At 44.3% G+C, this 144,179-nt stretch overlaps 1 protein-coding gene across 1 annotated transcript; it reads right to left on the reverse strand.

The window, feature by feature from the left end:
* Nucleotides 1-35,856: 35,856 nt before the first annotated feature.
* Nucleotides 35,857-112,239, reverse strand: LOC148507860 (ubiquitin carboxyl-terminal hydrolase 12-like). The gene is made up of 9 exons (XM_088445506.1): nt 112,013-112,239; nt 74,895-74,975; nt 59,045-59,258; nt 52,416-52,642; nt 49,427-49,503; nt 46,445-46,528; nt 43,575-43,772; nt 38,571-38,649; nt 35,857-36,960 (listed from the first exon to the last, which is right to left on the reverse strand). Exons 1-9 carry the CDS (start codon nt 112,058-112,060, stop codon nt 36,859-36,861), a joined length of 1,110 nt encoding a protein of 369 aa, XP_088301632.1. The 5' UTR covers nt 112,061-112,239; the 3' UTR covers nt 35,857-36,858.
* Nucleotides 112,240-144,179: the final 31,940 nt, after the last annotated feature.

A 144,179-nucleotide genomic window follows, 5' to 3' on the forward strand; every position in this document is an offset into this window, starting at 1 on the left:
GGACCAGTTGTCCCACTGTAAAGGACAGTATTATTTTAATTTTTTACACATTCAACTCTGCACTCACCTACCAGGGGTGCAGAAGATAGCCCAGAGCTATCAGTCTGGGCCTGGGATATACTCGGGAGGAGGGACCCAATTATTGTGAAGAGTCCCCACTTTCTGGGGAATCCCTGGCCTGGCTATTGTGGGGAAGTGAATGCTTTGGCCGGGACCCCATCAAGTGTGTCCCCCTACTGAGGCATTACACCCATACACCCAGCCCGGTGCTGGTTGTGAATAAAACGGGGGACCCCTACTCATTTTGTCCCCCATATTTCCACAACCAGGACCGGCTTACAAAGGCCAGTGCTGGTTATGCTTTTGGGGTTAGAGGTCACAAAATTTTGTTCTTTTATTTCAACACTTTCATTCTCTTTTTACATACAGAAGCCTACATGGATCTCACAGATCTGTGAAGTGTTCTGCTATACATGCTGCTGCACAGGCTAAACTCGCTAGCCTAATGCAGGTCTATTATTTTTTTAACTAGTTTTGTGCGAGTTTTAAACTCGCACCCTATTACATTGTGCGCGCTGCGTGTTTTGCATGGGAAAACATCTGGATGCGACTTTGTTTAAGATCACACATTTTCCATCACATCCCACAGTAGGGTACAGTAAATATTGTTGATGTGCACAGCCACACATCACAATTGCACACTGCTATGAATTGAATTATCCCCCATAAAATATACACACAAATACCATATATATGAATCTAACTGTTAGTTTAGTCTATAAATGCTGCAGTATACTCCAAGACCCCTTCTCAACAGAAATGGATTCAAATCTCGACAGTGGATGCCCGACATGAGGAGATCCCAACTGGGGCAGGTAAGTATACTAACCATGCCTTGTCCCCTCCTAACCCTCCCTTAGTGGTGCCTAACCCTAACCCCCCAGGGGTGCCTAAACCTAACACCCCCTCCTCGCACCCTAGACCTAACCCTACCGGGGGGTTACCTAAACCTAACCTCCCCCCGGTGGTGCCTAACCCTCCCTCCTAGGAGTGCCTAACCCTAATCTCCCCCCCAAACCTAACGCTAACCACGCCAGACTTCCTAACACTAACCTTCCCCCTCCCTCCCCCAGCAGCTAAGGGTGCCCCGTACTTACCTTCGTTCGGGCTGGTGTCCTTTGCATTCCGACGCTGGGATTAACATAGGTGTCGGTATTTCGACTCCTATGTTACATCCCTTGCCGGGATTCCGCTGTCGGCATTGAGACCATGCAGCCGCCGGTCTCATCACTGCATCCCCTCCCCTTCCCAACAGCTGAGGTATAGTCCATTAAACCTAACCTACCTTCCTTAGTGGCCTGTGTAGAAGGAAGTAAATTGTGAATATTTGCCATATGCAGAGTTGGACATATCTGTATTACCACACTGCTCTGATCCATCTGCAGTGCGATCCAAATGCCAACTCAGGGATGTGGCCGGTCATTGGCCTATCTGCGTACACTGTTGCAGTTGCAATCTGTAATGAATCAGGCCCTCCCTGCAAGAGGTACTGAATGTGTTGTTTGAAGGAGAGGGTGGAATTTACACCAAGACAGCTAAGGATTCTGGATTCTAACCTCTATACACTCCTGCCTATACCTTCTAATATCCTGCCTATAAACCTCTAAGGTTGACGCAATTTGCGTACACAGTCATACATTAAATAAAGACTCCAGACCTTGAACCTGTGGTTCCAAAGCACAAAGTATTATTCAAGTAAAAGTACAGTCAGTTACACGCTATGATCTAAGTACAATTTAGCGCAAAGAAATTATACAGACCCAAGTACAGTTATACATACGCAGGCGCTCTGGACCAGATCCGGCATCAGCAAGATAACCTCCGGCAATCAGCAATCAGCAAGAAGACTTGAAACCCAGGGTCAGAGCACACATATTTATACCCCCCCAGAAATAGACAACACAATAGAAAGGCTTGTTGCTGATGCCATTGGTTCCCAAGGGGGACGCATCTGTTACAGAGCATTTAACAGGTTGGTTCAAATGGACACAGAACAGCCTCTAACAGCTTGTTGCCTCCTCTATTTCCCCTGTGTGCACAAAAATAAATTTCGGTTCATTATGTCTTTACGGTCCATAAGTTGCGAATGCATGTTCCGATCTTCACACCGTTGATACCGGGAAGCTATGGATAAAGTGCGGATCAGTATAATATCAAACACGGCTTACTTATCATGTATTAAACCTTAGATACCAAAATAGTCTTTATTTCACAGCATTTGTAATAAATGAATAAAACTTGAATCTTTTACTTTATAGTTATGGAACCTTTTGTGTAAGTGTGCATTATGTAAGTATTAGGGATATGGGAAAAGACGCTAGTTAGGTTTATCTGATTTGGGGCAGATGTGCACGCATGCAGCTAATAAACAGCGTTCGCATGCAGGATATTGTGCATTCGCTACTGAGCATCATGTTAGCAGCTCAACTGTGTGTAATGTGCCATTTTTATGCATTAGATTCTATCTATGATGGACTTAACATATACATATATATACATGTACATACACACATATATATATATATAAATATATATATTTATATATACATACATACGCACACACATCTCATTCCTCACTCACAGTTTCAAACTGCAATGCAGATGTGTTACCCCCAGTTGTGAAACCGGGGCCATTCTGTCTGGGTGTGGGACTAAAACCTGTTTAGGATTCAGACAAATTCAATTGTGTAGATCAATGCCTGGGTTATATTACAATTGCCACAACTATACTTGTCTACATACAGGGATTCCCAATTTGTATGTAAAACACTCACAGTATTCTGGTGTATTGTCTATTCTATTTACTTTTTCTCAGGAGGCTGTTCTTCCAGTTGCCCTTGGTAGATTATCAATAACATTGCCATCTGTACTTAGCTCGTGAGTTGTAACTTAAAATGGCGCTGGTCGCAAAATGGCGTCTTGCAGATTCTTGTTTCTAAATTGGAGTCTAGCTGCCATTCGCACACTAATTTTTACGCTGATTCCGTCTCAGCCACTAATCCAGCTTCAACACAGCGCACTTTGGGGCTAGAGGAGATGGTTGTGCCATCAATACATTATGAAGTTGTGGAATGTGAGCTTACGCAGGAGTGTGGGAAAATGATCAGCATAAACTTAGACATGTTAAGTTTAAGAAAGCACTGAGACATCCAGGAAGAGATAGCAGAGAGACAGTTGGAGATATGAGTGAGGAAAGAGGGAGAGAGGTCAGGGAGGAGAGGTAGATCTGAGTATCATCAGCATTGGAGGCCAAAAGAGCTGATTAGTTCACCTAAAAAATATGTATAGAGGGAGCATTAGAGAGATCCAAAAATGGAACCTTGGGGGAACACCTAACTTTAGTGGAAGTGGGGGAGAGGTGGGAGAGGAGTCATGATAGAAGACAGAGAAGGAACTTTCATATAGGTAGGAGGAGAGCCAGAAGAGGGCAGTGTCACGTAGACCAAGGGAGTGGGAAGAAAGAAAGATAGTAAGACGGTTGCAAGCAAGATGCTCAAGGAGTTTAGAGGCAAAAGAGATGAGAAAGATGCGTCAGTAGTTGGAGAGAGTGTTTGGATCAAGAGTAGGTTTTTTGTAAGCATGGGGAAGACAAGGGCATGCTTGAATGCAAAAGTGACTGTACCTTATGAGAGGGAGAGATTGAGGAGGTGGGCAAAATGGGAACAGGCAGAATGAGAGAGGTGGCGGGAAGGCACAGGATCAAGGGGGGAGGTGGAAGGGGAGGAAGATCGGATGATAGCCATTACTTCCTCTCCAGATACAGGGAAGAAATATGTCAGAGTTGGTAAGATGGATGGAGAGGGGTGGTCAGGGAAAGGAGGGGGCGGAGTGAGAAGGGTCTGGTGGGATATGATATCCTGACATATGGAGTCAATTTTAGATGTGAAGTAGGTGGAAAAGTCAAGGGCAGACAGTGAGGAGGGGAGGTGAGGACAGGGTGGGCAGAGGAGGGAGTTGAAAATGGTGAAGAGATGCCAGAAGCTTGAGGACTGGGAGGAGATGAGGTTCTTGAAATATGAGTGTTTAGCGAGGGAAAGGGCAGCACTGTAGGATGAGAGCATACATTTGAAATGGAGGAAGTCTGCCTTAGAGTGAGATTTCCTCCACGGTCAGTGGCAGTAAGTGAACATTTCTGTAGGTATCTGATGCATTTTGAATGCCAGGGTGAGTAGTGATTGCTGGAGCAACAGAGTCAAGAGCAGAAGTAAAGGAGGCATTGTATAGGGAATTGGCTTGTTCTGGGCAGGAGAGTGAGAGCATAGGGGAGAGAAGCGAGTCAAGCATTATCAGTGCACAATTTCACCAGTCCTATACCTGCATATTCACAACTTCCACAGCACACCCTCTCAACTTATACTATTTCTGAATGCCCTTATACTTCCCTGTTATGCCCATATGCCCACTCAGTGGCAAGTGATTTGCAACTGAGATGCTCCTGACTCGGTATCGCTCATACAGTAGATTTTCAGCTACAGAATATGAGCAGCACTAAAAATCACAAGATCCGTCCACATTATGTTCAATTCTACATCAGTCCCTTTGCATTGATCAGTCTTGCTGTCTGTGTTACACTTGACTTTAAATGCCCATTTGTAACCTAAGGCTTTTCTCCCTGCTGGCATGGTAGTTAGTACCAGGTTTGGGTGTCGTGCATAGACGATTTCCTCTTCAGCCACTTTTATCCACCTGTTAGCTTCTTTTTCTAAAAGATGAGATCTTTCTTCCTAGGATGTGGGTTCATGTATTCTATTTACACTTGCTATGTATAAGAGAATCGTACAGGTAGTTTACCCTACCTTCTCTGTTCGTTTCTGTGTGCTCTCATTCATGGCGCCCGACTCTACACTGAACTAAATGTCAAGAAAATTTATTTTTGTCCTGTTCAGTGTTGGATTTCAAAAGAAAAACAAGATTCCCCGTCACACTGTAAACCAGAAAAATATGTATATGTAAAAATGAATCAGTCTTTTAAACTGATTTAAGTAACTTACATCATGGGGTAAATGTACTAAAGGTCGGTTTGCCGATGTTTCAAAATCGACGGAAACGGACTGCTAAAAATACGATGCCGTGTTGCTGTCTACAAAATGCAGATTTATTATTCGTCGAGTTTCAGCTTCCATTGAAACATGACATCAATGTCTGTTTTTTGCAGCTCTAAATGTAGTTGATTTTGATCTTTCAGTTCAAAACCGATGGCATACAGAACTTACAATACGATGGCACACCCAACAAAACTATGATCTGTGCAGGCTTCTTAGGGTTAAAACTTTAAAAGCAATGAAACTGTTAAAATAAAAAACCTGTGGGGTCCCCCTTAAATCCATAACCAGCCACAGACCTATCAGCCTGGTCTGGTACTGTAAAATCGGGGGGGAAACCGGCATGGGGTCCAAACGATTTCTATGCACTGCCTGCTGATTGGCTGCAAGCGAACACTGCCATAAAAACTGTCCAGCTCTTAGCCAACCAGCGCTTCCCTATTAAATTCATTGACACTGTCCTTGGAGTGACCAGTCCATGGGAATGGGGGTTTGTTTTGCTATTTTATGAAGAGTGGACTACTGCTGTGAACAAAGTAGACCAAGAACATCCAAGGATTGGTAAGTTTGTGTATGTTTTGTTTTGTTTTGTTTTTTTAAATATATATTGTAATGAAGGATTAACACATTCGGTGTCCATATCCTGTGTTTATTGTAATACTTTTTTCACAGGCAGATTACAGGTACCAATGGGCCCTTAATGTCCGGGCATGCTGGCACTTGTTGTTTTGGTTGGGACCCGTAGTCCGCCTATAAAGAACAATAATAATTTGTATTGTTACACTATTAACCCTGCACCAATGGTGTGGGTAATAAGCCTAAACTTTTAGCCTAGGACTGGTTGATCCTTGGGAGGGGGGACCTTATTTTATTGTTGGGGGTTCCAACTTCCAGCCCTGGGTTGGGGCTAGGTTTATGTTTTGGCATGTAGACACCACTCTGTGTGGCTGGTTCAAGTTGGTACTGGTTATTAGAAAAGCAGTGGGACGCCACTCTAGTTTTTCCCCTGATTTTCCAGTACCAGAGCAGGCTGAGAAATCAGGGTCTGGTTATAGATTTAGTGATCTGTGCAGTGTTTCTCCTAAACTCACCTGCCAAAGGCAGGTTTATTGTTTGGGCAGGTTAGCCATCATTTTTCGGCAATTTTAAAACCGACCTTTAGTAAATCTCTGGTTTGTATAGGCATCTATGTAAAATTGGTTGTTGACTTTAATAGATCTACTCCCATATGTGTCTTTGTCTGAAAGGCATATATGATTTTAGTAGCTGGTAGCAGGGGTGTAAGTTCATACCAGGAGCTTGAAGACAAAATAGTTGTTGGTTCCCCACCCCCCTCCACCCCCCCTCTCGCATTTACTACCAACACCTGAGACCGAGCAGCTCTCAGACACACACTCTCCCTAAAAACCACATTCACTACCAATACCCAAGCAGCACCCAGACACACACAGCCCCACCCAAACATTTAGTACTAACACCCCAGCAGGGCTGCCATCAGAAATCGTGGGGCCCGGTACTGACAAAATAGGCAGGGCCCCCCTGGGGGATGGCGCAGAGGTGGGCGGAGCTGTGTATAATGTGGGTGGAGTTACACTGTGGGGTGGGACGTCAATTGGTGATTAAACCAGTTTAAAAATTCTCAAAGTTTGGGGTCGGGAAGGAAGGATGGACGTGGGGACACACGGCTGGGAAGCCTGGACTGGGAGGGCACAGAAAAGGCTGAGCTGGGGGTGCACAGGGCAGGGAAGGCTGGACCGTAATTGGGGGGCACAGGGCAGGGAAAGCTGGCTGGACTAGAGGGGGGCAGGGCAGGGAAGGCTAGGTGTACTAGGGGGGAGGCACAGGGCAGGTAAGGCTGGACTGGGACGGGGGGACAAGGCAGAAAAGACTGGCTGGAGTAGAGGGCACAGGGCAGGGAAGGATGGATGGATTAGAGGGCACAGGGCAGGAAAGGCTGGCTGGACTGGGGGGGCACAAGGCACAGAAGGCTGTCTGGACAAGGGGAGCACAGGGCAGATGAAGGCTGGCTGGAGTAGAGGGTTAGGGTAGGGAAGGCCAGCTGCACTAGGTGGAGGGGCATAAGGCAGGGACTCTGAGTCCTACCTTGTTTGTCAGCATCAGCGGGGCCCGGGAGACAGCGGCGCAGATATACAATGGCAGCCTGGGAGAAACGCTGCCGCCGGTCTTTCAAATATGGCGTTGGCCGCGAGCCAATCACAGCTCGCGGACCAGCAGCCAATCAGGAGCAGCCATCGCGGCCACTCCTGATTGGCCGCCGGTCCGCGAGCTGTAATGCTCGCGGATGGTGCCATGTTTCAAATACCGTCGGCGGCGCTGCGCTGTTTCTCCCAGGCGGCCGAAGCCTGATTCTTCACATCTTCTGCCCTGCTGTCACCGGGCCCCCACTATCTCCGGGCCCGGCAGACCCCCCCTGATGGCGGCCCTGCACCCCAGCAGCACCTAGACACACACTGTCATCCCAAACCACATTCACTTCCAACACCACTCAGACAAAGAACCTCCTCTGCCTGCATTCACTTTTAACAATCCAGGAGCACCCAGATACATCCCCCTCCACCTGCATTGACTAATAATACTCTAGAAATGCCCAGACACACACTCTTCCCCCTGCATTTACTATTAACATTCTAGAAGCACCCAGACACACACTCCCCCCTGCATTCACTGCCAACCCCACATGCATTCACTGACAACATCCTAGACACACCCAGACACACTCTCCCGCTACATTCACTGCCAACACTACAGGAGAATTTACACATCCTTCTCCACCTGTATTGACTGCTAGCACTCTAGAAGTACCAAGACACACTCCCCCCCTGCATTCACTACCAAAACCCCAGCAGCACCTAGACACACTCTTCCCCCCCACCTGCATTCACTGCCAACACCCACACTTTCCCTCTGTATTCATTGCCAGCACAACAGCAGCACACAGACACATTCTCTCCACCCCCCTGTATTCACTACACATTAACACCTTAGCAGCACCCAGACATAAGCTGGCCATACACCTGCACGATTTAACCTGAATTTCGACGAGTCATATGATGGATCTTGTGAAAATCGTGTATGTTTTTAGTAAGATACGTTCCGATGCCCGCTCCCGCAGCTACTTAAATCGGATCTTATGATCAGATGTGCAGCTCATATGTTCCATCCTATCGTGTGCAGATCGTGCAGTTTATTTTGTTCATGTGATCCATCGTGCGGCAATTCAAGCCATTTCAGTGTTTCCCTAATGAGCGTGTGAGTCATACGATCGATCGTATGACTGATCGTGTGCTTTGAATTACAACAAACATGCCGCCGAGACTGCCAGGGAGCTCCGGGGAGTCGGATGGTGAATCGGATCTGATGCTGGTTGTGCAGATGTATGGCCAGCAATACACTCTCCTCTGCGTTCACAACTAACACCTTAGCAACACCAACTGAAAATCAGCTTCTCAGTAGAAGTACTGAAGGCTGGTATCCTGATGCTAATTAGGCAATTTATTAAGAATGAGCAAACACCAATTCACTTAGCACTGCTGCTAGTTCATATGGACAGTTACTCTTCTGGCATATATTATAAACATATAGAAAACAAAAACCCAAATTAACTGCGCTAGTGCTCAGAGTATATGATTAATAGGGATATGTTTGAGAGAACAACAATAAAAAGGCTTCCTTTATTATAACAAGCATTTATTGATCATAATACTTTGTTTCACACATATAAATATTAATTAATTATATCTAATGCCCAATATAGTCCAATTACTGTAGATACTTAGGGCCATATTCAATTTGGAGCGAAAAGCCATTACCGGCGATACTTTATAGCGGATGACATCATTTTCGCATATTTCACTTATCCCTGTATTCAATTTCCCCGACTTTTCGCCGGTGCGGAAAGTCAGAGGTTCGAACCCTGCGATACAGTATAACCTTTGAATAGGTGGTGAAAGAAGTGCAGAATTGGGGTTTTGGGGTACAAACCTTAAAAAACCACCCAACACCCATGGGACAGGTCCCCAAAGGTAATCTGTGCCAAAAATTAAACAAAACAACACTAAAGGACACCCCAAAAATGTACTTTCATTTTGGTGGTGATAAAAAAAAAATTGGGGGATAAACTTCTAAACTAGCAAAACAGACTCGGGAGAGGGGAGGGGGGTCCCCAAGTATGCGGCCGGTGGGTTTTTTTTTTTTATTGCAGGTGGTTGCGGCAGGTGGATTTTTACGATTTTTAAAAATTCACATTAGCCACTTTAAAATATGCTAGTACTCATTTTCATGTACCCCAAATTTGATGGGACAACTTATTTTTTCCCAAAAAAGTTGCTAAATGCTATCCTTTACCACTTTCCCAAAGTCGCTATATAGCACCTATTAAGACCATTTAAAGACCCCACATACCTTTAGCAGGGCTACTCAGGGGTACCCATAGTGATCCCCCCATGTCATAGCATCTTTTGGGGGGTGTCAGGCTGATTTCCCAAAAAATGACAGGACTTTTCGCCGATTTCCTTTGCGCCGGGTCCTGTTTTCGCCAAAATGAAAATGAATTTGGGGAATAGCGGGGATGAGCGCGATACTTTATCGCTGGCAAAACCTCAGATGACGGCGAAAAGTCCGGCAACTGACTTTTTGCTCAAAATTGAATATGGCCCTTAATGCGCAATGTATGTCAATTTAAAACAATCCTCCAATACTCTGTGTATAGATAGAGTTTGGCACTATATGCTCACTGGCTGATTTTGGTAATTGTTATGTGCACAATGTATCTCAATTTATAACAGTTCTCCGATACTTTGTATATATAAATAGAGTCTGACATTTTAATGCTGGTTCTTTGAAAGTCACTCCAATATTGAAACAAAATTAGAAGGTACTGGCAGGCTCCAGAGATAGGCAGACCTTTTGGATATGGTCTCCTTCAACAGTGTGTACCAAATCCCTCTTTGCTTGTCGTGCTTTGCTCCTTCGGCACCGCTGATTAGAGACCTGCAGTGTCTCTCTCCTCTCCGATCACAGAGAGCAGGGGATGTGGCACATTATGCTGGCTAGACTCATTGCTATTCCCTCTGGCTAAATGTATGAACGCCAGGTCCGTCAGCCATGTGGGCTATGGAGATACACAAAGTAGTTGGAAGTAATCGGGAGTTTCCGTATCAAGTCCACAGGCCAGTGTATAGCAAGGGGTCATGGGCAATTAACCATTCTCTACGCGTTTCGCTCCTGTCCAGAAGTTTTTTCAAGATCCTTCTTAAAAAAGTTTCTGGACAGGATTGAAACGTATTGATTGATGCTGTGGTGGCCAGCCAGCCACGTCAGTCAGCTGCCAACCACTGGGGAGAGAGGAGGGGGCCCCAGACGGGGAATGCACATGTCCCCAGAGCCTACTGCGCATGCACAGATCGCCGGGGAAATGGAGTGGCTGCCATTATCCCAGAGATTTCCCCACTGCACATGATGCCGGAAAAATGGCTGCAGCGGTCATTTTCCCGGTGTTTTGTGCAGTACTGAGACACCCGATGCGGGACCTCAGAGAGGTAAGTTTTAGGTAATATGGGTGCAGGGTGTGCGGTGCAGCCCCCCTGGACCCGGGGGCCCACATGCACCACACACCCTGCACCCATTATATATACACCCCTGCTTGAGGATATGACCCAATACAGGGACTTTCATTTAGCAGAATTCTAGCTGTTTTACGGATATATAAGTGTGCAGGGGGATTTTTTTTCTGTTTTCTTTTCTTGTTTTACCTTTCTAGCACCTGCTGCTACTTATAAATTGATTGAGCAACACCGATTAGTGTTGGATTTCTGCTTGGGAACAGGGGTGTACTATGAGGCCACTTGTACCAGGCACCAAGATTGAGGGGTCCTAGCCGCTTTCCCTCCCTGTGCCTCAGGCCATTCTGGTGATTGTGACCAGGCCCAGTGCCTGCGCTGCAGGGGTAATCAGTAGGGTGCAGGCATTGAGGGTCTGGGAAGCCCCTTCACCAGCCTCACCCAGCACAATAAAGTTCAGTACTGCATAAATATATATGTTACTGCATACTCGCACATTGACAGGAGACACTACTGTTTTTTTATTTTATTTACATGTTCCTGAATGTCCCCTCTCAGTTGCTATAGTTTTCTCACTAGAAACAGCTATTTAAATAACATGCAGCTTCTTTAATGCATACTATTTTGTGTATTAGCAGGTTCTTTTCAAATGATACATTTATTGTTGCTTATTAACATCTGTCTGTAGGAATAACCTCCTAGTCCAGCGGTTCCCAAACTTTTTTGAGTCTCGGTGCCCTAGGGTATCAGCATTGTTTTCACGGCACCCCTAGCCAAAATTTTGTTATTGGGAAATTCAGAAAAAAATGTAGTAAAGTGAAGTAAATTGTGCTCACCTCTCATCCTTAGGGTCAGTTATGTGGTGGTGGGCAGGTTTGCACTTCTGTTTGTCCACATATTTACATTGGCCATAAATAATTTGATTTGGTGCTGGACCACCAACCTGAGGCACCCCAGGGTGCCACAGTGCACAGTTTGGGAACCACTGTCCTAGTCATTACTAGATTATAGCATCTCAACCTTAAATTTCCAAATTTGATAATTGTCAATATCTTGTTTAGCTACTGTTAATGTAATCTCTCAGGTGCCAGATTTCTTTTTACTTTGTTTGTCCCCTTTCAAATAGTGTTGAGTCAGTTACATACACTGTGCATTTGTCACTGCTGTGTGGTGGCTGGGCTCATAACCTGTTGCAGAATATTCTACTCTGTTCAGGCAACAAATGCAGGGAAATATTATAGGATACACTTTACTGTGACCAGACGTGTAGAACTTCATAACTGTCAGATTGTGACCTCTGATCAGTTACTGGAACATCTTCTGGGTAAAAATAATACCCAGTTCATATGACAATTTCCAAAGAATAACCTGGAAAAGAACACACTATAACAAAGAGAGACTGTATAGAATCATTTATGATATAGCACCACATACTGTCCCACCGGTATAGCTTCTCAAGCAATACTCATCCTGCAACTGTTGCTGTACTCAAACACACTATTTGGTTGTTAATAAAACCAGAATAGCAGTCCATTCAATTTTATTTATTACACAACAATCATCAAAGTAGTCTCGACACTGTGTTTATTACATTTGATATCTTTGTGTGAGCAATTGTGTGTGTGTGTGTGTATATATATATATATGTATATACACATACATACATATACACACATCTTACTTACCAACTTTTTGTTGCTTTCATCTTCGGTGGGCGGAGCCTGACTATAGCCGCCATTAGACCTGCCCCCTTCACAGGAAAACCCAGCGATTTGCGGGTCCGTGAGGTTGGAGCGGTGCCAAATGCCACAATTTGCATCATTTAGCTCCGCCCCCTCCCTATGGACCCGCAAATTGCTTGGAAAATCTCCCCATCCTGCCCACTTCACTAGGAATGGGCGGGATGTGGGAGCTTTGTTTCCTCTTTCGGGGTGCGGGGGGGTTCCCAGAAAAATCGTGAGCCTCCTGCAACTCCCAGGAGAGTAGGCAAGTATGATAGATATATATATATATATATATATATATATACACACACATACACACACACACTAGTGCAATGGCTGTTGACTTCAACACCTGAAATCCCCTATGAGATTATTATACAGATATTTTATGCATTATACATATGTAAGGAGTAGTTAATTGCGATTACTAATTCACACAGATGAATGTGTTCAATCATTTAGTGACTCAACTTCAACCACATGTGCACCAGAAGAACCAGAGGCACCTTTACCAGGTGTATGTGTTATCATTCAGTTCATTTTGCATCTAGAGACCTGAGGCTCTATTTACTACAATCCGCATATTGAATGCAGATTGTAGTGTGATATTAACAACTGAATTCGCATTGCGAATTCAGGCAATATCACAGGGATTTACTACAAATCCCTTGCAGGGACAGAGCTTGCAATAAAGCTCTGTCCCTGCGAATCCCCTGCTGAGCCTTATCACGTTATTTTCGCAAAAAATACCGTGACAAAGTACCCGCGCATGCGCCAACCGGCCACCGCTGCTACCCCCGCTCCTGCAATCACTGGCCCGCGGCGACCCCCCCCCTCCCTTAATTACACTTACCTGTATGATCGGTGCTCCGGTGATCTCCCATACTGCACTGGGAGCCAATCACCTGATGACCGGGCAGCAGTGCACTATGGGAGACCAGCTGACTGGAGTGGAGTCATCACCGAAGGCCCAATCACCGGTCCCTGGAGTCAGGTAAGTACATTTTTTATTATTTTGAGTGATCAGCTTGTGGTCTGTTTAGACCACATAGCTGATTACTGGGACCGACTCTCGCCTCTGCTCTCCCCGTTAGAGCAGGGCAGGAGTCAGGTAACCGGGGGAGACCCTGGATAACACCACCTCCAGGTGGCGTTATTATCACAGGGCTTTCCCCGATATTTTTTTACAATTTATTTTTAGTAACTTTGGCCAGATCACATTTCCCATTACAATTATGGGAAATGCGATCTGCTTACTAAAAATAAGTGATACTTAGGGGTTGGAGTAGAATTTTACGAATTCTACTCCAATTGCCCTGTAATAACTATAGGTGATACTAAAATAATGTGAAAAGGGTGTGAAAACACTCTTTTTCACTTTATTTTAGCAAAACTAATGTTAATAAATAGAACCCCTGGTAACACGGCTTATAACATTTACTAATTTTGTTTTTATTTTTTTTTACTATTTATGTTTCAATTTGTGTTTAATAGTATTGTGCATATGTTATTTGTACATGTCTCTATGTGCCTGTTTACCACTACTACTTTACCCATATTCATAGATACTATGGGGCGGATTCCCAGATGAAAGAAGATGCATCCTTGCATGCATATTTTGCCGTTGTAGCATTTGCAACTTTATGCTAATCCCACTTTGAACATCTTTAGATGCTGAAATATTGCTTGCTGCATCTTTAGACGCAAACATCGGTCGCACCATCAAACCTTGCATCAGCCCCACGCTAGGTGCAGAATCTCTGTCAGAGTATTGTTTGAGCATCTGAATATCCACTTCCCAGTCAGGAACACCCAAAACATTTCAGAGACAGCGAGTCTCTATCGGTACTGTGACTCTGTATGCACACACCAGGGGGCGCATGCTTTGTGCAACTTTTAATGACACATGCACCATTGCAAAAACATCGACCATTTACATGAATTTCGGCATAGAATCTGACTCAAAATGAGGTACCATATAATCAACCTTCCATAATAAAAAGTGCCGTAGTGACTTTGCCCCCAGTCTGTGGCAAGGAAATCTTAAATGGTCATATTCACCTTTAGGGTGGACTTCAGTTAGCCCCGATAACTTCACAGGGGTGAAAAAGGGAGGTAGCCTCAGGTTTTATCACCCTAGGCTATTCAATTAGTCTCCCTTTTTTACCCAATACCTTTGTTTACGCCTCTTAAATTGACGCGCAAATGGACGTTAACATGGGTTAACATACACAATCCCTAAAAAGTTCACAAATTTGTGCATTAACAAGGTCGCGGCACCCATTAACCACTTATCAGGGACTTATTTTCACTGCCTGTGCAGTGGTGAAAACAATCCCCAATAAGTGCTGCCAGCTACCTCACTTCAGGACTACCTGAATAGCCCTGAGGAACTAATAAGCCTGCTGTATATTACCGCGTCTAATTGAATTCCCTCCTTAGTCTGTATAACTTTCATTAGTTGGATCACTGCAGATACAGTGGAAGACAGCTGTGTGTCAGGTAATGGTGGGGTGCAGGAGGACCCCCGCTCTATGTTTTGTAATTAATAAACACCACAAACAGATGGTGATGTCAAGTAACTATAGCAAATATCTGAGAATAAAGTGTCAGTTGAAATCAAATGCATCAAAGATGTGATCATCATCCTGCTCCGCTGAAACACCTCAACTAACATTGTCATAACAATGCACACAGCAGGCCAGTCTCCCCAGGCCTTGCTATGCAGGTAGGGCTATGTGGTGTAAGCTGTGTACATGGCATTTGGGAAGTTTCTTTCTAGATTAGTAGTGCTGTACCAAAGGCAGGAGGTCCAGGCACATGTAACAGCACTTGGCGGATCATTCTAGGAATAAGTCACTATTCTAAATATGGGTGAAAGGTCCTTTATATCACCTCTTATGTTGTATTACAAGCCTCATAACTTTGTCAACATAACTTCCACTATTTATTGCATGCTTTGTTTTTTAATGCTCATCATTTGTGATGTTTTTATTTTAAACAAACCAGGAGAGAATGGAACGGCGGTAAAGTGCTCTTCTGGCACCTTAAAAATATGAATTAATAATAGAGGGTCCATCATTAAGCGTAAAATAAATGTAATACCAATCATGCTGTTTACCATTACAACAGTCACCCTTTTATTTTTATCTTCTACACAGTCTCCTTGTTTCATGTCCCTCTCTCATTTCTTCTCCACGGTGGATCAGCTTTGTTTCATCCTCCCTGGATCAGCAGCAGTTCGGCTCCGGTACTACTCCGCACTGCTTCCCACGCCCTAGGAAATCCAAGGGCACTGACGTTGGAATTATAGGGAAGTTGCAGTGTGGGTCTGCTGCCCTCAAAAAAAAAGGCTCTTAAGCTTCACTGTGGATTAAAAACAGGAAAACCGAAAATCCCATGAAAACACCAGTATGTGGGGTTTTTTTTTAGTTAATACCAGAAAACTGAGGGGCTGATTCAGAGATTTACACAATGCCAATATTTACACAGATCAAGCGATTTTTAGTTATTGTATGTGTGAAAGCCGTCCTGCACATTTGCAGCAATCGTTTTGCGATTAAGCTCGCACAGGGGATTCACTCGCAAAGTGAGTAGCAGGTAGTCAGCGTTTGGGGGGGGGGGGGTAACCGGAGGTGGCTAGGCAAACGCAAGAGTGTCGGAACAGTTTAAACTCCGTTTCATGGGTGAGCATAAATTAGCCACCGCGATCTCCTTGGCAGCATAAGAGCTCTCTGTATGTCAGGAGAGAAGCAGTGTTTGAGACAGGTCAGACTTCACTCAGAAGCTGCATGGCTGCCCGTTCTGCATCAATGTTCCCGACGTTTATGCTGGTGCATAAATAGATATGAGAAGGCAGCAGTGGGCGCCCTCACGCGCGGAGCAGCTTTGGAAGACATGAGCATATTTTCGCTAATGCAATCCGTAAGAGGTTGCAGTTGCGATTGCATTAGCGTAAATTTTGGAACCAGGCCCTGAATCCCTAAAAACATATATGCCAGTATAGTTATATGAACCTTACCTTAGTGACAAATATATGCTACATTTTACATTAAACAAGGACAGCGGTGCCATTACTATTCTTTTAGTGTTTTGTGTAAAAGAAATAAAAATGACAAATTCATGTATAACTCCTACTTGTAGTGGCCTCTGATATACCTGTGATTAATAGTCCTCAAATGTTTGTAAGACAAGCTGCATAAAGGAACTTGTGAATAAGTAATTATTGTTTAGCTGTAGTTTAAGCCAAACAAATGGTGACAAACCAGATACCTATTTCTGAGCTACACAAATATATTTTTGCACATGCTACACTTAATTCAGCTGCACAGTTGCCAATAGCAACATCTTTGTAACCCCCTTCCCATCATCAGGGACAGTTCAACCCAGTGTGACCAAACTCTTATTCCCATCATTGTACTGTTAAGGTGCCTACACACTATGTGATATTTTACATGTTTTGCCTGATTTCGAATCCTCGGAATGACAAATTGTGTAAAATATGTCCAATCGTGTCCACTCACGATGCCGATGCGCGTACCCGCTGGTCGTACATCGCATCTTCAGATCTTCCCTACAGCAGGTAGGATCTGGCAATCTCGGACACAATGTGGTGCGGATCGTACGTGTGTTTGCACTCGTGATCTATTGCATGATCTATCGTCCATTCCATCACTTGACTGACATAAGCCTGTACACGCCCAGTCTCCATTTTGTGCAGCATTGTGACTTGGATGAAGACGGATGCGAATCCTTGTTCAGCACACCTGACCTATTATTTGGGGAGTATTTGATACAAGTGCTGCTGAGCAGCAATATATATGCAAACCCTGTCCACCAATGAATATGCCTGACCCACTGACCACCTATATGTGTATAATGCATGACCCACCCACCCACTGACCACCTATATGTGTATAATGCATGACCCACCCACGACCACCTATATGTGTATAATGCATGACCCACCCACCCACTGACCACCTATATGTGTATAATGCATGACCCACCCACCCACTGACCACCTAGATGTGTATAATGCATGACCCACCCACCCACTGACCACCTAGATGTGTATAATGCATGACCCACCCACCACCAATATGTGTATAATGCATCACCCACCCACCCACTGACCACCTATATGTGTATAATGCATGACTCACCCACTCATTGACCACCTATATGTGTATAATGCATCACCCACCCACTGACCACCTATATGTGTATAATGCATCACCCACCCACTGACCACCTATATGTGTATAATGCATCACCCAACCACCGACCACCTAGATGTGTATAATGCATGACTCACCCACCCACTGACCACCTAGATGTGTAGAATGCATGACTCACCCACCCACTGACCATCTAGATGTGTAGAATGCATGACCCACCCACCACCAATATGTGTATAATGCATCACCCACCCACTGACCACCTATATGTGTATAATGCATCACCCACCCACTGACCACCTATATGTGTATAATGCATCACCCACCCACCGACCACCTAGATGTGTATAATGCATGACTCACCCACCCACTGACCACCTAGATGTGTATAATGCATGACTCACCCACCCACTGACCACCTAGATGTGTATAATGCATGACTCACCCACCACCAATATGTGTATAATGCATCACCCACCCACTGACCACCTATATGTGAATAATGCATCACCCACCCACTGACCACCTATATGTGTATAATGCATCACCCACCCACTGACCACCTATATGTGTATAATGCATCACCCACCCACCGACCACCTAGATGTGTATAATGCATGACTCACCCACCCACTGACCATCTAGATGTGTAGAATGCATGACCCACCCACCACCAATATGTGTATAATGCATCACCCACCCACTGACCACCTATATGTGTATAATGCATCACCCACCCACTGACCACCTATATGTGTATAATGCATCACCCACCCACCGACCACCTAGATGTGTATAATGCATGACTCACCCACCCACTGACCATCTAGATGTGTAGAATGCATGACCCACCCACCACCAATATGTGTATAATGCATCACCCACCCACTGACCACCTATATGTGTATAATGCATCACCCACCCACTGACCACCTATATGTGTATAATGCATCACCCACCCACCGACCACCTAGATGTGTATAATGCATGACTCACCCACCGACCACCTAGATGTGTAGAATGCATGACTCACCCACCCACTGACCATCTAGATGTGTAGAATGCATGACCCACCCACCACCAATATGTGTATAATGCATCACCCACCCACTGACCACCTATGTGTAATGTGTCTATATATTTAAATCATATTTTGAACAGAATAAAATAATTACCTGCATTTTAAAAATGTATTGTAAAATGCAATCTGGATAACCACACCAGAACCAAACCATAAACACCTTTTAAAAAATATAAACTATACACAACATTACTAAACAACCAAACATATCAACAAACTATTAAAAGTGTATTGAACATTGTATGCATCCATATTTTTATAAAAAATTTTCCCCCCTATGTCTTTGGATAAGGACCGTGAGTTAATCATCGGCTTCCTGGAGTGTTTGGAGGCAAAGGAGTGTCTATGGAGGGTTAGCTGTCGCGCCTATTCCAATAAGTCCAAAAATCTATTGGCATTGGAGGAATTGGTGGAATATAGCCGACAATACTGTACTGATGCATCCATGAAATGGGTGAGAAATAAAATCGAAACTCTCCGAACAGTCTTTGTCAAAGAACGAAAGAAGGCGGAGGAGTCCAAACGTTCTCGTGCATCAGCCTACCCTTTGGTACTATACTCTTACTGTATGTCCTTTATCATGGAACAAGAACCACTGTGTCAGTCTCTTGTCCTTATGGCTGAGTGAGAGGGAGAAGAGGAGGTGGCTGAAGTTCACAGTGGACCGTCCGAGGCAGGTTTGGCAAGTAGTGACGGTGCATAGACACCGTGGTTGTTTTTTGTTTTTTACAAAAACTCCTATTTTTGTAGGAATAGGAATGGGGTAGGAATAGGTGGGGTAGGAATATTACTCTCCCAATCTTTTACATACACAATTCTACCACAGGTACCATCACTCACATTTACATCATTTGAAGTACATTCTATCAGGACTTTCACCCCTTTCTCTCTGCGAGTTGCTGTTATCTATCGCCACCTGGGCCACCTCAACAATTTTTGGAACACTTTTCTGCCTGGCTCCCTCACTTTCTATCCTCAGACATCTCCACCATTATGGGTGATTTCAATATCCCCATTGACAGTCCACAATCTCCTCATGCCTCCAAACTACTCTCTTTAACATCCTCTCTTGGCCTCTCCCAATGGACTGACTCCTCTACTCATCAGGAGGGCCACTGTCTTGATCTTGTATTCACCAGACTACGCTCAGTTTCTGATTTCACTAATGCTCCTTTCCCTCTCTCAGATCACAACCTTATCACCTGCACACTCTCCTCCATTACATCAACATCATTGAAATCTACCAAACCTAAACCCCGTAGAAATATTAATGCAATTAACCTTCAACAACTATCTACCTCTCTACAACAACAACTTTCACCAATTTCTACATTCACTTCTCCTGAGACTGCTGCATCACACCTAAACCAGATTCTACAAAAAGCCCTCGATGAAGTAGCTCCAGCTACCCATCACACACCACGTAGAGTTAGACATCAACCGTGGCATTCTAGCTTAACAAGGCATCTACAAAAACTCTCACATAAAGTTGAACGTCAGTGGCGAAAGTCTCATACTCCAAGTGACTTCCTCACATATAAGACTATCTACAACTCTTATTGTACTGCTCTGGACACTGCCAAACAAACATATTTCCAATCTCTAATCTCTGCTCAAGCTTCTAACCCCAAGTGACTTTTTAATACATTTAAACGGCTTCTGACCCCTCCATCACCCAAACCACCTGCTACTATCTGTGCACAAGATCTTGCTTCCTATTTTAGGGACAAGATTGATAAGATCCGAAATGAAATGGTGGACTCTTCCTCAGCTAGTGACCTGCTCAATTCCCTACCTGAACCCTCTGGCACATTCTCTTCATTTGATCTCACAAACAAAGATGAAGTATCTACATTCTTCTCATCCTCCTACTCCATTACCTCTCCTCTAGATCTTATACCCTCACAAATCAGTAAAGCTCTGTCTCCTGTGCTTATCCCAACCCTAACTAAAATCTGTAATCTCTCTCTCTACTGGCAACTTTCCATCACTGTTCAAGCACGCAGTGATTACTCCCATTCTGAAAAAACAAAATTCTGACCCTAATACTCTTTCAAATTACCGTCCTATCTCCCAGCTCCCAGCTCCCATGCCCCTCCAAGCTACTTGAGAGACTTGTCTACACCCGCCTCACACACTTTCTTAACTCGCACAACTTATTGGACCCACTTCAGTCCGGATTTCGTTCCCAACACTCCACAGAGACAGCACTGACTAAGGTAGTAAATGATCTTGTCACTGCCAAGGCTAAAGGCCATTACTCACTCCTAATTCTTCTAGATCTCTCTGCTGCTTTTGACACTGTTGACCACTCTCTTCTCATATAAACACTGCAATCCCTAGGTCTTAAGGACACAGCTCTTTCTTGGTTTTCTTCCTACCTATCTGATCGCTCTTTTACGGTTTGTTTTTCTGATTCTGCCTCCTCTTCACTACCTCTATCAGTTGGAGTACCGCAAGGCTCTGTCTTAGGTCCTTTACTATTCTCAATCTATACCACCTCTCTTGGCAAACTAATCCGCACTTTTGGATTTCAGTACCATCTGTATGCGATATGTATCAAATCTACCTATCCTCTCCAGATTTATCTCCATGTGTATTGGTCCGTGTCACTGAATGTCTTTCTGCCATTTCATCTTGGATGTCATCTCGCCACCTGAAACTTAATATTTCTAAAACAGAATTAATTATATTTCCACCGGCCAATAACAGTTACCAACCTGATCTCTCTTTCACTGTTGATACCTCGACCATCCACCCCTCCCCACAAGCTCGCTGCCTTGGTGTCATCCTTCACTCTGAACTGTCCTTTGTTCCCCATATTCAATCTGTCTCAAAATCATGTTACATACATTTAAAAAACATATCCAAAATTCGACCATATCTCACACAAGACACTGCAAAAACTGTAATCCATGCACTTATTATTTCCCGCATTGACTATTGCAATAGCCTCCTTACTGGTCTTCCCAAAAACAGGCTATCACCATTACAATCCATTATGAATGCAGCTGCAAGGCTTATCTTCCTTGCGAAACGTTATTCTTCTGCTGCCCCGCTCTGTCAGTCCCTCCATTGGTTGCCGGTTTTCTACCGTATTCAATACAAAATACTTTCACTTACACATAATGCTATTAACCAAACCACACCAACATACATCTCTTCACTCATCTCAAAATATATCAGCACAAGATCTGCGTCTCTCATCCCCATGCATTACTTGCTCCCATTCACGGTTACAGGACTTTCTTCGCGCTGCACCCACTCTATGGAATAACCTACCTCGCACAATAAGACTTTCCTCTAGTCTCCAATCCTTCAAGCGTTCCCTGAAAACTCACCTCTTCAGGCAAGCTTTTCAGATTCCAGAACCTCCCACATAACCTTCATAGCTTCCATATCTAATTACATCCCCTTTTACAGTCCACACACAATCTCACACATCATCTTTCTCTCACATCCTCATGACATTTGGTCGATATTCCTGTGTGACTGGATCATGCAGCCAACCAAGAAACTGTGCATTCTGGCTGGACCAAAATGCAATATATAGCACCTATCCTTGTGTATCAATGCCTATTTCCCTTAAGATTGTAAGCTTGCGAGCAGGGCTTCCTACCTATATATCTGTTTGTTATTACCCAGTTTTGTTCTATTAATGTTCCAATTGTAAAGCGCAACGGAATATGCTGCGCTATATAAGAAACTGTTAAAAAATAAAATAATAAATTTTTACGTTTTACAATTGTCCACTTTATTGTCAATTATCTCAGAAAGTCCTCCTGCCATGGCACTGCACCTGGCCCATTAAAATAGGCCATATAGTCCTCCATCACCTCTTTGACCTGTTTGGCCCGTGTAGTCCCTGTGGTTTGTCCCTGTGGGTCTCTGTTGGATTGTCTGGGTCTTCTGGCATAGCTGTGCCTGATGCCCCTTTGTTGGGTTGTATTGCACCGTAAAAAGTTAAGCATTACACAGCACACAAACACGACCCAGTCTATCTTGTCCACATGCAAGTTTATGCTGGTGTGGAAAATGCGGAACCAGTTACTGAGAATTCCAAATGCATTTTCCACAATCCGGCGTGCCCTAGAAAGCCGATAGTTGTAGATTCGCTTTTCTATGGTCAAGCCCCTTTGAGCATATGGCTTCATCACATTTTCAGGTAACGCGAAAGCCTAGTCAGCCACAAAAACAAAGTTTAGGCCATGCTTTGTCTTCTCCACTGATGGCAAGTTGAGTGTTTTGGAGGTGAGCCTCTGGTAGAAAGCAGTCTGTTTGAAGGAATCACCATCCAAAGCACGTCCATTCTGGCCAAAATCCACAAAGACAAACTCAGAATTTGCATTCACCACCGCCATGAGAACGATGCTGAAGTACCCCTTGTAGTTGTAATAGTAGGATCCGCTGTTGGCAGGTGGGGTGATGTGGATATGTTTCCCATAGATGGCTCCCCCGCAGTCAGGGAAATTCCAACGCCGTTCAAAGTAATCAGCGATGGTTTTCCACTCAGTGACGGTTGTAGGAAACTAGAAATAAAAATATATATTGGTTAAAACATGAACATTCATTTTTTTTCTTTTATTTCAATACAGACTCCAACACAAGGACAGAAATTGGTGTCTATGCCTGATTTAAGCATCATTGGTGACAATGAGGGGGATATGTCAATTTCCCCATGTCCACCACATCACCCCCAGCACCTACTACACCTTCCCAGCATTAGAGAAAGTGCCCTGGGAAAAAACAGCAAAGCAGGGAGCCTGCAGACAATGTTTTACAGCAGGCAGAAGAGCTTTTAAAATGGCCCCCAGACTACCTAGATCACCACCTCTATAAACAGCACCATGCGGAAAATGAGTGCTGAAACACAAACAGAATTCCAGCCTCTGGTCTATTTATTTATTTTATTTATTAACAGTTTCTTATATAGCGCAGCATATTCCGTTGCGCTTTACAATTGTAATGAGTTGCTCATCAGGGCGCTACATAACAATTTGTATCTAGCGACCTATATTGGTGACCCTCTGCTCTGCCCACTTGCCCTACTCCCCCCACCGCAAGCCAGGCTATATATAGTGCCCTTTTAGAAGCAGAGGAGGATATTCCAGGGTTTTACAAAATATTAATTTTTATTATTGCTGTTGCCTGCAGTATCCCCAAATTTTATCACTCCCAAATACCTCCCCTGTGGTATACGGTGGTGACTATGCTGATGGGACACGGCCAATACACACATAGCGCGAGGACAGATTGTTGGAAGCCGGGGCCACAATGTGTACTTGCGCCATGTGTGTATTGGCCTATTCAATCCAGCATCTGACCCACCGTATACCATAGAACAGGCTAGGTATTGGGACTGCTAAAATTTGGGGATAATGCAGTTTTACATTATAAAGACATATAGGAGCCTTATTTAATTTATAAGATTGCTAAGTTATTTTTTCCATGTTTGGAATGCAAATGTTTATACTGTTGTCATAAAGACAGTTTTATCACTCGCAGCCATATTGGCAGCAAATTTAACACGGTTTTAACATGTTTATACAGTACTTTTCTACATTTCCAAAAAAAAAAAAAACTTTTTTCTTTCACAAGTAACAAATGTGTAGTGTTTTTTTATTTTTCTTACCTTAGAAAACTGGTACTGCAGAGCTTTGACAATAGCCTTTCAGGTCTCCGGAATGATGACGCCCAAAGCCTGAGGGAATGAGAGGGTTCCAAACTTCAGGTCTTCCATTGACCTTCCTGTAGCTACGTACCTCAGGGTAGCCACCAGTCTCTCCTCAGCAGGGATTGCCCTCCGCAGCTTAGTATCCTGCTTCTGGATATAGGGGGTCACTAGATGCAGCAACTCTTGGAAGGTGTCGTCATCCATGCACAGGAAGTTGCGATAGTCGTCCGGATTGTTCTCTCGAATCTCCATCAGCAGGGACATGTGAGAGTGAGTATCCCTCTGCAGCAGCCACTCCTTGGTCCAGAATGCTCTCCTCCTTTGCTGGGCCCTCTCCTTCAACACGTTAACCCCAGCATAGGCGAGCAGAACTCTATACTGATAGGGATCCATCAGCACAGAATGCAGGATAGAATGCAGGTAAAACACACTTTGTTGAGCCAGGCAATAGCTCAACAAAGCACAATAGCAATGTACAGTGTTCAGCAGGTATACACCAAGCCTCACTAGTCTCAGAGCGAAGTGCAGAGACCTAAAATGGCTGCCGCTTTATATACCCCCTACTTAAGCCCGCCCATTATTTAAATTTATTTGAAATCTAGCAAATCATCATGAGCTGTTTGGTAAGCTAACGATTTATCGTGCACGATCTCACGATTTGGACATCGGACACGATGCATGATAGATCATGGGTCAAATTGGACACTTATTACACCAAATCGTGCCCACGGCTGCCGGGGAGAGTTCAAGGGAAATCTGACACGATATTGTATTGTGAGCACATCGCATAGTGTGTAGGCACCTTTACAATTGGAATCTGAAATGCTTTAACACTGTATATTCATTAATGTCAAATAGCTGATATATTGTGGCACACAATGGTCATTGTGATCTAAGAAATGGTTGTTCAGACAAAATCAAACGAATTTCACCAATTTGAACAATCGTTTTTGTCCATTATCCAGTGTTTGGGAATATATGCTCGAATGTTGTTTGCTCCCATACATTAGCAGGTTTTCATTCCATCCAGCCAGATTGGATTGCATCAGCACACACCCTGATCAGCCATAACATTAAAACACTGACAGGTGAAGTGAATAACATTGATTATCTCCCTATAATGCCACTTGTCAAGAGGTGGTATATATTAGGCACCAATTGAACAGTTAGTTCTTGAAGTTGATGCAGGGTCATTTCAACAGAGGGGGCTCGTGTGCACTCTCTGTCCAGACCCCCTCCTCTCTCTGCAAACACAGTCAGCGCCCAGCACTTGTAAACTCTGGGCACTACAGTACAGCACATGCGCAGGTCGCAGTAGGGTTATTTCCCTAGTGCGCATGCGCAGAACACCGGAAAACTGACCTCGGTGGCCATTTTTCAGGTGTTTTCTCCGGCGAGACAGCCCGGTGCTGGACTTCGGAGGGGTGAGTAATTAAAACATATGGGTGCAGGGAATGTGCAGGGACCCCCACAGGGTCTTGTGCGGTGTTCCCAGCATGCAGTGGTAAGTACCTTCCAAAAGTGGTCACAGCAAGGACAATTAGTGAACGTCTAGAGAGTCATGGGCACCCAAGACTCATTGATGTGCGTAGGGAGCAATGCTAGCCTGTCTGTTCTATTCCACAGAACAGCTACTGTAGCACAAATTGCTGAAAAAGTTAATGCTGTCTATGATAGAAAGCTTTCAAAATATGCAGTGCCTCACTGCTTGCTGCAGACCTGTCATGCTGACCCCAGTCTATCTCCAAAAGTGCCTACGATGGGTATGTGAGTGTTAGAACTCTACCACGAAGCAATGGAAGTACAACTGGTCTGGTGAATCACATTTTTTTTTTACATCATGTGGATGGCCGGCTGCATTTACCTGGGGAAAAGCTGGAACCAGGAAGTACTATGGGTACAAGGGAAGCCAGCTGAGACAGTGGGATACTCTGGGCAATTCTGCTGGCATTATTGTGGATGCTACTTTGACACGTACCACCTACCAAGACATTGTTACAGACCAAGTACACCCCTTTATGTCAACAGTATTCCCTGATGGCAGTGGCCTCTTTCAGCAGGATAATGCATCCTGCACACTGCATAAATTGTCCAGGAATGGTTTGAGGAACATGACAAGGAGTCCATGGTGTTGACATGGCCTCTAAATTGCCGATCAATCCGATCGAACATCTGTGGAATATGCTGGAAAAACAAGTCTGAGCTACAGTATGGAGGCCCCACCTCCCAACTTACAGGACTTAAAATATCTGCTGCTAACGTCTAAAGCTGGCCACACATCTAAAAATTATCTGTCCAACCACCCAACTAGTTGATTGGTTGGAATGAAAATCTGGTAAGGTATGAAAGCAAATGACAATCAGCAATTCACTCCCAAACGCCGGAAAATGGACAAAAACTGTTGTTTGAACAAATAACATTTAACTAACTTGTGTGAACGACCATTTTAATCTGTTTTCTGGCATTTAGGAGCAAATAGCTGATCATCAGTTACTCCCATACATTACCAGATTTTCATTCCAACCAATCAACTAGTTGGCTGGTTGGACAGATAATCTTTAGATGTGTGGCCAGCTTTAGTGCCAGATACCACAGGACACCTTCAGTATTTTGGTAGCACGAGGGGGGCCTACACAATATTAGGCAAGTGGTTTTAATGTTAGGGCTGATGGGTGTATTTGGGCAGTGATACCTGAGCCTCAGTGCTGCATTAAAATTATATATGGAAAATAAAAAATGTTTTCAGTTATTCCGACATGTGGAACAACAAAACTTTTAAAATAAAAGGCTTGATTATAGCATAATTCTACTGGAGTTATGTATCAAAGTACATATCTTGTATGTATACGAAATCTTTTTTACAAATAAAATATATAAAATAAAAACCAACCTTTATTTATTTCTATATTGAGGATAGAAGACATGTGGCACTTTCACCAGTTGGCTCTGTAGCCTACCTGTCCCTTATTGCTTGGCTCCAGCATCTACAGTTTCTTTTCTTAGCCAAATGCATTATCATACAAAGGCATCAATCTACTGTAGCTAAGAGGGAGATACAGAAATAATTTCTGCTCGTCAGAAGCCAATGAAGACTTGTCATAGCTCAAGTTATGGAAACTATTAACAATGAAATGTAGAACAGTGAAGCTAAGATTACCACTCTTTCCAAAACCACTTAATTGCTTAGGACAGAGGTTCCCAAACTCTGCCATTACAGTCCAGGTTTTAAAGATATCCATGCTCGAGCCCAGGTTTTTAAATCAAATTGACTGAGGTGCTAATTACAGACCAGGTTTTAAGGATATCCATGCTTTACCTGTGCTCAAGCATGGATATCCTTAAAACCTGGTCTGTAATGGCAGAGTTTGGGAACCTCTGGTTTAAGCTATATTATTTTAATGGATCGTTTGCAGATCATAATGAAAGATCATCTCTTATGTTTTCTTTGAATGGTGATCCCGCGTGACATGTATATTAGCGAGTCACAATCTCCACTGGCCGGTCAACTCACCAGCTTCCTAATAGAGATTTCCCATATGCCTGTGCGGATGGGAGTCCCGATCACGTGACTTACAGTATATGTTAATGCTATTGTAGTTAATTTGCTCATTCTCATATGATTATGAATTCTAATTTACATATACCTATTACTAATTGAGCTATATTTTTCTGATTTAATATGCCTTATTAACCACTTGCCAGGCTGGGCTTTCCTTGACATGATCACATCTGATGCAGCCGCTGGGGAAATCTAAACTCACAGCGCGCTGGCCCCAGTGTCTACCCAGTGACTGCGGAGAGGAGCAGCTGCCGGGGACATATAAACCCAGGAGAGCTTTGGACCCTCCAACTGTGCCACCAGCATAGAATATTAATTTTCATATTTACTTAATTTTATTATAAATTGTTTTAATATCAATATTATTGTAAAAGATAATTTAATTTATAATGTTGATTTTGGCAATCCCATATTGAGCAAGACTATCGAGATGGGACCTCTCATCAGTGATGGTATGCTAAAAACCAGGGGCATAACTAGGACGTTGTGGGCCCCAAAAATGTTTAAGGAGCCCCCAACTCAGGTCTCAGAGTATATACATATATTTACGTGTATGTTTATATACACGTATATTTGCAGTATGTTCTGTGTTGTGCTCCCGACCTTATCTGTATGTTCTGTATTGTGCTACCCTATCATCTGTATGCATTGTCTCTCCTTTCCCCCTCCTGTGTCCATCATTATGCCCACCCACCTGTGTCCATTATTATGTCCCCCGTGTCCATTATTATGCCCACCCACCTGTGTCCATTATTATGTCTCCCCTGTGTCCATTGATATGTAGGCAGGAAGCCGGTGGTCGAAATGCCAACCGCCGGCTTCCCGACTGTGAAATCCCGGAATGAGACTAATGATAGGTGCCGAAATCCCAATGCCTGGCATACCGAACGAAGGTAAGCCGGGCGTTGGGACCTCTTAGCCGCAGGAAGGGGGGGGGTGAGGTTTATGGACTCCTGGGGGGACTTAGACATCCCCCTGGGAGTTAGAGTTAGGGTAGAGGGAAGGGGAGGGTTAGGTTTAGGCACTCCTGGGGGGAGTTAGGGTTAGGCCCTAGGGAGGGGGGGGGGGGGGCTCAGGGTTAGACACCCCTAAGGGAGGCTTAGGGGGGAGGGGGATTTGGGAGAGGAGAGGGTTAGAACTTCCCTTAGTCTGGATTTTCAGTTTTCTGCCCTCCTGGTGTTGGTATTATATACACTGGGCTTAAGTCCGGCGGTATGTCATACCAATTCCATTATTATGTCCCCTCTCAGTGTCCATTACCCATGTTCCCCCCTCTGTGCTCACTACATATGTCGCCTGTGACCATTATTATGTTCTCTCCCTGTGTCCATTATGTCCCATCCATCCCCCATGTCCATTATTTTTCCCCTCTCTACATCCATTATTATAACCCCCCCTCTCTATGTCCATTACTTTGCTCCTCCCCTCCCCCATTCATGTTTAGTGTTCTGTAGTTTAGTTACCTTCTCTCTCCGTCTGCCTCACCTCCTCCTCCATGGGGGGCTTACATCTTCCACGGATCGTCTCCCCACTGACAGGAAGGTCAGGTCAGGTGCTGCTGGCAGTACAGCGTAGCCAGAAGCAGTGCTCCAGTAGTAAGTCAGTGGCGCCTCCTCCTCAGTCCATCACTGAATAAATGCCGGTAGCAGGCACCCACCTGTGTAGAGCCCAGCTTGCCGTACGTGGCGACACCTATGACGCTGCGTCACATCACATGACATGGACTAGAGGAGGGGCTGAAACACTATGTGGCGCAGGGAGGGCTTAAGAAGCGAAGCCATCCACTGCACCACGGCTGCTCTAGTTTGTAATTAATATGTTCGGTGGCCAGGAGTTGGAGGATTTAGCAGGGTGCAGCGGATTGCTTGGTGGGCCGCTGGGCTCCATAGCAAGAGCACCCCCTGCATCCTCTATAGTTACGCCACTGCTATAAATTATACAGTACACCAGAGATGATCAACAAACCAGTTACAAACATCGATGGAAAGTGGTTTTGCCATTGCTGGCGAGTACCGATGCCAACCCCCAATGTTAAAGAAACATTGGCACTGGGGATCTGTGCAGAATTCAACCAATCGATAGCTAAAACATCAATGGTTTTCTAATGATATTTGAAAACCATCACCCATTGATTATACAGCTGCTGATGGCCATCACTACAGTAGATCATAAAAATTGCTATTTTTATGGTATGTGCTTAAAAAAATAATCTCTTTTTAAATAAAATCATGTTGGATAAGTATTAAAGAAATGTTCTTGACCTAATCCAATCATTAAAAAAAAAAACTACATTTCTGAGCATTTTTTTCACAAAAAATGTTAGCCAGTTAAGTGGTTAGACCTAACTTTGGGCCTGATTCAAAGATGTACGTAGTGCCGGCAGTTACACAGTTGACTGATTATCGGTAATCTCTGCATGCATGTAAGTCGCACAGCGCATGTTTCAAGGTACATTACCTTAGTCACCTGCAGCGACTTCTTACTCGTAGTGTGATTGACAGTTGTGGAGAGTTTGTGGGATATAACAGGGAGTGGTGGCAAAGAACACACAGACGTGTTGCGATCGTTCTTGGGGTGTGTCAACTTGCGTCTGCGATCCCCTATGCAGTGAAAATGGCTCCGGCTGCAAATACCAATATTTTACCTAACGGAATACCTGGAAGTGCATCCAGGCTCCAACGGGGGAAGCTCATGGCATATTGCATCTGCCCTAGAGTGTGTTCTTGGATTACAGAAATACATGGGCAATTCAATTAGTGGCGATGTGCTGTCACTATATGCAGTTGCAGGGCCGGATTAAGACTGGGGGGGGGACCTTAAATAAAACTTGATACCCTGCCACTATGCCCACTAAATAGTGCCCCCTGCCCCCTATATGCCACACTGTGCACCTCCCAATATGCCCCACAGTGCTCCCCTTATATGCCACACTGTACCCCACCTATATACCCCCACCCCCCTTATTATACGGCCCACAGTGCATCCTATATGGCGCAATGTGCTGCCCCAGTATGCCCCGAGTCTGAAATTTACAGGAGACCCCCCCCCCAGTGCCCCTAATTACTTACCTCCCGTGGCCGGCTCCTCTTCAGTGCTTCCTTTCCAGCTTTGATAAAGACTCTGTGTTCTGCATGCACAGGCACAATGTAAAAAGAAAAAAGTGTGCTGGGATATTGTTATCTCCAGCCATATACAAATATAACAGTAGTAGCTATAGCAGCAGTTTTTGCTAGAAATATCAAACAGAAATGGTCAGAGAGAAATACTATTACTTATATAAGAACACAACTGTACTTCATATATCTATTTCTTGCGCCATAGGGCGCGACTTAGACACTGCAACAGGTAGTAATTCACGGACCTTCGTATGGTTCCCTAAATTTAGCGTCTTATTTGTATTTTAGCCAGATACAAAGTCGCATATAGTGTACTTGGCACTTAGGATTTTTATTTCTGCTGCAAATTCATTGGTATAAGGTAGCAGATTAAGCACAACGATGTGTGGTACGAAGGATGGTGCAGCCCACTCTTATCGGACCTCCGTCTTATGCTTTTTACACAAGTTAGGTAGTTTATGGCACAAATGAATAATACAAGACAGTGCAGATGCAGGCAGGTTCTGACATATCACTTTGGAAAACCATTTAATAGTATATTAGTGAGGGAAGAGTACTGTAACTGCATTGCAAAAAAAAAAAAGAGAAGTCTGTACTAATGTTCTGCTATTCCTGTGTAATTAGTCATATACTAAAATGAAACTGGATTAGATTTTCTAACACGATCATACGTGGCTATGAACATTTTCATGTTAGTAAATTTAGCCTCATTATTTGTATGAAACAAGTCACATTATTGCTGGGCCATACACCTGCGCGACCAGCATCAGATCAGATTCACCATCCGACTCCCCGACGCTCCCTGGCAGTCCCGGCAGCATATTTGTTGTTTTTCTTAGCACACGATCTGTCGCACAATCGATCGTGTGCCTCACCTCATGCGCTCATCAGGGAAAAAGTCATTGAAATGACTTGAATGGACACACGAAGCATCGCATGCACAAAATAAACGGTATGATCTGCAGACGATAGGAAGGGACATATGTGCTGCACATCTGATCATACGATCCGTTTATAGGAGCAGCGGGAGCGCGCATCGGATCGTAACTTACACTAAAAATACACGATCTCCACAGGATCCATCGTAAGACTCGTTGGAAATCAGGCAATTGGCCCGAAATCGTGCAGGTGTATGGCCAAAATATGAGTGCTAGCTTGCTCTTACAGAATGAGAATGGCAATAGTACTGCAGGCCAAGCTTTCCTGGCAAAGTTTAGGGAGTAAGAAAACTTCAGAAATGTATTTGATGTAAACTAAATTTAAATATTTACTCTGCACTTACCTGTGTCTTCTGTCCAACCAGCAGAGGCAATTGGGGTCTCTACCACTAGTCAACAGACACGTCTGGTTATGTCACAAGCATACTGTATGCCAAGGCAATCTTTAACAAATGATGTCGTAGGACAGGATTTCTCAGCGTTGGTCTTTGCGCAAGTCAGATAATAACGCTCTCTGCTTCATCCCAGGTGGCTCAGTCATAATCACTATTGATTCTCCCAAAGGCCTGGCTTGTTTAGACACCAAGGATCGAACTTTAACTTCGTTGTAGTATACATGGGGTCTACTCATGTACATCTGCATTAAAGAATTGTTACTTATCACTGTAGACCACATCAGTTCGATGCGATCTTTAGTTTTGATAAATAGCAATTCATGTATACTTACCTGATATGCAATGCGCTGCGGCAACTGCAGGCCCGGCGATCCGGTCTTCTCTCGGTGCGCTGCGGTCATCTGGCCGATGGATCCTGTGCTGTGATCTGTGCGCAAAGAGGTCATCTTGTGTCAACAGCAGGAGGGGGGGGGGTGGGCGGTGGGGGTAGGGACAGAGCGTAAGGGCACTGGGGCAATAAGTAGGAGGTGGCAGGTGTAAGAAGGGGGGCAGCAGTCACTTTACTTTAGTTGTAGGCGGCGGGTGTAGGGGTATAGCGAGGGGGCCCTGCAGCAGTGTGTGTGTGGACAGAAACAACAGGGAGGAGGCAGGAAGACAGCAGTCTTCGCTGCTCTTCTCCTTTGACAGCAATGCTAACGCCATCCTGAAATGGCGAGTGCGGTGCTAGCAGAGGAACGGAAAGCTGCGATTTCCGTTCCTTTGTGAATTGCACTCACCATATAAAAGTATGGTGATGCAATACATATAGGAGCAGGCGCACCGCTGGAGAAGTAATACACTTCACCAATGGTACACTGCTCTATGAATGGCTCAAAGCAGAGAAGTGCTAAACAGGACACTTCACTGCTGCCAGCCACGTGCTTGAATCCGAACCTGGTGGAAAAAGACTAAACTAGAACTGAACAACTGATCTCTAGCAGTAACAAGGCACTTTATTTTTATTAGTTAGCTTTCAACTAGACTGCACAAAGCAACTATGTATCCTGTTGTTAAGAGTTAATGCACCTAAATAATCCCACTCAAATCAACATATGACCTTATATAGGCTTATTCGAAAGGAGAAATCCCTGTATAAAACTAACAAATATGAGAGAATTTTAAGAACACTATAAAAGGAATACAGAAGGCTATATAACAAAAAAAACCTTAGGACAACCGAGTAATCATACATAATGAAGTCAATGATAAGTAGACCTATTTAGAATAAAAGTAGTTATGACCTTCATGGCCTGCACTTGTCCTGGAATGGTCCTGGACTTCTGTACATACAAGGTTACTCTTAGACAAAGGCCTTTAGTGCTACTGAACAAGGTGCAGACAGTGTTGGTGCTTCAAGAAAACTTTATTCTCTGCCATATGCTTTTATTTAAGCACCCCTCACATGCACAGCTGCATTAATAATATGGGAAAATGGTATCCCTGATATAATAGAAGAAGAAAAGGTGTATGTACCTCATGCTGCAAGTCTTCATGAACAGAACATGTTGCTATTATCAGCACTCTCGGTGTGTCTATTAGAAAACAAAGTTTGTATAGAGATAGCTACAGCTAGCCATGGCCTTCTCCAGGCAGTGTGTACAAGTGTGCACTGAAATTGCTTGTTAGATTTATATATGAATGACACAATGCAAATACTTTGCTAACACTGCTCAAAGTGCAAATCTGTTCAGAAACCAAAGCACCCACTTAGCAATTGACACTTATCTGCCTTGTGCAGGCAAAGAAATGAAAGCAAAAATCTCATTGGTTGCTGTACTGTTAGGGCAGATTTACAAATTTGAGTCATGTTAAGCTGGGCATACACGGTCAGATAAAATGTCTGTCAGACCGACAGACATTTTATCTGGCAGCCTGCCAGCCGCAGATGTCCGCGGCATACACTGAGATTTCACTCACAGTGTATTAGCCCCGACATCTGCGCTCCGCCCCCCGGGGGAGGAGACATTTCCCTATTCCTTCAATGGGAAGGAACACAGGAAATATCTGTCTGTCTGTCAGCCGCGGCTGGGCATACACTGCCCGATGCGGCCGACAGTTTCCCGGTAAATATCGCATCGGACGGGCATGCTGGACAGCCCGGCATGCCCGATCGAGCAATATTTAACCCTTGGTCACCCCCCCACGCTACAATTATCGGGGCGATCTGCGGATATCGGGCGGATCGCCCCGATAATTGTACCGTGTATGGCCAGCTTTAGGCATAAGCCTTACAGGGTGATGCTATAATGACAGCAAAAAGCTTAGATATGAAAAAATAAAAAAGTTTTAGTTTACTTGATCAAATCAACCTGAATGAGATTATAAAAGTATGGAGAATAAACACTAAATTTAACGATAGTCAGACCTATTTCAAAGCCAATAAGAGAGGAAAGAGATTTTCAATATTGTTCCGCAAAATATTCACCACATGCCGCATTTAGAGATGAAAATATGCACATTTCGTTTTAAGTGTTCCCAGTTTTACCTCAAAGCATAGTGAAATTCTGGAAAGGTGAATTTACAAATATAGTGCGGAAGTGATGCACAAGCCAAACAAAGAAGAGATGGTATCACTGGAACATTGCATGTCTGTAATGGGGCCTATCCATTAGCAGATGTTTTTCTGAGCGATGAAAGACAAAAGATATCCCTTGAAAATTCCGGTGGCTGTACATGACAGATTTTGGCAAACGATGAACGATATCGCACGACATCATTCAGAGAGTGGATTTTTTTTCTCTGCAGCGCTCTGTAGCTGCTGCTAATATCTTTCGTCGTTTCCCGCATATAAACTGCCAGATATTTCTAATAGCAATATGCGATAACTGACCAACATGTTGGAGAGATGAAAGATTCAATTTATCGGCCGCGGGAGTGCGCATCTGTCATCATTCAGGGCCTATCCATAGCAGATAAATTGAACGATTGAACGATATATCATTCTATCGTTCAATTTATCTGCTAATGGATATAGGCCCCTTTAAAGCAGCATACACACGTAAAAATTTTCTGTCCAACCATCCAACTAGTTGATTGGTTGGAATGAAAATCTGGTAAGGTATGAAAGCAAATGACAATCAGCAATTTGCTCCCAAATGGCAGAAAATGGACAAAAACTGTTGTTTGAACAAATTGTTTAGATCAAACGACCATTTTCATCTATTTTCTGGCATTTAGGAGCAAATTGCTGATCATCAATTACTCCCATATGTTACCAGATTTTCATTCCAACCAATCAATTAGTTGGATGGTTGGACAGAAAAATCTTTACATGTGAATGCAGCTTAAAACAGCCTGTTTTGCCATAAAACTTGTTTCTCATCTCTAGTCGCAAACTGTCTTATCCCATGCAAATATGATGGAGACAGTACACAACATTACCTGTCCAGGCACCTGCATCTCATTCATATCACTTGTTACTATAGGAGTAAAAATCATGTTGCTTAAAAACCACAAATGAAATCCTAAATAGATGGGTTAATTGCTTTATTTATGGGTTTTGACACTTTAATCCTACTGAAATTTTTAAGGAGTCTCTTGTAATTGTAGGTTTATGAACAGCGGTTGCAGATATAACCAATTATAGCACTTATCCAGACATCCAGGTGTTTTTGGCACCTAATAAACAAGAGCACATGTGACTCAAACATAAATGCTGATCAACTCACCTCTGCTCACGTTATTAGAGCCTAAAAACCCTACTGATTAGGGGGCTTGTTAAATTGGGGTGGGAACCCTCGAGCCTTGCACTCTGGTCAGCCCACGTCCATTATTGAAGCAACACTTGAAGGTCTTCAACCATAAAAAGGTGCTAAAATTCAAACATATACTGAAAAAAAAATTAAATAACAAAAATAAAAATTAGTGATCCCATTATTTAGTGTGCAGAACAGCAGCCTATTAACACTCACTACAAGGAGTGTTACAGCAAACAAATGGAAGGCAGGAATCACTGAAGATGGTGCAGAAGCAGACATGATTACAAGTGATATGAAACAATAACCTGATTGTTATGAATCACAATTTTAAACTTTAAAATCTTTGATTGTGAATGAACTGAGCACCAAAACCACAGCTGTCCTCTGTCTTACAAAGTGCTATCTTCTTTGCTTGGGTCGGAGTGAGTCATTTACACTCAGCAGTGGATGTCATCTTTCCCACGGACTCTCCAACAAAACAGCGCCAAAGCACTCTTCTCAGCCTACAAGGAGTAGGGAAGGTTTTGACCTTTCTGGGCCTGGTAAAGAGAAGACAGATTGAAATGGCTTTCTGGAGAAGATCAGCTTTGTATACTTGTGGAGACCGGAGAAATTAAAAGTGAAACAGTCTTTCCAGGAACTGAAAACCGATATCCACGGTGGCAGCTGTGTGAATCCTTTATGTCCATGCTAGGACCATTGATTCCTCCTTCACTGTCCAACAGTTTAACCTTCTCCAGTACTAGGCATTTACTTTCTCCCCAGAATGGGGTTTAGTCTCTGGATTGGTAAAACAGGATATATCCTGACTCAGAGTTTTTGGAAATGTCTGATGTTAAACCGTAGAACTCTTCAATGGCTTGGGCATCGATCTTCTGTGGTCAAAAGGAGGGAAGAGTGAACAAGTACTTAAGATGTATATTTTTAGATACTGAAAAGCTTTATCTGACAATGTTTACTACAATGACACATAAATGGAACGCAGGAAAAATGACTTTGTGATCACCAAAGATGTATGTCTAATTCTGATCCAGTTTAAAATCTGAGCACACAAAATGTACATAGACTGTGACTCTGTAGAACACCTAACTCACTAAAAACAATAAATAGTTTTAATAAACTCCGTTAAAAAGACAATATGCCAATATGTCACTTCTAACTCAGGAGTATTAATCTCTGCAAAATAGCTTTGAAACCATACTGCACCCAGTAAAAGGCATTTCCCTGAAGTTTATATCTCCAAGATAGGAATACTTAATCTACATAGTTAGTAGCAGAGAAACAAAATATATTTAAATCAGATCCACGGCTCAATGTTCACATCTAAAAATGTTCCTTCATTTTAATTGCATAACTGAAAAGTGTACAGTTCTCCCTCTTTATAAACCTCTCCCTTATACAGAGCCACTTTTATGTACCAACATGGGGTAATTGGTGTGCAAAAGTACACTAAAATTAATTACATTCTAGGTTACCCTGCTTTATAATGCCTCCCTCGAGATAAAGCCAGTTTTCACTGTAGTATAAGGTGGTGGTATAAAAAGGGAACACTATAATTCCTGTGTCTACTCCGTATCCCATAATAAATAAATAACACTAATCGTTGGCGAACATCTATAGTTTCATGAGGCAAAAGTATACTAACAATAAAAAGGTAAAAGATGCATTATTTATTTAGCAATAAAACACTATGTTTAGGTAAAATAGACCAAATATAATATTAGAGTCACTCAACATATTATGTCTGCCCTTGGACGAGCCAACGTTATTTCAAAATAGATCAGCAGGAGGAACGGTTAGGAAGTAGGCTGCAATGCGGTCACTGAACAAATTTTACATTTATGGGATGCATTTTAGTATACTGGCATCATCTTGCTTTGCACCTTAGAGGCCATCCTTATTCTGGTTCCAGGACTAGTGTTAAGTGGATTGCAAATGCAAATGGCAAAATGAGAGACGAAAATGCGAAGCCTGGCGATATGGTCAATCATCATTAGCAAGAACAGGACGCACTAGATAAGAGATGCATATTGGACCCACATGGTCTAGAATGGCATGTAGTCAGCATCCTGCCGTGCGGGATGCCGACGGGCGAAAGACCGGCGCAGAAATACCGACAGCGCCAGAATCACGACCGCCAGCATCCCGAAGCTAAGTATCGGGCGTTAGGGTGCTGGGTAAGGGTTAGGCACTTTGGGGGTTAAGTTTAGGCACTGGGGGGGGGGGAAAGATTAGGATTAGGGTGCGGGGAGATTAGGTTTAAGCTCTAGGGGGGAGGTTAGGCACCTGGGAGGGAGTGTTAGGTTTAGGGTGCGGGGAGGGGAATTTAGGTACTAGGGTGGAGGGTTAGGGGTAAGGAGCCGGGATCTCAAACCCAACCCCTCTAGAGCATAGAATTGCATGTTCTATGTTGTAGACAATGCAGAGATTATCTGGCAGATAAGACACACAATCTGATAACCCAAAAAATATCCAAAAAACCAACCTCTACAATATCATCATCAAACAGCAGCCAGAATCCATGACTCTTTACAATGGTGATGTAGTGTCCGCGGTTTGGGCCACTGTCTCGGTAAAGAGAAGAAGAGTAAATGTTAAAAGCAGAGGCGTGTAGATTTTATTTTGTCTATGCAAATACATATATAAAAGCAGACAATCTCTGTACTTACCTTAATTTATGTAGCACCAGCACACTCCGCTTCATATTAAAACACAGCAATAAAACAAGGCTGAGTATTATCAGACAAAGAACAATTTAATAGGGTAAGAATCTGTAATTGTGCCCATTTTTGCAGCAATATATTTAAAAGGTAAAACCAACTTGGTTTTGCCTTTAAAAAAAATCAGACCCTATTACATTCCCCCAAACTGGTAAGGGGGCCCTGCTTGCACTAATACAACTTATAGGGAAAGTGCATATTTTTCCAGCCAGAATGCAATAGGAAAAAGTGCTTTGTGGGGCTATATGATCTAGTCATACAGCAATGTTGGCCTGGGGACAGGAAGATGATAAGCTTGCTGGAAAGTTTGGAGTCTAGAGGAAAGACTTGTTGTATGAGGGAAGGAATTGCAAAGAGCCTATGCAATCCCAAAGTAGCCCTTAATGGGCAGAGAAGCCTGAATGAGCTAGGATAGAAAGGTGCAAATATAAAGCAGTGGAGCAGACATTTAGGACAAACGGAATAGCTCCTGATTTTAGCAAAAAGTGACAATCTGTCTGCGATTGTGCCATTGGATATAAAAGTGACAAGGGTTGGTTTCACCTTTTAAAAAAACAAAGCTGTTTTAAATTCCACAACAAAAATCAACAAAAACTCTGCACTTTTTCCAACTCAGAAGTTATTACATTCAAACCTTCAACTTTATTTGTGAGATCAAGGGAAGAGAAGATGCCACTGGGTACAGTAAAGGAATTCAATTGTAAGTATGTTTGTTTGTCAAGAGCATTAGGACTGATAAGATAGCAGTGTATTTGAAATAAGTTTTAAAGAAATTGAAAAAGACATGTCTGGAAGACAGAAGATAAAGGCAGTGGCCATCACAACCATAGAATAGTCAGTATACTGGGTGAGGCCAAGAGAGGATGTGAGACAGTAGTTTGGAGGCACAAGAAGAGAGTGGAAAAATTGGTTTGTTGAATTCACCCAAGATGACAGTGGGGATGTCAGTGGATACAGAAGTATCCAAACAAAAAAAAAAAAAAAAGTTTAAATGATTTGTTGGTGTGGTCCAGGAATAATGATAGATCAAATCAACACAGAGAGAATGAGTGAAAATCCGGATAGTATTTACTTCAAAAGATGGAAACAAGAGTGATAGAACAGCTGGCAAAACTGATTGAAAGGAGGGACAGTCCAACCATCCTCCCTGATTGAAAGGAGGGACAGTCCAACCATCCTCCCATAATTACAGCTGTTATTTACAGGAAACAAATCAGCACAGTATCTTAATATAATAGGATGCTCTGAGATGGAAAAGAGAGTAGGGTCACGAGCTGCAGGCTCTCACTGCTGTGACAGAGACAAGACAGACCAGGAGAGCGTCGGCACAGGTAGGTATTACAGTGGGCTGGATTGACTCGGCATATGCCAGGTCCACATTGCTCGTATGCAGTACTATATAATGATAGTAAATTGTAAAGAGAGCATAGGCCAGAGGAGTTCTATGACAATATAAAATCGAAGTGTACTTTTAACCAGGTGACAGAAATTCAACTTGGCTTCTAATAACTATAAGAGGTTACAATAAGGGGTACATTATTTCGGATAATACACAATATTCCTAATGAAGACTGAAGTGAGGGCATAAGAACTATGATTCTAAATGACATAACTCACAATCTATACATATAATAACAAGAGTTTATACATATATTAGCATCACTCTTGTATTCTACAAATACCGTATATACTCGAGTATAAGCCGAGTTTTTCAGCACATTTTTTGTGCTGAAAAAGTACCCACTCGGCTTATACTCGAGTCAAGTGTAGCGCTGACCGGACGGAGTTCGGTCAGCGCTACACACTGCCAAACACACAGCCGCCGGAGCCGGCAGCTGCGTGTTTGGTGTAATCAGCAGCCGCTGAGAGTCTGTCAGACTCTCAGTGGCTGCTGCTGCTCCCACTGCGAGAGCCATCTTCCGGCTCCTGCAGTGGGTAATGGGAGAGACGTCGTCATGACGACGTCTCTCCCATACAAAGCGGCCGGAGGAGCGGACAGCGGCGGGACCAGGAGCGGGAGTTTCAGGTAAGTGATTTTTTTTTTTTTTTAATTCTTACTACTTTTCTCTCTACTGGGGGGGCAGATTACTCCAGGGGGCAAGATTACTCCAGGGGGCAAGATTACTCCAGGGGGCAAGATTACTCCAGGGGGCACTACCAGGGGGCAATTACTACAGGGGGCACTACAAGGGGGGGGATTACTACAGGGAGCACTACCAGGGGGGGATTACTACAGGGGGAACTACCAGGGGGGGATTACTACAGGGGGAACTACCAGGGGGGGATTACTACAGGGGGAACTACCAGGGGGGGATTACTACAGGGGGCACTACAAGGGGGGGATTACTACAGGGGGCAATTACTACAGGGGGCACTACCAGGGGGGGATTACTACAGGAGACACTGAAAGGGGGGGGATTACCACTGGGAGCACTACCAGGAGGGATTACTACTGGGGGCACAACCAGAGGGAATTACTACTGGGGGCACTACCAGCTGCTGCCATTTCCCACACTAGGCTTATACTCGAGTCAATACATTTTCCCAGTTTTTGGGGGTAAAAGTAGGTACCTATATATACGGTAACTAATTTTCTGGTGCAGCTTAACAATTGAATGCAAATCTCTGATTAGTAACTATGGGTAACACCACTTTTATTTTGCACCAATTTTAATGAACATACAGTTAATTACCCGTGACCAGCAATTCAATCAGAGGGGTTAACCCTGTACATCATTTCCCCTAGGTGTACTTTCCTAACAGCATCAACGTGTGTTAGACGCAAAAATAAATGTGTCTTAGTTGCAAAATGGATGCAACAGCTTCCTGAGACTGCACTGATTGATCTGATATGTGACACTTGTAGATGTGTGTGTGACTGAAGGGGTCATTCAGACCCACTCGCAAGCGGCAGTACGCTCGCAAGTGGGTCGATGTTCCCCACTACGCATGCGCACGACGGAGGGAGCTCCGTCGTGCGCATGCGCGAGACCCGGACTGCGACAGCCAAGCTGTCGCTCCTGGTCTCGCACCAAAGGGGGCGTGCTGTCGATGTTGATTGACAGCACGCCCCCTTTGGTGAGCGTGCCGGGGGCGTGCCTGCCAGACGGAGGCGTTCCCATGGGAACGCCTACCGTCTGAAGCCGGGCCCACTGACATCACTAGTGATGTCAGTGGGAGTGATTTTGGCTCTGATAGAGCCAAAATCACGCCAGGGCTTGTGGCAGGGAGACCCTACCGCAGGGTCTCCGTCGCAAGTCCGATGGTCGCGATGGTCAAGACCATCGCGACCATCTTTTTGGACGCTCGTATATGCTGTGGGTGGTGACCCACAGCTATACGAGCGTCCAGGAGGACGCTCCATTTTAATGGAGGAGGGCCCTGATTCAGAGCGAGCGCTATGGTCAGAGCGTCCGGCTCTGAATCAGGCCCTGAGTCTGTATATGAAGCACATCGAACCTTAGCATGGAAAAAAGCTGTGGCCGCTGCAACATAGTACTTCGTATACAGATTCAGACTCAGGCTCGTATTCAATTCGAGGCAAAAAGTCAGAAAAGTTTTTCCTGTCCGACTTTTTGTCATCAGTCTGTACCCCAAATGCACTTACATGGGGAGCCAATGTAGATGTGTACTAAAAGCCCTAATAATAGTGTTTGGGGTACTTAAGTAGTTAAAATAGCTTCTTATTAGCGTCTTTGCAAAAGTGTTGCAGAATGGCATAAAGCTGTATTTTTTGGTGAAAATAAGTAGTTCAGTCAAATTTGGGGTACTTGAAAATGGGCGTTAGCATTTTTTATGTCTCTAAAGTGAACTTTTAAAAAACGCCAAAAACCACCCTCATATATGCACCTGCAATCCCAAAAACACTTGGCCGCTCCATACAGCACCCCAAAAAGTCTATTTCGCTAGTTTTTATAGTTGTCCCTCCACTTTTTACTTTTTCGCCCCTTTTTTTGTTCTGGTAATTTATTTTTTTTTGGTTGATTTGTCCTTTGGGGGGCTGTCCCAAGAGCTCTGAGTCGTTTCCCCACGTTTGCATCCCACAATAAATATTTTGCACTGTTTTTCTCCTGCTATTCATAGGAGACACTTTTCCGCCTATTACAATGCATCGACTTTCCGCTTAGGCGAAATCGTCCTGGAACTGAATATGGAGATACTTTGAAAACAGGCGGAAAGTCCAAATCCGCGGAAACTTTTCTCCAAACTGCACTTTTCGCCTCTAATTGAATACGGCCCTCAGTCGCACAAAGATATACTAGTGTCGAACATCAAATTAATCAGCACAGTGTCAGGAAGCGGTTTGTCGCATCCGAATTCAACTAATATTTTCGGGCAAAAAATATGCTCAGCGCAAGTCAAGATGCACGGGAACTGGTGCGCCAAGAAGGGTTGTTTGGCGCAACTGCAGCAATAGTGAATGAGGGCACATCTGTACCCATTTAGCATTTGGAAGTTCCACCAAGGCAAATTCTAATCAATAGTTAATACTGTTTTTGTTGAAAGCATCAAGGAGTTTTCTAACATTGATCATTGCTACACAATACAAGGAATGTGAAGTAACAGATTACAGAGTACTGGGAAGATGAAAAGGCATTAATAAGATATCACGAAGAGTGAAGGCGTACTATTACAGCATTATAATGGCGATGTGCTACTCAGACCACGTGCCTTGTAATGGTCTGCTCAAGGCTTCTACTGTCATCGTCACATACACAATGGGTACATTATCCCTAATATCTACTCTATCAATAATCAGATTTACACACCTGCCACAGTGGACCACCACCGCCACAAGGTCATACATTCGGTCAGGGTTCGTGGCGTCCCCGGAAGTGTTGAAAAGCCGCAGCTCAAGTGGGAACACCACACGGTAAGAGAGTTTGGTATATCTGTGCAGCTGGTCCATGTATTTAAATCTTTTCAAGTGCAGGGCTAATATCATAGGCAACTTCTTCACTCTCATCCTGCAAACAGATAAAAAAACACAAATGGCTGCACTTCATCGTATTATCACATGGGGAGAACGGACAATGAGATAAAATATAAGAAGAGATGCTGTGACATACTTGTACTATCCAAACATTTTCAGAAGTAGAACTCTAATATAGTCCCTACTGTGAAAGATTACTGAATGTGGGGTACAAAGAATTAAAGGGAGAGATGGCAAAAACACGTGGTTAAGTGGTAGAATAATATGTGCAATATGAAGGGGAAAGGATTAATAGTTATCAGTGTCAGAATACAGCGCTGGTCAAATTCATTTATATGGGCCCAACATAACAAGTTGAAAATAGATTAAACACTGATAATCTATAACAATAATTTATGAACGAGACATATTGGCTAAAAGGTACTTCATACATCAGAAGGAAATTAAGTCACTTCACTTTTCTCGTGTTCATGTTACTGGGACCTACACAAATCATGTAGATAACCATAGGCATATACTATGACAAATGTTTAAGGGCCAGCAAGATATAGAGAATCAGTATTAAAATGAAAAACAAAACAAACAAACCCATGATGGTCAGTACATTAGGTCATTAATAAAATATTTGAATTTAAATGTAAACACAAGGAATAGAGCCATGCAATATTGTACTAGCTTGTAGACAAGAACCTGCATAATTGTATTTTAGTATAAGAAATAGATATTACAAGAAATAATGTACTGCACAAAACCACTTCTTCATTAGAGCAGCACAAGGTGCCATGTAGTTAAAAATAATTATAATTGTGAAGTATAGTCATACTTTTCACATTACATGTAATTCCATCTATTCACACCGAAGGGTCAGTGCAATTAGGTGCGAGTTTTATTTCATGAAACTCGCAGACTTCGCACGATTGCGCACACCCGAGAATTCTCCAATCCAATTAATAATGCCTATCCGCGGTACTCGCAGCAGGGGTTTGCGAACTGACTGCCAAATGCAACGTGAGAGGAGTGCATGCAAATATGGGGAGACCATCCTGGACTCCCCAAAATTGATAATTTAGTTAGCTGGACCATATAGAAGACTGTTAGTGAGCATAAGGAAAGTACTGTAGGTTTTTAAATGGTGCCAAATGGCTGATTTGTGCCATTTTAAAAATAGATGCCAAAAAAGAAAAAGATAAAAAGCAAACTTTTTTTGTTTAATCTCAAATTAATTAAACAAAAACTGCAAAAAAAAAAAGTAGGCAAGTTAAAAAGGGACCGGTGTGTATTATGCGGTCGACGGTTCAAATCCCGACGCGAGAAGCCCGGCAGGGGTGAAGATTCAGTCAGGGGTTTTTGGAAAGTAGTACTAACCCTGCCCCCCGCTTAACCCTTCCTTTAGGGGTGCCTAACCCTAATCTTCCCCCTAGTGCCTAACCCTAACCCCCCCTAAGTGCCTAAACCTAACCCACCCGTCCCCGCAGCCGAAACCTATGTCCCCGGGAGGGAGGGGGGGAAGGGTGCCTAACCCTAACCGCCCCTTCCCATAGCCTAATGCTAACCCTCCCGGGGGGTGCCTAACCCTAAGTCCCCCGGGGAGCGCTGACACCTAACCCTCCCTCCGCGGCCGCCCGGCTTACCTTCGTTCGGTATGCCGGGCTCCCGGCGTAGGTCTAATGACAGGTGTCAGGATTTCAACGTCTGTCTTTAGTACCCTGCCAGGATTTGTCAGTCGGGAAGCCGGCGGTCGGCATTTTGACCGTCAGCTTCCTGACTGCATCTCCTTTAACAATAACATTTCTTTTTTTTAAATTATAAAAAAACAATTATTTAAAAATACTATACCAAAATGTGAGGTGTCCAAACTAGGGAAAAAGTTGACTTTGCGGAAATTTGAGAGAATTTTTTTTTTACCTCAAAAAATGACATGTAATAAGTGTACTAATTAAGCCAATTGGAAGCTTTCAATTGCCTAATTAGTCCTGACATTTTAACCTTAAAATAAAGATTTTCCCTTCCATCCCTCAAGGGGGGTGCAAATGGAAAAATGCAAGTTTACGCTGACTAGTTCAGTGCGAGTTGCTAATTGGATTGCAAAATGAATTCGCAATATTAAAATTCAGAGAGAAAACAGCAACTCGCACCTATTTGGATTGACCCCCAAAGATAAATGTTTGATCCTACAGACAGCGGCAACACTAGGAAGGTGGGTGTGTGTGGCAACATGATTTGCCCTGCCAAAAACAGTGTGATGCTGCTTCATGGGAATGGGCCACCATGACACAATTTGCAGCCACTATGAGAGATAACAATAGACTGTAAGTTAGCACAAACAGGGCCCTCTCTACCCTGTGTAGCAAGTATGTCCCTCCTTCTGTCCACCTAGTTTATACTGGTTTTGTTTTCTGCGTGAACTTCGACCATGTGAACATCCTGAATGTATTCATTCCTGGTGAGAATTATACATATTAATGAGGTCGAAAATAAAATCACTGCTAGTGTAACTGTTTGTAGCAGATGGGTTGCTAAATGACCAATGTTCATTGGAAGCTAGGATCTGCGTTCAGTTTAGCCACACATACACAGGTGGCCAGCTCATTATTGTGTTACCCTTTGCACCCTCATAATCTTCAAAGCAAAGCCCTCAATAGAGGTTTACTGTACAAACACCATGATACAGGAATACATACAGTGACAGTAAGAGAGCAGACTCACCTTTTCTGTCCTTCCTGTTTGCTTCGACACTGCTCACAGTAATATTTGCATTCACTGCATAGTGTTTCTGTATTACTGAATCCCCTGCAGGAACACAAGACAGAAGTGTATGACTAACACACAATGTCTCAATAGGGGGATACTTCTATAAAGCTGAAGACATTTGACAATGTTCTTAAAAATGTCAGACAATTGAATGACCATGCAGAATATAAAAAGTCTTTAATAGAATGTTATTAAATACATTTGAAAAAAAATATTTTTTTCGTGTTGACTGGCAGAAGGGGTCAAAAACCTTCATTGTTTCACTAATAATATATACCGTTCATTTTTACTTTTTTTTTCCTCCAAATATCGTGACTTTTGTTTTGTTTTTTTTCCTTTTTTACGATGAGATATTGTAAGCTACAAAATGTTTGTGTGTTCATGGACATTTCATGTAGTATACCTAGAAGGAAGGGGTTATTTTGACCCCCACCCCCCTCATAACAAATGCATTAAAAACTTCAAAATGTAACTTAAAGAAGAACTTTATTTTAGTTTTACATTTTCTGGAACTTATATTATTATAGTCAAAGATTTGAGTTGATCGTGTGATACTTTTCGATTGCCGATTTGAATACAAAAACCGAAGCATGTTGGGTCATGTGCGTGTTCAAACTTGTCCGAGTTTACCCTCATTGCATTCACCTCATCATTTAAGCAGTGTTCTTTGCCCATGACTGACTTCTTTAATCATGTTGCATCAGCTTGGCCTTTCTAGTTACGAGATCTAGCGAATTCTAGAGAATTCCGATGTTGAAATAGAAAATGACATATCAGATTGAGATAGTGATTTTGTGCCAGAGCAAGTGAGGATGAAGATCGTAATATGAGTGAAGAATTGCCTCAGCAGTGAAGATGGTAGCCAGAGAAGTGCAGAGTGGTGGATTGCCAACTCGTCGTCTGGAAGAAGGGCTGCTGTGAACATCCTGAAGGAGCAAGGAGGTCACACTACCTACTCCGATGCTTCGTCTCATGAAGAGGCACACAGAATCAAATGCTCGGAGAGAACTGAAGAACAATGATTGGACCATATCACTTGAGGAGTTGGAGACAATGATTGCCATTATGTACGACCAGGGTGTTTGTACGAAAGGTATCTCTGTGCGTAATCTTTGGTTGCTTTCTTGGGGGCCAAAATATATCAGAGACACAATGCCAAGGGACAGATTTCAGGAGCTTCTCAGATTCTTCAGTTTCAGCGACTAATCAAACCCAAACTGAACATCTGCCAGCTAACAAGTTTGCTCTTGTCTCTGAAATTTGGAAGAAGTTTGTGGGAAACTGTTTCCGTTGTTACCACCTCAGTGAAAATTAAACTATTGATGAGCAATTACTTCCAAGCAAAACAAGGTGCAAGGGTATAAAATTTATGCCAAACAAACACGACAAATATGAACTCAAATTCTTGAACACTGCAGACGTAGTGACAAAGTATGTCTGCAATGCCTTCCCGTACCACGGTAAGAAGGACGCCTGTCCAGAAAAGCAGTCACTAGGAGAGTAAGTTATTTTCCCCTTAATGGAGCCATTTCTAAACCAAGGAAGAAACGTGACGACAGACACGTCTCTTCAGCTGGCCAAGAAGAGAAGAAAACATCTTTGTTGGAAACAATAAACTAAATTTGCTGTTAAATCCCTGGGGGAGGATGTACTAAAGGGGAAAATGCAGTTTTCCAGGGTTTTACCGCAATTTCCATATGAACAAAGCACCAGAATGCGATGCATTCCAGTGCTTTATCCTGGTGGGTAACGCCATCTTCAGGTGGTGTTACCCAGTAAAAGCCTATGGGCTTTTTTTGGGTGCACTTCCCATGAGAGGGATCCAAACAGAACCCTCCCAGCAACCCCCGTGGCCTTCTGCCCAAGAGCAGAAGGACATCGGAGGGACTTCTGGGTGTTAAACCCGGAATTCCCTCTATCAGGGGGCATTGCAAAGAACAGCTCTTATTGGGAGAGCTGTCCTTTGTAATATTCTAGATACATACCGCGGTAATCAGAATGCGATGCTTAGTACATCCCGATGGGGTGAAGAAGCCCAATGCAGAAATACACTTCACTACCATCTTGCAGCAGATCAACAGAGACTGCATCTTGACTGTGTACCAAGGAAGTAAAAATAAGAATGTTGTTCTTCTAAGTATACTGCATGCTGAACTAGCAGTGAGCAAAGGAGAAAAGAAGAAACCAGAAACTGTAACCTTCTATAATGCCACGAAGTATGGGTTGGGGGCTATTGACCAAATGGCTCGTAAGTACACCACTAATGTTGCAAATTTAGGAGATGGCCGATGGGCATGGCAGCAATCAATGTCTGGGTCATATACAATCAGGTAACAAACAAAGGTGAAAAGGAAAAAGTTCATTCTTCAGCTGGAGAATGAACTAGAGAGAGGGAAAGATCTAGAAGGAGAGTGGCAAGAAGAAGAGGTAGCAGGACCAAGGTAATCTAAAAAGCGGAACAAGTGTCAAATAGGTCTGTGCCAAGGCAACAAGACCAGGGATTTCTGCAAGAAGTGCCATAAAGCCATGTGTGGCAAATAAGCACGAAAAGTACAAATGACGTGTACAAAATGTGCTTAGAGGTTCAGATAACAGTAAAATTATTTTCTGAAAAAATAAATAAATAAATTTACTTTAGAATAATTAGAAGCACGGAACAGTGCTGGACTGAGAAGCAAAATGTTTCTATTCAAATCCGCAATCTCAAAGTATCACACTAACAAGTTCAATCTGTAAATACATTAAATAGAGTCAAGAAAATAATGTAACATAAAATAAAGTGATTCAGTCAGGACATTTGTGTGTGTGTGTGTGTGTATATATATATATATATATATATATATATATATATATATACACACATATACATATACACACACACAAAATATTTTTTTTTACCTAGACCTAAGAAATAGTGCATAAAGGCCTCTGGCTCACCTTAAGCAGTGTGTAATGGAAGTGTTTTGTTCCACATCTACTGACAGATCCAAGAAATCTTCATCTTTGCTACTAACCTTGAATAGATAAGACAGATTGTTACCAGGGAAAAACCACTGTTAATATATAAATGACTGAACCAGTTATACACATCATAGTGAGAGTTTATTCTCAGTTTACTTTCCTAGAAATGTTCAATAAAAATAAGGTTATGCAGAGCATTATATATCCCTGAATATTTTCATTAATTTGAGTGAAAGCTGCCTTATGTTTTTTTCTGTCAAAGTAAAATCAATTATCCATAATATACACTGTAACACTGCCATTATGGTACAACATACTACAAAATATTGATATGGAGCTTGTTGGAACTAGCAAAAAACTATGTTGCACAAACTACCTTTAAATGCAACAGTAACAACTGACTGAAAAAGTGTACACAGCATGTGTCCAGTACAATGTCCCTATTGCCTACCTAAACTTTGGCAGATGGTTAGAAGGGCTACAGAGACAATTAGCCCAATTTAAAAGGCATTTTATTTTTTCCATGGTACTTCCTGGAAGATTTTATTTCTCTGAAGATTTGCATTTATTAGCATGACTAGCTGTATCTATATTATTAGCTTGTCCACTGTAGTATGAAAGGTGTGCCACAGCCTCACAGCCTCCAATGGAACACTGCTCCCACTGGCCAAATTACCTTGATTGAATATCTGCATAAAACTTTACCAAGAAAACTATTTTCACCAAACTACCCATCAGCCATGGTAACACAATACAAAAATTATCTTTTGAAAATGAGGTCTCGTTGATGTAGTACACTTATACAGAAAGGATAGAAGAGGAGATTTAAAGAGCCCCTGATTCTAATTCACAAACTAAACAAACTTGGAATTACAGGTTCACCTTAAATGTTAAAAGACAAAGATACTGCACTGCTTAGACACACCCCAGATCATAGCACCCTCACTGCAAACAAATATACCCTTACTATTATAACACAATTACAGAAGCAATGGTTCGTGAGATAAGGAGCGAGATTAAATGGAGCGAGAGAGAGCGAGAGAGCACAACTGAAAGAAGAGGAGCGAGCAAGCGAACTACTATTAGTTATGTGTCTCCCCAGTTTCCTGGCTAGCTAAGTCTAAACTCAGAAAAGTCAGAGGCCCTCATTCAGAGCCGTACGCTCTGAGCAGAGCGCACGCTCTGAATGAGGGCCGCCCTCCATAATTATGGAGCGTCCTCCTGGATGCTCGTATAGCTGTGGGTCACCACCCACAGCCTATACGAGCGTGCAGTTTGATGGCCGCGATGGTCTTGACCATCGCGACCATCGCCACTGCGAGCCGGAGCCTGCGGTTGAGTTTTTCAACCGCAAGGCCCGGAGTGATTTTGGCTCTATCAGAGCCAAAATCACTCCCACTGACATCACTAGTGATGTCAGTGGGCCGGCTTCTGACGGTAGGCGTTCCCTTGGGAACGCCCCCGTCAGGGAGGCACGCCCCCGGCACGCCCACCAAAGGGGGCGTGCTGTCAATCAACATCGACAGCACGCCCCCTTTGATCAGACACAACGAGCGAAGGAAAGTCCTTCGCTCGTCGTGTCTGGCGCATGCGCTCGACGGAGCTCTCGCCTTCGTGCGCATGCGCAGTGCACAACATCGAACCACTTGCGAGCGGACAGCCGCTTGCGAGTGGGTCTGAATCAGGCCCAGAATGCAATGGGGCAAGGCAGAGATCCAGTGTTAATCCTCTGATATAAGGGGCACTCACTTCCATGGAATCTCAGCTCACATGCAGACTTCAGCTCCCTGGAGGAACAGAGGTAAATGCTATACTCCTAGGGGAAGAATCCATAGTGGAGCAGCACAATATGTCAGCTCATGACACAGCCCAAGTGGAACCCAATTACCACAAAGATCTGCTTAACCACTCATTACACTGCATTATAATGTAAATACCATATTGTCCCATATCTTGCACATACTTTGGCCATCATAAGAGAGAGTGACAGTGAGATATTGTATAGCAAAGTATTCTTAAGGCTCAAACACACTAGACGATATGCTCCATGAGCGATATTGTCAGTGATTGCCCTTGGACTGCCAGCCAAACAACATAGTGCATACACACTAACCAATATCGCTAACAATATCGTTCAGTGACATCAGTCTGCCACAAAACCGAACATGCAGTTCCTGACGATATCGTTGGACTTACCTGTATGTTCAGGCTACAGCAAACATCGTTATCGTCCCGCGGGAGCGCGCATCGTTGGTCGTTCGGCTCATACACACTAGACGATAAGAACGATACAGTTATCGTTCACTTTTATCGTCTAGTGTGTACGTGGCATTACAATCCCATCTTTCCAGTTAGAGATGTAAAATCTGCCACTCAGCAAAACCTATATTGGAGGATCCAAGTTGATATCTATCTGACGGATCCGGTCTAAAGATCTACAGTAAAAAGATAGACAATGTCTAGATAGACAACAGATGTTAGACAGTTAATAGGTCGTCAGGGACAAAAGGTAGACACGTTTTTTGTGGGGTTTTTTAGGGTTAGGCACTCACCAGGGGCTTAGGGTTAGGCACCAGGAGGGACGGTTAGGGTCAGGCACCTACCCCGATGGCTAGGGTTAGGCACCAGGAGGAAGGGTTAGGGTTAGGCACCAAGGGGAGGGTTAGGGTGAAAATTAGGGTTAGAAGAAATAAAAAAATAAAAACGTGTCGACCATTTTTGTGTTTACCTTTTCATGTCGCCCTTTTGACCCTGTCGTCATTTTGTCCCTGTCAACCTTTTGACTGTCTAATATTTGGTGTCTATCTAGACATTGTCTAGCTTTTTACTGTAGATCTTTCAATCCACACCCCTATCTGACAACAGCTATTCTAGAAATGCATCATAATAGATTACATTTTGTGCATTAGAAACTTCTAACCATGAACACCAAAAACTAGTTCATGGTACAGTTTGTGCAACTCACAGTCTCACAGTTAAGACATCTGGTTTCATTGGTTAGGGTTCCCTGGAAGATCTCGTGAACCCAAGTGAGGTCAGGCTTATCTGGTTCCGGCAGTTCTAAGCTCCCATTCTGCAGCTTGCCATTCTGGTTCTCCTGTTTCTTCTCTTCCTGCAGCAGGTCGGCAATAGTGTTGAGAAGGTAGTTTAGGAACTCATGGGCATCCTGTTGCATGTAGTTATCAAACAGTTCTGTATAAGTCAATGACACAAAGCAGTGATTTACAGCCCAATTTTATGGAATGCATTGATTAAAATTCCAAGTAGGATTTATTCATGTATTTATTAATGGAAAAACTTTGTCTGATAAGTATCACCCTAGAAGTCTGGCAACCAATCTGACAGTTGACAATCCCTAACCTGTTACTTTTGTTCTTAATGTGCGTATCCACTAGCAGACTGTGAAACGAGTGAACGATTACAACATTGTAATCGTGCAGTTGTTTCACAGTCTGTGCTGTGCCTACACTGAGCGATCAGTCATTCAGTGTAGGCACAATCATCCCCTAACATGGACAATATCTCGTTATCGGCAGATTGACCAGCATGTTCGGGCGATGATAGATGTCACAAATGACCAGCGGGAGCGCGCACTGCTGGTCGTTTTTTACATTAAGCTGCCCGATTTGTGCCCGATTAACAAGCGATTGAAGGATAACGATGTCGTTATTGTTCAAATGCTCTGTTTAATTGGGTAGTGGGGTAATTTTTCTTCAACTGCAGTCAGGATTTACACATTTTATAAACCATGAAATACTTTGAATGAGAACGGTTACACGTTTGCATAATTATGTAGGACTCAGGTCTCTTTTGCTGGCCCATTGCAGGGTGCTGGTTTTCTTCTGTTCCTATCTAGATTAACTCCTCCTTTACACGTACCTGTGATGGGCCAATAAAATGATTATAAGCAACTTCCATGTTGTCAATCACTGTACTGATGCATCTGGCAGGAATGATGATCAGTGTAGTGCCATATTGGAGAACCTAGGGTGGCTCCAGGTGAGTTGGCTCTCAATTTATAAACACAAATATATGTTATATTGAATATATTACATTGTGGGGCTCTTAATGTGTATTCTCAAATATAAATGAAAGCGCTAATGTAAGCAGGTGGTGGGAAAAATGTATATAGGTGGTGTATATAGCTCTTAATATGTATTCTCAAATATAAATGAAAGCGCTAATGTAAGCAGGTGGTGGGAAAAATGTACAGTCAGGTCCATAAATATTGGGACATTGACAGAATTTTAATATTTTGGCCTCTATTCACCACCACAATGGCTTTGAAATGAAACAAACAAGATGTGCTTTAACTGCAGACTTTCAGATTTAATTTGAGGGTAATTACATCCAAATCAGGTGAACGGTGTAGGAATTACAACGGTTTCTATATGTGCCTCCCACTTTTTAAGGGGCCAAAAGTAATGGGACAAACTAAAGAATCCTAAATCTAACTTTCACTTTTTAATACTTTGTTGCAAATCCTTTGCAGGCAATTACAGCCTGAAGTCTGGAACGCATAGACATCACCAGACGATGGGTTTCATCCCTGGTGATGCTCTGCCAGGCCTCTACTGCAAATGTCTTCAGTTCCTGCTTGTTCTTGGGGCATTTTCCCTTCAGTTTTGTCTTTATCAAGTGAAATGCATGCTCAATTGGATTCAGGTCAGGGGATTGACTTGGCCATTGCATAACATTCCACTTTTTAGCCTTAAAAAACTCTTTAGTTGATTTTGCAGTATGCTTCGTGTCATTGTCCATCTGCACTGTGAAGCGCCGTCCAATGAGTTCTGAAACCTTTGACTGAATATGAGCATATAATATTGCCCGAAACACTTCAGAATTCATTCTGCTGCTTTTGTCAGCAGTCACATCAACAATAAATACAAGGGAACCAGTTCCATTGGCAGCCATACATGCCCACGCCATGACACTACCACCACCATGCTTCACTGATGAGGTGGTATGTTTTGGATCATGAGCATTTCCTTTCCTTCTCATTACTCTTCTCTTCCCATCACTGTGGTACAAGTTGATCTTTGTCTCATCTGTCCATAGTATGTTGTTCCAGAATTGTAATAGCTTTTTAGATGTTGTTTGGCAAACTCTAATCTGGTCTTTCTGTTTTTGTGGCTCACCAATGGTTTACATCTTGTGGTGAACCCTCTATATTCACTGTTGTGAAGTCTTTTCTTGATTGTTGATGTTGACACATATACACCTACCTCCTGGAGAGTGTTCCTGATTTGGCCAACTGTTGTGAAAGGGTTTTTCTTCACCAGGTAAATAATTCTTCTGTCAACCACATCAGTTGTTTTCCGTGGTCTTCTGGGTCTTTTGGTGTTGCTGAGCTCTCCGCTGCGCTCTTTCTTTTTAAGAATGTTCCAAACAGTTGATTTGGCCACACCTAATGTTTTTGCTATCTCTCTGATGGGTTTGTTTTGATTGTTCAGCCTAATGATGGCTTGCTTCACTGATAGTGACAGCTCTTTGGATCGCATATTGAGAGTCAACAGCAACTGATTCCAAATGCAAATGTCACACCTAGAATCAAGTCCAGACCTTTTACCTGCTTAATTGATAATGAAATAACGAGGGAATAGCCCACACCTGTCCATGAAATAGCTTTTGAGTTGAAAGTCCCAATTACTTTTGGCCCCTTAAAAAGTGGGAGGCACATATAGAAACCGTTGTAATTCCTACACCGTTCACCTGATATGGATGTAATTACCCTCAAATTAAATCTGAAAGTCTGCAGTTAAAGCACATCTTGTTTGATTAATTTCAAAGCTATTGTGGTGGTGAATAGAAGCCAAAATATGAAAATTCTGTCAATGTCCCAATATTTATGGACCTGACTGTATATAGGTGGTGTATATAGCTCTTAATATGTAAGAGCAGTGGCACCTTGATGGGGCAGGTAACTATCATATATTTGCAAATGTGTGTGATGGAGTACTCTGCATTTATTATTATTATGTAGGTACGATGCATGTCTATTTTGCTGGCCCATTGCAGTGTGCTAGGGGAATTGGCTTGTTTTTTTTCTTGTCTAGATTAAACCCTCCCTTATGAGTACCTGTGATAGGCCAATAAATTGGTTATGAACAACTTCCACTTTGTGCATCACAATTTTGCATAAAGACTTTTGCAGGTAACCTTTATTTAAAATCTTGGTAATCCACTGATGTAATCCAAGATGCAGATGTAGGAAGATTTAATCCAACAGACTGCATACACCTTTAAAGTTTCCAAACAGAGTTCTGGGGGCTTAAGTAATAACGCGCAACTTCATGCCGCTGCGGGAACTCCTGCGGTGTTACCGTATTTTTAAAGCGGGAATCATTTTAAATGGCAAAATCAGCTTGGTTTTGCCTCTAAAATGATTACCGCTTTAAAAATACAGGAAGACTCGCAGGGGTTCCTGCAGCGGCTGGAAGTGGTGAGCTATTACATAAACCCCCTGGTGTGAATACAAGCACACCTCGTCTACGGTGGTATAACGGTCCTTTACATTTGCATAATGAGAACAAATGGATATCTACACAGTAAAAAAAAAAAAAAAAAATTTTTTCCCTTGGGAGATTTATTTGAATATGATCAGAGAAACTAAAATTCAATGTACCGTATAAACTCAAGTATAAGTCAAGCCGAATATAAGCCGAGGTACCTAATACCCCCCTGGTAGTGCCCCCAGTAGTAATACCCCCCCCTGGTAGTGACCCCAGTAGTAATACCACCCCTGGTAGTGCCCCCAGTAGTAATACCCCCCCCTGGTAGTGACCCCAGTAGTAATACCCCCCCCTGGTAGTGACCCCAGTAGAGAGATGTAATATAAAAAAAAAAAAAACACTTACCTGAAACCCCGCTCCTGGTCCCAACGCTGCTACTGGATCCTCCGGCCCCTTTGCATTATGGGCGAGACGTCGTCATGACGATGTCTCTCCCATTATCCACTGCGGGAGCCGGAAGATGGCTCCCGCAGTGGGAGCAGCAGCAGCCGATGAGAGTCTGACAGACTCTCATCGGCTGCTGATTACAACAAACACACAGCTGCCGGCTCCGGTGGCTGTGTGTTTGGCAGTGTGTAGTGTTGACCAAACTCCGTCCGGTCAGCGCTACACACGCGGTGCAGCTGTGTCGCAGAGACACAGTCTACATCGCGGCCCGCATGGTACGCTACTAAGCTGCGTACCATGCAGGCATCACTCGAGTTAAAGCCGAGGGGGTGCTTTTTCAGCACAAAAAATGTGCTGAAAAACTCAGCTTATACTCGAGTATATACGGTATATCTGGGATTTATAGTTAAGGTGCCCACACACTAGGCAATATTTTACACGATCAGCCCGATTCCGACGCATCAGGACGACAGATCGTGTAAAATATGTCCTAATCGTGAGTCTCCACTCACGATTACGATGCCTATGTGCATAACCGCTAGTCGTACATTGCATCTTCAGATCTTGCCTGCTGCAGGTAAGATCTGAGAATCTCAGTCAAGATGCACTGGAAATAGTACAGGATGCACGATAGATCGTGGGTCAATTTGGATAGTTTTTAACACCAAATCGTGTCCCACGACTGCCGGGGAAGAAATCGGACACAATATCGGATCGTGACCTGAACGCCTAGTGTGTGGGCACCTATAGTATTCCTCAAATTTCCCATTCAGCAACATTTTAAATTATATTACAATATGTTTATACCCTGTAAACATTTTAGCTACTAGTTCCATGTTCTCCATCAACTCCTCTTTTCCATATTGGTTAATAACAAAGATTTGCGATGCAAAGCAGAAATAAACACTATTACTTTATTACATTCATTTCTCCACTAGAGGGTGGTGTTGTTCATGAAATGTATGAATACGATCCCTATTTATCACATAGAATTTTACGGTTAATTTAAAGAGCACCTGTCGTCTGCATACAGTTGTACCACTACCCATTAGACTGTAAGAATTTACAAGCAGTACCCCCTCTACCTTCGTGTCAGCTACTCCGAGTCTACCCTGTATGTCCTTATGCTAGGTTTTATAAAACAAAGAGGCTAGCTGGCCAAATGAGGATTTCATTCACTTGAAGGTCAGCTAAATAAGATGGATACAACCATGTCTGGTGGTTTACATGCAAGTTTGTTTAAGGAAAGCCAATATGGGAAACCACCTAGTTATCATATTTAAACAAACCCACTAAAGGTGTGAATAAGTATGCCCAGAAATTAGTAATCTCCTATTGGCTGTAAAGAAAACGATGATATTCAGCCGGCACTCAGACCTATTACTGAAGAAATCAATAAAATAACTTCCAAGACTAAATGTACTCTGTCTACTTATAAGGCAGTCTAGGCCGTATGGGAATAATATTCAGGCTTTAGTAAGTAATCTCTTCTGCCCTAAGGTTCTAGTAACACTCTGGTAGTGCGACTGGATCAGGTCAGTGTCTAAGGGCTGCAGTAACTGCAAACGCACATGGCAGAATTTTGGGAAAATATAACAATTCAGGTGAATGGGAGGCGCACCCTATATAAATTTGGTCATCATACATAAACATTATTTTAGCGGTTTTAATAAAGGTGTATAAAGGAGCCAATATTTCTTCATGAGATATTATTAAGACATGTGCAGCGGGAAACCAATACTGTAATAAGTGACAGGTAAAATGTTGGTGATCACTATATGACAAGTTTAAGCTGTAACAGGAACAATGAATAGGTCAGGAATAGGGGTGGATCCGGAAGCAGCAACCTTCACTTCTGTCACATGCAGACAAGGGGCAGTTATCCGCTTGTCTATACTGACTATACAGTGAGGTAAAGAGCTGCATCTAACTGGGAAATTAGCAGCCGCTCAGCCTTAAAATAAATTGTATTTAATAAACATGTTGGATAAGCTTCTTAAAAATATTCTCTCTGCTAAAGGGTACGGTATAACAGGTCGACGTCCACAAAGAAGACACCAACATAATGCGGACATTGTGAATCTCAATGTCAACAATGATATTTAAGCCTAACTCTAACAGTAACCCTATTTGCTAGCTAACCCTAAATCAATTAGTCGACATTGACAATGTCAACATTATGTCAGTGTCGACTTTGTGAATGTCAAATGTTGACTTCCTGACTACATCCCCCTGCTAAATAGGTATTGTAGAATGAGAGGATGAGCATATATAAATCTTCATCCTGTAAATAGAAAGATTGTCAGTTCCTGTGCCCAGGACATCACCACTTTGGTAGAAAGTCACTGTCATATGCATCATCGATGATGGTCCTGGACTCAAATCTTTAACAGGTGCAGGTTGGAAAAGCAGCTAAATGCTTCTGAGAGTGTTTTATTGATAAAATCTTCTAAAGATTTCTTATTTACAGCCGATTTTCAAGTCTGTTTGTAAATTTCCCTCAGTGGCAGTCACATAAAAAGCAGAGGATGAAGTAATGCAGGCCTTACCTTCTAATACATTTTCCAAATGCGTCTTAACACTGTACAACAGTAATAAATGATTCTAATATCTGCAATATTAAGCCTACGTTTGCCTTTACTGCACACATGTAAAACATCCACTAAAGGTGATCTGGCCTTTATTATTTACTTACCATTTTCTTTCCTCAATCTGGAGATGAACTTTTTGGGAGGTATAACCCCCACTTTCTTCTTCTGCGTGGCAATGCTGTTAAACAGGTCCGCCAGGCATGTGAGCAAGCTTTCCTTCTTCCGTGGCTGGACCTTGTATGCCAGAACTTTTTCCCGAAACGGGCGACAAAAATAAAGTGCTTGTAGAACAGAATTGCAGTAGCAGGTGTTGCCAAACTGGGAGGCAGAAGACAAAGAAGAAAAAAAAGTCACATTTTTAAATGAAGCTGCTTTTTCTTTTTAAAATGGTTATAAACTAATAAGTGAGTGCATGAGCACTATAGCATGGCTACAGTTTTGCTATAAGTTATATTGACTATTCACTAGGAACCTGAAATAAAACTAATTCAAACGCCTTAGGGCCTAATTCAGCTAAGAACGCATTAGCTATTGCAGCTGGTAACATGGTAGCTCTAATATGGTAATGCAGCAGGAGGAGTCATGCCTCCTGCATGCATTACTGATCCAAGTTGCATTCTAGAACACAACATTAGATCATCAGCGAGACTATCGGCCAGCTAAGTTACCCATGGTCGCCGCAGATGGTAAAAAGAGGCCAGGAAATCTCCGTCAGCCGACAGATACTGGCCTTGTCACTCCCCCATAACAGCAGTGAACTGTTTCGGAAAACATAGCCTTTTGCCGCCCCCCTCCCCGCCCCGAAACGGCAGCAGACTGTCAATCACTGACAGTCTGCTGCCGGACTGCGAGCAGCAACACAGACACGTAGTGCACATGCACAGTATGGGCCTGGAGCATGCGCAGACCCGAACATCGTCTTCTGCTGAATCAGGCCAGTAATTCCTTGCTAAAAATAATTAGTACGCAGGGTAATGCATCAGAATCTTATTAATGTATAATAAAGTGCATATAATAAGGATTGAGGAATGTAGAATATTTCTTGGAATAAATCTCAACAATATATTCTGAGTCAGTCATTGGGAAATATGCATAGCCTGGCAACAGTAATATGCATGTAACTGAAATTAGACATTGAGGTTATTTTTAGTGCTTTCTATTTATAGTGACCACTAAAACACTCTCTACATTCGAAGAGTCTTTAGAACCAAATTCAGTTACAGCTCCAAATTTTCTATCACAAATCATCAGCAACAACATAGAGCTAATATTAGGTTGTAATAGCTGAGACCAAACAGTCAGCACCAGGTGAAAACTGGATATACCCAACAAAAGAAACAAATGTAAAAAAATAAACATAGAATAAACCATATTAATTGCAATCAAAGTAGCCATGACTGAAAGGCCATGTACAGACAGATGGTGGCAGCAGCAGCACAAATACTGCGGGTGCTGTTTAAGTGCCTATAAAGCTACACCTATGATTGTCTTATAGGCTTACTGATGTGTGGTCCATAAGGATACCCATGTAATTTGCAGGTGACAGGCATAACATACCAGGTCAGCATGTGCACTTGCTGCTATGGAAATGCAGTAGCCGGGTTTCAGAGTGCTGAGATCCACAGGCACTTTTGTGTCATTACTACAGTGCATCAATAAAGTATTCACAGCGCTTCACTTTTTCCCACATTTTGTTATGTTACAGCCTTATTCCAAAACGGAATAAATTCAGTTTTGTCCTCAAAATTCTACACACAATACCCCATAATGACAACGTGTAAAAAGCTTTTGAGATTTTTGCAAATTGAATTAAAAAAAAAACCTAAGAAATCACATGTACATAAGTATTCACAGCCTTTGCTCAATACTTTGTTGATGCACCTTTGGTAGCAATTACAGCCTCAAGTCTATTTGAATATGATGCCACAAGCTTGGCACAACTATCTTTGGGCAGTTTCGCCCATTCCTCATTGCAGTACCTCTCAAGCTCCATCAGGTTGGATGGGAAGCGTCGGTGCACAGCCATTTTCTGATCTATCCAGAGATGTTCAATCGGATTCAAGTCTGGGCTCTGGCTGGGCCACTCAAGGACATTCACGGAGTTGTCCTGAAGCCACTCCTTTGATATCTTGGCTGTGTGCTTGGGGTCGTTGTCCTGCTGAAAGTCGCCCCAGTCTGAGGTCAAGAGCGCTCTGGAGCAGGTTTTCATCCAGGATGTCTCTGTACATTGCTGCATTCATCTTTCCCTCTATCCTGACTAGTCTCCCAGTTCCTGCCGCTGAAAAACATCCCCACAGCATGATGCTGCCACCACCATGCTTCACTGTAGGGATGGTATTGGCCTGGTGATGAGCGGTGCCTAGTTTCCACGCCAAAGAGTTATCTTTGTCTCATCAGACCACAGATATTTGTTTCTCATGGTCTGAGAGTCCTTCAGGTGCATTTTGACAAACTCCAGGCGGGCTGCCATGTGCTTTTTACTAAGGAGTGACTTCTGTCTGGCCACTCTACCATACAGTAAATTAAAAAATAGGTGGAAGAGTGCTGCACAAACACACATCAATCAAATATATCGTTAATAGTAAAAAAGATTTTAATACGTAATGATAAAAATGAGAATAAGTACTGGTATATATCCAGATATCTAATAGTGTAGCTCTTATAACACAAAATACATGATATAACACTAACAGAAATCTAAATGATGTATCAAAATGGCAACAACAAAGTAAAAGTAATTTTGATAAAAATTGGCAACAATCTTACACAAAAATATAGTCACTTGTAGAGCTGATGAGATTATCCATATAATTGAATGGAAATAAAAACAGACAGTAGTGTAAATAAGATGTCTTGTAAACTCTGCTGTTGGGTATAACAAGAGGTAGCGTGGCTGTATTGTAGCCTGAAACAGTGTCCACATGAAATTCACATACCCATAAATGTCACCTCCTCGGATGGACAGACCTGTCAGTGCTGTAAATAATGTGTCCTTCGGCAGCACAGTGGGATCGCTGTTCCAGCTGGATGATGACCTATGCGGTCAGCTGCATGATCCGTCTGCTACTGGTGTTGTATCTGTGCCACACTTGTGGGAGCCGTAACCCAGCTGCCAAGTGTTAATGTGGGTTAGAGGGGAAATCCAGCAACACGCGAGTCGTTTTCGGGCACGCCAGGTAGAGCGGCTGAAGAAAGATGTATGAAGCTTAATTTGCGCGATCTCCACGGGGTGGTAGGTAGTAGCTCCGGGGGTGCAGATATGCAGAGTGGGACGTCAGACAGTAAATCCTTAATGCATTTCACCACGAGCAGCGGCTTTCTCAAAAGGCAGAATAGCCTGGTAACTTTATTTATTTACACTCTACCATACAGGCCTGATGGTGGATTGCTGCAGAGTTGGTTGTCCTTCTGGAAGGTTTTCCTCTCTCCACAGAGAAATGCTGTAGCTCTGACAGAGTGACCATCGGGTTCTTGGTCACCAGTTTAGACGGCCGGCCAACTTTAGGAAGAGTCCTGGTGGTTCTGAACTTCTTCCATTTACGGACGATGGAGGCCACTGTGCTCATTGGGACCTTCAAAGCAGCAGATATTTTTCAGTACCCTTTCCCAGATTTGTGCCTCGAGACAATCCTGTCTTGGAGGTCTACAGACAATTCCCTGGACTTCATGCTTGGTTTGTGGTCTGACATGCACTGTCAAGTGAGGGACCTTATATAGACAGGTGTATGCCTTGCAAAATCATGTCCAATCAACTGAATTTACCACAGGTGGACTCCAGTTAAGCTGTACAAACATCTTAAGGATGATCAGTGGAAACAGGATGCACCTGAGCTCAATTTTGAGCTTCATGGCAATGGCTGTGAATATTTATGTACATGTAATTTGTTAGTAGTTGTATTTTTAAATCAATTTGCAAAAATCTCAAAAAACTTTTTACACATTGTCATTATGGAGTATTGTGTGTAGAATTTTGAGGACAAAAATGAATTTATTAAATTTTGGAATAAGGCTGTAACATAAAATGTGGAAAAAGTGAAGTGCTGTGAATACCTTCCAGATGCACTGTATAAAGAGATGGAGAAATTTCCCACACCAAGGTTTAGGGGTCAATCTAATTAGGTGCGAGTCGAGTCCTGCGAGCCGTTCGCACAGGCAACTTGCATTGAAAGATACACTTGCAATCCAATTCCAAACTCACATTGATTTCCTACATGAAATTCAATTTTTTTTCTGCGCACCCCGAGGGTGTAAAACAGTATTTTAAAGGCAAAAATGTCAGGATTTGCTTCAGAACCCCTTGAACACCCCCCAAATGACTAATTAAGCAAATGGAAGTTTTCAATTCGCTTAACTGGGCTAATAATTACGCAATTATTGCTGTTTAATAGAAAAAAAAAAAAAAAACAGCCTCAAATTAGCCCCAAGTCTACTTTTTGTTAGTTTAGGCATCCCAAAATTAATTGAAGCATTTTTTTACTTGAAAAATAAATGTCAAGTTTTTTTAAGATACAGTTAGACAATAATGAACAGTAAGAAAGAAATAATTTAAAATGTAAAAAAAAAACACACATTTTAAAAGTAGCGTCAACTTACCACAAAATCACTTTTTTGTACTTTTTGGCATTTTTCTATTTAATTTGTGATTAAATGAAAAGTTAGCTTTCTCTGAATTTTCTTAAAAAAAAAAAAAAAAATGCACAAATCATCGTCTAAAAACCTCCAGTACTTTCCTTATGCCCACTAACAGCCTCTTATATGATTCTGCTAATGAAACTGTCACTTTTTTTGGGGTCCAGGATGGTCTCCCCACTTTTACATGCCCTTCTCTCAAGTCAAATGTTAAAGAAAATTTGCACACCCTCACTGCAAGTAATGCAAACTTACATTTCTAATTGGATTTCACATTTCTCTGGAGTGCGCACTCATGTGACGTTTGCAAATTTTACAAACCAAACTTGCACCTAATTGGATTGACCTCCTAAAATTAGTGAGACAAATAATTTTCTACGCGACATCCACCAATTCTTTATTGTAAAGACATTATGGGGGAGATTCAATTAGGCTTCAATTAGGGTTTACCCCGCAGCTAACTGAAAGCGCAGCCTGATTGAATTAGCTGCGGGAACCCCGCGAGCAAAGCCGCAGAGGGTGGATTTTACTCGTAGCCTCAGGAGCTGCGAAGGAGGAAAAATCTGCATTAAAATGCAAACTCTGCATTTTAACACATAGTGAAACCCATGTATTCCAGCACTTTGCGCAGAATCTTTGGGTTAACGCATGTTAACCCATGGTTTATCACGTAGGGAAAAGGCTGATTAATTAAATCGCTCCAGGCGTGAAATCCTGACCTTTTCACAGCGTGGCAGACCCAGAGCCTAACTGAATTCCCCTGTATATGGCAGTTTATATTGGCAGTGCCACTTACTTGACTCAAACATACATATAAACCACAAAAGGAGTAATTTGAAAAAGGTGCACTCAGGTCCTCTCTTATTAACAAAAAATAATGAACATTATTTTAGTGAATATGCTTTAAAATAATGGTTTCAGACATGTCATACAATAATTATATAGTAAGTGACCAGGTTGAAATAAAAGATATATATTTTATTTTGCCTACAATTTGTATTTAGATACTTTATTTACTGCTGTATAGTTTGCAATAATGTGTCCTAAATAAGCTTCAATTAAGAATTTTGTGAAAAGAAAAAGAGTTGATCAGAAACTGCTGTGCAGTTATTATTCAATAAAGTCTGTATATGTGTGCGCTGTTGCAGGATAACAAATATAAACAATAACTTTCTTATTTAATTCAGTGACATAAAATAATAAATATCCATAACTTGACTAAGCAGCTGGGGACCTATGCTGTATAAATCACAGTAGGAGTATGATAAGTAGATCAAATTACGCATACAGTGATTTATACAACATAGGTCCCGAGCTGCTAAAGCCAGGTACACACTAGACCAGTGGTTCCCAAACTGTGCGGCGCCGTGGCACCCTGGGGTGCCTCGGGACTCTTACAGGGGTACCTCAGGTTGGTGGTCCAGCAGCAAATCAAATTATTTATGGTCAATGTAATTGTAAATATGTGGACAAACAGAAGCACAAACCTGTTCACCACCACATAGCTGAACCTAAGGATGACAGGTAAGCACAATTAGCACTTCACTTTACGAATTTTTTTCTGAATCTCTCAATAACAAACTTAAACTTAGGGGTGCCGTGAAAACAATTCTGTTACTCTAGGGTTCCGTGATTCAAAAAAGTTTGGGAACATCTGCAATAGATGATATAATGTCCAATCCGGCGGATCAGGTGCCATATCGTCCAAATCGGCCATTGCGTTCCGGCTATGTAGCTGACGATGCAAGCTCCCGGGCGATGTCAGCGACATCGTCCGTCGCACCGTGCTATAGTCAGCGGGGGCCATGCTGCCGAATGAAGCATTCCCCCCGCCGTCTCTCCCGGCATCCTGCCCCCGCCGGGTTCCGCTGCCCTATGATATCGTGCTGGGTATAAATCGGCTAATTAGTACCCAGCATTGGTCAAGGTTTGTACGATTAACAACAAAGTATCCTTGTTTTATTTAAAACAATAAAGAAAGTGTCTGATCATCAAGCGCTGTCTCTTTATTGCTATATAGCAGATATAATTTTATGTTACTGAATGAAATATAAAACACTTTTAGGTGCACACACATGTAACGATTTTTTGAACGATTTGTCGTTAACGATGTCATTATCGTTCAAAAAATTGTTCAGTTTCTGAGTTATAATGATGAACGAAAATCGTTCAAGCGTGCTCTCGTTTGAAGTTTATCGTCCTTTTCAGACTGTCCAACATAACGATTTTCATTAAGGGAAGGAACAATTTTCGCACATCGTTGTAAAAATCGTTCATTACACTTCAAAAAAGTGTTCACTTTTTCAAGGGAAAATCTGACAGATAGTAAGAGTTATGGTATAACATACCTTTGTTAACTGTTTTTCTTCAAGGTCCATGGGGTCCACAGCAAATACGTTGGGGGTATGTGGTTGGAGTGATCCAGGCACTAAGCAGTTAAACGAGCTCTGAGCTCCCAGGATGCCCTGGGTCCTCCCCACATATACCCCGCCCCCGGCTATAGGCAGTCAGTTCGTTACAAAAGCCCAAGCAGGAGAAGGCAAAGAATAAGAAGGAAGAACCCTTGTTCTCTAGACCAATCTCTCACAGCAGATGGAACTCACAGAGATACAAAAAAGATTACCCAATAATACCAGGTGAGTTAGGGTGGGTGTCCTGTGGACCACATGGACCTCGAAGAAAGACAGTTAACAAAAGGTATGTTATACCATAACTCTTATTTTCTTCTTCAGGGTCCATGGGGTCCAGAGCAAATACGTTGGGGATGTCCCAAAGCAGTTCCCCTAAGGGCGGGGACGCTCCTGTGTCTCGGAAGAAAGGAGAATCCTACGCCCGAAGGAGGCATCCTGAGAGGCAAAGGTGTCAAATGTGTAGAATTTGACAAAGGTGTGGACGGAAGACCATGTGGCTGCCCTGCACAATTGTTCAGCAGAGACACCCCGGCGGGCTGCCCACGAAGGTCCCACTGACCGTGTAGAATGTGCCGTTACGGAGTCTGGCACCACCAGATTGGCCTGCGTGTATGCCTGAGAAATTGCCATACGAATCCATCTGGCCAGTGTCTGCTTATTGGCTGGCCAGCCATGCTTATGACAGCCATACAGCACAAAAAGAGAATCAGACTTCCTCATGCTGTTGGTACGATCCACATAAATACGTAGCGCACGGACAACATCCAGAGAAACCTCACCTACCGAGAGGCCTGTAGTCTGAAAAGCTGGGACCACAATTTCTTCATTCATATGAAAATAGGATACCACTTTCGGAAGGTATCCCGCCCTAGTACGAAGTACCGCTCTATCCCAATGGAATATTAAAAAGGGAGAGCGTAAGGAAAGAGCTGCCAAATCAGAGACCCTATGGGCAGAGGCGATAGCGAGAAGAAACACTGTCTTCGCTGTCAACCACTTGAGGTCTACTGATTTCAGGGGCTCAAACGGCGGAGCCTGTAGAGCCTTGAGAACCAACGTCAGATCCCACGGGCTACCGCAGGAACAAAGGGAGACTGAACCCTTACAACGCCTTGAAAAAACGTCCTCACATCGGGCAGTGGAGCGATTTTTCACTGAAACCAGACCGAAAGAGCAGAAACCTAAACTCTCAAGGTGGCCAGACGGAGCCCCCGTTCTAAACCAGTCTGAAGAAAGGAAAGCACTCTAGAGACCCTAAATACTTCAGGGTCATATCTTCTCAGTTCACACCACTGAAAAAAAAGAGTGCCAAATTCTATAATAAATGCGGGGCGAGGCAGGTTTACGTGCCCTCAACATTGTCTGTATTACCGAATAAGAAAACCCCCTTTTTCCTTAGGACGGAGGCCTCAAGAGCCATGCCGTCAAGACAGATGAGGCAGACCCGGATACAAGCAGGTACCCTGTATTAACAGATCTCGCCTTAGCGGAAGAGGCCACGGAGTGTCTATGGAGAGACTGTAGATAGGTGAACCAATGGTGTCTGGGCCACGCCGGAGCTATCAGTATTACCGTACTGCCTTCCTGCTTGACCTTTCTGATGACCCTGGGAAGAAGAGCAAATGGCGGAAACAGATACGCTAGTCTGTAATCCCACCTAGATGCTAGTGCGTCTACAAACTCGGCCATCGTATCCCTGGTCCTGGATCCATATCTGGGCACCCTGTGGTTTCCCCTTGAGGCCATGAGGTCTATTTCTGGAAGACCCCATCTGTCCACGAGGCTCTGAAATACTTGTGGATGCAGAGCCCACTCTCCGGCATTTATCTCCTGCCGACTCAGGAAGTCCGCTTCCCAATTTAGGACCCCTGGTATGAACACGGCTGATATTGTCGGAAGGTGCCGCTCCGCCCACACCAGAATCTTTGATACTTCTGCCATGGCTGCCTGACTCCGTGTGCCTCCCTGATGATTGAGGTAGGCTGCCATGGTGAGATTGCCGGATTGTATTTGAACAGGTCTGCCCTTTAGAATTCCCCAAGCCTGTACCAGTGCTCTGAGTACTGCCCTTAGTTCCAGGATATTTATAGACAGAAGACTGTCTGCTTTCGTCCATTTTCCTTGAAACGTGTGCTGACCCGTCACCGCCCCCCAGCCGTGAAGACTGGCATCGTTTGTGAGAAGTACCCAATCTGACACCTAAAATGGGCGACCCTGGTTGAGACTGCACGTCCGCAACCACCATGACAGGGATAACCGAACCTCTGGTGAGAGATGGATCATCTGAGATTTTATTGAGCGGTACTCCCCATTCCAGAGTAAGAGAATCAACTGTTGCAATGGTCTGGAGTGAAACTGGGCATATTCCACCATGCTGAAGGTGGACACCATCAACCCCAGCACCCGCATTGCCGACTGGACATACACCCGCCTGTTGTGAAGCAATCTGCATATCCGCAACTGCAGGGCCGCAATCTTGTCCTCCGGCAGATACATCCTCTGAGCCAAGGAGTCCAAGCGTGCCCCCAAATGTACCATCTGCTGCACTGGAAGAAGCGACGACTTCTTCCAATTTATGACCCAGCCGTGACTGTGCAGACAGGAAACAGTTAGTCCCAGATGATACCGTAACTCCTGTGGAGCCCCAGTAACAGATCATCATCCAGGTATGGCAGAATCCTGACGCCCTGGCGTCTGAGACATGTCATCATTCATGCCATAACCTTGGTAAAACACCCGAGGAGCTGTCGACCAAGCCAAAGGGCAGTGCCAGAAACTAAGTGTTAGTGCCCTACCGCAAACATCAGAAACTGCTGGTGGGACAGGGTGATTGGTATATGCAGATACGCATATGCTGGATATCCAAGGACACCATAAAATCCCCTGGTTCCATTGCCAACACAATCGACCACAGTGTTTCCATAGAAAACCTGGGCACTCGGATAAATGTGTTGAGCCCTTTTAGGGTCAAAATAGGCCGGTAGGACCCATTTGGCTTCTGAATCAAAAATAGGTTGGAATAAAACCCTTTCCGTAATTGATTCTCCGGAACCGGGACAATGACTCCTGATATTAGCAGGGATTGTAGCCTGTTGAAGGGCTGAGGCCTTTGCAGAACCTACTACCTGGGTTATGCAAAAGAACCTCTGGGGAGGACTTCTCCAGAATGTCAGGGCGTAGCCCCGAAAGACCACTTTCCGAACCCAGGCGTCTGTTGTCATGAAATGCCAGGCATCTGAAAACCGAAGAAGAAGTCGGCCTCCTAACCTGGGGTCCCCCTGGGGGAGGCCCATCCCATCAGGCCACTGGTTTATCCTGGGACCCGGAAGCCGGACGTATGTTCGGCCAGGGTTTCTTGGACAATGGTTTTCTGCCAGAGCTGATTCTAGATGAGGGCTGACCTCTGGCCTTTCCCTGCAGCCGAAAAGTCCAAAAGGATGACCGTCTAGGTCTGTCCAGATGATGATGGTAGTCCCGCCATTTTAAAGGCTGCCACCATAGCCACAATCTTGCCTAGTTCCGTGCCAAACAGAATACCTCCCATAAACGGAAGGGATTCTAGGGCCTTCTTGGACCCTGCATCCGCTTTCCAATCCCTTAACCACAGGGCTCTGCGTGCCACAATCGAGACAGCCGATGCTTTGGAAGACAGTATACCAGCATCCAATGCTGCATCTCCCAAATAAGACGCTGCCTCCCTGACATAGGAAATAATCTCCAGCTGTTCCTTGGACACTTCTGGCAGAGATGCTGCCAGTGTCTTCATCCATTCTTCAATGGCTTTGGAAACCCAAGCCGTAGCCATAGCTGGGCGAGTGGCCGCTCCTGAGGGTGAGAATACTGCCTCGAGAAAGGCTTCAAGTCTCCTATCTTTGAAATTATTAGAGAGGAAGCAGACATTATGGCAATGTGGCACTCTTTACCAGATATGCAACATGTGCGTCTACAGATGGCGGAATGTCCCATTTGGCACACTCCTCTGATGGAAATGGGTAAAAGGTTGCAACCTTTTAAGTAAGCTGGAACTTCCTATTCACAGTATTCCATGCTTCCCCCATAAGCTCCGACAGGTGCTCTGATTTGGGGAACTCAGCACCGACCACTCTCTGGCGCTTAAATACTGGCGCCTTTCTTTGCGGTGGCTCCCCCTCATCTATGTTCAGTACAGCTTTGACTGCACTAATTAAAAAAGGTACATCTGCTGCAGAAAAATGATCTTCATCTTCTCCGGAGAGAGACTCCTGAGAGGAATTATGTACCTCTTCCTCCTCAGAGGATGTACCAGAGTCTGTGGCCTGGCCTGCGTGAAGGGCCGAACGCCTTCTGGTCTTTGGCTGCATTGATCTAACGGCTTGTAGCGGTTGCTGAAAATGACGCCATGCCTCGACATGAGTGCGCATACATGTCCATCCAAGATGGAAACATAGAGGGCATAAACATAGCCGGCTACACCTGCTGAGGGAGGGTACCCAAAAACTGGGGCCGCTGGGGCTGCCAATCGTTCCGCCACTTGTGCCATAATCTGGAAAAAAGCAGCCCAAGGGAGTTCTGGTCCAGAGGCTGGTAAATTTGACTGATGTGGTGATTCTTTGAAACAGTTACCACATAATCCATTTTGTATGAAATTCTATAGGGATAACCCCACTTTGCAGGCCATACATGACACCAGCACAGGGGCTTCAACCACCTGTCTTTCAGATACTTTAAACATAACAATGATTTCTTATGCAAAGTTCTGAGCACACGTGATTTTGTTTCACCCCAACTACCCCACACACCTGTAGTAGAGGGTTATAGGGAGAAACAGCAGTGATAGGTTATAACTGACAGTTATTCAGACATAAAAGGCAGTACCACACACAGCAGACTTCAAATTCTCAAGCAATGCATAAAATACCATATATGAGCATATGCAATTTTTTAAGCTCTTTGGGCCTGATTGAGATCCGCTCGCGAGCGCACTGACCTCACAAGCGGGTCGATGTTTGGCCCCTGCGCATGCGCCGCCTCCGGCATGCGCGAGCCCCAGCGAGCGACTAAAGTTCAGTCGCTCCGTGGCTCGCTACAAGACCAGGTGGCTGTCGAAGTTGATTGACACCTCGCCCCGTTTTTTAGGCAAAGAGGGGTGGAGTGGCTGCACAAACGCAGGCGTTCCCTTAGGAACGCCTGGCGTTTGTGGGCGGCCCTGCTGACATCACTCGTGATGTCAGTAGTGGACTTCCTGCTCTATTAGAGCAGGAAGTCCACTCGGGCTTGCCGGAGATGAGATCCTACCACAGGGTCTCGTCGGAAAGCCCGATGGTCGCAATAATCGCGACCATCACCAGGCCACTCGCACAAGCTGTGGGTGGTCACCCACAGCTATGCGAGCAGCCTGAAGGCAGAAAATAAAATAAAAAATCCGCCCTGATTCAGAGCGAGCACTCGCAAACAGCGAGCGCCTCTGAATAAGGCCCTTAGTCCACTACGAACAGTCTCAGGCCTAGTAGGATAGAGAGCTCTGTAATAACCTGTCACCGTGTGAGAGGTGTACAGTGAGACTGATCCAGCCTCCTGAGTGTACAGCCACTGAGAGCACCTGAGAGTAATCTCTGGCTGACTGATATAGAGGGAGGCTAGGAGGAGCAACTCAGACGCAGGAACCTTAGACTGGGCCGGCGTGAGGGTTGGGGGAGGGGCCGCCGGGGAGAGCGAAGCTCCCCTATGATGCATGGATCCACCCAGCACACTGACATGGCCGCCACCAACTAGTCCCCAGCTGTCAGGAATTCCTCACGTCCCGGTGGCCTAGTGTGGGAGACAGTTTACCTGGCTCCTCACTGCAGCGTTCCCCCGGCCAGTCTCCACCGCTGGGGCACGGACCGCCACGTGGTTCCGGCGTCAGCAGCCACCGAAACCACCTTACCTGCATCCCCATGTATACCAGTTGCAGTCCAGGGCCCTGCGCCCCTACCGAAATCACTGGCTTCACACCAGTATTGCGGCACCGGCGGGGGTAGATGGAGCCGCGACACGGGCGTCTGACGGACGGTTAGCTGCTTCAGTTCTCTCCTCAGTCAGCACATGCCGCTTGCTCAGGAGGAGAGTGGGGTAGGAGAAAAAAAAAAAAAAAAAACTCTCTCTCTTGTATTCGTCTCTGAGAATGCTCCTGCAGTCCCACTGTCCATGTGGTGCCTTCTCGCACCAAACAGAACAACTGACTGCCTATAGCCGGGGTATATGTGGGGAGGACCAAGGGCATCCTGGGAGCTGAGAGCTCGTTAAACTGCTTGGTGCCTGGATGACTCCAAATCACATAACCCCAACGTATTTGCTGTGGACCCCGAAGAAGAAAATCGCTGGTTGCAAAATCGTTACGTGTGTATGCACCATTATTGTATCTGTAATTCTGCATTTATTAATACAGCTCACACCTATACAGACTTTATTGAAATTACATTTCAACCTGGTCAATCACTATATAATTATTGTATGATATAGGTCTGATACCATTATTTTAAAGCATATCCAATAAAACCGTGTTTTTAATTATTTTTTGTTAAGAAGAGGGGATTTGTTCTCTTTTTGTGTTTACATTTGTGTCACTAGCTTACAATAGCCAGATAAAACTTTACCTACTCGGGTTTGATAACCGGACACTAAAAACAACTGGGGATTCTCAACAGAAGTGACTAGATTTTACAAACCTTTTGAAATTAATAACTTTCCAGGTAATGACTGAAGAGTTAATAGTGAAGTGTGTTAACTGACTGAGTGGTTACTGTATTACAGAGCCCCTGATGAAAGACAACTTTATAAACTGTCCAGGGAAAATCATTTCTTCCTCCAAGCCTCACTGCTTAATTATTTCTTGTGAGTCCCCACTTATGCAAGCAGCAGAGAAGCTATAGGATGCATACGCCTTTGCCCCATTTAAGAAACAACTTAGTGTAAGAGACTTAGTAACCCTCTGCAACGTAAATGGATGCTCTTTAAGGGGTATTTCGCCATTAATGGGTCTAGCCAAACTACTACTGACAACAGACTGTCACAATCACAGCAAAGCTGACCCTAGTACTGGAAACCTTTATTGGAGACATGTTGGACAGGAAAATTATGTTAACACTGGCCGAAATTAGTCAGCATAATAAAAATTATTGTGATCTGTGCTGAAACTGTGCATACAGCAGCTCGTTCAATTTGGGGTTACAACAATAGTAATAACAAGCGCTATTGAATAAAAGCATAACAATCTATCTTTTTAGTAAAAATTGGATATACAAGTTGAGTCTCCCATATCCAAAATGCTTGGGACCAGGAGTATTTGGTTATCGGAATATTCCGTATTTTGAAATAATTGCATACCATAATGAGATATCTTGGGAATGGGACCCAAATCTAATCACAGAATGCATTCATGTAATATATATACCTTATACACACAGTCTGCAGGTCATTTTATACAATATTTTCAATAATTTTGTGGCTCAAAGAAAGTTTGTGTACATACATGAATTTCATTTATGTTTCATATACACCTTATACACACAGCCTGAAAGTAATTTTATACAATATTTTTAATAATTGCTTAGTTTGTGTACATTGAACTATCAAAAAACAAAAGGTTTCACTATTTCAGTCATGCTAAAAAAAATCCGTATTTCAGAATATTTGGATATGGGAGACTCAACCTGCACCAATGTTTACACTCTTTTTAGATCCAGTGGTTGAAGTGGGAGATATTAAACGTTTTAGACCACACTATGGTCTAGGTGAAGACACATGTCACTGGCCCTATCTGACCCTACTTTTGTGCTGGTGATGTTCTTCCTCCTAGGCAGCACTGGCAGGCTGTTCCATAGTGATGACCGGCGTTCCCCGGCTTCTTCTCAGCACATGTGGTAGTGATGGCGCACCGTGATGACGTCAAACACTTGGGCCTGGTGGTCGGATTTTCGTAATTCCGGTCTTGGTTAACACTTGTGATAGTGTTGCCACTCTACTCTCCAAACAGTTTCACACCGGACTGGTGCTTTTTGAAGGATGTGGGAATGCTTCCAGGGTTTGTTCAAATACTAAAAAAAAAAAAACTTTATTTAAAACGGAAGTTTAAAACAGGAAATGCAGAGAAAAACACCTGTTTTAAACGGCTGTTTTTCTCAGCATTTCCGGTTATAAACTTCAATTTTAAATAAAGTTTTCTTTAGTATTAAAGCAAACCCTAGGAGCATTCCCACATTCTTAAAAAGCACCAGTCCGGTGTGAATGGAGTGGAGTGGCAGCATTATCACAAGTGTTAACCAAAGTCAGACTGCCAGGTCCAAGTGTTTGAAGTCATCAAGGTGCGCCGTCACTACCGCATGTGCTGAGAAGAAGCCGGGGAACGCCAGTAACTGCTATGGAACAGCCTCCCAGAGCTGCCTAGGAGAAAGAACATTACCAGCACAAAGGTAAGGTCAGATAGGGCCAGTGACGTGTGTCTTCACCTGGACCATAGTGCAGTCTAAATCGTTTAACATCTCCTGCTTCAATCACAATATGTATATTGGTATATCCAATCTTTACTAAAAAGATAGAATGTTATGCTTTTGTTCAATAGTGCTTGTTATTACTATTGTTGTAATCCCTAATTAGTCAGCAACTGGCTGTATAGCCAGAGAAATAATCTAACATGTGATCCAATGTCCGCTGCCTTCTCTCCTGCAGCTCAGTGACTACTGGGGCAGCTACTTCAGGAAATGGATAGGTGTGCCATTATAGTGCTAATACTACTAAAAGGGACAGACCTTACAACCAGGTAATCAGCAAACAGCCATGTACTGTAACTGTACAATAAAGCTATAGTATACTATATAAATTAACAATGTGGAGGCCAGAGAGAAATAAAGAACAGTGAAACAAGTTAAGGAAATAATAAAAAAAAAAAAAAACTTACATTGACCAAGCCAAAATAATGTTCATTTACAGGAAATTGTTCTGGGCCGATCTCTTTTTCCAATGTTGAGGCATTGGTGCCCTGTGGAAAAGCAACAAAAAAAAACAAGTTTATTTTAGGCAACACACAAAAAAAAATATTTGGAAGAGTGCAAAATACTAGTAATCTGTAGAAAAGGTTCTGCACACAGCAGAATACCAATACATTTGTACAGCCATGGCCAAAAGTTTTGAGAATTACACAAGTATTGATTTTCACAAAGTTTTCTGCTTCAGTGTTTTTAGGCCTTTTTGTCAGATGTTACTATGGTATACTGAAGTAAAATTACAAGCATTTCATAAGTGTCAAAGACTTTTACTGACAATTACATTAAGTTTATGCAAAGAGTCAATATTTGCAGTGTTGACCCTTCTTTTTCAAGACCTCTGCAATTCGCCCTGGCATTCTGTCAATCAAATTCTGTGCCACATACTGACTGATGACTGCCCATTCTTGCCTAATCAATGCTTGGAGTTTGTCAGAATTTATGGGTGTTTGTTTGTCCACCCGCCTCTTGAGGATTGACCACAAGTTCTCAATGGGATTAAGGTCTGAGGAGTTTCCTGTTCATGGACCCAAAATGTCGAAATTTTGTTCCCTGAGCCACTTAGTTATCACTTTTCACTTATGGCAAGGTGCTCCATCATGCTGGAGAAGGCATTGTTCATCACCAAACTATTCTTGGATGGCTGGGAGAAGTTGCTCTTGGAGGATGTTTTGAAGTTGCTCTTGGAGGATGTTTTGGTACAATTTTTTATTCATGGCAAAATTGTGTGTGAGCCCACTCCCTTGGCTGAGAAGCAACCCCACATATGAATGGTCTCCGGATGGTTTACTGTTGGCATTTACTTGGACTTCATGCTTGGTTTGTGCTCTGACATGCACGGTCAAGTGTGGGACCTTGTGGGACAGGTGTATGCCTTTCAAAATCATGTCCAATCAACTGAATTTACCACAGGTGGACTCCAATTAAGCTGTAGGAACATCTCAAGGATGATCATTGGAAACAGGATGCACCTGAGCTCAATTTTGAGCTTCATGGCAAAGTCTGTGAATATTTAAGTACATGCGATATCTTAGGTTTTGGGGTTATTTTTATTAAATATGCAAAAATCTAAAAAAAACTTTTTACGCGTTGTCATTATGGGGTATTGTGTGTAGAATTTTGAGGACAAAAATTAATTTATTCCATTTTGGAATAAGGCTGTAACATAAAAAAAATGTGGAAAAAGTGAAGCGCTGTGAATAATTTCCGGATGCAATGTATTTTGGGGAAATCATCTGTTCCCCATAAAAAGCCCAACTGACACTGGAAGTCAATATAGAAGTGTATTAATAAGCCCTAATAAAAAGTATTTTGGGTTCCTTCATTGAGTCAAATTACTGTTATATGCATATTTGCATAAGTGTTGAAAAAAAATGTAAAGCCATTTATTTTGGAAGTTAAATTGGAGGTACATTAAAATGGGTGTTAGTATATTTCTGTGGCTATAAAGTTCATTTTTACAATGTTTTAAAAATACACCTGCTGCAGGCACCTGCAAACCTAAAAATACCTGTAACACCCATACAGCCCCCCAAAATACCTGACCCAGTACTTTAAACCCATAACATGTCATTTTAGGGGGGAATTAAGCTAATTTTACAATTTTCTTGCCTAGTCATTATGGGAGCGGGAGGATTATTTTGGGTCAGTGTCCAAAGGGTTCTGAACCAAAGTTCCCACATTTTAAGGTAAAAATAGGGATTTTGCACATTTTTTCACCTGCCTCCGAGGTGGTGAAAACTTTTTGCCTATGGGGTTTTCGCAAGTGCGAAAACTCCGGGAATTGAATAGCGCGATACTCTGGTATGCGCGAAGAGATCACATTGGCGAACGCTTTTCGCCAAACGTGACTTTTCGCACCGAACTGAATTCAGCCCTTACTTGTAAAAGTATCAAATGTAGGCACGCAATGTCACAAAATAATTTGTGCTACACTTTGTAATTTCCTAAGTGGCCTTACAGTCTCCAGAGGTGACAAACAACTTCCTGCTGCTAATATTTGGCTAACAACAAATTGTCCACCCACAAATGGAGAACCGTTTACCCAGTCTGAAAGGGATGCCGCAGTAAAAGGTAAAATGCAACTTATTGTTCATGTAACTTTTAAATGATTTCCAATCAGTATTATTTCCATGTAACGGAATCTAGTTTTATTTTTACTGGGAAATAACAATAGCTGTGGAGTAGACAAAGCAGACTTTTAGAAGAAGCAATAGCCCTAATATAAAAAAATAATAAATGACATTTGGTAGATAATGCCACTTCCCACGTCATACAGTTTCTGCATTAATAAGCAGGGGCATAGTGAGATAAATCCCATAGGCTCTCTCTATAGATAGGGAAGGAGCAATGTGTGTTCTGTCTCCAATGTCAAAAGTCATGTTCTTAATAGATATAAACAAATATATATCTCAGAAAGCACTCACTGCAGCACATGTAGGACTTGTGCTGGTTACGTTAATTCTGACCTTTGCACCAGATCAGTGTGTGAGAATTAGGACTAACCTCCAGTCAAAAAAAAAAAAAAAAAACCACATGCACAATTTCCCAATCTATTGAACAAGTGAATAGCTTAACAACACACCATGTGATTACTGGTATAAAGTGCCCAAGGAAATCCATAGGGAAATGAATGATTAACTCATGTGTTGGATAGACTAGCATCGCAACCTGCATCTTTATATATAGTCTGTTTTATCATTCATCTTCCCAGACAATTGAGGTATTCTACTAAAGAAGAGTAACTGGAATGTGGTTTAAACGTCCTTGTACTTCTAGAACTTAGATCCCAATTTTGCCTGCCATCCCATCTTTCCATGTGGCTCTCTGCAGCCGCCAGGCATACACTGGAGATGTTGCTCTCTGCAGCCGCTAGGTATCACAGTGGGGGCAGTACTGGATATACCGTCCGCTGATCCTCTATGCAACCACCGAGTAATATCAGTGGGGACAGGCAGTCAGAGCTGGCTTTTTCTGCAGCAGCCAGGCATACACTGGAGATGTTGCTCTCTGCAACCGCCGGGAATACACAGTGGGGGGCAGAGCTGGATATACAAGCGGCTGCTTCTGATTACTGAGAGGGGGTGCCAGCGGACTGCCCGATCACTGCTTGCCACAGTGATTGGGAAACACTAGGAGGGGAAGCCATGGGTACAGAGGGGTAAGGCGGTCCCCTCTTAGATTGGCGGCTGCTTTAAGATTATCTTCCTGCAGCCGCCAAGTGGGCATTTTTAACTGGTCGCATCAGATATGATATCAGGGAAAGCCCAGCCGCCAAGCAAGTGGTTAAGAGCAGCTACATGCTACACACAGAGCAGATATGCCCCAGGAACCTATCAAATATGCTAAAAAGGATTCTGAAGATAGCATTAAATGAACCCTACACATTTGTATTAGTATAGTCTTGGCTTCCACTAGAAGGACCTGTCATATAGCCCCATAGCCCAGTGCTCTCACATTATCTCAGCCCTCACTACAACTGGAATGGTAGGTGGTCACCTGGGTTACCAGCAAAACAGGCACCCAGTTGAAATGGGAAGCATGGTTGGTGTAGAGGTTAGCATTACAGCCTAACAGCCCTGAGGTCATCAGTTCAATTCCTGGACAAGCAACTATGTGTGTGAAGCTAGTAGATTGTAAGCTCCACTGGAACAGGGACTTATGTGAATGATATAGTCTCTGCAACACTATATATGCATGTGCTATATAAATAAGGGTTTATAAATAAATATAAAGTAACCAGTCTGAGAAGATCGTGTTACAGTCTTTTGCCACTATGCAAATAAGAAAGATGGCCAAGAAAGCAAGTGCATAGCAACCAAACAATTACTAACAAAGACAAAAAGCAGGTAGCAAACTACAATCTGTATCCTGGTCGCATATATGAAGCTATTTTCAAAGAAATAAAACGGGAAAAGAAAACAGCCACTTTTTCATGTCCAGTTCACATTATTATTATTATCCTTTATTTATATGGCGCCACAAGGGTTCCCCAGCGCCTCACAAAGTACATTAACAAATGAGCAAACTCGTAAAACAGCGACTTACAGTACAAGACAACACAGAATAAAAACATGGTTTATAAACATTGCTGCAGCGATCATAACACTCAAAAAAGCAATAGGGCGTCAGCTACCGAGTGTTAAGTGCCCTTGTGGAGAGTTTTGAGTAGATGATCGTATGAGTGAGGGAAGGAAAAGCACATAAGGGAAGAGGGCCCTGCTTGTGAGAGCTTACTTTTTCTATATGGGGGAGGGGGGGTTCTCGACCCTGGTTAAAAAAAACAATATTCCAATATTACAGGTATCTATTGTAACACCAATATTATTCTAACTATAGAAAGTCTCTGGCAACACTTAAGGGGTGTGGCAAAAGAGATAGACAGTAATTAGACAATGTCTAGATAGACACAAGATGTTAGACAGTCAATAGTTGGACAGGGACAAAAGGTCGACAGGGACAAAAGTCAGACACACTAAAGTTTGACAGGTACAAAAGGTCAACATGGTCAAAAGTTTGACATGAAAATGGTCGACACAAATATTGTCGACACGTACAAAAGGTCAACAATGGTTTTTTTATTTTTTTTTAACCCTAATCGTCACCCTAATCCTAACCCTCCCTTGGTGCCTAACCCTAACCCTCCCTCCTGGTGCCTAACCCTAAATAAAAAATAAAATTGTTGACCTTTTGTACCTGTCGACCTTTAACGTGTCTGACTTTTGTCCCTGTCAACCTTTTGTCCCTGTCTAACATCTGGTGTATATCTAATTACTGTCTATCTATAAGTATAGTCCGGAATCCCTTTTCAAGACCTCCCACAGGTACTATTATATGCATAATAAATATAGAAATAACGTCTCACTTTGTTTCTGACACCAAGCAGATGTACAGCAGAGAGCTCTACAGACATCACACATTAAAGCTGCTCCATGTAGGTGTTTTTCCACATCAACAGCCTGATCTTGCACAGCTCTTGTAGTAATTTGAAAAGGTTCTCGTGAGTGCCTTATTAGCAGAGACTTATTTAGACCTACTGACGTGGCACGGCGTTACAAAGAGAGGTGTGTGTAAGTGAAGTTATAGATATCATAAACAGACATGTATATTACTAAGGGGTCTATTTACTAAGCCTTGAAGATATAGGGTCTCATTCGGACCCGGTCGCAAGCGCTGAGTGCTCGCAACCGGGTCGATGTTAAGGCCCTGCGCACGCACAGCGGCCGCACTGCGCGTGTGCAAGCCCTGGAGCGTGAGAGAAATTCTCTCGCTCTGGAGCTCACTACAAAAGGGGCGGCTGTCGATGTTGATCAACAGCTCGCCCCGTTTTGTAGGCAGGGCGAGGGGGTGGCTAAAAAAACGCCTGCCGTTTTGTGGGTGGCCGCACTGACATCAGCAGTGATGTCAGTGGGAAGCTTCCTGCTCCTTGGTCTTGACCATCATCCTGGTCTGTCGCTAAAGCTGTGGGTGGTAACCCACAGCTTAGCTAGCGACCAGGAGGCCGAATCTAGTGGTTCAAATGGAGGATAAAACAAAGATATAATGGAGGACCCTGGAGAGCCCAAAGAACTACTGCCAAATCCCAAGGAGCCACTGGTGGGACAAAGCGAGGTTGAATCCGGACGACACCCTGGAGGAAGGTGTGGATATCCGGAAGCGGAGAAATTCTATGTTGGAACCACACTGACAGTGCAGAGACATGCTCTTTCAATGAGGCCAGGCGAAGGCCAAGGTCCAATCCAGCTTGAAGGAATGCCAGTATTCTGGAAATCCGAAACACATGACGGCCGTATATTCTTGTACGACACCACTGGAAATAAGTATGCCACACTCTCTGGTAGATCCTGGCGGAGGCAGGCTTACGCTCTCTAAGCATCACGTTGATGACAGAGCTAGAGAATCCCTTGGACCTTAGGAGGGATGTCTCAAGAGCCACGCTGTCAAAGACAGACGATCCAGGTCCGGGTAAAGGTAAGGACCCTGAGACAACAGGTCCGGACGTTGAGGCAGCAGAAACGTAGTGTCGATGGAGAGACTCCGAAGATCTGAGTAGCAATGACGTCTGGGCCAAGCTGGAGCCACCATCAGGACAGTGCCTCCGTCTTGTTTGAACTTCCGAAGAACTCGAGGAAGCAGGGAGACTGGAGGAACTAGGTAAGCAAACTGGAAGGTCCATTTTACTGACAGAGCATCCACCAGGCTTGCTTCAGCATCTCTTGTTCTGGACCCGTACACTGGAAACTTGTGATTGTGTCGGGAGGCCATAAGGTCTACCTCTGGGAGACCCCATTTGTCCACTAGGAGTTGAAACACCTCTTGGTGAAGAGACCATTCCCCTGGATGCACGTCGTGACGGCTGAGGAAGTCTGCTTCCCAATTGAGAACTCCCGGAATGAACACTGCCAAAATGGCTGGGAGATGAGATTCTGCCCATGTCAGAATGCATGACACTTCTGTCATTGCTACCCTACTTCAAGTGCCTCCTTGATGGTTGATGTAAGCCACTGTGGTGGTGTTGTCAGACTGAACCTGCACTGGCTTTCCATGAAGAATGTGCTTTGCCATCATGAGGGCCCTGTACACAGCCCACAGTTCCAATATGTTGATGGGCAAGGATGCCTCCACCGTTGTCCACCAGCCCTGAAATTAGTGTGGACCGGTCACTGCACCCCATTCTCGGAGACTGGAGTCCGTTGTTAGGAGCATCCAGTCCGGGATCCAAAAGGGGCAACCCTTGGTTAGATGCGAAGTCTGTAGCAAGAGAGGGACAGACGCACCTCCGGAGAGAGTGCCATCGTCTGAGCTCTGATCCAGTGGTGTAATCAGTTTCACCTGGAGAGGATCAGCCCCTGCAGGGGCCTGAAATGGAACGGAGCATAGTCCATCATGTCGAATGTGGACACCATTGATCCCAGAACCTGCATCGCCGAGTGGACTGATACCAGGCGACAGCGGAGACATCTGCATACACGCAGCTGCAGCGTGGAGATCTTTTCTGGAGTTAGAAAGATTCACTTCTGATGAGAGAACAGAAGTGCTCCCAAATGAACCATCCTCTGTGAGGGAATTAGGGAGGACTTTTTTCAATTGATTAACCACCCTGTGTGCTTGTATACAAGAAACTGTCAGTTGCAGGTGGTAGTGAAGCACTTCTGGAGAACTCGCCAACAAGAGGAGGTCGTCCAGATATGGCAGGAGCCGGATACCCTGGCTCCGCAGGTGAGCTGCCATGACCGCCATAATTTTGATAAAAACCCTTGGAGCCGTGGACAGGCCAAAGGGCAGCGCCTGAAACTGGAAGTGTTGTTGCAGTATAGCAAGCCGCAGATAACGCTGGTGAGAAGGCATTATGGGAACTTGAAGGTATCGCTGGACATTCAGGATGCATACCATCCATCCCCAGGTTCTGTAGCCAGTATGATGGATCGTAAGGTTTCCATCCTGAACCTGGGCACCCTGAGGAACTTGTTCAGAGCTTTGAAGTTGAGGATAGGCTATGAGACCCATTCGGTTTCTGAACCAGAAAAAGTAGAATAGTAACCCGTCCCTCGTTGAGATAGTGGAACTGGTACAATTACCCCTGCTTGCAGCAAGGACTGTATAGCTTTCTGGATCTGCAAGGCCTTGGCTTTGTCCGAAGGAGGGCTTGTGCAGAAAACTTGGTGGGGAGGCCTTCGGAGAAATGAGAGGGCGTACCCCTGAGAGACCACTTCTCTTACCCAAGCACCCTTGGTAGTCTGACTCCAGTACTGGGCGAACTGAAGGAGTCAGCCTCCCACTCTGGAGTCCCCCAGAGGGAGGCCCGCCCCGTCAGGCTGCAGGTTTATCTTCCTGTTTGGAGGTCAGGCGTCTTGTGCCCCAGGCCTGTTTCTTAGGCTTGACAGTCTTCTTGGCAGCAGACTGCCTAGGAAAGGACTGCTCTTTGACTTTCCCATGAGGACGAAAGCATCTAAAGGAGGAGCTATGAGCCTTTGCGGGAGCAGATGCTGAAGGCAGAAATGCAGATTTTGATCTGGCTAACGTGTCAACAATCTTGTCCAGGCCTGGACCAAACAAAATCTCCATTATAGGGTAAGGCCTCAAGGCTTTTCTTAAAATCGTCATCTGCATTCCAATAGTGCAACCATAGGGAACGGCGAGCAGACACGGCCGCAGTCGAGACCCTGGATGTCAGTAGCATCCAGAGTGGCCTCACCAATATATGCAGCCGCATCCCTAATATGGTAGATCAGTGACACTTGATCCTCTGGAACTTCCGAGGAGTCCTCAAATGTATCAGCCAAAATCTCTATAGCCTTAGCTACCCAGGAGATCGCCATGGACAGGCGGGCAAAAGCTCCTGAAAGAGTAAATATAGACTTAAGGCAAATTTCCTCATTCCTATCCGTGGGATCATTTAAGAAAGATATGGAAGGTATAGGTAATGTTGCACTCTTTATTAGCCTTGTAACGTGTGAATCCACAGCAGGGGGTGGGGGGGGGGGGGGGGGGAATTCCCACTTCTTACAATGAGTCTCCGGAAATGGGTAACAGGAGGTCAAACGTTTCTGAGGTTGATGCCTCTTACCAGGCGATTGCCATGCGATCCACCAGCTGATCTGCCAGAGGGAAAACAGCCGAAGTCACATTTACCAGTTTAAACAGCGAATGTTTGGATTTAGGGACTGGCTCGTCATCCTCTATCACCAATGCGGATCTGACCGCACGCACCAAGGCAGCCACCATCTCAGAGAAAACCGCCCAAAAGGGCGCCTGTACTGATGTCAGGAGCTTCGAGGAACCTGGCAGGTTATAACACCTCATACATAGCCCATTCTGAACCACATCCTCCTCACTGAAAACTGCAATACATAATCTGCAAGATTGCGACATTAGTACAGGCTTGTGCTCATTACCCTTGTCAGACATGTCTGCGGGGTGAATGACGCACAATAGCGCACTGTGCACAAAGCAACCACGAGTATATTATATTATACATAAATACTAACAGGAAGCAATAAACTGGTCCTGTCTTATGCTTATGGAAGCTGCAGGAACTCTTTGCCAATATATGGCACAGTGCAGCACACAACAGTATGTGACAGACCTCAGATATATTGAATTAGTATATATGAAGTCAGGTATAAGCTACCCTAACAACACCTGTATTAGGGCAGAACAGAGAGAAAAGGTATAGTCATAAGTTGACAGATAATGCTAGCACAAGTCACATACAATGCAGTAAGACGTTGCAAAGCAGCACTATACTCAACTACGCAGACCCAGTGTCTGGTAGGAAATAGCACTACATACGCTGACCCTGGGGAGAGGTATGCAGGGGGACCGGACCACGCACTGTCCTGGGAGAACTGCGACAGCGTACTTAGAAAATGGCCGCCGAACACATCAGAGGAGGTGTGTCCGGAGGAGGAGAGCAACTCAGGGAAACCAGACCGCAGTGGAAAGGCGCGCTGAGCAGTTGCCTCCCCTGGCCGGTTATTAACCCCTGGGACGCTGGTTCCCACACCAAAATGTCCCTGGTGGTCAAGTTGGATAGCGATGGCCAGAGCTTGCGTCCACATCCAGCACCTCCGGTCCTTCCCCTGCGACCGGAGGTATCGACTGCGATTTTTTTTTTTAACGCAGGGGTCACCGCGAGCGGCGACCCGCTCTTGCCTGTCCCCTGAAGTCCGGGGGCCCTGGCAAGCGCTGACTGACCCCCGGGACGCCCACAGAGATCCCCAGATCAATACTGGCATTGCGGCATCGGAGGGGAGGCGGAGCGGCGGCACAGACGTCCCACGGAAAACAGTATAATTTTTTGGTACGTGGTAACTTGATGTCCTCCCTCTAAATTGTCCTCAAGACATTCATGGGACATCACAAAATGTGTTCCATAATTAAATACACAACTGAACGACAAAAGGAAAAAGACATCTAAATGAAGATTACACTGTATAAGAAATGTGTTTAAGTAGCTGCAATTGTAATCTAAACAATACAAATGTCACTTATCATAAAAGTCACACTTGTGCAAATGTGTAAAATTTCCACACACACAATGGAAGTAAATTGGCAATAATATTTATAGTATAATCGTATAGTACAGCCAAGATAACCATTTATCTGCATAACATGTTGCCGGTACATAAAGGCCAAAGGGCTTGATTCAGCAGCGATTGCAACTGTGATTCCGCACGCAATCGGACGGTTGTTGCGTTCTGCGCATGCATCACAGTGCGCAAACACCCCACTGCGATTGGGCAGTGACTACGCAGACCCATCAGATTGACAGAAAGTACAGTTTGGGGGTGGTGAAAGGGGATGGTCGGCAAAACGCAGGCATGCCAGTGCGTTTGAACGCCGTTACAGAGGCGTGCATAAATTAGCCATTGCGATGCCATATGCAGCTTGGGCTTGCACTGCGTGCAATGTTAGTAATTTCTGAGTAAGGTCAGATCTTGTGCAAGTATGCGCGAGACTCCGATGGTACTCGATGTTACCGATGGATTTGCAGTCTTGCTTAGTATTACAGATACGTGCAAGGTAAGCTGGGCGTCCTTATGTTAGGCTGCGTATTGCATAGCGATCGCAGACATTAGCTTATCTTCGCAGTGAGACTGCGTGCGTAATCGCTATTGCAAACGAAGTTGCGATCCGTACTGAATCAGGCCCAAAGTCTACCATGCTCCCGCTAGCAGAGGGTGCCCATGCAGGCTCAAGTTATAGGGAACATGCATGAAGCACACAGCAAAAATATAATAATATTTTTAGGTTTTTGTCTTTTCGCATTTGTCTTTCTGGCAGAGAGTAAAACACTTATTGGTCATCTTTACCGTAAATCTACATTTACAGCTCACACCTTCCCTTTAGTTCTCAGTGCTACTATTCTCAGCAGGTACAGAAGGGACTGAAGATTTCTGTTCCTGGAGAGAGCCTCATGGAAACGTGCCCCACCCAAGTCTTGCAGCAAAGGTGGGCTTACAGTCCCTGGGGCCCTTGTGGCTCCAGCAGGTAACAGAGGGAACTCAATGCATAACAGCAGATGGAAGGCTGAAGATCCCTGCCCACTCTGCTTTTACACTGGCACGATGTGACACGAATGCATGGACTTCAGGCTTATGAAAAGTAAAAACAATTTGTGGCATTGCATTCACCTTATTTATCAAAGTCAATAGTTTCATCACTACTTGTATTATATATTTGCACACAATGGAGTGAATTTAAGTTGTCCAGATTACTTTTCGTGGGTGAAAAATTTGAATTTTGCCCATTTTGTAGCTTCATGCAATTCAACTAAAGCACGTTTTTTGTGTCCGAAAACAGAGAATTACACATAGGTCCGTGAACTTATCACAGAATCTAAGTGTTTTAGTTGGTGGCCTCCCGTAAACAGGCTAATTATCAGGGATTTTTTCGGAGCATGCTGAGGTCCCCGAAAAATCCCCGATAAATGCTGCGGACAGCCGTACTTCTGGGCTAATCAGATAGCGGCAATTTATTGTAGTTAATTGAATTCCCCCCATTGGTTGATTTTCATCTTATTACATATATAACTGAGCCAATTTACTTTTACTATAACTAGAGGTAAGCCATACTTAAACAGCAACAATATGCATTAGTATTGTAGGTGTGGTGCAATCTGGTGGAGACCTGGACTGCACAAATATATACACATAGAACAGTTGATTTTACTTCCATGGCCTGCCACTCTCCTGGTCCGTAGCAATCACAATATTAGCGGAGTGTCTGGGTTTATACAGCATCACAAAGAAATATATTTACTGGAAAAATAATAGCTCAGGGTCAACTATGCAATATGAGACTCAATGGGGGGAGATTTAATAGTTTGTGTGTATTGTAGCTACCATCTAAAGAGCCCAGGAGCTGTTCAACAGTTTTGCACAACTAATTGAATCACCCCCTTAATTCCCGTGACAGCCCCTTCCTTGTAGCCCAGGGCACGGAACTGGCCCAGTTAAGCAGATTTTCCTCTGCTAAGTGCCGGGCGTGCTGCGGTTACAGCGTGCCTAGCACTCGCGACCATCCCTGAAGCCCTAGTTTACGCAGGTTTCTGATCGCACCATAGGAGGGTGTAAACAGAGGGCCTGATTCAGACTCGGTCGCTCTGACAGAGCGCTCGCTCTGAATCAGGGATGGGCTTTTTTTTTTTTTGGAGCGGCCTCTTGGCCGCTCGCATAGCTGTGGGTATAGCGAGCGGCCATGATGATGGTCGCGATGGTCAAGACCATCGGGCTTGCGACGAGACCCTTGTGGTAGGGTCTTGTTCATCGCAAGCCCCAGAGAGCTTTCGGCTCTAACAGAGCCGGAAGCTCTCCACTGACATCACTTGTGATGTCAGTGGGGTCGCCCCCAAACGGCAGGCGTTTTCATGGGAACGCCTCCGTTTGGGTAGCCACCCCCCCTGGCCTGCCCACCAAAGGGGGCGAGCTGTGACTCAACATCGACAGCTCGCCCCCTTTGGTGCGAGACCCGGAGTGACGGATTGCCCGTCGCTAGCCGGGTCTCGTGCATGCGCACGTCTGAGCCGGCTCCGTCGTGCGCATGCGCTGTGGACCACCATCGACCCGGTTGCGAGTGCTCAGCACTTGCGACCGGGTCTGAATCAGGCCCAGAATCCCACAATAGGTGCAGCCTTGAGGCTGGTCGCGCAAAACAATTAAATAGGAACAGGAACTACAACACACACAACAAATAAATCGCCCATCATAGATATATTACACACAGTTTATAAGTTTTCATGGTAGGTTCTATTAATAATTACTACTGCAGCTTTTCTTGAACTTCAATGTCTACTGAACCTAGGTTTCACTGTCTGGGATCCTGAGATAGACAGCCTGGCTGCTTCCAGTCAGAAGAAATAAAAGGTGGCCAGATAACAGTCACACACAGACATTGTAGCAAAATTCAGTGTAGAACTCATATGATAGAATTGCATTGGGAATTACACATGACAAAGCTTATGCTGGGGACACACCTGAACCATATATCGATTGTTCCAGCTTCTAAATATATGTCGATGGTGCATCAGTGGTTGTGAACACAAGATATGTCTGATTGACGTAGCACACAGACATATCTGATCGGCTCTGCAGCACAGACGATGACGATATATCTAGTAGATACTGTATTTCGTTTCATCTGACTGTACGGTTGACCCGCCGACCGCACAATATGTTGGGCGCAGCACCCATTGAATATGATGTCACAAGTCGGCGGGTGTATTCAAAAGGCTCTGCTGGCCACACACATCTGGCGGACGATTGGTAAGTGTGCATGCATTTACCAATCGTTAGATAGGTCGGCGAGTCGCCCATTCGGCCAGACCGTAATAAAGCAATCTGTAATGAACACGTTGCTATAAACCATTACCTTGGGCAAACGGCCTCCACTATCTGCAGTCTTGTCTGGCACCATCTAGCAAATTATCACTATATCAGCCTTAATATTGATTTGTTTCACTTTGTGACCAAAGTTTTTAAGGCTAAACAAAGCAGTCAGCAAAACAAGAGCAAGGAACAAGCAGCTCAGAAAAGGAAACAAACTGTGAAATGTAGACGTTTACTACACACCCTTCATTTCCAAACATGCAATTCAGTAAAACAAGGCTTCTGTTGCAGGGAAATTAGATTCCTAGAGGGTCCGGTGAGCACAATAAGTTATCGTGTCTGACTTATGCACTACTGGCTGATGTGGGGACTACATACACCCCTTATGAAGGGTTTTTCATGAACATTTTTAATAAAGGAAAAGGTTTTTAAACATACACCTGGCATTCTAGTTTTGCCTATGACTTTTTCCCAAGCATGGGTAAACTGATTGGAGTTTGTGTGTTTTGATTTGGACATATATTATAGAGGTGGACTACACTGAATTGAGTCCATATACTCCTTTCTGGATATGTATTATATATTTTTTCCTTAGGATAAGAACTATCTTTCAAGACGTTTGTAATAAAGTCTACAATAACTAGGAATCCTGAACATAGAAGCAGCGCTGTTTCATGCTAATTTTTTTAACTCAAGTACGTCGTATTAGTTCGTATCTATAATACTAATTATACCATTCCACCATGTGGCCATGGAATCACTGGAAAATAGATGTGCATAATTCGGTATACAATCGGGAAACCGGCTGCCCTAATACAGACAGCCGGCTTCCCGACTGTCATATCCCGGCGAGGGTGAAATGCCGTGTGTCTAGATGTAGACGCCTGTCATTTCCCCGGCGCCGGGAGACCGGCATCCCGATCGAAGGGATGCCGGCCGCCGCGAGCGGATAGCCGCGGGGGGGAGGGTTAGGTTTAGGGCACCCGGGACTCCCGGTTAGGCTTAGGGCACCCGGGACTCAGGGTTAGGCACCCCCCCGGGAGGCTTAGGGTTAGGCTAGGGGGAGGGAGGGTTAGGGTTAGGCACCCCCGGGAGGAGGTTAGGCACCCCCCCGGGGGACTTAGGTTTAGGCAGCGGGGAAGGGGGGGATTAGGGTTAGGCACTTGGGGGGGAGGTTAGGGTTAGGCACCCCTAAGGAGGGTTAGGGGGTTAGGTTAGGTTAGTTTATACTTACCTTAGCGACGATCGGGATTTCCAGCGCTGTCGGGCTTCCGCTGCCAGGCATCGAACCGACGGCCATGCGGCCGGCGGTATTTCATACCGATTCCGTATAATTCAGCTGAATAAACTGATACTGGTTGTTCAATTGGAATATGCGCTGTGTTATACATCCAGGACAGCACCATTAATGTAGGACAACAAACAACAATTCTGCAGATGCATTTTTTGTGACAATTTTTAACTAAGTAAAAAACAATCGCTCCCATTTTCCCCAAAGCTTATTGGATCAGAGCAGAGGTTCTCAAACTCATTCCTCAGGACCCCACACAGTTCACGCTTTCCAGGTCACCCAAGCAGGTGCACAGGTGTATTCATTACTTACGGACACAAAGTTCCACCCTGTGGAGCTAATTATTTCACTTGTGGTACTGTGAGGAGACCTGGAAAACATGCACTGTTTGGGGTCCTGAGGACCGAGTTTGAGAACCTGTGGATTAGAGCTTAATTTGTTCATTGCGAGTGGGAATATGCGAGTGCATTTGTTCATTACGAGTGGGAAAGCTCTGCAATTTACAGGTAGCAGACAGCTCCACATACCCTTACTTGCTCATAGCATCAAGTTAAAAATAAAAACTAATCAACAAATCAATGCTAGGATCTACTTGCTAGATGTTGCTGACAGCTCCCAACTGCTATTGTAGGGGCGAATGGTAGTGCAGATAGGGAGCATAATGTGGGGGAAAGAACAAGGGGGTTATGAGGTCATTGGGGGGGGGGGACAGGTTTTTTCTTGTTTTTTTTTTACTAGTCCCAGACTGAAGGTATGCTTTACAAACAAATCTCTAAAGTGGTGTCTGTTTTATGCACAAGCCATAATGGGCTCTTCATTGTACAAATACGCAGAAAGTATTCTGCATTTTATACCATTTATTCACTTTAATGGACTTTGTTCTGTATACTAAACAAAATAATTGGTCCAGTGTTGTATAGTAAAAACACTTCACTATATGTTTTACAATGCGGATAACTGCACAAAACAACATAAAACCAGGTAGCGTTGGCATCTAAAACCGTACTGCTGATAACGCTGTGGCTTCTAACATTTTGGGATGGTTCACTACTTTGTTTAACATACCCAGGTAATGTGTCTAGCTAATAGTTAGCCATACAAATTACCTTTTACCAAGCATAAATTTAGGCAGGCTTTTTTCAACCAGAGCCCAGATGATGTCTTGGTTGGTTTAGAAACAATGAGTTGCTTTTTGTTACACTAACTGGAGCTCCTTTCTTTCATAGCTGTTTGTTAGCAGACTACTTCTTTCTGAGCTACTTCTACTGACGTCGATGGATGCAAATCTTCCCTGGCTTTTAGATTGAATGGATTTTTACCATGTATTGACCCCACATGTTTTGCTAAAAAAAAAAAAAAATTTGAATAAATTTATTAATGAATGAAAAGTCAGATTGGAAAGCATTGTCATGGAAACCGTGAGCCACAGGGAAAAGGGCACTGACTTAAGGGAAAAGGGCACTGAAGGACAATAGATATCCATGTGTTTTGTGGCTCAGGGTATTAATTTACTGAACAAAAATTGAGAAAAGGAACTTTTTTGGGGGGGGGGCACTCATTATCAATTACGTTTAAAACGTAACTTTTAAATAGTTAATTTAAATATTTAAAGAATATATTCAAAACCGACATATAGGAGTAAAAACAAAAACAGCTCAATATAAGAAAAAGCAATGAAAATATATTAGGCAATATAGTTCAATCTAGAAGCACAAATGCGCCAATTATATTGCAGCAGACAGTCACCAAGTTCATTAGTAAAAAATTATTGAATTACTATATAGTTGTTGGTAGAACAGTTCTAATGAATATTACTTTGCGGAGTGACAGCAATATATAGATATTATAGAGATGTAGATTCCGCTCAAACTCAAAATAGCAGTTATGATGCAATTACACATTCCATATGGCAATCCGGAGTTGTCTCAGCTATACATAAGTGTCCCACTCCATCAAATAAATGAAACAAATATCAAGGTATCAACTCATGGCATAAAGCTAAATATATCATAAATTTTCAAAATGTTGGCATACGATAGATATTGTATATATGAAGAAACTTATAGAAAATAACAGATCCCTCTATGGCATGCAATGGTGTAGCTACTGCTCCTTGTGTGTAAAGTATGAACCCAAGGAGTGAGCGTACCCCATAGTCTGCTCCGGGAGGTGAATGAGTGTAAGGATATCTGCTTTTACACCACCGTAAAGGTGGACCTTGTTGTAACAGTGCAAGGACATCCAGTACAAGTGGTACAATGAGATTACCCCGAATATCGAATAAATAATCTGAAGATGAAAAGAGGTTGAGGAAATTGTACACTGCTCCTCCTCATATACTAATTATCCTTGGTGGGGAGTGAGCGGTGCAGCACTGGTGGTGACATAGGAAAGAAGTTAACTATCATGGAGTATGTGTATCCTAAGGTGGTGGAGGGATTCTGATATCAATAGACATAGCAGGGTCCACCTCAACTTTTGGAATGACACACGATCCACTGAAAAGAAAGAAAGTATACCTCTCATATATTGCACAGTGCAGGGGCCGCAAGTGCCTGCGGTATGCTCGTGTCACCCGGTGGTGCTGCCGCTCTCTCAGGTAACCCGCCCGTGCACAGCGGGTCACTGCTACAGAGTTAGTCTTAGTTGGTTAACAGAGTAATATATATTTTACACACACACACACACAAACACACACACACACACACACACACACTGTTCTGAAGGCAAAGGCTGGTCACACAAAATATTTATTTGATTTAGATTTCTCTTCTGTTCACTTTGCGGTTTGTTACTTTATGAAAATAAACTATAGTGTTAACACTTCTATTTTTGAGAGCATTCTTTCCACACCTGGCTAAAACTTCGTAACAGTACAGTCAGGTGCATAAATATTGGGACATTGACAGAATTTTCATATTTTGGGCTCTATTCACCACCACAATGGCTTTGAAATGAAACAAACAAGATGTGATTTAACTGCAGACTTTCAGATTTAATTTGAGGGTAATTACATCCAATTCAGGTGAACGGTCTAGGAATTACAACGGTTTCTATATGTATCTCCCACTTTTTAAGGGGCCAAAAGTAATGGGACTATCAACTCAAAAGCTATTACATGGACAGGTGTGGGCTATTCCATTATTTCATTATCAATTAAGCAGGTAAAAGGTCTGGAGTTGATTCTAAGTGTGACATTTGCATTTGGAATCAGTTGATGTCGACTCTCAATATGAGATCCAAAGAGCTGTCACTATCAGTGAAGCAAGCCATCATTAGGCTGAAAAAAATCAAAACAAACCCATCAGAAAGATAGCAAAAACATTAGGTGTGGCCAAATCAACTGTTTGGAACATTCTTAAAAAGAAAGAACGCACCGGAGAGCTCAGCAACACCAAAAGACCCGGAAGACCACGGAAAACAACTGTGGTGGATGACAGAAGAATTATTTCAGTGGTGAAGAAAAACCCCTTCACAACAGTTGGCCCAATCAAGAACACTCTCCAGGAGGTAGGTGTATATGTGTCCAAGTCAACAATCAAGAGAAGACTTCACAAGAGTGAATATAGAGGGTTCACCACAAGATGTAAGCCATTGGTTAGCCACAAAAACAGAAAGACCAGATTAGAGTTTGCCAAACAACATCTAAAAAAGCCATTACAGTTCTGGAACAACATCCTATGGACAGATGAGACAAAGATCAACTTGTACCAGAGTGATGGGAAGAGAAAAAGAGTATGGAGAAGAAAAGGAACTGCTCATGATCCAAAACATACCACCTCATCAGTGAAGCATGGTGGTGGTAGTGTCATGGCGTGGGCATGTATGGCTGCCAATGGAACTGATTCCCTTGTATTTATTGATGATGTGACTGCTGACAAAAGCAGCAGAATGAATTCTGAAGTGTTTCAGGCAATATTATATGCTCATATTCAGTAAAATGCTTCAGAACTCATTGGACGGCGCTTCACAGTGCAAATGGACAATGACCTGAAGCATACTGCAAAAGCAACCAAAGAGTTTTTTTAAGGCTAAAAAGTGGAATGTTATGCAATGGCCAAGTCAATCCCCTGATCTGAATCCAATTGAGAATGCATTTCACTTGAGGAAGGCAAAACTGAAGGGAAAATGTCCCAAGAACAAGCAGGAACTGAAGACATTTGCAGTAGAGGCCTGGCAGAGCATCACCAGGGATGAAACCCAGCGTCTGATGATGTCTATGCATTCCAGACTTCAGGCTGTAATTGCCTGCAAAGGATTTGCAACAAAGTATTAAAAAGTGAAAGTTAGATTTAGGATTGTTTAGTTTGTCCCATTACTTTTGGCCCCTTAAAAAGTGGGAGGCACATATAGAAACCGTTCTAATTCCTACACCGTTCACCTGATTTGGATGCAATTACACTCAAATTAAATCTGAAAGTCTGCAGTTACAGCACATCTTGTTTGTTTCATTTCAAAGCCATTGTGGTGGTGAATAGAGGCCAAAATATGAATATTCTGTCAATGGCCCAATATTTATGCACCTGACTGTGTATATAATATAATATATAGCGTTCCCGCTAGGCTGTTTTAGCGGGGCGCGGCGCCCTGCCCTCCTTCTGGAGGGCAAAAAGCACCCTGCCCTCCAGGAGGAGGGCAAAAAGCGCCCTGCCCTAACAACCTGCGGGAGCCGTTCTCACCCGCGGGACGCAGTGTCCCGCGGGTGGAGAAACATGCGGTGACCCGGTCACCGCCGGAGAATAGACGCCGGGCGCATGCGCCCGGCATCTATTCTCACTGTCTGCAGGGCTTGGGGGCTGCCCGGCGTGTCCGTAAGTGCCGGGCACGCCCCCAAGAGTGACGAAAAGGGGACGCGTCTTATAGACACGCCCCCTTTTCCAATGACCACGCCCCCTTCTCAGCCGCGCACGGGCATGCCCTCTCTAGCTCCAGCGCCCTGCCTCCCGCCGGAGCTAGAGGGAACACTAAATTATATATATATATATATATATATATATATATATATATATATACACACACACACATACATATACATATATATATATATATATATATATATATATACACATATATACACACACACACACACTAGGGGTGAGCGGGTTCGGATTTACTCGGTTCTTATCGCCACTTTACAGCAAATTCGGATTATATTGGCTATCCAAAACACATGATAGGCGATAGCCAATAAAATGCCGTTTAAAGATCCGAGTAAAACCGAACCCGCTCACCCCTAATACACACACACACACATATACACACACATATATACATACACACACATACATGCACACAAATACATACATAGCGGCAGAGAGGATTCTTTGCCATGTTCTGCTATACATAACAGGACTCATTGCCCGGAACAAAGAATAGACAGGGGTAAGGATGTATACTTTAATATGGAGTAGGTCGCCCTTTTACAGCTATAACAGTTGCCACTCTTTTTGGAGGGCCTTTCCTCAAGATTTTGGAGTGTTCCTGTGGGAATTTGTGCCCATTCATTCTGTAGAGCACTTATGAGGTCAGAAACTGATGTTGGATGAGAAGGCCTGGTTCGCAATCTCCGTTCCAGTTCATCCCAAAAAGTGCTCAATGGGGTTGAGGTCAGGGCTCTGTGCGGGCCAGTCAAGTTCTTCCACACCAAACCCTGTGTTTATAGTCCTTGCTTTGTGCAGTCATGTTGGAATAGAAAAGGGCCTTCCCCAAACTGTTGCCACAAAGTTGGAAGCATAGCATTGTCCAAAAATGTCTTGTTATGCTGAAGCATTAATATTGCTCTTCACTGCAGATAAGGGGCCTAGCCCAAACCCTGAAAAAACAGCCCCATACTATTATCACTCGTCCACCAAACTTCACAGTTGGCAAACTCAGACTCGCCCATCTTATTGCCAAACAGAGAAGAGTAATTCATCACTCCACAGAACACGTTTCCACTGCTCCACAGTCCAGTGTCGGTGTGCTTCCACCACTCCATCTGACGTTTTTCATTGGACTAGGAGATGTGAAGCTTGCATGCAGCTACTCGGCCATTGAAACCTATTCCATTAAGCTCCCGCTGCACAGTTTTTGTGCTTACATTAATGCCAGTTTGGAACTCTACAGCTATGGAATCAGCAGAGCGTTGGCGACTTTTAAGCACCATGCGCCTTAGCAGTTGTTGACCCCGCTCTGTGATTTTACGTGGTGTTCAGCTTTGTGGCTGAGTTGCTGTTATTCCTAAATGCTTCCATTTTCTAATAATATCACTTACAGTTGACCGTGGAATATCCAGCAGGGATGAAATTTCACGAACCGTCTTATTGCAAAGGTGGCATCCTATCACAGTACCACGCTTGAAGTAACTGATCTCTTCAGACCCATATTGTATCACAAATGTTTGCAAATGGAGACTGCATGGCTAGGTGCTTGATTTTATACATCTGTGGCAAAGAGTCTGATTGAAACATCTCATATAGTGTGAGTTTGTGTCTGTGTGTAATTATATATTATATATATTGTTCACTCTAGGTCCAGTGCCGGACCTAGGGAAAAGGCACATCTTTGCGTACCCCCAGTAGGGGGCGTGGCCAAATAAAATGGAGCGTGGCTTTTCATCACTTTTGGGGGGGGGGGGAAGGGGGTGCCCAGCACTTACGGGCATGACTGGCTGCGGTCAGTGCAAATGGATTCTGGGCGCATGCGCCCAGTATCCATTCACCGGCGGTGACCATTACACTGCAGTTTTCCACACCCGCGGGACACGGCACCCGCATGCTGTTTACAGCCTAGCGGGATCGCTATATATACACACACGCATATACATACATATGTACATACACTACACCATTGCTACCCCACAGCACCTGCATTTGGATAGCAGGGTGCCCGAGGCATCCTTTGGAGGCTCTGGGCATGCAGTATGTAGTGCCCGAAGGACTGCGGGTAGTGCTCTACTTCCTTGCCCCAGAGCCCCACCCCCTAAGCATGACATCACCTATTCTGGAGCAGGGCTTACAGAGCCCTACTCCGGACTGTAGAAACAGGCCATCCTCAAACTGCTGCCACAACATTGGAAGGACACAATTAGCTAGAATGTCACTGTATGCATAAAGATTCCTCATCACTGGAACCCAGCCTAAATCATTATTTCTCCTTCACCAAATGTAACAGTTGCCAGTAGACATTCAGGCAGGAAGCATTCTCCTGTCATAAGCCTAAGGCCGGTATCCTATTAGCGCAGGTAAATTACAGTGGCTAATTACCTCGTCCAGTGCTATCCAATTAGCCCCAATGCCGGCACTGACCGGTGACTGTTTCGCCTGACTCAGGCAGGCGAAACCGAATCCGTGGTAGAAGCCATTTATCTCCAGATCGCGGCAGTGATAAAACATAGGTCCGCGGATCCTATGCGTTTTCGTGAGAAAAACAAAGATTTCAGACGTAAAAAAAAATGGGTTTAACTGGACACAACGGAAAAAAAATGATTGAAAGAGACCCGGAAATCGGTGAAAAAGAACAGTTTTTTGCGTCCAAAATTTTTTCGCTTCTAACTGGATACCGGCCTGAATCGGATTACAAGATTGTGATTAATCACTCCCTAAGAATAAATTTGCACTGCTCCAGAGTCCAATGATGGTGTGTGATTTACACCAATCCAACAGTTTGGCATTGTGCATGGTGATCTGAGACTTGTTAGAGCTGCTCAGCCATGGGAACAGAATCCATGAAGTTCCAGTTCTCGTGCTGACATTCATTCAAGAGACAGTTTGGAAGTGATAGCTATACAGTATCCACATGCTATACAGTCACGGGAGGTGAGCTTGTGTGACATACCACTTTGTACTGAGCTGCTGCTTCTAGCTGTAAGACACAATAACAGCACTTACAGCTCACCACGGCAGCTTTAGTAGGGCAGACGTGTAGTATTGACTTGTTAGAAAGGTGACATACTATGAAAGTGTCATGTTGAAAGTCATTGAGCTTTTCAGTACAATCGATCCTACTCCTAATGTTTGTGGAGACTGCATGGCTGTCTGCTTTATTTTATACATCCGTTAGCAATGGGTGTGGCTGGAATGGCCAAAATTAGAGATATCCACATACTTTTGGCCATGTACTGTAAATTCCCAAAGAAAGCAAATAAGTACCATGGGAATCAAATGGTGCATCCTAGACTGATTCCAGAAAATTAAAATGTTTGTATTTCAGAGCACTGTTGGCGGGGAGGACATCTCCCTTGCATACTCCAAAAATAGAAGGTGTTGCCGATTGGGGAGGGGGCATGTCCTTGTGACACACTTAGGGGTGTGCCCGCTAGAGCGCGGGGAGGGCAAGGCGCAGACTCGCGGGGAGGGCATCTCTCTCGCGTACTCCAAAAAAAGGAGGCATGGTCGATCGGGGAAGGGGCGTGTTCTTGGAACACACTTGGGGGTGTGCCCAGCACTTACGGAGATGCTGGTCTTCCCCCAAGCTCTTCCCTCACGGTGAATAGATGTCGTGCATGCACAGTATCTATTTACCCGGCGGTGATCAGTCGCCAGAACTTCTCTCCCACGGGACACTGCGGCCCGCGGGTGGGAAAAGCTCAGGGCAGTCTGTTTTAGCAGGGCGCCGCTAAAAACAGCCTACCGTGAACACTATGTATTGCAGAGTTTGCCGTTAATAAATGTGTGTTACAAGGTTAGGAAATATTCATAACGAATCCGTGTGTAGAAATTCACTTTGGTAGCTGCCAATATGCTTAGCAAATCTAATATTTTATACCTAGCACTATACTGTGTTGCTTCCATTGCTGGCACTCTATACAAACTGAACCGATGTTGAGGGAATTAACCATTATGGGTGGAATTTAATTGTATTTGTGGCCCGCATCTCCCGTCTAAAGTGACAGGAGATCACGGGCCGCTATACAATTGTCCAAGATTTTCGTGCTGATCACGCCCATAGAGGTCAGGTTTAGCCGCGTAAAGTAGCTAAACCCGACCAAAGTGCTGGGCACGATCGCGAAAAGTGATGTTTGGGCGCCCAAACATGTCACTTTTCGCACATTTCAGCTCTCATCCCTCAGGGGCTGCGAGCTGAAATGTAGCGCTGGCAGCTCATCCTGCCCGACAGGAGCAAGAATTGAATAGCTCCGTCGGGCGCGATAGGGGCTAGAAAGAATTGAATTCCGCCCTATGAACAAATGGGTAACAGAAGATCATAAAAGGGAAACAAGTCTAATAAATGCATTTTGCCGCTGATAGTCTACAAAAATTCATGAGTACATTAACTTACAAGTACAGACAAGCATTAATTTTGACACTGCTGCACAATTAGAAGGGTTAATGCTCTGCAGAATACAATGTAGTTTCTAGCACACAAGCAAGGACCAAGCACAAGGTTTTCCAAAGATTTTAAAACTCAGTATTATCAACACACATCTCAGAAGAACTTTGAGCAAGCTACTACCAATGCATGGACACGTCACACTGTCATTAATAAGAATAAACATTTAATAAGTACCTAGAAGATAGAACTGAAATTACAGACATGGGTAAGAGTATAGAAAAAAAAGGCTACAAGGCTGCGAAAATAAAATAAACAATAAAACTAGTTTATGTAGTTAGTTCAGATAATATATGTTTTACATGTAATTGGCAGGTGCAATTTCCATGTATATAATAGCAGCGACAGTGAGTGAAATGTAAATGAGGATATTCCATCTGGCAGGTGAACGTTAGAAGCACATACGATACCGTATGTACATTCAAATTACAGAATAAACAAACAATTTAAAAGATGTACCAACGGCAAATGAGATTTTAACACTCATTTTTCTGAAGAATGGCGAGCATGACAGCCAGTGTGTGGACACTTCAAATTGTCATTAAACAGAATAAACATTTGATATCTATCCAAAAAATATCTTATAGAAATGAACTTTCTAACATGGTAAGAGTACAGTGAAAAAAAGGCAAAAAGTATGCAGAAAAACAAACAATAAAACTAGTTTAAAACAAATGAACTAATGTGAGGAGAACCTCACAACAGGCGCTCAGATGTGCACAGTTTCCACAGCAGCTGTAATAAGTGAGTGTAGTCGCACTCAATGGAAGAAATACAAATAGATAAAGAGTACAGCGCTAATGGGGAGTTGTTCTATTAATAAATATAATTAACCAGATGAAGTGTAATTAAGAGAGTAAATTTCATTTAATAATTATGAATAATATATATTGGAAAAATAAAATGCAGATATAAAACTTCATACATAAAAACATACAGGCCAATCTGTGATTTAGGCTACCCTTGTATAAGATACTATTAGTGGATATGGATGTCAGTAGCTTGGAACTCTAGGACTCCTTTAAATAAAAAATGGCAAAGTACTTTGAATTCCCAGTATGGATTAGTCTCCACCAACTCACGATAAATAGGGATCCAGATATTTCCAAGACATCATCGTGTCAATATAGTGACCCTTGGAGTGGTGAAACAGAAGAATATCCAAAGAAATTTCTTTAGGAACAGCTGTATAAGTTCATCCGTCGCTTGGTGATTGCCCAAACAAGAAACTTGTATGGTCCGCGGAGTCTATTCCAGAGTGAGAACTGACAGCAAGGAAATGGAATCCAAAATGTATCTTCTTAGAAGGTGGGGTGCTGAATCTGCTGACGCGTTTCGCTGGGTAACCCCCAGCTTTATCAAAGGTGCTAGTATGTCTGAATATTGAGGGTATTTATACACAGTCAATATGGCCGCCAATTACCCGCACATGGAATTAATTACAGTTCATCTCTATATATACAATAAAAAAAGAAATAGTTTTACACCAATAGTGAATCTTAATAATGAGGCAAACCTTATAACATTAAAATAGTGTAGATATAATGAGCATATTAAACTTAAAATCTACTTTTTCATTTATGTATCACACCGATCATGTGATATAAACAAAAGATCACGTGGTATAACTAAACCACGTGGTCCTTTGTCCATCAATACAGGGACGGCCCCCTTCACCCTACACTACGGCATCCAAATAGGACGGGGGTGAGAGATTACTGTCTGCAGCTAAACTTATGTCCCACATCAATACTCCACACATGGAGCGGCGCACAACGGCACCACTCCGCGTCCTCCTCCCATTCGTATCACGCGTTCTACAGGTTGCAGGTGACACGTGACTTTATGTCACGTGACCACCCTCACATCAATACTCCATACGTGGAGCGTCACGTATCACCACCAATCGGCGTCCCCCTCACGTTCGCATCTCGCGTGCTGTGAGTTCAGGGTGGCATGTGGCTATATTATGTCACGTGACCACCCTAGTAGTTTTGGTATATGCCCTTAATAAAGATGTCGAATTTAACATTCTGTAGCGAGAAGGTTCATATCCTCTTTTGTATACATATATTTCTAGCCATTTAGACATAAAATATATAGAAGCAAAAATAGCTAACAGCCAACAATTTAAGTATAATAAATAATCTTATAGTTACCACAATCTTAATAACAGTTGCCCTTAGTCAAAATGGCTGATTTTGTATTAATTAGTGTAATATAACATATATGTCTATGAACATATGTAAAAACCATATTTAATATATAGAAACAAAATAAGTATAGTATACTTTTAGATGTATTCTATTAATATAATATTATTATTACACACAAATGAAAAATATAATTTTTTCTCCTTGAGAGATGTTTACTTTATTTATTGGAAAAAAACCAAAAACATCTCATATATTAAATCAAACACACTTGTATGATATTAAAATGAATTATATCTATATATCGAAAATCTTATGATGGACATATACATTCCATCACATGACTACGTCACTTGATTATCAATATTAATACAAATACAGGTTGAGTCTCCCATATCCGAAATGCTCGGGACCACGAGGATTTCGGATTTTGGATTATTCCGGTTTTCGGAATACCCGGGGGGGGCCCGGCGGGTGTCACGGGAGGCCCCGGCGTGTGCTGCGGGTGGGTCCGGAATGTGTTGCGGTGGTCCGGCGGGTGATACAGGTGTCCGGCGGGTGATACAGGTGTCCGGCGGGTGATACAGGTGTCCGGCGGGTGATACAGGTGTCCGGCGGGTGTCGTGAGGGGTCCGGCGACTGAGGCGGAAGGGTGCGGTGGCTGTTACGAGGGGTCCGGCGGGTGCTGCGGCTGTCACGAGGGGTCCGGCGGCTGCCGCTGGGGGTCCGGCGGGTGATGCGGGGGGTGGCCTGGCGTGTGGACCACGCCCACGCCGCTAGTCATTGGCCGCTGATACTAGTGACGTCATGACGTCAGGTGACGTTACATATGCACCGAAATATTCCGGTTTTTGGAATAACGGATATGGGAGACTCAACCTGTATGACACACTATCCTTAATGACCACAGTAAGCGGATACTATAAGGCCCTACTAATTGGGTCCGTGACTATATCCTAACCCTCTGAATTGAATTAAACCTCATCCTAATTTTAGTGTAATATAAATGTGAAAAAAAAAGGGGGAAATAAAAGTGTCAAATATGACACTTTTAGTGTGTCATATTTGTATTAATATTGATAATCAAGTGACGTAGTCATGTGATGGAATGTATATGTCCATCATAAGATTTTCGATGTATGATATTAAAATGAATTATATCTATATAAGTGTTTTTGATTTAATATATTAGATGTTTTTGTTTTTTTTTCCAATAAAGTAAACATCTCTCAAGGAGAAAAAATTATATTTTTCATTTGTGTGTAATAATAATATTATATTAATAGAATACATCTAAAAGTACTATACTTATTTTGTCTCCATATATTCAATATGGTATTTACATATGTTCATAGAAATGTTATATTACACTAATTGATACAAAATCAGCCATTTTGACTAAGGGCAACTGTTATTAAGATTGTGGTAACTATAAGATTATTTATTATACTTAAATTGTTGGCTGTTAGCTATTTTTACTTCTATATATTTTATGTCTAAATGGCTAGAAATATATGTATACAAAAGAGGATATGAACCTTCTCGCTACAGAATGTTAAATTCGACATCTTTATTAAGGGCATATACCAAAACTACTAGGGTGGTCACGTGACATAATATAGCCACATGCCACCCTGAACTCACAGCACGCGAGATGCGAACGTGAGGGGGGACGCCGATTGGTGGTGATACGTGACGTTCCACGTATGGAGTATTGATGTGAGGGTGGTCATGTGACATAAAGTCACTTGTCACCCGCAACCTGCAGAACGCGTGATACGAATGGGAGGAGGATGCGGAGTGGTGCCGTTGTGCGCCGCTCCAGGTGTGGAGTATTGATGTGGGACATAAGTTTAGCTGCAGACAGAAATCTCTCGCCCCCGTCCTATTTGGATGCCGTAGTATAGGGCGAAGTGGGCCGTCCCTGTATTGATGGACAAAGGACCACGTGGTTTAGTTATACCACGTGATCTTTTGTTTATATCACATGATCGGTGTGATACATAAATGAAAAAATATGATATATGGTAATAACTTACCCTTGTTATCTCTATTTCTACGAAGTCCATAGGGTTCCACAGGATACCTTGGGGTATAGGTGTGACGTCAGTCATCGGGCACCATAGAGTTAAGCTTTCAGCCTCCCAGGATGCACTAGGGTCCCCCTCCTATACCCCGCCCCCGAGCCAAGGCACCTCAGTTAGTTACCAAGCCATAGGCCGGAGGAGGAGAAGGAAGAGAGAGAAAAAAGATCTGGACACACACAAGAATCACATTCTCACCAGAGGGAGACGGAAAAACCGGTGACCAGAGCAAAGCCCATCTGCAGCACAGGTGCGACAGGGCGGGAGTCCTGTGGAACCCTATGGACTTCGTAGAAATAGAGATAAGGGTAAGTTCTTACCATATCTCATATTTTCTACTTCAGGGTCCATAGGGTATCCACAGGATACCTTGGGGATGTCCCAAAGCAGTATCCTTTAAGGGTGGGGACGCTCCTGTGCAGAAAGGAGAATCCGCCGCCCGAAGGAAGCATCCTGAGAGGCGAAGGTGTCAAACCTGTAATACCTCACGAAGGTATGGACAGAGGACCACGTAGCAGTGCGGAGCACTACCCTGTTCCCATGAAAAACCAAGAAAGGGGGTCTACAAGAAAGAGCCCCTAAATCAGAAACACGTCTGGCCGAAGCAATAGCCAGAAGGAAAACAGTCTTAGCTGTTAGCCATTTAAGATCCACTGAGCCCAGTGGTTCAAACGGCGGTCCCTGGAGAGCCCTCAGGATCACAGCCAAATCCCAAGGCGCCACAGGTGGAACAAAGGGCGGCTGAATGCGGAGAACACCTTGCATAAAGGTACGCACATCCGGGATTGTAGCAATCCTATGGTGAAACCAGACAGACAGGGCCGAAACCTGTACCTTCAAAGAAGCAAGGCGAAGCCCATGATCTAGTCCCGCTTGTAGGAAGGCGAGTATCCGAGACAGACGAAACTCCCGCGGTGCATAACCTCTCGGTCGACACCACTGGAAGAACGTATGCCACACGCGTTGGTATATCCTTGCGGAAGACGGTTTCCGAGCTCGTAACATGGTACGCACTACAGAACTGGAAAACCCCCTGGACCTCAGCATGGCTGTCTCAACAGCCACGCCGTCAAAGACAGCCGAGTCAGGTCCGGGTGAAGACAAGGACCCTGTGACAGAAGGTCCAGTCGTAACGGCAACCGCAGAGGACTGTCCACGGACAGACCCTGAAGGTCTGAGAACCAGTGCCGTCTGGGCCACGCGGGAGCTATCAACAGGAGCGTCCCTCCTTCCTGTTTGAATTTCCGGATTACCCGTGGAAGAAGGGAGACCGGAGGGAACAGAGACGTCCCTTCGTCAATTGTGCGAGACCCGTATACCGGCAACTTGTTATTGTGCCGGGACGCCATGAGGTCGATCTCTGGAAGACCCCATCTGTCCACCAGCAGTTGAAAAACGTCCGGGTGCAGGGACCATTCCCCCGGATGAACGTCCTGGCGACTTAGAAAGTCCGCCTCCCAATTTAGCACTCCCGGAATGAAGACCGCTGATATGGCCGGAAGATTGCGCTCCGCCCATACCAGGATCCGAGAGACCTCCACGAGAGCCGCCCGACTCCGGGTTCCTCCTTGCCTGTTTATGTAGGCCACCGTGGTAGCGTACCGGACGACCCTGGAGAACCCGATGTGCCTGCTTAAGAGCATTGAAGACCGCACGGAGTTCCAAGATATTGATTGGAAGCTCCGCTTCTGTCGGCGTCCACCTGCACTGGAACCAGTGTGGACCCGAAACTGCTCCCCAGCCCTGAAGACTGGCGTCCGTTGTCAACAGGACCCAATTTGGAACCCAGAACGGACGTCCCTTGCTGAGATGGGTCGTCTGTAACCACCAGGCAAGGGACAGGCGAACCTCCGGGGTGAGCACTATTGTCTGGGATTTTAGAGACTGAGGCAGCCCGTTCCACTTGGACAGGATCAGGTGCTGCAGAGTTCTGGAGTGAAACTGGGCATATTCCACCATGTCGAACACCGACACCATGGAGCCCAGTAACCTCATCGCCGAGTGTAGAGACACCCGGCGGCTGTGCAGACAACTGCGCACCCTCGACTGTAAAGCAGAGATCTTTTCCCCCGTCACGAAGATCCTTTGCTGTTCCGAGTCCAATAAGGCTCCGAGGTGCAGAATCCGCCGAGACGGGATTAGAGTGGACTTCTGCCAGTTGATTAGCCAGCCGTGCCGTTGCAGTAGCGCAATGGTCAGGTCCAAGTGGCGTAGAAGGAGCTCTGGAGATCCTGCCACCAATAAAAGGTCGTCCAAGTACGGCAACATGCGGACTCCCTGCAGCCGCAGAGAGGCCGCCATGACCGCCATCACCTTGGTGAACACACGTGGTGCTGTCGCCAGGCCAAAAGGTAATGCCCGAAACTGGAAGTGTTCGCTGCGGATTGCAAACCTGAGGAACTGTTGATGGCGCAAAAGAATAGGGACATGCAGGTAAGCGTCCTGTATGTCCAATGACACCATGTAGTCCCCAGGTTCCAGCACCAGAATGACGGACCGTAGGGTCTCCATCCGAAACTTCGGTACCCGCAAAGACTTGTTGAGAGCTTTGAGGTTGAGAATCGGACGATACGACCCATTGGGTTTCTGTACCAAAAAGATTTGAATAGAAACCCTGGCCCCTCTGGGAGAATGGAACAGGCACTATAACTCCAGCCTGGAGCATAGTGTGCAATACCTTCCGCAGCTCCGTAGCCTTGTTCCGGTCTGATGGTAGACCCGTGGTGAAGAATCGAGCCGTGGGTCTGTGCTGGAAAGAGAGGGCGTACCCGTGGGAGACCATCTTGAGAACCCAAGTGTCTGTCGTAGTGACCGACCAACACTGGGCGAACTGCAGCAGGCGGCCTCCCACTTTGGGATCCCCCAAAGGGAGGCCCGGACCGTCAGGCCGCAGGCTTGTCATCTGGCTTAGGGGCCGGACGTCTGGTACTCCATGCCTGCTTCCGGGGCTTGGCCGATTTCTTAGGGCCAGCCTGTCGAGGAAAAGACTGTGGTTTGGGCCTGGCCTGGGCCCTATAAGACCGAAAGGACGATGGTCCCGAACCAGAAGGAGCAGCGGCCGACGGGAGACAAGCCGATTTGGCTGCCGCCAGCGTGGCCACAATCTTGTCCAGATCCGGACCGAAGAGAACTTCTCCGGTAAATGGCAACGCCTCCAAACCTTTTTGGAATCAGCGTCCGCCTTCCAGGATCGCAGCCACAAGGTGCGACGAGCAGCCACCGCTGCTGAAGAAATTCTAGACACCAGAGTACTAATGTCTAAGGCCGCCTCGTTGATATAAGTGGCCGAATCACGGAGATTACCAATCAACTCCGCCTGTTCGGCCGGACAGTTGGAATCAAAAGACGCCTCTAATGAATCCGCCCAGCGCTCCATCGCTCTGGCAACCCAGCAAATGGCCATAGCCGGCCGTGCTGCCCCCCCCCCCGCAAGGGAATAAGCGGACTTCAGGCAGATCTCCACCTTGCGGTCCGTAGCATCCTTAAGGGAATACATGGATGGCATCGGCAAAGTGGCACTACGGGCAAGACGGGTCATGTGAGAATCAACCTGTGGAGGGGATTCCCACTTTGCAAAATAATTATCCGCGAACGGATAAGCCACTGCCAGGCGCCTCTGCGGTTGGTATCTTTTGCCAGGCTGTTTCCACGCCTCCTCTAAATGGTCTACTGACCCGAAAGAGGAAAGACTGTGGCATCGCCGTTCACAGTAATAAAGCTGACAGTCAGAATAGAAGATACAGGCAGCAGCGCTAGCACAGTCACATACAATGCAAAGAAAAATCAATTCCTGCACTAACAGCGCTGATCACTCAACTACGCAGACACAGGGCCTGGTAGGACACAGCGCAGCATACACAGACCTGACCCAAATCGGAGGAGAGGTATGCGGGGGGACCCAGACCATGATGCTTCCGTCCAGTGCTTCCAGCAGCGCTCACCATGCTTGGAAAGATGGCCGCCGAGAAGCAGAGAGGAGGCTGGCCTGGGGGAGGAGCGCTGCTACAGGACCAGTCGGCAGTGTGCAGAGAGGCTGTGTGCAGCGGGGGAGGCGCCGGCTGTGAGATAGGGAAGGCGCGCTCTCCTGGCATTTAACCCCCGGGACGCCGCAGCGCTACCGCTCTGCTGCGGTCCGCTGTCCCAGGGGGTAGTGGAAGCGCAGGTTCATACCTGGCTCCACGCTGCAGCCAGTCCCCAGGGAGCCCCCTGCCTGGGGACTCTGGACCATGTAACAGCGAGGACCCACCGCGGGACCCCGCTGCTTACCTGCTGTCCCCCTTGAATCTGGCCATGGTCCGGAACATCTGGGGTCACCGCTAGCTGTGACCCCAGATGCTCACCAGCATGCCCGGATCGGTACCGGCGTTCTGGTACCGGCGGGGGACGTCAGGACTGACTGTCCATGCTGTTCATCCAGATGTGCAGCCACAGCTGCATGAAGAAAAAGCTTCAGGGGCTCTTCTAGCCCCCACTCCAACAGGTGCACCCGACTCCGGCCGGGCACCAAACGAAACTGAGGTGCCTTGGCTCGGGGACGGGGTATAGGAGGGGGACTCTAGTGCATCCTGGGAGGCTGAAAGCTTAACTCTATGGTGCCCGATGACTGACGTCACACCTATACCCCAAGGTATCCTGTGGATACCCTATGGACCCTGAAGTAGAAAGTAGATTTTAAGTTTAATATGCTCATTATATCTACACTATTTTAATGTTATAAGGTTTGCCTCATTATTAAGATTCACTATTGGAGTAAAACTATTTCTTTTTTATTGTATATATAGAGATGAACTGTAATTAATTCCATGTGCGGGTAATTGGCGGTCATATTGACTGTGTATAAATACCCTCAATATTCAGACATACAAGCACCTTTGATAAAGCTGGGGGTTACCCAGCGAAATGCGTCAGTAGATTCAGCACCCCACCTTCTAAGAAGATACATTTTGGATTCCATTTCCTTGCTGTCAGTTCTCACTCTGGAATAGACTCCGCAGACCATACAAGTTTCTTGTTTGGGCAATCACCAAGCGACGGATGAATTCATACAGCTGTTCCTAAAGAAATTTCTTTGGATATTCTTCTGTTTCACCACTCCAAGGGACACTATATTGACACGATGAAGTCTTGGAAATATCTGGATCCCTATTTATCGTGAGTTGGTGGAGACTAATCCATACTGGGAATTCAAAGTACTTTGCCATTTTTTATTTAAAGTAGTCCTAGAGTTCCAAGCTACTGACATCCATATCCACTAATAGTATCTTATACAAGGGTAGCCTAAATCACAGATTGGCCTGTATGTTTTTATGTATGAAGTTTTATATCTGCATTTTATTTTTCCAATATATATTATTCATAATTATTAAATGAAATTTACTCTCTTAATTACACTTCATCTGGTTAATTATATTTAGTAATAGAACAACTCCGCATTAGCACTGTATCCAGATATTCCGAAATACGGAATTTATTTGCCATGACTGAGATAATGAAACCTTTGATTTTTGATGGTTCAATGTACACAAACTTTGTCTAAGGCACAAATTATTAAAAATATTGTATAAAATTACCTTCAGGCTGTGTGTATAAGGTGTATATGAAACAAATGAATTTCATTTCTGTACACAAACTTTGTTTGAGCCACAAAATTATTGAATATATTGTATAAAATTACCTGTAGGCTGTGTGTATAAGGTGTATATAACACATAAATGCATTCTGTGTGTATATTGGGGACCCATTCCCAAGATATTTCATTATGATATGTAATTATTCCAAAAAGCTGAGTATTATGTTATCCAAAATAACCCTGGTCCCAAGTATTTTGGATATGGGAGACTCAACCTGTTTATAACAGCAGTGACACCGAGTGCAATGTAAATGAGAATATTCCGATAGACGTTAGAAGCACATACTGTAGGTACGTTAAAATTACAGCATGAACAAAATTTAAAAGGTATACTTACACACAAATCTACATTTTTATATGAAATCTAGCAGTGAATAGTGTTTCATCTTATTCTAGCCTAAAGGTGCGTACACACTGGGCGATAAAGTGGACGACTGAACGATAACGATATCGTTATCGTTCAGTCGTCCACTTTATCGTCCATTTTTAAGCCCAAAAAGATGAACGATAACGACGACGCGCGTTCCCGCGGGTCATTCGTCATCATCGTTCATCGGGCTGACATGCAGGCCAACCTGACGATGTCGTCAGGTTGCTGCATGTCAGGGAATGGGGGAGAGAGCCCGGCGCTGAACGATATTGTTAATGATATCGTTCAGCAGCTGTGCTCAATGTCATGAACGACATTGAGCACACCCTGCCGGGGACACACTAGACGATATGGCTCAGGGAGCATATCGTCTAGGGTGTATGCACCTTAAAGCTGGGCATCCACTATACAATTTTCTGTCAGATATCTGTCCAATCTGGCTGGTTGGAATGAAAACCTGGTAATGTATGGGAGCAAATGACAGTCGATCATATGGTTTTAAACACTGAAAAAAAGGACAAAAAAAAAATTGTTCAAATTGGTTACATTTTGTGTGTTTTAACCAATTTGTCTGAATGACCATTTTTGGCTATTTTCCAGTGTTTGTGAGCAAATAGACGATTGTCATTTGCTCCCATACATTACCAGGTTTTCATTCCAACCAGCCAGATTGGACAGATATCTGACAGAAAATTGTATAGTGGATGCCCAACTTTATTTAGTAGATTTGTACAGTTTCATTTTTCTCTTCCTCACTCAAATAGCTTTAGCCTAAACCACGTCATCTAAAATGTGCTTATAAAGAAGTAAATGCCCAAATGATAAAAGCATAGCATTACAGTAAAGCTTTCTGTGCAAACACTGGCCATGTCCCAGTGCATGAACCCACCAATTTGCAGTCTGTAAATAGTAAATCTGTTACCTAGGACACTCGAAAACCAATCCGAAAACCACTTGCTTTATGCCACAAAGTGATGAGAGATAAACAAGCTGGAGCCTCCTAAACAATGTCTGCTTTCAACAAAAGACAGAACAACAGCTTGCTGACTTATGGCAGGTACACACTAGACGATATGTCGTCCGATCCGGCCAAATCGGACGACATGTCAGCAACATCGGTTAGTGCGCACACTCAATGTCGCTGACTATGCGCGCTCTCACGAATTGTCAGCGACATCGCCCGTCGGACCTGGGCCAAGCTGCTGAATGTAGCATGGCCCCCGCCGTCACAATGACACTCCCGACATCGGCAAGTGTATATGTACTTGCCGATGCCGGGACCCCTGCCGGATCCCATCGCACAACAGGTCGACTGGGTACACATCGTTGAATGTGTACCCAGCTTCAGACAGATATAAATACCTCAATTATTTCAATTACATTACTGAGGGGGTTATATGCCATCACTTTAAGAAGGAAGACACAATATAATCTATTTACTTTGTAGTCACAGCACAACACAATGTATGCTTCAAAGGTGACAATTTTGAGCAAATTGTTGACATTTTTTTTAAACAACTTCTGACAGAGGTTATTGACATGATTTTGGCTTTTGAAAAAAAAGCAGTTTTTAGATAAAGGGAAAAAAAGTGGAACATTTTCTAAACGACAGGTTGATCAAAGAATTTTTTTCATCATCATTTTTAGTGGTGTTCCCGATTTATTAAAATCCAAAGCGCAAGAAACTACCGTGCTCTGTACTGTATACAGGACATAAGCACGCCGGCTCTGTACTGTATACAGGACATAAGCACGCCGGCTCAATACTGTATACAGGACATAAGCACGCCGGCTCAATACTGTATACAGCACATAAGCACGCAGGCTCAATACTGTATACATGACATAAGCATGCAAGCTCAGTACTGTATACAGGACATAAGGAGGCAGGCTCAGTACTGTATACAGGACATAAGGAGGCAGGCTCAGTACTGTATACAGGACATAAGGAGGCAGGCTCAGTACTGTATACAGGACATAAGGAGGCAGGTTCAGTACTGTATAGAGCACATAAGGAGGCAGGCTAGGTACTGTATACAGGACATAAGGAGGCAGGCTAGGTACTGTATACAGGACATAAGGAGGCAGGCTAGGTACTGTATACAGGACATAAGGAGGCAGGCTCAATACTGTATACAGGACATAAGCATGCAAGCTCAATACTGTACACAGTAAATAAATACACAAGCTCTATACAGTACATAAGTACACATGCTCAATACTGTATACATAAGTACTCACAGCACTGGATAGATAAGCACACACGCTCAGTGATGCATACGTGAGCACACTGTCACAACATCCCCATCATCTAGAGGCCAGGTAACATATCACAGGTCTACCCACACAGCTTTGATTCCAGGTATAAGTGATTATAAATACGGAACCACAAATGCAGCAGTAACATACAGTAATGCACACCCTGGTAGGGGTTCTGCTGTTTAAATGCATATTTTATCTGTGACTTTAAAGTCAGTATTTATTGTATTCTCACCACCAGAAGAACCAACCTACATTCCATATCTCCAAAATAAGCATCATCATCCCCAAAATAAAATCTCACTTAAATGAAAACTAAATTATTAAAAGGCGGACCTGGGACAGGGAAGAATCATACAGGGCTGAGTGCTGGTGCAGGTACACAGAGCTGGGTAACTATAGGGCGTATGCAGTTTGTTTCTATATAGTAACACAGTGTCACCATTACTACCTGGGCAGTGATAATGGGGACAGATCACAGAGTGGATATGTCAGAAAATATTTCTACCCCACTCCCATCACACACCTATATCTCTCTTACCCCCTCCCATCCCTGCAGGCTGCATCCATGTATACACCCAGCAAGTCGCCCCCTGCCCGTATCACTCACCATCGTACAGATCGAGGCGATCTTACGGACGGTCATCAGTACGTCCATCCGCCCTCCTCCGTAGTCGCCATGATGAACCGGAGCTCGGCCCCTGACAGCCGCAGCAGGGTCACCGGGAAAGCGCTCCGCCCGCCGCTGTGCGACATTGAAAGTCAGCCGGCTAGAAACAACAGCTGCTGCATGAGAGTGCTCAGGAAAGTTGTTCCGCGAGAGGAGGAGTGTGTGTGAAACACTGACTAACACACAGCGCCTGTAGTCGATACACACCAGCGCCCATTACTGTGACTATTATGCCTATTTTTTGTATATGGCCATAGTACTGCTGCTGCTGCACGGCGGGCACATAGCACACTGTCCTCAGCTTCCATGTGAGCATGGGAAAATCCAGTATAAATGAATTCTCTCCTACTTATTACCTTACTGCATGATTTCATCAAAGCTGGGTGTAATTATTCATTATTCTGTGCAATATTCTGTAACTACTCTGTTTTCGGTGAAATAAATAGTAGTGACATGACTCATAGATATGTCTTTACCCTTTCTCCCCTGGCTCTTTGAAGTTCTATATCCAAAATTGGGAATCTAGAATAAATTGAGCCACAATTGCCCATACTTGCCTATTTTTGAAAAAACATGTAAGGGAGATTGTGAAAGTAACACCTATGAGCGCACGTTACAGTGGACGTGTATTGCTACATCTGAGAGGTGTGTCATAATATAGTCTTAAGGTGCACATCCACTTGTAGATGCGGGGACGACGGCACGATTACGACATCGTAATCGTGCCGTCATCTCTATTGGTGATGTGCATACACTGAACGTTCAGTGTATGCACATCAATCATCCCCGAACATGGGCAAACTGACGACGGTCGTCAGGTTGACCGTCATGTTCGGGCGATGATAGATGTCGGAAACGACCAGCAGGCGCACGCCTCACTGGTCGTTTTAGACATTTAAATGCCTGATTTGCAGCCGATAACTGAGCGATTACGATGTAATCGTGCAATTAGCTCGATATCAACGGCAAGTGGATGGGCACCTTTACATCCAAAAGTAAACAAGCCTTTACATCCAAAAGTAAACAAGCCCAAAAGCAGTCAATGAGATCTATTTGTTGATGAAAACACACTAATACTTTTCAGAAAATGCTTAGGGATCATTGTGCTTTGTAACCAATGCATGGAAATTATACTAATCCCATTTGAATGTAGATATCCGTTGTTGTTGTTTTTTTAAATAACAGCTTCATAATGGGGGTAAGGTGCAATCAGGGAGATTACTAGACTCTTCAGGGTGACAGGGAGATTGCTACTATTTCCGGGAGCCTCCATAACAATGAGAGAGAGTTGGCAAGTATACAATTGGCACATAGGTGAGTATAGGGGTGTGGCTAGATGCCCTGCAACAAACAGACACTGACGTCATCAGTTACTATCCACGTGAATATATAGAGTGGGAATAGTAACCTGTGGCCCGAAGCGTGGCGAGCGTACAAATTTCTATTGGTGGCCAGATGAGTCACAGACCCTCCAACATAACCCCTTCCATCAGGTACAAAATGCTCTACTCCTGGACTTCCCACCTAATTTATTATTGCTGCCACCTTTGTTGAAACACCTTTCTCATCAATGACCTAGTTCAACACAGGTGACAGCAATCATAAATTAGGCGGGAAGTCCAAGAGCAGAGCATTTTGTACCTGGGGGTAGGGGTCATGTTGGAGGCTAGGGAGTCAGTTGAGACAAAATAACAGCGCATGGTAGAGCTTATTTTCTCTTCATTTTAAGGACCTGGAATTAACGTGAGGTGAGGGCGGAAGTGCAGTTCCATGCCCATAAAGTCCATCTAAAGAAATATGTTCGCTCGCCACGCTTCGGGCCCAGTGACTCGCTTCGCTCGCCACAGGATTGTATTACCCCTGTATGTCCACGTGGATGGTAGGGAATGACTGACAGCAATGGTGACGTCAGGGTCCTCTCTGTGAAGGCCATCTAGACACTACCGTGAGGGGCATGGAACCGCACTTCATCCATCACTGACATCGCGTCCGGGTCCTTAAGCTGAAGGGGAAACAGGATCAACCGTGAATAAATTTGGCCAGCAGGATTGTAATCCTCCCTGATTCTAAAGCTGGCCACACATTTGAAGATTATCTGTCCAATCAGCCAACTAGTTGATTGGTTGGAATGAAAATCTGGTAAGGTATGAAAGCAAATGACAATCAGCAATTTGCTCCCAAACGCCAGAAAATGGACAAAAACTGTTGTTTGAACAAATTGTTTAGATCAAACATTTAACAAACTTGTCTGATGACCATTTTCATCTATTTTCTGGCATTTAGGAGCAAATTGCTGAACATCAGTTACTCCCATACGTTACCAGATTTTCATTCCAACCAATCAACTAGTTGGCTAGTTGGACAGATAATCTTTAGATGCGTGGCCAGCTTAATCGTTCCTCCTTGAAAATGTAATTGGCTGGTGGTGAACTGATGTTTTATGAACATTTAGTATATGGAGTTTTAAGAATTTAATTGCAATCGATGCCCAAATTATTTTATTTATGTTATGTGTAATAAATAAGCTTTTATAAGTATAACCAAGCCGCATTGACATTTTTCCATCCAATTTGATGTATATGTATTAGATTTGTACAGTTGCACCTATATTATCATTCCACTAGTGCTGTTTTCTATTTGTTTATATTTCTCTGTGTATTTGTACAAATATGTCCATCTGATCAATAAGGTCTCTCCCATGAGGAGCCATATTGGACATTTATCTACACCTTTGGCATGTGACATGAGTGCTTCTGGAGCCCTTTAGTTTCTCTGGGACTGGAAATCAGTACATGATCTAGATCCAAAGGCTAAAATAAGTGCAGATTTCATTGATTTATGTTTTTGTGAAATCAACTGACTTTCGTAAAGTGTGCATGTTACAATCAACTATTAATTGATCTGGCTGGACAACAAATCTGTATTACACAATTTTCCATGGATTTCAGGTCATCTCCTTTCTTGGAAGAAGCAAATGTAGTGGGAACCAAAATTTCATTGCAGAATACTATTTCCTCCACCAATAAAACAGCCCATTTTGTGTGGTCAGTCCTTCAACATTTGCCATAAAATGACTCACAGGTTTGATTAAAAAAGGGCAACAATTCTAGATGTAAAAGCTATGGGCCTTAGGATTTAATTTATATCTCCATTGAATTTTCTGATAAAGAATTCCACAAAATAAATGTTTTATGGTTTACAATTACAAGTGGTGTTCAGTTATTATAACATTGGGCCTGATTTAGATTTCGGAATAGAGTCATGCACACCAATCCGATCTGACAGATTGGTACGATTTGGTTGCTATATCTCACTGTGTATGGGCCTGATATCAAACTGAGCGTGCACCTGTTGGGTCGTACATTCAGCATTATGCTAGGGGGGAGCTGGCATATTGGACGGTCGGCCACCCGATCGCACCGTGTATGGGGACCAACCAATATGTCGCAAAATCGCGTCGCACGGTACTATCGCACCGTGTATGCCCCGCTTAAGAAAGAGCAAGTAACTGTGCATCTTGGTGAAACCATGCTGCACTGCAGGTGGGGCAGATATAAAATGTGCAGAGAGATTTAGATTTGGGAGGGGTGTGTCCAAACTGAGATCTAATTTGCAGTGGAAAAATAAAGCTGCCCAGCATTTGTGGGATACATGCAAAAGCAGCCAGTATTTACTCTGCATGCCAAAAAATATTGTATGTATTTGCACCCCTTGCATTGTAACATGGTTTGTCCAGGTAAACAGTTACTTGCTCTATCTTACTAAATTTCCAAATCTGAATCAGGCCCATGGTGTTTCCTATTACCTGTAGATGGATTCCATCTAAAACAGGTTGCAGAGTGAAAGCTGACCACAGGAAGGTCATCGCTTTTATTACTGCCTATTGATCTTCATTGTTTATAAGTGCAATCCTTTATTCATACATACAGAATGTCACCCTCTCTATCTACTCTCTTTTCTTCTTTGATGCATTGTCCATTTCTACAATACAGTTTAATTGCAGATGTGGCCAGTCGATTACCCCCGTTGGAGGAACAGCTGATCTAATTCATTCATTATGTACTCCTCTTCCTAGCACCGAGTGCACACACAAAGCATACTTGCCGACTTTTCATTCATCTTTTCCGGGAGCAGCCCGGTCATCTCGGGTTCAGAGGATGGGGCCAGGCTTCAGCTTTCATTAGGCCCCGCCCCATTCACTGGAAAGCCCGCGATTTGTGGGTCTGTGAGGAGGGGGCGGGGCTAAATGACGCGATTCGTGTCATTTAGCTGTACCTCCTATATACGGACCCACAAATTTGTCCTAAAATACCCCCATTCTGTCCACTTCACTAGGAAGTGGGCGGGATGCGGGAGATATGCCTACTCTTTCAGGGGTGCGGGGGGTTCCCTGGAAAACCGCAAGCCGCCCGCGACTCCCGGGAGAGTAGACACAAAGTAACCATATCAAAATATGTTTAGACAGCATAGTTGCACCCAACTAGGGGGCTTTTGGTAAATTCAACATAGGTATATATCAGTATTTTACATTGTGATAACGAATGAGGCCAGTAAGACAGGAGTAAGGAGGTTGTATAACATTGGGTCTGTTGCATTATTGGTTCTGTGCAATGTGGCAGGGTAAAGAGTATGGTGAGTGGTTATAGGATATGTGCAATATGGCAGACTTTTTGATATCTGTGATATGTTTGACAGAGAGGTATTTGCTATGTTTTGAACAATGAGGTATGTGCATACATGCCGACTTTTAATCTGCCCTCCCGGGAGAAGCCTGGGGAGAGGTAGCAGTCGGGCAGTGATGGGGGTGGGGCCGGTCCATCTGCATCATTAGAGGCCAAATGACACGATTATACTAGAATCGCGTCATTAAGCATCGCCCCCTAACGATGGATCGCAAATTTCTGGTAAATGTCTCCCCATTCTGCCCACTTCACTAGGAAGTGGGCGGGATGCGGGAGAAGTGCCTACACTGCCGGGAGTGCGGGGGGTTACCTGAAAAAACGGGAGCCTCCCGCAACTTTCGGGAGTGTAGGCATGTATGGTATGTGGCTGACTGCATTGTTTTACTGTCTATGGGGCATGTACATATAAAAGGATTGTTATGTCCTCTTTGTTACCTTATCCTGTTCCTTGCTTTCACTTAAGCTGGGTACACACTGACAGATACATTGGCCGATCAATTGATCGGCCAATGTATCTGCTGCCCGCCAGGCAGTGTGTACCCACTATATGTCGGTGAACATCAGCGTTCATCGTCATATCGCATTGGCTGTGCTGCACAGCCGATGGACAGATATGTCTGCAGAACACCCGTACAGACACAGCTGCAGCCGCGAGGAGGGGGGCAGGACACGCCCCCAACCCGCCCCCCGGCCGCCAGGACCCAAGGGCACAAGCAGATGATGGCCGTTCAGTGTGTATGAACGACCATCATCTGCAGATATATCTGCAGATCACTCGATCTGCAGATTTATCTGTCAGGTGTCTACCCACATAAAATAACATACACCCACAGAGTTCTCTGTATAATATTAGTTTATCAAAATAGGATTACACAGTACATACATAAACCTGATACAAATAACTACGAAACTATATATTCAATTACACTTATAAAATACAGTTTACATATATATATGTATATCCTAATGGTTCAATGTAAGCAATGTAATAATAATAATGATACTTATTGTCCTTGGAATTATAGGCCTGGCTTGAACCTCTCCATTCAGCAGTCTCCAACACATGTGTCCTCAGCCTCAGTCCATTCACATATATATAGTCTAACCTGACACAGGAAACAGGGGTTGTAAGTTCTGCAAGTGTGTGTGTGAGAGAACTGGTCTTTACTGGGTCTGCAGTTGGCAGAGCAGAGAAAGGAGGGGGAGATAGAGGGGGAAGTTGCAAGACAGGAGACATCTTTGGGGAGAGACAGAATTATCGGGATGCAGTCGGGAAGCTGGCTGACATTATACCGACAGCCGGCTTCCCGACTGTCATATCACGGCAAGAGTGAAATGACCGACGTCTAGATGTAGACGCCGCTCATTTTACCGACGCCGGGAGACCAGCGCCCGGCATCCCGATCGAAGGGATGCCGGGCGCCGTGAGCGGACAGCCGCGTGGGGGGAGGGTTAGGTTTAGGGCTCCCGGGGGGGACTTAGGGTTAGGCACCCCCCGGGAGATTAGGGTTAGGCTAGGGTGAGGGAGGGTTAGGGTTAGGCACCCCCGGGGGGAGGTTAGGGTTAGGCACCCCCCCGGGGGACTTAGGTTTAGGCACTTAGACGGGGGATTAGGGTTAGGCACTTGGGGGGAGGTTAGGGTTAGGCACCCCTATTGGAGGGTTAGGGGGGTAGGTTAGGTTAGTTAATACTTACCTAGGGACGATCGGGATTTCCAGCGCTGTCGGGCTGCCGCTGCCGGGATCTGTTCCTCTATCGGCCTGACGCTGCCGGGATTCGAACTGTGGCCGGCAGTATTACATACCGATTCCGCATTATCCTATAACGGTACACTTGGTTTTCTGTGAGTTTATACATGATATGACTGGCTATGGACCAGTTGCAGTCTACTGACTATGCAATTTGGCTGACAGTTACACCAGCCAACAATGAGGTCCCTTTACTGGTATAAAATACATTGCAAATAGCATGTTTATTAAAGGTTTAAAGATGTATAGTTACAATTCTTGTCCATATAATTACATTAAGTGTTAATCTTGAAGGTAAGAGTCATAAATTAGCTCTACACCATGGATGACTGATTTGTATTATTCTCAGTGTCCATGGTGTTGCAATAATTTATGACTAACTTTCATTATGATTATGCACTATACAGTACTTAGTAATTATTTACAGATATATTATTAATATGAACAATTATTTATATAGCGCCAGAATATTCTGTTGATTTTTACAATTGTGAACAAATAAGTCAGTAAGCCTTAGGAATAACAGACAAAGAGGTGAGATGGCCCTTTTTAAGAAAGATGTCTTCTGGAACACGTTAACGATGAACAAAGGGACATGAACTTCCACTAAATTTTGGTATCCGGTACATCCTGAAGACTCCACATATTCCCAGGAGATGCCATTCGCTACTCTTGGTGAAGACACTTGATAATTATATTTCTGGTAGGATGACTTGCTTCACCACTTGTTTGTTTTTGGGCAATATTTATATGTCTTTAAATTTTATTGGCATAAAGGGACTGAGAGTCTCATTCAGACCCGCTCGCAAGTGCCTGAGTGCTCACAAGCGGGTCGATGTTTGGCTGTGCGCCCGCGCAGCGGCCGCACTGCCCGTGCGCAAGCCCCGGAGCGAGAGAGAAATTCTCTCGCTCCGTGGCACACTACAAAAGGGGCGGCTGTTGATGTTGATCGACAGCTCGACCCGTTTTGTAGGCGTGGTGGGGGATGGCTTGAGAAAAGGAAGCGTTCCCAAGCAAACGCCTGCCAGTGATGTCAGTGGGAGAGCTTCCGGCTTTATTAGACCCGAAAGCTCTCTGGGGCTTGCGGCAGTCGAGACCCTACCACAAGGGTCTCGTCGCAAGCCCCTCTGGTCGCAACCATCATCCTGGCCGCTCGTCAAGGCTGTGGGTGGTAACCCACAGCCTAGCGAGTGGCCAGGAGGCCAATGATTTTTTAGATGCGGCCGCCCTCATTCAGAGCGAGCGCTCGCATTTTGCGAGCGGCTCTGAATGGGGTCCTCAATGTCTTAAATTGGGACATATTACACTGTGGAGATATTCCCCATTTGTTTCTGTTTGAGGATAACAACTTGAAGAAGTATTTGAACGATATATTTCATCTGAAGGGTCACTTTGAGTTGAGTACCTTTATATGCAAGAATAGCTGCCTCAGAAGTGTGAGTAAGATACCATTTCGATTTATTATCTTTTTACATTAAAGAAGGTGTTATTTAATTTAACTTTTCTTATTTTTATGTTCCAAATCTGGAGGAAGAACATAAACCAGAGGCGGTTAAAGAAAGGAGAGTGCCAGTGTGCAGGCTCCATGTGAGCCCCCTCCTTTCTGGCAGCGCAGTAGACTCTGGCATTGTGCTAGAGTGTACTGCGCATGCACAGGTCTCCGGGAACATGGCGCCTGTGCAACGTTCCTGGAGACTCCTCTATTGTTCATGCACAAAACAGTGCTTAAGAGAGGGTATGGTCAACCTTAAGCTCTACGACCAGCTCCCGATGGTCTCGATTAATCCTTATATGCCCGGAAATGACGTGTAATGGGAACGAGAAGGGGGCGTATTTTTAGTCTTACGGCCGCATCCTCCCCTCGCTTGTCCAGCTAACGATCACATCTTAACGACGCAACTTGCGAGCGCTTCATTTGCATATCCGGCCCCTTTTACCTTACGACCGTGCGACCGCAACGACCGACTCTGAATGAGGTCCATAGTCCCTTAGGGCGCAGGTTCAGTGGCATCCCTCCCCACGGTGTCACCCGTTGTGGGGAGGGATGTTTGGGCGTGGCCTCGTGTGAATGGGGCGTGGTCTCGTGGGACAGGGGCATGGCGGGATGGGGTGTGGCCTCGCGGCCCGATCCCCCGTCGTCCCATTTTTAATATTACTGGTGGGGGGAGGTGCAGGGGGTGCTGCTGACTGCTTGAGTTGCAGTGTCGGCTCCCTCACAGTGTCAGGAGCCGGGTGCTGCACTTAATACTACAGTGCAGCACCCGGCTCCTGTCACTGTGGGGGAGTGTCAGTCTGCACCTTGTGACACCACTTTGCAGGGTATCCAGTTTGTGAATCCAGTGAGCCTCTTTCTGTAATAGGAGCTTGGAACGATCTCCTCCCCGCAGGCTCTCTTGTACTGAATCGATCATTTTGTACCGTAATTAAGATAAGTTATGTTTTGCATCCCGAAAATGTTTTGCAACTGGTTGGTCTGTAGGTCTACCTTCTAGGGCCCGACGGATGGCATTCCTATGCACCGCCATACGTTCTTTAAATTGGCACAAAGTTTTTCCTATGTAAAGGAGACCACAGGGGCAGTGGATGAAATAAATCACAAACTTCGTAGAGCAAGTAAATACATGATGAATCTTTATCTTCTTGCCAGTATGAGGATGTGGGAATGTATCCCCAATTTCCAGAAAGCTGCATGTAGTGCAACCTAAACAACGATAATTACCAGATTTTTTTGTTAAAAAATGCTGGTCGGGTATTTTTTTATCCCAACCTGAGATATCGGTTCTCACTACCAATTCTCTGATGTTTCTAGCGCGCTTATAACAGGGTATTAGGGTTGCATCCTTGAGTAAAGGCAGATCAGGTTCATTATTCAATAGCGGCCAGTAATTCCTTGCAGTTTTGGTGATAGTTGCGCTCGCCGTGGAGTACTGATTGATCCAAATCATTGGGTTCTTTTTAGTCATTTGTGTAGTCTTCCTTAATAAATCTTCTCTTGGAATGTTCATTGCCTTATTTCTCGCAGCTAATAAAGTTGATTTAGAGTATCCTCTCTGAAGGAACCAGTTCTGCATCACATCTAATTGTTTGAAATTGTTTGACAGCATCTTCTGGGTTCTCACAAATCTGTCGTAGCCTTAAAAATTGTGAAAAGGGTAAACCCCTCTTTAATGCTGGTGGTAAATGACTTGCTGCTGCTAATAAAGAGTTACAGTCTGTTGGTTTATTGTATATTGATGTGATTAGTGCACCATCTTTTCATTGTACTAACACATCCAAGAAGTGAACACTGTTCTCATTAATGTCATAGGTGAACTTTATATCTGTATCCAGTTGGTTGATATCGGTCATTAACAAAATGAATTCTTCTTTAGTACCAGTCCATATGACAAAGATGTCGTCTATGTATCTTTTAAAGAAAGAGAATTTGTTTGCCACAGTACAATCTCTAAAGAATAAATCCCTCTTCAGTGAAAACATAATTGAATTAGAATATGCAGGTGCCACACATGATCCCATTGCGCATCCTTGCTGCTGCATAAAAAATTCACTATTGAAGATGAAAAAGTTCCTGGTAAGAGTTAATTGTAATAAGTATAGAAAGAAACTAATATCTGGTCCTGAGTAATAGGGGTTATTGATCAGGAGTCTTCTCATGGAGTCAATACCTCGCACATGGGGGATACTGGTATATACGTTGACAACATCAATCGTCGCCATCCAGATGGAGCATTTTAAGTTAATTGAGGAACGTTGTTGTATCTTTAAGATACGTTCGTTCCCCCTGAATTACTGACTGCAAATATGTGTCCAGATATCTTCATACATCATAGTATAGACTATCTCTAGCCGAGATAATTGGTCTTCCCGGAGGCTGTTCACTATTTTTATGAAGTTTAGGCAACAAGTAAAATAGGGGTACTTTAGGTGTTTCATTAAGGAGTGAAGCTGCCACATTTTTGTAATGATTTCGTTATCTACTGCTTCATCCAAAAGGTCTTTAAGTTCATTATAGCAGGCAATGGTAGGGTCTTTCTCCAAACGTTAGTATAATTAGTATAATTTAGTTGGCCATATGCCTCACGTTTATAATCATTTATGTCCCAGATCACGATTCCCCCACCCTTATCTGCTGGGCGTATAACTATATCATCATATCCAGCAAGGCATTTTAACGCAATGCGTTCTTGGTATGACAATTATTTTACAGGTTCAGTGGGCAAAACTGCAACCTTCTCTATGGTTTTTGACATAGCTTTGGTAAATGTTTTGATGTTCATATTATTTGAGGGTGGATTAAAAAGGGATTTAGATTTCTGCGGTGGTAATGTTAAATTTAGGGGTTTTGCAGTTTCCAAATAACTCCTTAAGCCGAAGTTGTCGATTGAATATGCTTAAATCAAACTTACTTTGAAAGCAGTTGTGTGTGCTGGTAGGTACAAAACTTAGGGCCTGATTAAGACCTGCTCGTGTACAGCGCTCGCAAGCGGGTCGATGGTCCCCGACTGCGCATGCGCCGCCTCCGGCGTGTGCATGTGCGAGACCCGTACTGCGACGGCAGCTCAAGGCGGCTGTTGATGTTGATTGACAGCTCGCTGTTTTGTAGGCGGGGAGGGGGGGGTGGCTGCACAAACGCAGGCATACCCTTAGGAATGCCTGGTGTTTGTGGGCGGCCCTACTGACATCACTCATGATGTCAGTAGTGGACTTCCTGCTCTATTAGAGCAGGAAGTCCACTCGGGCTTGCAAGAGCTGAGACCCTACCAAAGGGTCTCCTCGCAAGCCCGATGGTCGCGATAATCGCGACCATCGCCAGGTCACCCACAGCTTAGCGAGCGGCCTGGAGGCCGAAAGAGAAAAAAATCCCCGCCCTGATTCAGAGCGAGCGCTCGCAAACAGCAAGCGCCTCTGAATCAGGCCCTTAATCCACGTTTTAAGACTTTTTGTTCATCATCCGTCAGGGAGTGTGAAGAGAGGTTAAATATTATCTTCTCCTCCTTAGATTCCGCTTTCCTCTGACGCACACTGTCCACCCCTTTGAGTAATGGATCGTTTATGTGATCTCTGGTGGCTCTTATTGTAATCCCTAAAGGAGAATGTGCTGATATTGTGGTTCCACTTGCTCCAACACATTCTGCCTCACTATTAGAAGATGCTGATTCAACGGAATTGTCTGTATCTAACGGGAAATGTTTATTCTTCCTAAATCGGTTATATTGTCTTGATTTGTTGACTGGAGTGGTTGCCCAACCGTAAACCCGTTTCTCTTCGTAATCCTTATTCACAATTGCCAATTTGTTCTTTTTGAACTGTATTAACTCCTTATATTTGTTTACTTGGATTTGAAGTTTTTCCAACCAGTTGCAAGTTAGATCTTCTGTAAACGAATTAGAATGTAGCTCTTCGTATGTTTAATTACATACAGTATATATATATATATATATATATATATATATATATATAGGATCTTCATCATGACAGCATGATGATGACCAGCTGGCCATAAAGCATAAGTATTACATTTGTATTTTTATTTTCCTCCAAAAATTATATAATTCATCTACTTTTATATATTTAGGAAGACATTGGGGCTGATAGTGTAGGGGGTGTTCACACACACATGGCTTTGGCTGCAGCCACACAGCGCCAGTCACATCTTCACTTTTCATAACAGGCCCTTCATCAGTTTCATCCAAAGGCCGATATTGTCCTTAATCCGGTGCTGCTGAAAAGACATGAGTGGAAGGAAGAGTTACACTATGGACCTCATTCAGAGAATCGGTCGAAGCGGCCACACGGTCGTACGGAAAAAGGGGCCGGATATGCAAATGATTCCCTCGCAAGTTGCGTCCCTAAGTTCGGATCGGTAGTTGGCCGACCAAGGGGAGGAAGCGGTCAGAAGACAAAAAAATACGCCCCCTTCTCGGACGCATTGCACGTCATCTCCGGGCATATAAGGATTAATCGAGACCATCAGGAACCATCGGAACTGGTCATAGAGTTTAAGGTTGACCATACCCTCTCTTAAGCTCTACGATCATGTCAGTGTAAAAACCTCCCAGGTCACATGTGCCATGACGCTACTTTGTTAATTATGCACTCCCATAATCCGTATGCACTCCCATAAAACGCCGTTCGTATAATGAGGCACGCCTGCTTTCAGATCTCCACTCCCCCGTTTTCAAGCACCTTCCCCTGTTACCACCCACAAACGCCTCCATCTGTCACTCAAACTACCGACCTGGCTGTGTTCAAGGAGAGAGAAATTTCTGATCGTAGCGGGTCTGAATGACCCCCTCAGTCTTTTTGCCATCTCAATGTAGGCTAGATTCTTATGGTCCATGAGAACTGTTACCACATGGTTAGCCTCATCTAACCAGTGTCTCCAGTCCTCAAAGGCCCATTTGATGGCCAGAAGCTCTCAGCTGCCCACATCAAATTTCCGGGAAAAGAAGGGGCATGGGTGAAGCTTGTCATCCTTGATATCTTTTTGTGACAAGATAGTGCCAACTCCAATTTCTGATGCATCGACCTCAACAACGAACGGGAGCTCAGGATTGGGATGCCGGAGGACAGGAGCGGATACAAAAGCCTCTCTCAAGGTATTAAAAGCCCAAATAGCCTCAGAAGACCACTTTACTACCTCAGCTCCTTTCTTCATTAATTCCACAATAGGCACCACAATCGAGGAGAAGGACTTAACGAACCTCCGATAATAATTAGCAAACCCCAGGAACCGCTGGATGGCCTTTAGCGTTGTGGGTTGTTTCCAATCCATAATGGCTCTCACCTTGCCAGGGTCCATAGAGAAGTCTTGCAAAGAGATTATATATCCCAAAAATGACACCTCCTTCACGTCAAATTCACACTTCTCTAATTTGGCGTATAAGTTGTTGGCTGAGTCTTTGCAAGATCTGTCGAACATGCCTACAGTGCTCCTCTACAGACTTTGAATAGATGAGGATATCATTTAAGTAGACCACTGCAAAGACCCCCAGGAATTCCCTTAGCACCTCATTAATAAAATCTTGGAAGACGGCTGGGGCGTTGGAGAGGCCGAACGGCATGACAAAATATTCAAAATGTCCAGAATGAGTATTGAATGCCGTTTTCCACTCATCTCCTTTTCTAATGCGAATGCGGTTGTATGCGCCTCTGAGGTCTATTTTAGAAAAAATGGAAGCCTCTCACAGTTGATCAAATAGAACAGAGACGAGCGGTAAGGGATTCGCATTTTTGACTGTGATCTTATTCAGTCCACGAAAGTCAATGCAGGGTCTAAGAGATCCATCTTTTTTTCCACAAAGAAAAACCTTGCTCCCACCGGGGATTTAGATAGTCCTGAATTGCTTTGTCCTCTGGTATGGATATGGCATATAATCGGCCTTTAGGAAGTCTGGCACCAGGCAGCAAATCGATGGCGCAGTCGTAGGAATGGTGCTTTTTTCTTAGAAAACACTTCGGCAAGATCATGATATGGAGCAGGAATAGATGGAGCAGCAGCCAGTCGGATAGGCCGAGACAGACATTGGGAGAAGCATGATGTACCCCATTCCAGAATTTCACTGGTCTGCCACTGGATCACAGGGTTATGCTTCTTCAACCAGGGTAACCCAAAGACCACCAGTGCCATAGGACACTGCAGGAGCAGAAATGAAAGTTCTTCATGATGTAGAGCGCCCACCAATAGCTGCAAAAGGGGAGTCCTGGAAAGCATGGGGCTTTAGAAAGACTGGTTCCATCTAGTCCAATCACGGACACAGGAGTGGATAATGACAGCGAAATCAGGTTCAGGGTTTGGAAGAATGACAAGTCTATAAAATTATCCGCCACACCACTGTCGACAAATGCTGGAACGGACACCTGTGTGCTGGGTAGACGAATTACTGCTTGGATAAGGACTGAGTTTTCTGGGAGACAGATGCAAGGCCTAGATGAATCTCCCCAAGCTCACCTAGACCTTTCCTTTTCCCGATTTCAAAGGGCAAAAGTAAGCCACATGACCTTTACCTCCACAGTAAAGACATAAACCCAATGACCGTTTCCTACGTTTCTCCTCAGGTGGAAGGCGAAACGCTCTCAGCTGCATGGATTCATGGGAGTCAGTGGGAGCCGTCTGTAATGGAGAACGAGGGGTTTGAGATGGTAACTTTTTCTCCAATCTGCGCTCCCGGAGGCGACGATCCACACAAATGACCAAGCTCATGAGGTTGTCCAGAGAACTTGTAGCAGGATACTGGGGCAGGATATTCTTAATTTCATCTGATAGACCCCATCAGAACTGACTACGCAAGGCCAGGTCGTTCCAACCTGAATCAATAGCCCACTTGCGGAACTCTGAGCAGTAGTCTTCCGGAGCTCTACTCTCCTGCTTCAGGGATCTGAGACTTGCTTCTGCCAAGGCTGCATTGTCAGGGTCATCGTAGAGTACACAAAGAGCAGCAAAGAATGCATCCACGGTCAGCAGAGACAGACTGGATGAGGGAAGCCTGAAGGCCCATGTTTGCGGGTCACCCTGAAGGAGAGAAATAATTATGCCAACTTGCTGGGTCTCAGAACCCGAGGACCTGGGCCGGAGCTTAAAGTAGAGCTTGCAGCTTTCTTTAAAGTTCCAAAAATCTTTCCGGTTTCTAGTCAGGTAAGTTCAATTTGGGTTCCACTATAGTGGAAGCAGTGGCACCACAAGTTTCCTCAACACGGAGTGACAGCTCTTGCACTTTATGTGTCAACACCTGAATTTGGCCAGCCAGGATCTGAGCCGGGTTTTGACCGGGGTCCATGATGAGACGTCAACCCCTGAGGGTATATAATTTTATGGCCGGTGATACTGTTATGGCTCAGTGGTAGCCAAGAGGAAAAGTCCTGCTCAGCCTTGAGGGCTGGAATTCCTTGGCTAAATGCGGCCGGGTGGTTACCTGAAGGGATGGAAGTGTTGTCTCCCAAATGTTGTTTAAGAGCCAGTTAGTTGTGGTGCAGCCTTTGGGCCGGTAGCAGCCCCTGGGCTGGATGGGCCTGTGGGCCAGTAAGTGGTGATGCAGCCTTTGGTCGGTAGCAGCATTTGGGCTGGACAAGGTCTGTGGACCTATTAGATGAGATGCAGCCTTTGGGCTGGTAGCAGCCTTTGGGCTGGATGAGGCCTGTGGGCCTATAAGTTGAGATGTGGCCTTTGGGCCAGTAGCAGCCACTGGGCTGAGTTGCTGCCTTGAGGGCAGGAAGACTTTGGCAGGATGCAGCCTTTGGCTGAGACACAGTCACTGAGTAAAGCTGCAGCCTCCGGGCTTGAAGGACTTGGCTAGGAGATGCTGTGGTGCGCCAGTGTCACCAGGATGACACAAGTGGTCATTCACCAGATTGCATATTCAGGACACCCAGGGGCAATTATTGCCACCGGGATGACACAAGCGGTCTTACACAGGATTGCATACTCAGGACGCCCAGGTGTGCTTGATGCCACCGGGATGACACAAGCAGTTTGTACACAGAATGGCATACTAAGGATGCTAGGTTGCGGACTCTGGACTCTGAGTGCAGCCTGTGCCGCCTGGATGACACAGACGGCAGGTAGTGCAGAAGCGGACCGTGACGCCTAGATGACACAAATGGCAAGTAGTGCAGATGCGGACCGTGCCACCTAGATGACACAAATGGCAGGAACAATGGAGCTGGCTGGATACTGGAACTTGACTGTGAACAGGAGACCAACAGAAACTGGAAACAAGTGAAACGCTATCACCGGGATGGAGTGAAGGGCTGGCTGGAATTTAACAAAAACAGGGCCCAACCAGAGCAAACCTCCCTAATTAGAGACTATTGAGCACCTGGGCTGTCCACAGACAGGAGAATCAATTAGTGCGCACCTGATACACACAGACAGGCAGTAATTAGTGCAGAGCCTCAGCAGCAACCAAGACTGGAACTGCAAACAATATACTGCTACCACAGATCGTAACAGGAGGAAGGAGGAGACTTCAGCGAACGCTTGCCCGGCATTCACCCCACACAGCATTGGCAGCGTGGCGGCTTGGGACACTCAGCATTCAGCAAACATTACGCAGGCACTGCTTCCTTGCTCTGATGCATCTCTCCCAATGATCTCCATGGGTCAGTGAAGCATGTGATGAGCTCTCGCAATCAGAGCTCAGCACATGCCTCTCTGACCTTTTATGCTAAGTCTCATGGGACTTACTGAGCTCCCAGCTGTGCACTGTCTGTACTCAATGTGCACCTGGCGCATCTCTCAAATGTTGGGGGGGGTAAGTCGTCTCCATGACACCCCCCGTTCCGGCACCTATGCACACACCCACCACTATCTGAAGATCATTGATATTACTTGTCGTCTTTTGTTCTGGCAGAAGCTTCAACCTCATACCAGGGATTGTTGGTGAACCCCTCTAACTGAAGACTTACATGCACAGACAGATAAGGTAAGCAACAGGTATTGGTAATGATGAATTAACCATTTTTAAAGAGAGTATTTTTTGTCTGCCGCTGACACTATAACATAGCATTTCTCATGCAGATATAACCGCAGTCGCACACAGATTATAGGCATTGTGTATATCAGTGTGTGTCCTATAAGACGCATTTTAATGGAAAAGGTCACACGAAAAGACGCTCAGTGCTACCAAGTCGCACGGCACTCATGCGTAATGCGACTTGTAGACCACTATACATGAAGCACAACCAGATATGCAGATAAAAGGAAGTAATGAACAACTTTGGAATATTAAAAATTAGAGCTGTGTGGTTCAGGTACTCCTGAAGTAGGAACATACCTGAACTTAGAGGTTCTGAGTCAAATCGAGTACTAGTTCAAAATCACTCTGGGCTTCCAAGTCAAACCGAGTCCCAGTTTGGTTCTGCAGTCAGTTCAGAACTTGGATTTAAAAACCAAACTTGGGTTTTGGATTGCATTTAAACAGGTCCAAATTACATGATTTATTGATTCTTTTTTTTAATGATTTTTAAGAAATTCAAAACCGAACCAAAACACCTGAGAATGGTTTTGCCAAAACAAAAACACGATGATGAATTAGAACCAAAATACGGGGTTCCATGTACAACTCTTTTATAATTGTGAAAGTGAATAGCAGACAACGTTATGCCAACCTCACACAGTCCAGAGCCCAATTGTATTACCTCATTACCATTACAGCACATGCCTTCCATGTGCGTGCATACTGTATCAACATGGTCTTGAGCCCATTTTATCAGTCTAATGGCTACCACTGTCCTTTGCCTACCATATACATGACAAGCTTATCAGCCTCATGACTACAACAGTAAATTGCCCACCATATATAGTTATCGCTGCCACCGCGAACTCCCTCCCTGATAGGCCCATGTACACCATGTGACGCTCGACGCAGGGGGATACCTGCGTCTATGCGTCACATGGCTTGCCACACCCCCGGCCAACACGGACCACATGATAGCGACGCGCACGTGGGAGGTGACATCAGAGGGATACCCGACGCTCCCACGGCAACGCTCACCGCCGGGCAGCCCGGCCATTATCGCGTGGTGTATTACGCGCGCGCTGACACACACACCTCCCGCTTGCATAATATATCAATACCACCAATGATTAGCCTGCATCTGTGTCAATCACTCACACTGCCCCATCCCACCCATTACAGCCCACACCTGCTAACACCGCTGTCACGATAGGCTACCCAACCCACAGGCCACGCCCACACACCCACCTTCCACCTATATAGCACGCTCACATTCATACTATTAGTAACTCCTTGAAGAAGGCCTAAGGCTGAAACGCGTTGGAGGCAACACACCTCCACACAGGACTACTGAACTACCCCACCTTGTACCCCATCATCAACTCCACGGCAAGGTGGCACAGAATTACGAACGCGGACCGCCGCATCATCCCCCATCTCGAAGCAGTGACGAGCGCCCATCCGGCACACCCTGCGTGCTCGCAGGGTGCCAGTGACCACCGGACCAATACCGGAGTACACGACATCTGTGCAAGGACTAGAGCCTGCAACCTATCGGTAGGTAACTACAACATCAGTGCGGGACGCCGCCACTGCCACTTTACGGGACTTTCTCATAGACATCATCACCATCCTGGTCCTCTAAGACTGTGACCATAGGTCCAGCAAAGGGGATGTGCAGAAGGGCCGCACGGAAAGGAGCCCCCTAAAAGGGCCCACCGACTCCCTGACCAGGAAATCACTAAACCCACCACTCAACCCCAATCTCATTCACGGAACCGCCTGGGGAGCACTGTGACTCACCAATAAACAGGTTGGATTCGATCTCAAGTGTCTGGCCTTTCATTACACACCGCAAACACCTACACAGTAGACAAACACCAATACACGCCATCCATTGATACTACATAACCACCCCAATTCCGCTTTCCCACCTCCCCGCCCCTGCAACCTCCCCCACCCCCTTTTTCTTTCCCCCCCCACCCCGTTCCCCTCACCCCTCACCCCACCATCATATATACGCATACATTTTCTCCAAATAACCCATTTTTTTCCCCCCGCAGCATATATTCACATACAGGAGCGCACGTGTAAACCCCCCTCGTCCATAGTTATCTGCAGGCCTGTCACCCTTATGCCCATCATAGTTTTATACCCACTACATACAGCATACGTCCTAACATTCCCAATTTTACAGGATAGAGATAGTCAAGATTACTATGGTCGCATTGAAAACTGATGGTTTTGGAGAGATGAAGGATGGTAAGCCAAGCATGCAAGTCTCATGCCCATCTAATACAATCATGTTCCCTCAGTGAACACCTTAAAATACACCATACTCTAGATTAATTTAAACTCTCCTCCCAATTTGCCTTTACCGTCCCTGTACTGCCCTGCACTAAGTGTCTGACAAATTTGGAGCAGCCAGCATAACCAATACTTTATCTTCCAATAATCCAGTCAGATGTGATCTGAAGAACTGAGGGCCTGATTCAGAGCCGGACACTATTTGCGCTCGCTCGTTTAGAAAAAGGGGCCGGCTATTTAAATTGAGCGCTCGCTCTTTGCGGTCTGTTGACGCCTCTATGTCTGAGCGAGCGAACGAAATATGCGCTCACTATTTTGTAAAGACGCCGCCTGGCCGCTCGCATCCTACGTCATCTCCGCTATTTATTTGATTAATCGAGTACATCGAAAGGCATCTGAACTGCTCGCAGTGCTTGTGGTTGGATTTTCCTACCGCAATCATGCGACCATTTCAGGCTAAGAAACAACCAAGTGACGTGGTCGATGACGCTGCTTTGTTAATTATGCACACCCTTAAAACGCCCGTTTTGACCTTTTGGCACGCCTGCGTTTGGATCTCCACTCCCCGTCTTTAAGCACCTTCCCCTGTTACCACCCACAAACGCCTCATTCTGTTACTCAAATTAGCAGGCACTCGCTATTTTGCGAGCACACAATTTCCGACCGCAACGACTGGTTCACGCATGCGTATTACAACCCATACGCATGCGCAGTTGTGCGAACATTGCTTGGAGCGAACAAGCGGCCACTTACGAGCGGCTCTGAATCAGGTCCTGAGTTTATTATTCGATAGAGGAACTTGCATGGGAATGATAAGTAATTTGATGAGTGATGATAAGTAATGACAAGTAATGTGTTGCAAGTGATGTGGTAAAACTGTAAACAAACAATGAAAAGCAGTTACTATATGTACATGGGAATGCAAGGCAAACATATACATAACATAGGATATGCAAACAACATGAAACATACAGTATGCAAAGTACAGGCTACAGTGTCACATAGTACAGCTAACATGCATAACATAACTGGCTAAGCAGATCTATGGCATAGTTGAAGCTTAGAACTCACCATCGGATGCTGTACCAGGTCGAGCATATGTAATGATGACTGTATGGGACCATGTGAAAAAGGAAATGGCTGCTTACAGCTCCTTTAGCCCAGAATGCATTGCTAGACTGCTATGGAATGCTAAAAAGGTCAAAATGGATCAGATTTAAACTGCTGCTGTCCTGACCACTAAGTGGGGCTGCTAATGTGAATTAGTGCAACATAAGCCCTATGCTGAAGGCATGACAGTCACTCTTTCAGTGGGAATTAGTGCTATCCTAAGACCTCCCTTCTAGTGTGGGTGGTCCAAGAGTAAGCACTTAAAATTGTGATGCTGCTATCCAGTTTAAATTACAGGTGGGTTCAGACAATGAAACATTGGATATGAAGTGGCCATGGTGATAGTAAGATAAACGAGCACAGGAAACTCATGAACAGCTAGAACTCCCAGGGCAAGCCCTAGAAAAAGGCAAGATAATAAGATGGACTGGGCTTATGGCTCTGGGCAGCTTTCTTGCCTTCCCTTCCCTAACACTGAGCCTCTTGGTAACTGGTGTCTTCTTCCAAATCGAGCTCTCGCAAAACATTCCATATGAGCTTTCTCTATACAAAACATCTCTACTGTGAACTTTGGCCCTCATTCAGAGCCTCTCGCTAGCGGCAGTACGCTCGTTCCGAGCGATGTTCGCACATCTGCGCATGCGTACGGATCGTTATACGCATGCGCGAACCAGTCAGTGCGGCCGAAATTCATGTGCTCGCAATATAGCGAATGCCTGCTATTTTGAGTGACAGAATGAGGCGTATGTGGGTGGTAACAGGGGAAGGTGCTTGAAAATGGGGAGTGGAAATCCGAACGCAGGCGTGCTTAAAGGTCAAAATGGGCGTTTTATGGGTGTGCATAATTAATACAGCAGCGTCATTGACCACGTCACTGGGTTATTTTATAGCCAGAACTGCTCGCAAGATTGTGGTAGCAAAAACCAACCACAAGAATAGCGAGCAGTTCATACGCTGGTCGATGTACTCGATTAATCTAATAAATAGCGGACATGACGTATGGTGCGAGCGGCCAGGGGGCGTTTTTAACAAATAAACGAGGGTATGTTTTGCTCGCTCGTTCAGACATAGAGGTGTGAACAGACTGCAATTTGCGAACGGATCATTTGAATAGCCACCCCTTGTTTTTGAACGAACGACCGCAAATAGCGAACGGCTCTGAATCAGGCCCTTTGACCAGTACAGAGCGTGGTATATTGAGAGTAAGGCCCTCATTCAGAGCCACTCGCAAACAGCAGTACGCTCGTTGCGTTCCGATGTTGAATAACCACGCATGCGTCGGTGTAACAGTGCGCATGTGCGTACGGCAGATTGCGAGTTTTTTTGGTCTCGTTCGTCAAATAGCGTACAGGAAGTGACATGTCAAATGTGATTGACAGAACAGGGCGTTTTTGGGTGTTGACGGGGGTGGAGATGGAAAAACGCAGGCGTGGCGAGGCGTTTTTGGGGCGTACATACATTAGCAAATGCGAGCGTAAAATGTGTTCGGACCGACTCATACGTCACTGGATGATCCTCTTTCCCTTCAAAATGCTCGCACAGCTTAGGGTCTGGATTACTCGACCACATTGGCGATGGCCTTCTCCTCCGTCCCGGGACTCCACGATGTTGTTGCGATTAATCGCGGGAGGGCTGAAAAGCAATTAGTGTTGGATTGAAAACCGGCTTGGTATGTGTTTTGAAATCAGTTTTTTGGGATAGCACAAAACCGTACGCAGGTGGAAATCAGAGCTGCTAATGTCAGGATGACACAATCAATTTGCGTACATTTGTGGGGGTTTATTTTGCCCTCAATTTGGTGGTTAGGGCCTATTGTAACAATAATGTCATCATGTTTTAATTTTCGCACCATTTTATTTTTGCCTCTTGAATTTGCCTTGTTATATGATTTTTTAAACGTTCCTTAAAGAGCCCATTTTTTTTTTTTTTCCAGTTTTTGCCTTTTGGTCCAGGATTAAATGTAACCCATTTGTACAATAATTTCACAATCCAATGTCAGATTTTTTGTTTCAATTTATTGCTCAAACAAAAAAAAAAAAAAAAATTTGGGAACATCTTTTTTTGCCAAAGATATGTCCCAAAATCAAACAAATTGGCCCAATATAACTGTTGACATAAACATACAAAAAATTTTTAAAAACATTTCACAAGAAAGGAGAGGGAAGTTTTGACCAGAAAGGAATATGAGCCAAGCACAGAAGGATTGTGGGAAAAGTCACCATTGCTGTCACCGTTTTTTCACCCGTTTGGATGGGGGAGGGAGGGCGCCAGACCGGGTCCGGGATGTCATCGGGCTGGCCTGTCCAGAGGCAGATGTTGTGGCCTCTGGACTAGGCACAGGGCTAGGCACATTTGGAGGATTGGCTGATGTTGTGCCAGAGTTGGAGGATCCTGATGTTCCGGCAGGAAGGGAGGTCGGCTCCACCATGTGCTGGCGAACGAGCTGCTCCAGGGCATTGGCGATGTGGATGTTGGCCCTGGTATTTTCCGCCAGGGCCTGACCTATGGTCACGTTGGCCGCAGCATTTTGCTCCAGGGCCTCAGCCACCCATAGCAGACTGGCGTCCATCCTCTGCAGAATCTCCGTATGGAAATCCGATTTGAAATTGAGTTCTGTGAGGAGGGACACTGCCTGCGAGGGGGATTGCCCTGGACTGGCTTCTGCAGGGTCCTCAGCCGGATGTACTGGTTCCTCCCCTGCCGAGCCAGCAGAAATTCGGCGGCCAAGGCTCCCCTCTGGAGCAGACTCATCCGCCTGTGTCTCTGTTAGGAAAAAAGAGAAAAGCCTCACGTTAGAATCTACATATTGGCACAATAACATTTCAGAGTTGATGACATCCAAAGATTTACATGGGACAACATGAGGAGCCGCAAAGTCTGGCATGTCCGTATCCATGTTGGACACGCCAAACACCTCCACAGGCTGCACACACCCCTGTGCCAGCTCTTCTAAATCGGTCAACTCCAATGACACAGGGGTGGGACCCCCACCTGTCCCCCTTGCATGCCTAGCCCTGTCCGCGAGTTTTTGCTTTAGGCGATATTTGAAGTCGCCCCATCTGTGGGAAAAAATGGAAGCCATTATCCTTTTGTTTAAAATGGTGTTTGTTTTTAGGGGGGGCAAGTGTTTACTTACCGCCGTTTGACATCCCGGGCTAGACGGACATAATCACCCACCCTATTGACAGCAACGGCTACCTCTTCCCACATTCTCCCCTTCTGGCTTAGACTCATATTCCTGTCTGCCTGTGGCAGGATGTCCACACACTTCTGTATCAAAACCTCCATCTCCTTTCTTGTGAAATGTGGCTGCCTTTTTTTTTTGGCAGCTTTGGCTGGAATACTGGGCCCAGCAGCCTCTTCCATGTCATCCTCCTCACCTATTTGTGTAAATATTCAGATTTCACAAAATCACAACTTGCCCAATCTTATGTTTCAAATTAATCATTGATACAAAATGCATGAAAGACTTACCGCCTGACTCTTGGGCATTGTTTCCCTGGTCTGTCGCCATGTCTGAGGTCCAAACAAGAAATACACCAGAATTTTAATGTGTTTTCGTGACGTATTTATACATGCGTCCTTATTTTGCGGCCGCATCATTGATTGTGCGTTCCTATGATCCCTCCTTAATTTGTGCGGGAAACGAAACACTATTTATGGCTTGGTGTGTCTCGAGTCGAGGTGGCGTTTTTGGATTGTTGGAGGTTACCTTGGCTGGAGTTTATTGTTTGCGTATAAAGGAGTTGGCGGTTGGAGATTATTTTGTTTGGTAGATTTGCGTTTTTATTTTCCGTTCTCTTTTTTGTTTTTTATTTTTTTTACCTCGTTTCTTGATTTGGTAAGTTTTGTGAAGTCTAACTTTTGATCAATTGTTGTTTCATTGTGTTTCTTCATTTTTGTAAATTTTGGTTCCATAATTTCATATATTTTAGCTTTTGATTAATTTCGGACCCAAAGACCTTTTGATTTGGACTCTTATATATTTGCTCTTGGTAAGTCCATTTTTTATCTTGTATTTGTGAACTAATTAGCGCATTTTTCACAGTTTGTATAGTGACTTGTATTTGCGAACTAATTAGCGCATTTTTACTACTTACTATTGGGACTTGTATTTGCGAACTAATTAGCGCATTTTTACTACTTACTATTGTGACTTGTATTTGTGAACTAATTAGCGCATTTTTACTACTTACTATTGGTACTTGTATTTGCGAACTAATTAGCGCATTTTTACTACTTACTATTGGGACTTGTATTTGCGAACTAATTTGCGCATTTTTAAATGCTTATTAATCATTTTAATTTTTTTGAGGTTGCCCTTTCGCTTTTTGGGCAAACATTTCAACCCATTTTGATGTACTGTGTGCAATGTCGTTTTGCTCTTTTGCCAAATGTGTGTTTCGCATATTTTAAGTTTGGTCTAGCACAAAATTTAGAAACAAAAATGCACAGAGTGAAATTTTTCAAATAATTTTTGTGATTCATTTCAGTTTGGACGTATCAAGACAATACCCCGGCATGTAAGCAGCAATGGATGGTATCATCAAGCTAAGTTGTTTTGAATTTTCTTTTGGGGTGGGTCCAAAGCCTTACATTACAATCTTGCCATTTCAGGTTGATCTAGGGCGGATTGTTCTGGCCATGCTCCCGGAAGCCGACCAACCTCAATCTCGTCCCAGGCATAGGCATCGTAGGCGTGCAAGGCCCAGATATTTCGAACACGTGTCACCCTTTTTGGAATGCCCGATGATGAGGTTTTAAGACGCTACCGTCTTCCTCCCAAAATCATCATAGACACTCTCTCATTAATAGAGAGTGATCTTGAGCGGCAAATTGACAGTCCTACAGCAATACCACCACTTACGCAATTTATGGCGGTGTTACATTTCTGTGCCTCAGGATCGTTTCAAACAACGGTGGGAATAGTGGCAGGCATCTCACAATCCTCCTTTTCCCAGATCCTGAGGGCAGTGATGGAGGCACTTTTCAAGCACCTCCATCATTTTATTCAAATGCCTTTGGATATGGGTGCCCTTAGTGTGGCCAAGGCCAATTTTTACCAAATAGCTGGCTTCCCACACATCATAGGGGTTGTGGATGGTACTCACATACCACTTCAGCCTCCAGCACGGCTGGAGGCCATATTTCGAAACAGGAAACACTATCACTCCCTGAATGTAATGGTGGTATGTGATGCCTCCCTCCAGATCCTGTCCATGAATGCAAAATTACCAGGAAGTGCACATGACTCCTTTGTCATCCGGCAATCAGGGATATGGCACAAATTAAACAACCTACAAGCTGGTGATGCGTGGCTTCTGGGTAAGTGTAGACCTTTAGTACATAACAATGTTAAGCTTGATACACAGTGATCCTGATGTTGTCTATTCTTTTTCACAGGAGACAGTGGATACCCTTGCATGCCCTGGCTGCTCACTCCTTACTTGGCTCCCACACCAGGTCCACAAAGTGAGTTTAATACCGCACTTACAGCCACCAGGCAAGTGGTGGAGCGCTGTATCGGCCTTTTAAAAGGCCGATTCAGATGCCTCCACCGCTCTGGTGGCGAGCTCATGTATTTGCCGGATATGGTTTCGAAAATTGTGGTCCTGTGTGGGATCTTTCACAACATCGCCATAAGGAGTGGAGGATGCCTTACCTGAGGATGGCCCCCCCGAGGTTGGTCGGAGGTCAGTATGTGGGGGGGCCATACGCGATGATGTGGTGGCCCGATATTTTAGGTAATTATTGATCAAACAACAGTGTGAATACCCAATGTGTTACGGTTTTGTAACGTTCATCTTTTTTTATATTAATTCTTGCACCATCTTCTGTTTGTTTGCATAATCTTTGGCACTCCCATGATGACTACTTCCTGCTACCCTTCAAAAAAATTTCTGTGGAAACTTCGGGAATATATTCTGACACCAATATTGCAACGCCATATTTGAGAAATCATGTGGGCATGGACCTTCGTCAACCAGTTCTTGATTTGTTGTGTGTTTGTTTAGTGTTTTTGGTATGTGGAGTTTTTCTGATTATCACTGTGTGTTTTGTTTGTGAGTGACCACTTTGTATTTTGATTTCTGTTGTGAATAAATATTTGGAGAGTGTAATTTGTTTCCTTTTTGGGCACGTTAGAAGCAAGTGTAAACAAACTCCCAAACGTTAATTTTACCTAAGGGGTAACCCAGTAATGAAGCAAGTGGAGCTAAAATGTAATATGTTTTCGGGGTACTAACCAACACAACAAGGAATCGGGTACAATCAGTTGCCTTCGTAAGATTGTCCTAAGCAGTTTGGCCACCAAATAGGAACCTGAAAAATGGTGTAAACTATCATGTTGACCACCACAAAAAAGGAAAATGACATTGGTACTGGGAGGTGTTTCTTGTGCCTGTTTGCATTCAAAATACAACACACAATCTGTAGTGAGTTTCTGGGGCAAACCTTGCTTGAAGAGTCTACTTATGTCAGTGTAAAGAATCTTGGATTTACTCCAAACGCATGAGACAGAGCTTGATTTTAAACAGATTTATTAAGAAACAATTTGTAAAAAAAAAAAAAAAAAAACTAATTCCTAAGGAGGACCAACAGATGGTCAAGGCCCTGCATTAGCCCGGTGACCTGCTCCCGCATACGGCCCACACAATTCACAATCTGTTCCCGACGCCTCTGTTCCTCTGTGGGTGACAAAAGTTTGGGGATTAATAAATCGATAATGAAGCAACATTGTAAAAAAACAAAAAACAAGCAAACACAAACTTACAAGCTTGTGGGCCAAAAATAAATTACACGGATAAAACCCAGAACCCCAAAATGTCGTATGCCAAAAATACAAGGGCCCTAAAAAAAGGCACACAGGTGTGATATGTGTATGGTGACATCAGCAGGAACAGGTAAAGACAACCCCAAAAATACCCTAAGGCGAAAAAAAGACAAAAAAAATGGGGACGACACATGATTACATACAAACAGTTTGTGGTGTCCAAAATAAACTTTAAAAACATACCGTTCTCCAAAACGAGAGAGCCAGAAGCCACTCCCTGGACCACCTCGGAGGTGGCTACATTCCCCAACCCGAGGGGCAAGGTGTTTTCGCGATCCTGGGAGGGGGTATTTGGAGGAGGGACGGATGGAGGAGAGGGGGAATTGGGCTGGAGGGGAAGTAGGCCAGAAATTTCGGCCACAAGGTCTGGGGAGGAGGGGGGAATAGAGGAATTGGGGGTTGGAGAGAGGGGCCGGGACCGGCGTCTTGTGTGGCGATGCCGCCGTAGTGTTTGCTGTGCCCCTAAAAAATGACCAAAAAATTGTTGTTAGTTTCAACAGGAAACAAAAAAAAATAAAAAAAATAAAAAAAAACACAATAGGACAGAAATGAAAACATGCACATGCAGATATGACTACAATGACTCAATAGGACAGACATGAAAACACGCACATGCAGATATGACTACAATGACTCAATAGGACAGACATGAAAACATGCACATGCAGATATGACTACAATGACTCAATAGGACAGACATGAAAACATGCACATGCAGATATGACTACAATGACTCAATAGGACAGACATGAAAACATGCACATGCAGATATGACTACAATGACTCAATAGGACAGACATGAAAACATGCACATGCAGATATGACTACAATGACTCAATAGGACAGACATGAAAACATGCACATGCAGATATGACTACAATGACTCAATAGGACAGACAAGAAAACATGCACATGCAGATATGACTACAATGACTCAATAGGACAGACATGAAAACATGCACACGCAGTTAGGGCCCACAAGATAAACTTGAAAACCACAGTCCAGAACACTTACTTTCCGCAATCTGCATGCGAAAGCATGCCAGCAAGCGGGGCGTCCGCCGGTGCAGGTCCGACCACCTGCGCTCCAGCTGGCCAATATGTCGGCGTGAGCCGAAGGAGCGCAGGCGTCGACGTACCTCCGCATATGCGGAACGCTTGCGCCTATTGGAGATGGGTGGAGGCTGACTGGTGATCCTCCTGTCCATCACCTCCGTCAGCACCAGCAGTTCGCGCCTGGTGAATGCGGCGGATCTCATGATGGCAATGGTGTTTTTTTGACAAAATATTTTTAATAAAGCACCACAAAAAAATTTGATTGGCTAATGTATTTGGGAAATTAACAGGACAAATTCTATTGGTTAGTGTATGAGTCATGTGTTCGACAGGGCCACAAATCTCTTGAGAGTTATGATAGGCTTGATGCAGTGACATGCGTAAGCAAATTTACATAAAGAAATGAACCACAGAAAAATTGTGGGGAGACAAACAAATAGAACAATTGTTTAATTGGGGCTAACATGTCTTTGGAACAATAAAAGCGAAGGTTTCAGCCGTACGTATTCTGCGAGCAAATACAAACACGGACAAGATTAAAGTTTATTGCATTGTGTTGAAAAAAAACAACAATTAAGCTAATTGATACATTGATTGCCATGATACGATTGAGGGAGGTAGGCCGAAAAAACGAGCAGGTAATCGGAATCTGACAGTCCCACTTCCGGTTTGTACTTGTGTGTGCGTTCCCTTCAAGCCATTTCGGGGATGTACGCTCGCTATTTGGCACGCTCGTTAGTCAGAGGAGGGGTCGCCTGAGTTTGGGGCGGATTTTTAGCTGCGTAGGAAAAAACGAGCGAGTGCTTGAATTTAAATATTTTTTTACGTACGGCGAACGTGCGTACGCCCACTTGCGAGTGGGTCTGAATGAGGGCCTAAGTTTTTAAAATGCTGTCTCTTGGGCAAACAAAGTCAAAGAGGAGCCCATTTTTTTTTGTTAAATCACTGGGCACAAGGCAATAAGTAATAAATGAATGAAACACCAATATACAAGAGCTGACAGCTTCTGTTTAATCAATATAGTTGCCTATTTAAAATACAAACAGTTTTCCAGATAGAGATTTTTTCTGTAATGTGGTAAAAAGTGTCTAAATCACATTTAAAATGTTCCTATATTCATCATAGTACCAGGGGCGCCGAGAGGGGGGGGAGCGGGCACTGTTTACCCGGGCCCGGGCTTCCTGAGGGGCCCGGCAGGGGCCCGGGTCTGGCGCCACCCCCCCCTCCTTTCTCTCTCCCACACAGCAGCCCAGCACACAGCGTGTGCTGAGCTGCAGTTGGAGACTGCTCGTAGCTGCTGAGCAGCAGTCACAGCAGTCTCCTATGCCTGTGGGGGGGAGCGATCACACTGATCGTGCCCCCCCTGGCTTTGCGACGGGCTGAGGGGCTCACGGCGCCCCCCTCACCGGCGTGCGGCGCCACGCTGCAAAAGTGTTTATTTTTGTTTTGTTTTTTCAAGGGGGCGTGGTCACGCCTCCCGTGATTAGGCTACGCCCCCTCTGTACCTGGGCCCGGCAGAGCTCTCTACGGCCCTGCATAGTACTCATGGCATTCATTTCCTCATTAAGCAATTCAGCTGTGCTCGTCAGATTGAATTTAAGAGTGATGATTATGTCTGTGTGTATGACACTATCATTGAGCAGTAGCAATAATGTGTTGTTTTTCTTTTATGACCTTCAGAAGTTTCTTTATAACAGTTTTCCGTATGAAAGATACCATACCTGTGCTGCAGATTGATACGTTGTTTTGTATTAAACACATGATTATTATCAAATTCTAAGTTTGTAGTGTACCTGGAACTGGGGCCGCAGGGCTGGACTGGCTTACACTAGAATGAATGAAACTAGGAGAGTGAATGCCACTTCTCCTCATTCAGTATCACCTATATAGGAGAAGAGAGTAAGGGGCATATCCAATTAGCCGTGATAACCATAAGTTTTTTCCGGAGGAATCCTTTCGGACCAATCGCACAAATTTGCTGATTATCACATCTATGCGCACTCCCGTTTATCATGCAATCCTATTGCAAAACCGGCGATAACAAATTTGCATGACAATTCTTGGAGGGATGACAAGCAAAAAGTACAGGTGAAAATGGGGAAATCAGCCTGTACCCCAAAAAATGGTAAGCTAATATTGGGTAACACTATAGAAGTCTGTTAGTGGCCATAATTAAAGGGTTTGGGGTACTTAAATTGTGTATAATGGCTGAATAAAATTATAGAAAGCTAAAAGGAAATGTTCTAGTTAAATTAGAGGTACATAAAACTGGGGGTAAGTATAGTTTTGAGTCATTTTAGGGCACTATTAAATTTTTTTAAAAATACACCAGTCACTGCCTCCTGCAATGTTAAAACACCTGCCCCATCCATTCAGCCCCCAAAATACCTAACCCACTACTTTGAACCCATTTTCCTGCACATTTTACTTTTTCACCCCAAAAATGACATGTCATTATAGGCCCAAATAAGCTAATTAAAAAAAATCTTTTTTGCCTAATTAGTCATTAAGGGGGGTGTCCCAAGGGTTCTGCACCAAGTCCCGACATTTTCAGACAAATATGGGGGTTTTGCACAACTTTTCACCTTCTCAAAGATTGTGGAAACTGGATGGGTACGGGATGCTGGCTCTCGAGATCCCGGCTGTCAAAATCCCAACGCCAGCATCCAGACAAGGTTGAGATACCGACACCTGTTGGTAGGTATCCTAACCCTCTCCCTAACCTAACCCTCCCTCCCTGGCGACTGAACCTAACCTCCCCCCTAGTGCATAAACCTAGCTTCCCCCTCCCCGCACCCTAAAGCTAACCCCTAGCCCTCACCCCAACCTCGCTACTTACCTTTGGGATGCCAGTACCAGGTTTCTGGCAGGTGTCGGTATGCCAGCGCTGGTATTCTAAGTGCCGGCATCCCCTGTGTTTGGATACTAAACGTATCACGGTGAAAACGAATTCGCAATAAAAAAACGGGTTATCATGGCTAATTGGATACCCTCCATTATCTAGGTTTAACTAAGTATGCTACCTGGCTTTGCTAAGCTATACTTGAAAATCCTAGTCCAAATAAGTGCTGATGAGTACAGGATGGATCAGTCCGTAACACACTGGGATATGTTGGGCAGCACAGACGGTGTAATGGTTAGCGTTACTGCCTCACAGCACTGAGGTCATGGGTTCAATTCCCACTACGGCCCTAACTGTATGGAGTTTGTATATTCTCCCTGTGCTTGCGTGGGTTTCCTCCGGGAACTCCGGTTTCCTCCCACACTCCAAAAATATACTGGTAGGTTAATTGGCTCCCCACAAAAATTGACCATAGTGTGTATATGTGCGTGTACATGTGGTTGGGAATATAGATTGTAAGCTCCACTGGGGCAGGGACGGATGTGAATGGCCAAATATTCTCTGTAAAGCGCTGCGGAATATGTGTGCGCTATATAAATAACTGGTAATAAATAAATAAATAAATAATATGTGTGTCTGCAATGGCAGCTAGAACTTGAACAGTCAGTAGCAGCTCTGAACACAGATGGTATGTGATGAATGGGACTGCATGCAGGAGGCAAGACATAGCAGGCTGTAATGATGCACAGATATTGCTGCAATAGACAGACAGCACACTGGTGTAGGAAAGCACTGATTACAACCAGGGGTGGCAACAGAAATCATGGGGCCCGGTCAGGGGCGTCTTTAGGGGAGGAGGGGGCCCGTGTGCACTCCCTGTGCAGGGCCCCTTCCTCTCTCCCCGGTGGCCAGCAGCCGACTGACGCGGCTAGCCAGCCATAGGAGCCTTAGTAGACTCCAGGCACTAGAGTGTGCCCGGAGTCTACTGTACATGCACAGAACGCCAGAAAATGGCTGTGGTGGCCATTTTTCCAGTGTTCTGTGTATGCGCAGTAGAGTCCGGCCACACTCTAGTG

Source organism: Taudactylus pleione, unplaced genomic scaffold (genome assembly GCF_031769625.1).
Source record: "Taudactylus pleione unplaced genomic scaffold, aTauple2 ptg000381l, whole genome shotgun sequence".
Lineage (NCBI taxonomy): Eukaryota > Metazoa > Chordata > Amphibia > Anura > Myobatrachidae > Taudactylus > Taudactylus pleione.

Excerpts from the sequence above, each read along its gene's own strand:
- LOC148507860 (XM_088445506.1), bottom strand. The coding sequence starts at position 112,060 with ATGGACGTACTGATGACCGTCCGTAAGATCGCCTCGATCTGTACGATG. Across the intron at positions 59,259-74,894 it reads ATTATTTTGGCTTGGTCAAT|TTTGGCAACACCTGCTACTG; the intron begins GTAAGTTTTTTT and ends TCTGCCTCCCAG. Across the intron at positions 49,504-52,415 it reads GATGTCTTAACTGTGAGACT|GTTAGTAGCAAAGATGAAGA; the intron begins GTGAGTTGCACA and ends TATCTATTCAAG.